The 144,179-nt window shown below is 32.4% G+C and overlaps 10 protein-coding genes, 2 long non-coding RNA genes and 2 pseudogenes across 19 annotated transcripts in view; 6 read left to right on the forward strand and 8 right to left on the reverse strand.

Moving 5' to 3' along the window:
* The window catches only part of LOC11418838 (dynamin-related protein 3B), an 11,858-nt gene extending 2,763 nt beyond the window's left edge, over positions 1-9,095 (forward strand). Inside the window, exons 2-20 of the mRNA XM_024776051.2 lie at positions 459-741; positions 827-855; positions 960-1,061; positions 1,266-1,334; positions 1,421-1,480; positions 1,928-2,041; positions 2,213-2,261; positions 2,418-2,527; positions 4,544-4,636; positions 4,758-4,850; positions 4,935-5,072; positions 6,116-6,229; positions 6,335-6,430; positions 6,546-6,588; positions 6,768-6,916; positions 7,001-7,147; positions 7,584-7,636; positions 7,743-7,842; positions 8,406-9,095. Of these exons, the coding sequence (XP_024631819.1) occupies positions 459-741; positions 827-855; positions 960-1,061; positions 1,266-1,334; positions 1,421-1,480; positions 1,928-2,041; positions 2,213-2,261; positions 2,418-2,527; positions 4,544-4,636; positions 4,758-4,850; positions 4,935-5,072; positions 6,116-6,229; positions 6,335-6,430; positions 6,546-6,588; positions 6,768-6,916; positions 7,001-7,147; positions 7,584-7,636; positions 7,743-7,842; positions 8,406-8,678 (2,115 nt within the window). The 3' untranslated portion in view covers positions 8,679-9,095. The remainder of the gene's footprint in view (positions 1-458; positions 742-826; positions 856-959; positions 1,062-1,265; positions 1,335-1,420; positions 1,481-1,927; positions 2,042-2,212; positions 2,262-2,417; positions 2,528-4,543; positions 4,637-4,757; positions 4,851-4,934; positions 5,073-6,115; positions 6,230-6,334; positions 6,431-6,545; positions 6,589-6,767; positions 6,917-7,000; positions 7,148-7,583; positions 7,637-7,742; positions 7,843-8,405) is intronic.
* A 2,511-nt stretch (positions 9,096-11,606) lies between these two features.
* LOC112419215 (uncharacterized) lies at positions 11,607-13,947 on the forward strand. The gene is made up of 3 exons (XR_003009372.2): positions 11,607-12,357; positions 12,838-12,897; positions 13,666-13,947. It is a non-coding gene; the product is annotated as an uncharacterized lncRNA (long non-coding RNA).
* Positions 13,948-24,899: 10,952 nt separating this feature from the next.
* LOC11433871 (gamma-glutamyl peptidase 5) lies at positions 24,900-29,636 on the reverse strand. The gene is made up of 4 exons (XM_003593232.4): positions 29,232-29,636; positions 26,133-26,279; positions 25,865-26,032; positions 24,900-25,134 (listed from the first exon to the last, which is right to left on the reverse strand). Exons 1-4 carry the CDS (start codon positions 29,550-29,552, stop codon positions 25,033-25,035), a joined length of 738 nt encoding a protein of 245 aa, XP_003593280.1. The 5' UTR covers positions 29,553-29,636; the 3' UTR covers positions 24,900-25,032.
* An 8,891-nt stretch (positions 29,637-38,527) lies between these two features.
* LOC11429241 (kaempferol 3-O-beta-D-galactosyltransferase-like) lies at positions 38,528-41,288 on the forward strand (annotated as a pseudogene).
* Positions 41,289-42,195: 907 nt separating this feature from the next.
* On the reverse strand, positions 42,196-48,482 carry LOC11430354 (methylmalonate-semialdehyde dehydrogenase [acylating], mitochondrial). 3 transcript variants are annotated; one of them, XM_013606968.3, is made up of 18 exons: positions 48,252-48,482; positions 47,620-47,691; positions 47,358-47,519; positions 47,128-47,206; positions 46,864-47,018; positions 46,512-46,575; positions 45,661-45,740; positions 45,363-45,428; positions 45,063-45,113; positions 44,807-44,958; positions 44,461-44,551; positions 44,186-44,263; positions 43,769-43,846; positions 43,626-43,661; positions 43,468-43,511; positions 43,311-43,389; positions 42,830-42,920; positions 42,196-42,732 (listed from the first exon to the last, which is right to left on the reverse strand). In XM_013606968.3, exons 1-18 carry the CDS (start codon positions 48,288-48,290, stop codon positions 42,620-42,622), a joined length of 1,530 nt encoding a protein of 509 aa, XP_013462422.1. In that variant the 5' UTR covers positions 48,291-48,482; the 3' UTR covers positions 42,196-42,619. The 3 variants fall into 3 exon arrangements, with proteins under 3 accessions (XP_013462422.1, XP_024633259.1, XP_003593285.1); XM_024777491.2 differs by having other exon boundaries at positions 42,219-42,732; positions 44,183-44,263; positions 47,620-47,688; positions 48,252-48,481; XM_003593237.4 differs by having other exon boundaries at positions 42,219-42,732; positions 44,183-44,263; positions 48,252-48,481.
* A 3,374-nt stretch (positions 48,483-51,856) lies between these two features.
* LOC11428540 (pentatricopeptide repeat-containing protein At4g31070, mitochondrial) lies at positions 51,857-54,525 on the forward strand. The gene has a single exon (XM_003593238.4). It carries the CDS (start codon positions 52,242-52,244, stop codon positions 54,108-54,110), a length of 1,869 nt encoding a protein of 622 aa, XP_003593286.1. The 5' UTR covers positions 51,857-52,241; the 3' UTR covers positions 54,111-54,525.
* A 2,973-nt stretch (positions 54,526-57,498) lies between these two features.
* LOC11430355 (myosin-binding protein 1) lies at positions 57,499-58,913 on the reverse strand. The gene has a single exon (XM_003593239.4). It carries the CDS (start codon positions 58,556-58,558, stop codon positions 57,740-57,742), a length of 819 nt encoding a protein of 272 aa, XP_003593287.1. The 5' UTR covers positions 58,559-58,913; the 3' UTR covers positions 57,499-57,739.
* Positions 58,914-64,567: 5,654 nt separating this feature from the next.
* LOC11425141 (U3 small nucleolar RNA-associated protein 18 homolog) lies at positions 64,568-75,197 on the forward strand. 3 transcript variants are annotated; one of them, XM_039830218.1, is made up of 3 exons: positions 64,568-64,716; positions 65,582-67,274; positions 75,087-75,197. In XM_039830218.1, the coding sequence occupies exon 2, from the start codon at positions 65,597-65,599 to the stop codon at positions 67,262-67,264; it is 1,668 nt and encodes a 555-aa protein (XP_039686152.1). In that variant the 5' UTR covers positions 64,568-64,716; positions 65,582-65,596; the 3' UTR covers positions 67,265-67,274; positions 75,087-75,197. The 3 variants fall into 3 exon arrangements, with proteins under 3 accessions (XP_039686152.1, XP_039686151.1, XP_003593289.1); XM_039830217.1 differs by having other exon boundaries at positions 75,100-75,197; XM_003593241.4 differs by lacking the exon at positions 75,087-75,197 and having other exon boundaries at positions 65,582-67,372.
* On the reverse strand, positions 69,106-72,229 carry LOC11421609 (probable cinnamyl alcohol dehydrogenase 1). 3 transcript variants are annotated; one of them, XM_024776701.2, is made up of 7 exons: positions 72,141-72,229; positions 71,576-71,671; positions 71,028-71,141; positions 70,708-70,938; positions 70,256-70,541; positions 69,769-69,919; positions 69,106-69,669 (listed from the first exon to the last, which is right to left on the reverse strand). In XM_024776701.2, exons 2-7 carry the CDS (start codon positions 71,662-71,664, stop codon positions 69,473-69,475), a joined length of 1,068 nt encoding a protein of 355 aa, XP_024632469.1. In that variant the 5' UTR covers positions 71,665-71,671; positions 72,141-72,229; the 3' UTR covers positions 69,106-69,472. The 3 variants fall into 3 exon arrangements, with proteins under 3 accessions (XP_024632469.1, XP_003593290.2, XP_039686154.1); XM_003593242.4 differs by having other exon boundaries at positions 71,576-71,666; positions 72,141-72,215; XM_039830220.1 differs by lacking the exon at positions 72,141-72,229 and having other exon boundaries at positions 71,576-71,873.
* Positions 75,198-75,426: 229 nt separating the features above from the next.
* Positions 75,427-77,026, reverse strand: LOC11425142 (probable cinnamyl alcohol dehydrogenase 1; annotated as a pseudogene).
* An 11,758-nt stretch (positions 77,027-88,784) lies between these two features.
* Positions 88,785-108,830, forward strand: LOC11418839 (MADS-box transcription factor 23). Of its 2 annotated transcripts, XM_024776627.2 has the most exons (9): positions 88,785-88,936; positions 89,150-89,354; positions 99,653-99,731; positions 107,440-107,501; positions 107,709-107,808; positions 107,901-107,942; positions 108,024-108,107; positions 108,312-108,466; positions 108,563-108,830. In XM_024776627.2, the coding sequence occupies exons 2-9, from the start codon at positions 89,173-89,175 to the stop codon at positions 108,576-108,578; spliced, it is 720 nt and encodes a 239-aa protein (XP_024632395.1). In that variant the 5' UTR covers positions 88,785-88,936; positions 89,150-89,172; the 3' UTR covers positions 108,579-108,830. The 2 variants fall into 2 exon arrangements, with proteins under 2 accessions (XP_024632395.1, XP_024632394.1); XM_024776626.2 differs by having other exon boundaries at positions 108,312-108,830.
* LOC11425143 (uncharacterized) lies at positions 108,130-118,021 on the reverse strand. The gene is made up of 3 exons (XR_003009444.2): positions 117,443-118,021; positions 115,592-115,697; positions 108,130-114,908 (listed from the first exon to the last, which is right to left on the reverse strand). It is a non-coding gene; the product is annotated as an uncharacterized lncRNA (long non-coding RNA).
* Positions 118,022-136,997: 18,976 nt separating this feature from the next.
* On the reverse strand, positions 136,998-137,575 carry LOC11419792 (uncharacterized). Its single transcript, XM_024776534.2, has one exon. The coding sequence runs from the start codon at positions 137,573-137,575 to the stop codon at positions 137,021-137,023; it is 555 nt and encodes a 184-aa protein (XP_024632302.1). The 3' UTR covers positions 136,998-137,020.
* Positions 137,576-143,870: 6,295 nt separating this feature from the next.
* LOC11430356 (oligopeptide transporter 4) overlaps positions 143,871-144,179 on the reverse strand; it is a 6,632-nt gene continuing 6,323 nt past the window's right edge. Inside the window, exon 6 of the mRNA XM_003593255.3 lies at positions 143,871-144,179. This exon is cut by the window's right edge and continues 743 nt beyond it. The gene's annotated coding sequence lies outside the window, so the exon portion shown is untranslated.

Consider the following 144,179-nt stretch of genomic DNA (forward strand, 5'->3'; position numbering starts at 1 on the left):
TTGAAGTTCATTATATGCATACATGACATATATTTGAAGTTCATTATATGCATACATGACATTCAATGGTCCAACATAGAGTGGAACAAATTGATATTGTAGAGACTCCATCCTATGACCTAAGTGGATGGGAGTACAATTGAATACAGATAGTTGAATGAGTTTTGTGGTATACTCTTTTCTCATTTGTCACTGCCGCTTTCAATGTTGCATGAGCATTACTACAATAGTCACATGTATTACGGCCTTGGTTGAAGATTCATAATCTGTTTGAAATCATTTTCATTTTTTTTAATCTCGGGAAGTAGTTGAACTTCAGATTTCCATATTTGCATTTGTATATCATGTGATGATTATATTATACTCTTGATAATGATGTTCTGACAAGTTATGGCACGTACTAGCTTAAACCTCTATATCTCAATGTTGACCTGTATATCATTATTATCTTTCTATAGGCTGAAACTGATAGGGAAGCAGGTGACAACAAGGGTGTCTCAGACAGGCAGATTCGTTTGAAGATTGTTTCACCAAATGTTCTGGACATGACACTTGTAGACCTCCCAGGCATTACGAAGGTTCCTGTTGGTGACCAGCCTTCTGATATTGAAGCCCGGATCAGAACAATGATCATGTCATATATTAAAGAGCCCTCCTGTCTTATTCTAGCTGTCACACCAGCAAATTCAGATTTGGCTAATTCAGATGCTCTTCAAATGGCAGGAGTGGCTGATCCTGAGGGTATGCTTTTGCTTCCATACATACCAAAAGCTTTGAATATTTTTTTGCATCTCTTTAATTGGTTATAATTGGTCATATGATGCAGGTAATAGAACGATCGGTGTAATCACAAAGGTTCAGTATACTCTTCTACCATTATAATTTATGTTTATCTTTGTGGATTTTGTTATATGCTGTTGGTCGTTCTGACAGTGTTAGGCACATTTTTTGCTATGTAGTTGGATATCATGGACAGAGGTACAGATGCCCGTAATCTGTTACAGGGAAAAGTTATTCCCCTCCGACTTGGCTATGTTGGTGTTGTAAACCGTAGTCAGGAGGTAATGATATTATCCTACTGTGATGAAGGTGTTGTTTGACTAATTTACCTATTGCATATATTCTATTAGATTTAGTTAGATTTTGTCTCTACAAGCAATATGGAAGGACACTTTGCAAATAAAGACGCATATGCTAATTGCTTGAATAGTGTTCATGCCAATGTGTTATACTGAAATATGGGTTCTCTTGTTTTATAAAACTAGGATATTCAAATGAACCGGAGTATAAAGGACGCTCTTGTCGCCGAAGAGAAATTTTTTCGCAGTCGTCCTGTAAGGAAATTCCTATGCATAGTTGTATTCAAGCCTTTTGGCTTGTATATTCTCTATACAGATGTTTATCTGTTTGTTATTCACAGGTATACAGCGGTCTAGCAGATAGTTGTGGTATACCTCAGCTAGCAAAAAAGTTAAACCAGGTACCATTTGTCATTTAAAACACATTTTTTTAAACATATTTTACTGTTCAAAATGCTGGAATTAATTAGGATTTTCAGCATTCCCTTAACCATACAGAGCAAAACATCCCCCTCTCTTCCCATTTTTAAATATATTTTACTGTTTAAAATGCCGGAATTAATATCTAGGTTTTTTTAACTTCATACAAAGGTATTCAAAAGCTTCTTCCTTAGTATGATTTAGTTATCGCCCTTAGTATATGGCTAAGTTATAACTGTCTCAGCAAAATGCCATATCAACATCGGAGAGGGAAAATTGTTAAAATGATTCTTGGAAAAACACAGTAAACAGAATTAAATTCATGCAAATTTTGTAAAAGAGTAAACCAATTTGAATTTGATTAAGATTGTGGTTTCGTTTCTGGACTGATGCATGCCATGTATAACTGCCTGTCTATCACTTTGCAGATTCTAGCACAACATATCAAAGCTTTGCTACCTGGGCTGAGAGCACATATAAGCACTAACCTAGTTACTGTCGCAAAGGAGCATGCAAGCTATGGAGAAATCACCGAGTCCAAGGCATGTATTTATACTGGGATCTGTTATGCATATGTCCCTATGACTTGCTAACTAATTATTAATTAAATTTACTTTATAATCATTCTCCTTATTTATCAAGTGTCATATTTTTTACTTTGGCGGACTTTTGCCTCATTTTATCTATAACTTTTAATGGTTAATCCTCAACAGGCTGGTCAGGGTGCTCTTCTCTTGAATATTCTTTCAAAATATTGCGAAGGTACCTATCCTTACAATCTGGTTTCTTTTCTCTTACTCGGCTTTTCCATTTGGAAACTCATATTTTCTTTTCTCTTTCAAAGTATTAATTGGTTTTCACATATTGTTACCTTTCCTAATTTAGTAAATTCCATCTCCATTTTCTTTCTGAAAACAGCATTCTCCTCCATGGTTGACGGAAAGAATGAAGAGATGTCTACATCTGAGTTATCTGGTGGGGCGCGAATTCATTATATTTTCCAATCCATCTTTGTCAGGAGTTTAGAGGTATATAATGCTGTATTTACTTGTGATATATCAGCATTGTTAGACTTTACCCACTCTTATGTCATGCTTAATGTAGAGATGGAAAATGGCTACAATAACTAACCCATTAGACCATTTGTAACTGATTCTAAAACGTCAACCAGCCTATTTTCTTTATTATACCAAGTGGATGTCTAACCTACCAACTTTTATTTGCTTGATGAAAAATACAAACATCCCTTTATTTATATTTCAGGGATGGAAATGAGTGATTTCTTTTCAAATAACTTTTTTATAGAAGTTATTGAAAGAGAAAATTAAATTGATTCTCCATATTGCATTGATTGATTTCTGATGCAAATGATTAGATATTTATACACATCAGAGAGGGAATTTTCTAGAAGTGTCATAATATGTACTGCACTCACAGTAAAATGACGAACCATAACAGCATGCTAAAATAGGAAGATCTAGAATAGTTGGAGGTAGGATCAGATGATTTTCATATCTGTATATCATTATTCTACCTTCGAGCATGGGTTAGTGCTAACTTTAGTGAGAGCATCTGTGAGCTGATCATGAGCAGGCAAGTACATGACTTATCTAAGACTTGGCTAACCTGTTCCGTGATAAAATAAAGATCACGTTCCATGTGCTTTGTTCCGGAATGAAGCACTCTATTGTGACTCAGAAACTGCACTCTGATTATATCACACTAAAGAATAGGAATATGGCACCCAATTTCTAACTCAGAAAGCAGAGACGGGATCCATGAATTCAACAGGTGATGGCCATGGTGTAAAAAAAGTATCAGCACTAGGAGGGGCAACATCGTTCTGTTTTCGGAACCAAGAAACCAAGTTATGCCCAAAGAAAATGCAAAAACCAGAAGTGGGCCGTATGTTAATGGTTATCAACATCAGAGCCCGATCTGCTTCACAAAAAAACTTGCAAACTCAAAAGAGCATTAAGCTGCGGCAATGACCCATGATCAGAAACTTGCAAACTCAAAAGAGCATTAAGCTGCAGCACTGACCCATGATCAGTGCTACCTTTGAGGTACCTCGAATCCTTTCACCAGCTTGTCAGTGTTCAAAAGTAGGTTCAGCCATAAATTAAAAGACCTTGTTGACATGAAAGAACATGCAAATTCTCTCTAAGGTCAGGAATGCTCGGTGTAGTTCTTTGTTAAGAGTCCCACATCGGATAGGACATGACCTGACAATGTGTTTATAAGTGGAGGCAATCCTCACCTCACAAGCCGGTTTTGTGGGGTTGTTTTAGGCCCAACCACGATTTCTAAGATGGTATCAGAGCCTCTCCAAGATCCATTGGGCCACCTGCTATTAGGTTTCCGCTATCGGACCACCCACCATTTATGTCCACGAACCAAGCCCAATAGTGCTGGTCGTGAGGGGGTGTGTTAAGAGTCCCACATCGGACATGACATGACCTGACAATGTGTTTATAAGTGGAGGCAATCCTCACCTCACAAGCCGGTTTTGTGGGGTTGTTTTAGGCCCAACCACGATTTCTAAGATGAGCACTCTTTTGGCTTGGTGCGTGAATAGGTTTAGGCGGCCCTTGAATTCGACAAGCTTTGATACCATGTTGAAATTATCTCAGCCTTATCATATGTTCTTGCTCCTCTTTGCACAGGCGAAAATATCTCAGCTAAATCCAACCTTTGACCACCATCTTGCTTTATATCAATTAATGAAATAATTAGTTAATAGAGCAATCTGGGTTGTCCTTGACCTTGAAGACCCACCTGCGATCTGTAGCAGTCGGGATAGGATGAAATCAACCAAGGACCAACATTTCATTTTTAATGTTATTTTATGAAGGAAAAACAACAACTTAGATTAATATCAAAGGTATTTTAATGGAAAAGGAAAACAATACTGTTATAAGTTTATAATGTACTGGAATTTTTGGCCATAGGCAAAATGAGTATTTAATGTTATACAGAGTAGGAGTTGTGTTGCTTCTGATTTAGCTACTTTGAGACTTATGTAACTTGGCACTATCTTGAAGGAGGTAGATCCATGTGAAGGCTTGACTGATGATGATATTCGTACTGCCATACAAAATGCAACTGGGCCAAGATCAGCATTGTTTGTACCTGAAGTGAGTCTCATCACTTGTTTTTAAACAGAAATTAACATTTTGAAAATTTCTCATTTAATTCCCACTCTTGAACATGTAGAAATAATTCCTACTCTTGAACATATCTCTCTATTTGCAACAGGTACCATTTGAAGTCCTCGTGCGAAGGCAAATATCTCGTTTATTGGATCCAAGTCTTCAGTGTGCCAGGTTTATATATGATGAATTAATAAAGGTAGGGGGGCAGGGCTTTATGGTTTGTCATTTATACCGTCTCATCTCACCAAGTATGCTCCTGAATAAATTTCCTTATCTACAGATGAGCCATCGCTGTATGGTGACTGAACTGCAGCGATTCCCTTTCTTACGGAAACGTATGGATGAAGTTATAGGGAACTTTTTACGGGAAGGCCTTGAACCATCAGAGAACATGATTGCACATATCATGGAAATGGAGGTATGCTCATAAATTGTTTGAACCTTTGAGGTGTATGCTTATAATTGGTCCTATTAGGTTTTTCATTAGACCTAACTTATCCTCACCAAATCGACGGTAAGGCGAGACGTTACACTTCTTATAAACTCATGTCAGGCCTTATCTCTATTTATTGTTATGTGAGACTTGAGTTTTTCCCCCTCACCCCCCACACTACTGGAAATTCATACATATAGCATTAATTATTTTATATATAACAATAATTATAATTCAAATAGAGGCCACTGTGGCTTGTGATTTTTCCAAATAGGTCCTTCTTCTAGCTACCTAATACTACAATCATCACGTTAATAATAGTTTATCATAACTCAATTAGGTTATGGGGCCAAAACATGCTAGCACTTGACAAATCCTACAGAAATTGTGGTGTAAGTTATAACTGAAATGATTGTTTGGAACTAAAAGTCTTTTATCGATATTACTTTCAACTATAATCAATTATGCAGTCTCAACCTTTCTTATTTTAACAGATCCTAGTTCCTCCATTTCCTTAAACATGATCTCGCATAACAAAATGAAATAATTATTGGCAAAGGAGGTAGTTGTGAACTGATATCTGTTGGTGGGTATGCCAATTTTTCATTTCTTTGAAGTTATCTCCTTTTTTTTTTTGGTGGTGAGAATTTATCTCCCTTTTAACTGATGCATATTGGTTTTCAGAATTTTTAACAAACCTGAAATATTTTTTACTTCATTATATGACTGTTTGTTTTGGCATTCTACCACTCTCCAACTGGCCATTTGGTCAAAGGTTTTATTTATTTTGTAAAGCGTATTTGTAAGTGCATTGTTGTAATTTTTTTTAAAACAGACAGGTTGTATTTAGTTGGTTGAACATTGCTTCGGTTGCTATTCTGAAACTTAGAACATGAGTGTTTAGTATTCTCTCGACATAAAATGGAAAAACCGTCAAATGTCAGTTGTGATGGTCAGTTTATTAGATTGAATCTTCATTTCCATCTCCATAATTTCTTATTTAAAGTTTGAACAACTCAATTTTGCAGATGGACTACATAAATACTTCCCACCCAAATTTTATTGGTGGAAGTAAGGCATTAGAAATTGCAGTGCAACAGACCAAATCTTCTAGGGCTGCCTTATCACTTTCTAGGCCAAAGGTATAGCTGGGCTCTAATTCTAAATATGCCCTATGTTTTGAGATATTAAAACTAATCCGTGTTTTCTTTTCTTACGTTTTTGACTTTTAAATTGATCTCAAATAGGATGCTCTGGAATCTGAAAAGGGATCTGCCTCTGAAAGAACTGTGAAGTCTCGGGCTATTCTTGCAAGACAGGCTAATGGAGTAGTTGTTGATCCGGTTTGTAATCATTTCTATTAAGATGTATTCATTTATCTTTATTTGTGGGAGTCAAAGTGGCACCAAATTTTTATGTTATTCTTATCTCTTCTATTATGGTATTAATAAAAAACAGGCTGTGCGTGCTGTATCAGACGCTGAAAAAATTGCATCCTCTGGTAATTTGTTTCTTCTATTTAATGTTTCACTTCATTGCATTTGTTTTTAGCATTTGCTCGCTATTGCTCTTATTTTTTTGGTTGTCTAACCTTCAATCAAAGTGATTTTTACGTATCAGCAAATATCATTATCGTTTTATTAAGATATCGACAATTTTGAATGATTGATGTTGTTTTAGGAAACATTGGTGGATCAAGTTGGGGCATCTCATCCATTTTTGGTGGAGGTGATAAGTCTGCGAGGGAGAATGTAGCTAGTAAGCAACATGCTGAACCATTTCATAGTGTGGAAGTGGAACAATCATTCTCTATGATCCATTTGACAGAGGTTTATATCTTGCTACACATTTATCATCATATTTATTGTTATGTTTCACAGGTATACGTTTTCATATACACATTATTTTTGTAGCCACCTACTATCTTGAGGCCATCTGATAGTAATTCAGAGACGGAAGCTGTCGAAATTACGGTAACAAAGCTGCTTTTGAAATCATATTACGACATTGTCAGGAAAAACGTTGAAGATTTTGTCCCCAAAGCAATTATGCACTTCTTGGTACTAATATTCTTCTTTTAAGTCTTCCAAAATTACAAATTATTACAATTATAGATCTAAAGTAATTCGTATCATGCTGTAATTTCCATTGTTCTATTTTGATACAGCATTCAGGAAAATATATTCTTATTTTTTGTATTTCTTGAGAAATGCTTGTGTCTTCACAAGTTGTGAAGACCAGACCAATCAATAACTAACAAGTTGTCAAGTAAATATGAAATAGTTATGCTCATTCCCTAAATCCCCCGTGCCCTGTCATTGACGGTTTAGAATTGCTTTTTGCGGCAGACGGGTGACAGGGTGTTAGTGCTTTTATTAAATTTGAAGATATATTTTACTATATGCTTTGTGCTATTTATTTTGAAATGGTTGACAATTCTTGAATTTTCACGCATTCCATAAATCCTTACCATTGTCTTTTACTGATTCGTATCAGGTAAACAACACCAAGAGAGAGCTACACAATGTCTTCATTAAAAAGTTATATAGGTAAAATATAGTAGTTATGGCTTGTTAATTCTATGTGATATATATATATCAAGTTTCTCCAATGTTTCTTGCTGATTGTACTTTTTATGATATATACTCAAACCAGAGATAACCTGTTTGAAGAGATGTTGCAAGAACCTGATGAGATAGCCTCGAAAAGAAAGCGTTGTAGAGAACTTCTTCGAGCTTATCAGCAAGCATTTAAGGTGAATAGTCATAATACTTCACTGAAAACGTCTTATCTAAAGTTCTGTTATTTTACGTGGTGTCTGGTTATTCCGTGTTTAAGTTGTTTGGTCTGACATTGTGGAAATGTGTGGTCTTTGGTGCTCATGATCTCCGTGTTCTGTTACCTGTGTATTTAATATGTATGCATTCAACCTATATTAATGGTAATTGATTAGTTTAGTATTCACGGTCTATTTGTTCTGATGTATGTATATGTATGTATGTAAATGTAGGCTTTCGTTATATTTGGTTCTCATGTGGTGCACTTACCTATGTTTCTGGTAATTAGTCTGTTTGTCTGTGTATGGGTTTCTGTTCAAAACATTGGCTTTCTACAAGTCATACGTCAATGTGATGGATTGGGACATAGTGTGTCACTTATTTGGTATATGCATGCTTGTGACTTGTCAACAACTCGGTGTTATTGAGTCAAATTCTTCTCGCTACTACTTCCAAATGTATATAATTGAAGATTTATTTATTTTTGTTAGCTTTTTTACTTAAAAGTTGGTGGTAGGATGACTGTATTTTATCGTTGTAGGACTTGGAGGAGCTGCCTATGGAAGCGGAAACACTTGAAAGAGGATACAGTTTACCTGAAACAACTGGTCTGCCTAAAATTCACGGACTACCAACGTCATCAATGTATTCAACAAATAGTTCTGGAGATTATTATGGAGCTTCTCCTAAGCACCCCAAGTCAAAAAGGTCTTCTCATTCTGGGGAACTTCAATCTCCATTTTATGCTAATGCAGATTCCAATGGAAATGGAAAACAATCTGCATCAGGCTTTTATCCCACGCTTGATACATAAGCTATAGCTAAACAAGTTTGTTGGTCCAAGTAGTTTAATTCAAGGCATGTTATTCATTTGATTAAGTTCTGCCTTCCGGAGCTGGAATGCATGAACCTAATGTTTTCTAACTAAGACGGTCTTGTATGTCGGTCAAGGCTTTCTTAACCTAAGTTCACCTTTTGCTCTCATATAGCATCGACATTACTTACAAAGCTCCTGAAAGAATAATAGGAACAGGTGACCTTTCACATTTTTGAGAATCGGCTTTCTGTATATGACCTTTTTTTTCTTTGTTATTATTAGTTAGGAATTGTCTTGGCAATTATGCACCTCCAAAGTTTGTTTGCAGTAGATGTAGGACGTTATTTGCTATGTGAAATGGCTTGACATTGATTTTTAATATAAAGATGAGTCGTTGATTGTTTGTTATTGCAATGTAATGAAGTAATTCGTTAACATTGTTGTTTTGATCTTTGCAATGATTGAGGTTGGTTTTTTTTCTTTTCATTCTTACAAACGAGTTCTATAGAAACAAATCATTTTTTTAAAATAACAGAGATTCATTAGCCAAAACAAATTTATAGATACACTAAAAGCAAATGTTTTCTAAAATTTGCCGAGGCTTGTGAAAAAAAAATCAACCCGAATAAAATATTTTTCATATTTTATAAAAATTCACTGAATATTGTAAAAAGAAAATCACTGGAAAAATGAAATATAAGTTTAATTATTTCCCCATTTTAAAAATTAATTTTTGGTCCCCATTTTCTTCACTACTTTTGGAATTTTCAACTAAACTGGAAAAAATATGAATTTTTGGTCCACGAATTGAAAATGAATTTCCCCTCCTTAAAAAAAAAAATGAATTTCCCTGATTTCATATTTTAAAGGAAATAAAAAATAGGGTTAAATATGTTTTTGGTCCCTATATTTTACCCTCTTTTAAAGAATAATCCCTACATTTTAATAAATGTTTTTAAAATCCCTACATTTTATCTCCGTTACCATGTTTAGTCCCTACGGTCAAGTTTTTCACAGTGAGCTAACGGAATGGTGATGTTTCAATATTTTTTATTTTTTATTTTACTTTTTTTTTTTTTGACAAGTTTTCTTTTTACTTCTTAAATGGGTTAGATTGAAAAATATAGGTGAAATACAAACCTTATCCATATATCAAATCCTAAATCCCCAAATTCTGAAATCAATTTCCTTCTTTCTCGCGAATCCCTTCATCCCATGACTTCTTTATTGGATTTTTAAATTGTTGTTAACGAGGAAGATGAGGAAGCCGGTGATTTTTGAATGAACCCTTACAAACTCAATTGAGTGAAATTGGAGATGGAGTATTAACTATTATGTGGGTTTTTTGTTCTTTCATGTTGGCTATAGTTTCTAGTGCCTTGATCAAAGAAGCCGAATGCAGAAGATAAAAGAAGAGAAATCAATGATGATGGAGAAGAATCAGAGAGGAGGAAAAAGTAATTTGGGGATTTAAATCCCTAAATTGAAGAAACAGTGTTTGGAACGGAACTAGAGAAAGAGAATTGAAGAAGTTTTGAAGACCTCCATTACCAGATTCAATCCTCTTTTGATTTCAACCATAAACTCCACTACCAATTTCACTCAATTCATCATAAATAAAGAAAGAAATATTACAGAAAATTGAAACAAAAATTAACAACAAATACAAAATATGGTAAGGAAAATCATGTGGGTTTGGTTATGACATTAAAGCTTATGTTTTTTAATGGGTTTGTATTGGGTGGCTCTGGAAAGGGGATGAAGTTGGTTGGAATTGGAGTAATGATAAGAACTCATCCTGCAGAGGGAGAAGAAGATGTGGTTGTGATGCATTCTGTTAGTTAAATTGACGGTAGGGACTAAACATGGTAACAGAGATAAAATATAGGGATTTTAAAAACATTAATTGAAATGTAGGGACTATTCTTTAAAAAGGTGTAAAATGTAGGGATTAATAACATATTTAACCCTAAAAAATATGATCGGTCCTCTCCACTGAGCTCAATTTTAGATCGTTTCAAACCCCGACCACCAAAAAAAAGTGTATTGGTTCACATAATTCTTAATTGATCTTTTCCTTTAAAAAAGAAAATACTTCATTGATCTTTTATTTTATTTTCTAAAAAAAGTGATTCTCTGAAGGAAAAAAAAACGATAAAATATGTAATATTTGGAGGAATGGGAATCTTGAGGAGTCGATTTTTCAACCGGTTTTTCTTCTCAAACAAGAAACTTATGATAGACACAGCACACGTGAGTGACCAGTTCTCAGCTCTAGTTTATAGGACAAGAAAATGAAAATTTGTTGAAGTATTATTTTGTTGAAGGTGTTTTCAATTCTATTGTTTTTTTAATAAAAAAATCACAACACAGAATATTAACAACATGCCTCGGCAAAGTCGTAGTTCCGGTGGTAGTGAGTCCCTCACTCTCTTTTCTCTTTTCTCCTTTCTCCTTTTTCATGATTAATTATTTTCGTTATGAGTAATTGAATATGATTATGAATTTCAATCAATGAAGTATACCGATTATTATATTATAACTTATGATTCAAATTAAGGAATGCATATTTTTTTTACTGTGCTGTTAATTTTTTTTTCTTTCTATGAATGATATAGCCATTTACCACATAAGATCATGAATCATGATTGAAGAATGAATTGATATAGAAAAATCAAAAGTTAGCTAGGTCATTGATTTCGCTCAATGGATTAACAGTGTGTTCTTATCTGATTTTGTTCTGCAATGCCTTTTCTAGTTATAATGTTAATCAATTGTATCACTTATGTATGTCTGTAGGAAAACCTGCCCGCGCTGCTCCACGTGCACGTTATGCTTTGTAAGATCTCAATATTTTATCTTATTTTTATTTTTATGTTAAAGTATTTTATCATAATTTGATGTAAAAATAGTTTATCAGTATGATTTATTGAGTGATGATATTATTTCTCTCTTAAGAAAAAATAGTTTCAAATTTATTTATTTATCATTATATGATCAAATCATGGTTCCTAATTATTTAGTTGATGTCTTATTTAATTTTATCTTCTTTTAGCAAACTTTATGAATATGTAGTTTATTATATTAGAGTAGGAAAAATTGGTGTCATTTATTAAGTTACTAACTTAATTTTATTATAATTGTTTCTAGTTTTATGCTAGTTACTAGTTAGGAAGCACACGATCATGTTTATTTATTACTAGAAAGTATAAGATACAACTTCTTCCATGTTCATATGATCATGACACACCACTTTCCACCCCATGATTTAGTTCCACATTTTTAGCAAGGAAGTTAGTGAGTGAGAGAGTTATTCGGTTCCTATTCTTTTCACACATACCCATTCTATACTTTGAAGAACAAAACAAAAACAAAATACATAGGAAGAAAGAGAAAGAGAAGGAGAGAAAACAAACATTCACTCTAGGGAGACAAGTAAGAATCCTATCATCACTATCACTATTCATGTCAATTATTAATGATAACCAAAATCATTCCCTATTTTATCGTATATCATACAGGGAACACAAGTACTTTTGCTTTGTTTCAACTGCCTAGATATAGAAATAAATAGAGAAAGATAGAGAGAAGAGAGTGAAAAAGGAAAAACAATTTGGAAGATGGAAGAAGGGTCGAGAGAGATTAGAGTCCACTATAAGAAATTCATCGTCACCAAGTAAGAGATATTCCACTCTTTTCTCAATCTTTACAATTCCATTTCAAGTTTAGATTCTTTTTCCTTATTGATCTTATAAAGTGTTAAGTTCTAGAAGTTATTTTATTTAGGATCTTGCAACATAGAGAAGATATTCTTGTGGTAGAAATGATAGGATTTTGATCAATATATAGTATATAGGGTGATACGTATACTAGTGCCGTGAACCAATTTAATGTAGCCTGAAAACATAAAATCAAGTATTCAAATGAGTTGAATTTATTTTTCTTAACTATTAGAAATTACTAGAAACATAGAAGAGGTTCAGATTCGACTAAAGGAAAATGAATTATACATGTTAAAATAAGTTGAAACTGTGTCGTGTCAAAAAGGAAATAAGTAAGTTGTAGTGAGTTATTCTTTAGTAGAATCTAAGCCTTGAGTGATAATTAGGGCGTAACTGAGATTTAAAACTAAGCTAGTAAATATTTAATTGTGAAGGTATGGATGTAGTGGAACAAAGACTGCTCCTTGAGGAGTTTAAGGATTGTTTTTGTAAAGGTAAGGACATCACTCCACGTGCTTCCGTACATGTATATGTATATATAACTGTGTTGTGATAATTATTTTGGTGGTGCCGTTTTGAAATGAAGGATTATGTGTTTTATATTTGTGTTATGATAATTATTTTGGTGGTGTTGTTTTGACATGAATATCATGTGTTATTATTGTGTGGTGCTCTTTTAACATGAATACTATTTTTTTTATGGGTGAATAACAAGTAACTATAATGGTGATTCAAAACTATATCCAAAGGTGGGATACTAGATTTAATTTTAGGAGATTACCCAACGGTGGGGTATTTAAGGAGACATTCATGCATTAGTTGACTCAGACAAATGCCCAATGGTGGGACACTGACTATTGAGTTTTAGGAGTTACTACCCAACGGTGGGGTAGTGGCGATTCATATGCATTAGGTGATTCAGAATAATGCCAAATGGTGGGGTACTGAACATCGAATTTTTAGGAGTTATTACCCAATGGTGGGGTATTGCCCAATGGTGGGGTATATTGTCCAATGGTGGGACATTTGACTCCGTTTAGAGGTGAAATCCGGATCATGAGCATTTGCATATAGACTGAACAATAGGAATTAACGCATTTTAATCAGGTTGTAACTTAAGGCGAGGTGTGGTGATTATGGAACTGAGTAATGTGTCTTGTACGGTCTATTTATTTATTTGGTTATCTTTTTTTGTAAATTTATATATGCATGCATATTTGCACTATGTTTGTTAGTTGGAGATGACCCTTACTTTTGGACAGATGACCGTCAATCCGTCTTTCGTCCTTGGCGGTGACGCTGGGGAGGCAAAGTGATTTAGTAGATGAAGACGCAAGTAAAACGGTGGCACACATTCGGAGGCTTGATATATTCCGACACTGGTATTAACCTTGTTGAGAAAACTTTTCACAAGCATCCAGAACTTTGACCAGCTAGGTGTAGTCTTAGGTAGGAAAAAAAGCCAAGAGCCTTGCTATTAGGAATAATATATTTTTGATGTAAAATTTACTATTTTGGAAATTCAAAGAGAAGGTTATTTATTGTTTATTTTAGAGTTGATGAGTTTGACGTTACTAATATATTTTTTTTTTTAAAAGAAATTATTCGTCTTATCACTAAGAATTTGGTAATTAACATCCAAAAAATCGGGTCGTTACATGCTTCACGCCCATCTCCGGTATGAATTAATTTTGTTATGATACATATCATTATACAACTAGAACTTTTACCCGTGCTACCGCCCGGGTCATAAATAATGGAGAAATTAATATATTGCAATATTATCCTTTACATAGATAAGAAAATAATTCAGCATAAACAATATTTTAGGTCATACATTGCTCACACATTTTGAAATATCTCTTTATACACTACATTTGAAGTGGTTTTGATACAATCATCATTGGCATCCGGTCAATCGTATGGGTCTAATAGCGTTGAAGCGCTATTGTTTTTTAACAATGTTCTCGTTCTACTTTTTGGGTTCTATTTATAAGCGGTAAACAATTTCTTTTTTGTCAATTTATGAATCTTGTTATTAATGCATTTAATTTAATACAAAATAAATCTTTTCCTAAATTTCACAAAGGGCCATGCCAACTACGGGTCATATACGTAAAGAACACATGAAAATAAAGAGTTGTAAAGTTTTGTCCATAAAATAATGCATTTGTATACCAGACAAAAAGATTGCATTTGCAGAATGCATTTGTAAAGAAAATGAATAACTATAATCTAAATAATAAATAGGTTGCAAAAAGGATATGGCAGGGCAACTTAAAGCTATATGTATCTTCAGCTTCCTCATGCTTGCCATGGACTAAGACAACTTCAGATCAACCATGTAAGTGGAAATAAATGAGACCTTGTTTACGGTATTACTCTGCTACTCACTTGTGCAAAGTGCAGATGCTCCGTTTGAAAACTAAGCTTTGAATGAGGAATTGTCACAAATGTAGCTAAGCAAATATTCTTGTTATAAAAATGAGGAAAGAGGGAGCGAAAATAGGAATGATAACAAAAGTAATTTGGAATAAATTAGAAGGTACATTGCAAGGTAATCATCAAATACAAAATAGTAATGAAAAGATTTCAAATTAAGTTTCAAGAAAATAGATTGGATACAATGTATGTTTGTTGTATACCTATCTAGTTATTCAGTTCGTCTTTAGACAAATATTGAATAAGAAATTTAGCATTTAAATTATAATTCTGCCAACTTACCTCATATTGATGTTTTTGTGCAGTTAATCGTGCTCCTCCTCCAGCTCCTCGTTGGGACTCCAGTGGTGGTTGAACTTTTTTTGGAGCGATTGCTGAAGGTATCGTAATAGCTAGGAAACTAAAATATTGAGAGAATTCATAAGAGAGAGTTAGGGAAAGTAATATTCTCTATATTCCTTGTATTTGATCAAATGAGAGGTTGGTATAAGATTCTTAATCAGTTAAAGTTATGCTGATTCAGCACACTTAGTTACAAGAATTATAACTTGTTTGGTTAGTATTGTATTACTCAATTTTCATACACTTATGATTTTGTAATGAATTGAGTTTGTTTACTTTCAATTTGTAGGAGTGGCTTTTTGGACTGAAGTTTCTGTTGCACGCAGGGCTGTGGATGCTGTATTTGGCCCTCCAACTATTCGAAGTGAAACAGTATTTACCGAAACTCCTGCTGCTTCCCCTGCACTGGCACCGGTACCGGCACCTGCACCCAATACTCAAAGTCTTGGTAGCGATGCATGCAATATTCACTCAAAGGCTTTCCTTGATGTAAGTTGTTTTTTTCATATGATTCTATTCTCCTATAAGCGAGTGGAACGTGAAATGATTTTGTTTGGATACATTCAAAATAAGAATGATATATTTGAAAAATGTTTGGATATTTTGTGTAAGAATTGATGTTGGACTGCAAACGCCAAACCAAACATTGACAAAATAGCATATAGCAAAACGATAGCAACCTGTTCAAATTTCGTTACGCTGTAGTGCTGTTTAACAAAATTAGGCTCTAGATAGTTTTATAAAATTGCTTTAGGCTCTAGATAGTTTTATAAAATTCCTTTTGTACTTGCATTCTATGGTTGAAATTTGTTATTTTACATGTTTATTTTTAAGAAATATTTCTCAAGGTGATCCTGTTCATTTGGTTTCAGTGCATTAACAGCAATGAAAATGAGATCAGCAAGTGCCATCTGAATATTAATAGTTTGAAATTGTAATCTCATGCACCGAGCAGTGCCATACATGATGCACCGAGCATCTGATTTTGTACTGATGATATCTAAAGAAACATCCAAATATTGCATGCCAATTGATCCATCCTAAATTGCCTTTTTCTTTTTTCTTGACAATAATCGAAAATTGACTTAAATGATACCGTTTGACCTCCTTTTTTTTTTTTTTTTCTTTCTTCATATAGACTTAAATCCATAAAACTTATTGAGAGGTTGAATTTTTTTCATGATTTTTTGCATGCATGTTTATACAGTAAATATGACTTTGCATATACAATTAGTATTTTTTTGACAAGGGAGGAATTAATAATTTTGAAAGTGCCAATAAGCAAAAAAATAAAACGGAAACCTCAATCTAGAAATTGAAACGTTAGTTTTTTTAGAATCCTCTACAAAATTACATAGAAAGAATATGCAAAGTTTTATAGCATTCGAACTAGGCCTCATTTTATTTTAATTTTTCAATCAAAACGTGCATAATTATAGTTTTGTTTCGATTTAGCATATAGTCATGAGTTAAATTTCGTTATGGCAGGTATGATTAGAACATCATAAGAATGTTTTAAACGAGGGACGAATTAATTATGAATTGTTTAAAAAATTTACAATTATGGGAAATGAAAATTCATAATTAATTTGTCCCTTATTTAAAAACTCCAAAATTTAACGTTAGAGATTTTTTTTTTTTTTTGACAAAACGTTAAGAGGTTTTTATGATGTTATAAACTTGCTAGAAAAATTAGGGACCAAAACTTGAGTATGCTTACTTGGATCAAAATTACAATTTTACACGTTTTAGATGATAAAACAAAATAAATCGAGGCATAATCATAATACTCTTAAACTTTTTATGTTCCCTCTATGCACTTCTATTGAGGTGTCTAAAAAACCCGGCTCAAAATATGATTTCTAGATAGATATTTATGTTGTTTGTTGATAAAAATTTATAATTAATTTGTCTCTTGTCCGAATAACATAATTTTTTTTTGTTGCAAAGACTAGTATTTTGGCGTTCTAAACATACTTGCAAAAAATCATAAAAGAGGTAAAAAAGAATCTCAAATTCTTCTACCAAAAAAAAAAAGAAAAAAGAATCTCAAATTCCAGAGTGTGAATTTTTTTTCATCACACAGTCATTTTTTTTTTCAGACTTCACATATATTACATGGTCAATTTGAACAATTAACCCTATATATACCCATTTAGCATATGAATATTTTTAAAATACTATATTCTATAGGAATGTATATGTTCAACTTTCACTTCTCATTTTTTATATTGGTCAAATAGTTTAGTGGCAAAATTTCTGCAACTATCAAATGAGTTATACATATAAGACCTATTAGAATAATAAACATATTTAATTAATATTAGTTAAGCATATATTTAAAAAAAAAAAATTAGTAAAAAAGCAATGATAAATGTCTCTAATAATTTAAATTTATCTTATATTTTTTTGATAAAAAAAATGTTTATATTAGGGACTATAAGATAAAATACCTTTGTGTAAAAAAAAACGATGATATAGCTTTATGCGAAAGAAAAGAAGAAAGATAAAATACATTTCTGGTGTGATTTTCTTCTCCAACAAGAAACATATGATAGACAGACACAGCACACGTGGACTGTGAGGAATGACCAGTTCTCATAGCTCTAATTTATAGGACAAGTTAAATGACCAGTTCTCAATGTATCATTACTCTTTAACTATTTTATCAAAATATAAATTTAATAGTTTGTTCAAGGTATTTTCAGTTCTATTGTTTTCTTGATATAAAAAGTCACAACATAAAAGAATAACAACATGCCTGGTGGTGGACGTGCTGGTGGTGGTGGTGGACGTAGTGGTGAGTTCCTCCATAGCTTCGTTGTGTATGAATAATTGAATGTGATTATGAATGTGAATGAATATAATTATGAACGTGAATGATGTATACACATTATTATATATAACTTGTGATTCAAATCAAGGCATGCATTCTTTGTATGTTTTTGATTTGTCTGAACAATAAAATAGTATAGTGATTTCACTCAATAAATTAAGAATGTGTTCATCTCTGATTTTATTTTCTAGTTATATAATGTTGATCAATTGTATTACTTGTGTGTTTGTAGGAAAATCGGGTCGCGCAGCTCGACGTTCACGTCCTACTCCGGGTCCATATGGAGGTATGAATTAATGTGATTATGATACATATCATTGTACAATAGATTAAACTTAATTAGTTTCAAAATAAGCTTTAAGAAATTAGGGATTTAAATTATAATTCTGCCTCCTAAGCTTGTATTAATGTATTGTCTTGGTGCAGCTCATAGTATTCCCCCTCATCGCGGGGATTCCAATGATAGAAACGGTGCTCCCCCTCCAGCTCCTCCTCAGAATTCCAACGGTGGAACTTTTTTTGGAACAATGGCTGAAGGTATGCGCGTGTCACGGTAGTAGGAAACTCGAATCCGAGAGGATTCATATTTCATAAGAGAAAGTTAGGGAAAGTAATATTCTTTCAATTAGGTACTCTATTACAAAGGACATGGCATGACAATACCATTTCCAATATACTTGTGATTTTGTACCGAATTGAGTATGTTTTCTTTCAATTTGTAGGAGTGGCTTTTGGGGCTGGACTTCTATGGTAGACAGGGCTGTGGATGCTGTGTTTTGTCCTCGAACTATTCGAAATGAAAAAGTTGTTACTGGATCTCCTGCACCTGCACCCGCACCCGCACCCAATGCTAAAAGTCTTAGTAGCGATGCATGCGATATTCACTCAAAGGCTTTCCTAGATGTATGTTTTTTTTTTATTCATATGATTTTACTCTCTTATGTTGTTGAAAATAATAGTTTGTTCAAATTTGACTACGCAATAGTATTTTAGAGCCACTATAGCTGCTATTTGATAATATTTTACTAAATAGTGTATAACAAAACAATAACGATGTGTTCAAATTCTACAAAATTGCTTTTGTACTTGCATTCTATTTAAGAATATTTCTTATAGTGAATCTGTTCTTTTGGTTGCAGTGCATTAATAGCAATGAAAATGAGATTAGCAAGTGCCAGTTTTACAAGGACATGCTCGTAGAGTGCAGAAGGAAATTGAGTGCATGAAACGTGTTTCATTTCCTTTGCCATCCAATGCTATTGCTCTTGAGTTTGCATTTTGTCCCCAAATTTGTCTCATGATTATAACTTCATTTATGGTTAAGTGTTTCATTTTTCTTATAAGTATTTCATTTAAATAATCTTTCTTGGTTCAGGAGCTGTCGTCTCAATATTAATAGTTTGTCCATCAAGAACAATTGTAAGATGATCATTAGTATCATCATTATTGATATTAGTTTTTCCTTTCTCAATTAATTAATATTAGTCAATAAGTGTTTGACACTTTTGTCCATGTTATGTCACAAACGATTTTTCTATATGTTGGATCATCCATGATGAGAGGGTCTTACTCTTTATTTGGTATCTAACAAGTACTCTCGTTGTGGAGACAAACAAAATAGTTCTAATTGAAGAGAGATGTTTTATGAAGCAACTTTTACTTTCAACAGAACCGTGTTTTTTACTATATCCTTTATAACTTTTAAACATCTTGTTAGTGAAATAACTCATCAAAAATATTAAAGAGTATCCTTAGGATATTGTTTAAGAAAACAAATATAGAAATGTTACGTTGAAAATTGGCAAAATAAAATTGTTAAAAATTTAAAAACTATGTTCTTTAAAACAATATTCATGAAACTATTTGCAATTTCATATGGAGAGGTCTGAATAACAAAGATATTCACTTGGTTGGGACATGATTCAATCCTCAAATAAGCTTCGAGTTGATCTTCTCTCTATCGTTCATAATTTTAAAACGTTAGCGCAATAAAGGAGCAGAAATACGATCACTCATACGTACGCATCTTTTCGCTGTTATACTTCATATTAACACAAGTTTGTTAGACTACATTTACTTGAACTAGAAATTAATTGGATAAGATTGAGTTAGTTAGAGACTGATCACATAGTTACCACAGTTAGTAGCATAACCATCTCTACATACATGGTTATTGCATTTGTAGAATACACACTTGTATATATACCACACCCGTTTATTCATTCTTATATCTCATTCTTCTTCTATAATCATCATCTCACAAAGTAATGTAACATACAATTGATTTTAGTTTTTGTATTTCCAAATTTGATATTTCCGTGGAATATTTGATGATTTTAGTTTTTGTATTTCCAAATTTGATATTTCCGTGGAATATTTGATTTTATGGTTCAAATGAAGGCTCTGTTTGGTAAAAATAGCGGATGATTGATAAGCTAGCTTATAGTTTATAGCTGATGACTAGTAGCTGATAAACTACTTGAAATGTTTGGTAAAATTAGCAGTTCAATTAGCTGATAGATGTAAAATTACATAAAAGGACATTTTTAATTCATAATAATGTTTATATCAATTAATGTTTAAAGTATTTAAAAATTAAAAATTGTTAATTTAATATTATTATTAAATTAATTTTTAATTCCTAAATATTAATTTATATTTATTTACATTTGCTTAAAAAAATTAGATATAAAGTGTAAAAAAATTTAAATGTAACAATAATAAAATATAGTTTGTAAATATATATATATAGGAGAAAAGAGGGAGAGAATTGGTCACATGTTTGGCACATGAGTCACTTAAGTGTTGTTTTAATCTCACCCATTGCTTTTAATCTGACGGGTGTAATTTATTCTCATCATTTTCACATAAGATACCCATTCTTATGTGATATGCCCCCTATATATAGTGAAGGTAAACGTAACATTCTCATTTTTTTTTGGACAAAATTATTGTCCTTGTTCTTATTCTCTACAATTCTGATATATCACACAAAAATAACGTGTCATTTCGCAAAAAAAAAAGTGACATTAAATATTGAAATAGTCCAAAAAAAAAACGTAACAATTGTAACGGTAAAAAAAATAATCTTTTTCTATTGAGAAAAAAAAGGATCTTCATTCATAAAAAAAAATAGCATTCATATATAAAATATATGTATTTTAATTTATAATATAATAAATAATTAAGAGTAAAAAATGGAATTTAGTTAGAATAATAAGGGTAAAACTGGAATTAAAAGTGAGAAGCTATAAGCTATAAGCTCAAACGCTACTTAGAATAACTTCTGAAAAATAGCTTATAAACTCATGAAATAAGCTATAAACTCATGTGAAAAAGTGTTATTAAATAGAATTTTTTTTATCAAACAAACTTATAAGTTATAAGTTAAGAACTATAAGCTCTTTTTTTAGATGTTACGAAACATACCCGAAATGTATAAAAAGGTGACGCGACCTAAAACAATTTAACATATCTCTTTGTCCATCAAACTAATAATTATAACTTTAAAATTCCTTTTGAAGTGTACACTCCACTTTGTATGGGAGGATATGGGAGGATAGCTACATACCAAGGTGGAGCAGCTAAACAGCTGGAATGATGATGTCCAAATTTTGTCAGACCGGTTCCACCACCATAATAATTAAGTTTCAATTATGAAACATAAAAGATAATAAAATCAGTGTTTTGCTAACAAATGTCTTTGGACACTTTTTAAATATTTCAAATCAAGAAATTATTTTTTGAAAAAATTAAATATTTTAATTTTTAATGTATTGATTGCACAAATTATCATAAAAACTTACTCCCTCCGTTCTATAATAATTGACCCATTTGCAAAAAAAAATCTTATAATAACTAACCCATTTGCAAAAAAATATTGTTTCAGAAAAATTGATCTATTTCACTTTTCAATACAATATTAACTACTCCATCCATCCCAAATTGCACGATGTTTTGACCATTTCACACGTATTAAGAAATGTAATTAATATTGTATGGGGAAGAGAAATTATGAGTTGTTTTACAAAATTATCCTTAATAAATGGTATGGAAAAGATAAATGAAATAATTGAAAGAAGAGAGAGTAATTAATAGTTAATGATATAATAGGAAAAGTAACATTAATATTTCATTGGTATTGTAAAGCGACATATAATTTGGGACAATTTTTTTTTTCTAAAGCGACATACAATTTGGGACGGAGGGAGTACTTTTTTCAATTATAACTCTAATTAATATTATTTTCACTACTCTCAATTCAATATATTCTACTTTGCATTTATGATAAACAAGAATGCACCAATAGTTGATAAGAGCACTCATAACCATTTTTCTCTCTCTTTCACTTATACATTTTTTTTAATAAGTGTGAAATGAGTCAATAACTCAGTTAAAAGAGGACGGAGAGAGTACTATTTAAATTCTTAAATAGTATCTAAAGACGCTCGTCAGCGTTTCTCAAAAAGTTTTAATAAAAAAGAATAAAAAACTAGTAATATTTTGTGATCGAGATAATTAATCTTACTCTATTTTTTTTTTTGAAAAGAATATTTTATCTCACTCTGATCGAGAATGTAGATGTTATTTTGTCTATTTTGCATCACACAATTGTTTGCACACTCCTTCCGTTTCTATATTTAAGCATCCATTTGATTTTATTTTTGTTTCTAAATGTAAATCTTTTTTCAAATTATTAGATGCATTTATTATTTTTTTCTTAAACATACCCCTAATAAATACTACTAACTTGTCTTGAAATATAAAAAGTCAAATTTAATACACATACAAACAAAGATAATTTGGTATGTTAACACATAAAATAGAGACATTATTTACACCAACAACTTTTCTTAAGAAATGTGAAAATAGGGTGTATATTATATGGTCACGTGTTATGCGCATTTCCCCCTCATTTTGGACATTCAAATTAAAATATCAAGATATTAACTAGAAAATAAAGGCTAGGAACACACCTTTTTTAAGCAACACCTGTATTATCTATCAATGAAGGTACTTTATGAAGCCAAAATGATTGAATATACAAGTCACTTAGCAAGACCCGTATTAATAATTAAGGTTTAATATGGTTTTGATTTTTATAAATATTTTAACCTTTTGTTTTAATTTTTATATAAAAAAAAATTCTTCGGTTTTTTATCCTTCGGAAGTCTTGCATCACTATTTTTAATTGTTGTTTTTAAATCAACTCATGTGTATTATTAAAAATTTTAAATAGTTTTTTAGGAGTCTTTAGAATATTATAAGAATGTCTATAAAATAATCAGAATTTTTTAATGAATTAAATATGTATTTTTAAATGTCAAAAACATTAAAATTCATAATCATTCCTTGTTTAAGTGTCGAAAACAAAAACAAAAACCATAATCATCCCTTGTTAAAAGTTTAAAATCTTATAAGAGAGAATTATATAATGTACAAAACATGAATGTAGGAAAAAAAATAAATTTTTTAATAATACACATGAATGGAAATAAAGACAAAAAATGATGATACAAAACTTTTAAGAATCAAAAGTCGATTAAATTTTTTAAAAAGACTAAAATAAAAATTGAAATAATTCTAAACACAAAAACATATTCAACCTTATTAATTATTGTGTAAATATTTATTGGGGAAGATATATGAATTCTTTTTCTCTCAATAAAATATACGTGGGTCCTTTTGTCTCCAAATTATATTGATTGGAGACTAAGAGAAGCACTAGCCAATTAAATAATCTTATCCTTAGAAAAAAAGGTATACTATACATTATGATTTTTTTCCAATGATAAGAACATTTCATATTTTTTTCCAATGTAAGTAATTGTGCCTCAGCTAATGCATCAATTTCGTTAATCAGTTCTCTTATTGTTTAAACAATGTACTCAGTTTCATCAAATGTCAACCCGTCATAGAATGAATACATGTGTGCATTTGAAAAGATTTGACTTTTCACAAGCCTCTTTCTTGTGTGTATCTTTCCTAATTTGGTCATAACTACCTTCTTAATTATTTACATCATCCGATCACTATTATAAGCAAAACTTTTTATTTTAGATTTATTTATTTAATGATGTATATGATCTTTATTATAAACCACATACATCATTTAATAAATGAATCTAAAATAAAAAGTTTTGCTTATAATAATGATTGGAAAGTGTATATGGAATGAAGTTATTAGTGTATCTTTCCTAATTTGGTCATAATTAGTTTCTTAATTACTTATATGGAATGAAGTTATTAGTACGAGATCGGCTAACAACATATTATCTAACACACATTTTAATACACTATTTTCTATTGGATAAAATTCATATGAATTCCATCAAAATTAGATGAGATCAACATATATAATAGTGTAGTGTGTTGGGATATGTAAATTAAAAAAGCGTGTTCCTGACATTATTCATTTATATAATTTCTCTCCTTACTTAATTCTTTTTAGTTTCTTTACTTAATTATTACTCATTAAATGTCATTTTGTTTAATTTACAAATATTAAGAAATGACTATAAGGGTGTGTTTGTTTCAAGTTTATCAAATTTATTTTTAGGAATAACATTCCTTGGAATATAAAGATGGGAATTTTATTCCAAGGAATTTAGGAAAAATATGTTTGGTTAGCTTTATAATATTCCTAGGAATCATAAAAATAGGAATTATAATAGGAAAATTATTTATGAATTTATTCCCATCTCCATGGGAACTTTATTCCCACCCTTTTCCTTGGGAAATTTTTTCTATTCCCAGGAACATTTTATACCCGGGAATAAAATTTAGTAAACTTGTAACAAACATAGGTATATACATTCCTATCATTTTATTCTCGGGAATCAACAATTATAACTTGAAACAAACACACACTTATAATTGAATATTGGGTTACTCGATCATAATAGTATTATATTTAAGAAATGTCACTTTTTATTATTGTCAAATAATAACAATTACAGCTGAAATTTTTAGTAAAAAAAAAATTACAGCAGAATATTTTGTTACTAGGTCATAATTGACCTTTAAGAAATGTGAGACAAAGTGTTTTCCATGCATCTGTGTCTGGATCTCGTAATGTTGCCTTCATCTTTACATCCGAAGCAAAAGCTTCCTGCAATTCCAAACATCCACATATTAATACTACTTTTGTCACTATTTATAAGCTCATTACAATCTACTAATATATTATTGCTCTTATTTGAATTGGAACTTTATATTTTTATCACAAATAAAACTTATAAATAAGGACAAGATAAGACATACATCACAAAGCAAGGGGATAAGGAATACATTAAGCGAACGAAAATATATATGTATATTTTATTTATTTTATATCAATAATTGTGACTTCCTTAAAAAAAAAAAAAATCAATAATTGTGACTCATTGCACTGCACGTGGTGCTATATAAATGTGAATTCTACCAGATTCTGATCCCATACCATGGATCAAATCTTCTGATTTTAAAATATTGCAAAAGATTTTCCACTTATAGACATATAGATTTCAAAATATGAGTTTGTCTTTTTTTTTTAAAAGAAAAAAATATGAGTTTTTGGTGTATAATATTGTATATGTTAAAACAACTAAAATTAGCAAGTTTTTATTGAAAAACAACAATTATTTATTAAAAATTTAAATATTTAATATAAAATATATAAGTATCAATGCATAGTTACTATTTTAAAACTTCTTAATATTTGCACATGATAGAAAAACTTCTTAATTATTTAACTTCCAACATTGTAAAAAGAGTTGAAAGAACAATGTTATATCTCTTTGATTAAGATTAGAGCATATATATATGAATGATGATGAGGTGTGTGTGTAAATATTACGTACCTGGATTAAATTACGGTTAGTGATACGGTCTATAAAGTGAAGAAAGATGTCAATGTTGAATTCAGGGTGGCCTTGGATGCCCAACATGTGATTTCCATACCTAAACATCTCAATTCCAGTCTTTTCTGACCAACCAATTACCTCTGCTTCAGCAGGCAAATCTAGAACCTAATCAATTTTATTTTACACATAAATTCAATCACTTAATTTTACCATTATGAGAAAAAAAAATATAATTATGTTTTCATAATTTAGAAATAAATAGTACCTCATCTCGGTGGCATTTGAATAGTGAAAGTTTTGATGGCAAATTGAGAGATGATGATGATGATTGTAACAAGTTGATGGTTGAGACACCTATGTCCCAACCTGCAGCAGAACGTACCACTTTCCCTCCCAATGCACGCCCAATTATCTACGAACACAATCAAATATTTCAATGAAGCATGTGCAAAATTCAACACATTATTACCCAATAAGTGTGTGTGACACTTAAGAAACATTTTGGTCCATTATATGTTCACAAACAATTTCTCTTTATGTTGGATCCTCCATGATGAGAGGATCTTATTCTTTATTCTATATCTAACAAATACTCTCGTTGTGGAGGTAAACTAAATAGTATCAATTAGAGAGAGATGCTTTGTAATATAACTTTTAAACATCTTGTTAGTTAAATAATTTATGAAAAATATTAAAAAGTGCCTTATGATATCGTTTAAGAAAAGAAATATAAAAAACAAATTGAAAGAAAAACAAATGTTATGTTGAAAACCGACAAAATAAATTTTTAAACTTTTTTAAACCATGTTCTTTAAAACAAAATTTCTATTGTTTTACTTCTTTAATCAATGATTTTAAGTTAGATATATAGTTGAGAAATGACTCCTCATAAATTGAGTATGTTATCTTTCTTTTCGAGATTCATATTGATTAATCATGTCATTTTGTGACATATGTCCCCATAACCAAATTAGACCACATGTGGAAAAGGAACATATTTTGTTACATCCATAAAGGAACTTTTAACACAACATACAAATAACTCCAACAAAACATATGGTACTGATTATTGACAGGACCACAAATATAATTTTAAACATTTGTGGTTCAGATAGACGGTACAAGCTAATTCATTATCCTTGTTGAAAAAGAAGCCATATTAGTCAAAACGATAAATATATTTTTCCCCATTTGGCTACTTGTAAGGAAAAAAGAAAAAAATCCTTCTAAACATACTTACGGCTAGAGGAGTATTAAATATTCCCTGCGTCTCATGTGTCACTTTTGCATTTTTTTTTCTTACTTTAATATATCAAGATAATATATTTTTTAAATAATATATCCTTATTTATTAAAATTTAACTTCATTTTACTACTCCACTGACTATAATTAATATGCGTATTTTAGTGAATGATACTAATTTTATTTAACTACGCCAGTTAATATGAGACGAGGCGAGATTATCTTTTAACTTATTCATAGTTCTTTATAAGAAAATCATTGTATTTTATTCACACATTAGAAAATATTGTATATTAATTTTGATGATAAAACAAAATTCATTTGGTTAAAATATATTCTTTTTATAAAGGTCAATGTCAATATTCTTGATTTTTATAAAGGTCGATGTCAATATTATTTGTCGTAGTTTGTGGATTGTCTTATTATTATTTTTGGATACTTTAACTTCCTTTAATACACTTTATGCTAAAGAAGCTTGTGTTGATTTTTTGATATAATTTGTTTAACTTCTTAAAAAAATGATTCGGGTGAGATTTAAAATCATTAACTACTCTTTTATATCATTCTACTCTTTTATATATATACCCTCACCTCAGGCATCAAATCATCTTTATATATTTATAATAAAGTACTAATTTAGGTGATTGAGATACAACAAGTAACGATATTAGTGGAAAAAGCTAATATTTTCTTCGTATTTTAAAATGACAGATGAATGATATAATAATTAAACATGAAACTTAATGAGACGGAGGGATTAAAAGAGAGAAAATGAAAAATAAATCTTTGAATAATAATAAGTAAAAAGAATAAATTTGTTACAAAAAAAAGGCTAAAAAGAATAATGTGCAATTGAACTAATTAAGGCGTGAAGGAATTTTACAAAAACATCCAATCATATATTATATATTATGTAGATATTTGTTCATATAAGCTTTAAAAAAATTGATATGTGACAAGAAGGATTATTATATACCTAAAATTCAATCACAACATTAATTAGTTCATAGTAATTAAAAAATGTGTATGATTTCAGTGGATTACCACTTCATCTAAAACAAAACAAAAATGTATTATTTGAACATCAAAGTACAAACATTATAATATCGTGTACGTTCATCTTCGTGTGTCTTTTTTTTTTTTTTTCCAACAATACTTCTCTTTATTATTCTTTTATCTACTAAAACTTATATATATATGGGATAGGATCAAATGACACCATGGTGTCAAAATTAGTTTGACACTAAATCTTATCCATTCATTTCATTTAATCCAAAGGTTTAAAACTATCACCAAATTAAGTAACATGCATCAAATACTCTCTATCACCTAATTAAGAAACATATCTATCATCATTAATTCATAATCAAACAATACCTTCTTGTTTTTGGTAGATTCGAACCCTTTTTATTTTCCCCTAACTTTTTTCTTTTGGCCATAAGCACAAACTCAAACTTTATAATTTTTATAAAATCATGATAAATCTTAATTCAGTTAAACATGAGACACAACGAGTCCTCTAAAAAAACATTAGACCTCTGAGTGACAAAATAATCTAATTAGCATGAACAATTCAAGAATCATTTGTCGAGCTTGTTGGTTTTTTTTAATACAATTTAATTAATTATTAAAAAAATATGAGTATATGAGATAAAGACAAATAAATATCATTGATGGTGATGATGACTCAAACAACCATAGATATATGAGTTCAACCATTCATTTTATAAAAAAGTTTGAGTATGATTATAGAAATCTGGGAAAATAAAAAAGAGGAACAAATAAATTTGGGGAAATAAAAATGGAATGTTTGATTATAAATTAATAATGATAGATATGTTTCTTAATTAGGTGATAGAGAGTATTTGGTGTATATTAATTAATTTGGTGATAGTTTTAAACCTTTGGATTAAATGAAATGAATGGATGAGATTTTGTGTCAAACTAATTTTGACACCATGGTGTCATTTGATCCTATCCCTATATATATATATATTAAAAATATCCATCAAAATCAAATGACATCAAAAAATTCCTGTCAACCTATCATTTTTCTTGCCAAAATCAAAAGGTTAACATTTTTATGTGATTAATTGTGAATATTTATTACTTAATTATTACCTGGTGGCCAAAGCAAATGCCAAGGATTTTTTTGTTGAGTGAATTCAATGTGTGAACAAGAGTGAGTAGTTGATGGATCCAAGGGTCATTGGAATGTGCATCTTTGCAGCTTCCAGTGATGACAAAACCATCATAGAAATCAACATCATCGTCCTCAGGAAACTCTTGATTAACAACTTTGTAAAGATCCCATGTTTCTCCTTCCTCAGCCAACATTTTTGTAAAGAAACCATAACAACCTCCATGTCTTTTCAACAAATACTCTGAATCCTCTCCACACATTAAAATTGCATACCTCTTCTTCCTCAATCTATCTAACATCTCTTAATTTTTGCACACACAAAGAGAAAGATATTAATTATGAGAGGAAGAAGAAATAGAAAACACAAATGGTGTGACCATGGAATGGAACTAGTGTGTATTTTTATATATCAAAATATTGTACCTATCAAAATGGCCCACATTATATCAGCTATATTACCATACTATCCTCATTTGTCTGCTATAAAAAAAATTGAACTATTAGATTTTTTTTGTTGAGAAATATATAGATCGTTATAGATTGCATTGAATTCATGATTATAAAAAACACTATAAGAAGAAAGATCGAGTTGTATGGTAACGATGAGAGTGAGAAAAGATTTTAATTAATGGTCTAGAATAAATAGTTGGTAAATAAAATAAACTAATTATTAATATTACAATTATAACTTTTTTTTTTGTAGTGGTCGATGTTTGAACTAGTTGGTAAAAAAATAAATAAATAATTAATATTGCAATTAATATTTTTTTTTTTTGTAGTGGCTGGAGTTTGAACCCTAATCATTGCATATTTTATACATATATTTACTCTTCCTATTAAAAGAATTAGGCGAATTAAAGTTTGGATTCCAATCGAGAAAAATACATATATTTACTTGACAAAAATAATAATACATATATTTACTTTTCCTGTCAAAAATAAAAACTATTTACTCTATTAAGTTTAAGATAGGTCACAAGTTCAAGTTACACATATTAGTATTACATCAACACACTCACATGATACTCCTTTTGTTCCTTTTTTTTTTTTTTTTTTTTTTTTCATACTTAGACGTCAAAAAGTTAGAGCTCAATTAGATTTACCGCAAAATCTTTAGATTTGTTTAAAACGTGGATTTAGGTGTCTTCAAACCAAACTATACATATAAAATATGTTGATATATAGTCATAGATACTTATAATATATCTTTTGACTTTTGATCGTGAGAAAACGATTATACACTTGAGAAAGAAAACTAATATGCTATTATACCACCTGATTCATGCCGCACAACGAAGAAATAACAATCAATATTATATTTTCAAGTAGAATATTTTTTATATTCGTGAGAAAAATGTGAATTTTGACATCCATAAGGTAGAATTAATTCTTGTAAAAAAATAGTAAGATTAATTCGAAATATAAACTTACTTAAAATATAATTAAGGTTAAATACTTCTAAAGGTCCTTTAAGTTTTTCGTTTTTCCCAAAGTGGTCCTTTAAGTTTCAAATGTCCCAAACAAATCTTTAAGTTTCAAAAGTCTCAAACAAGTCATTTTAGTTTTTGAATCGTTTCAAACAAGTCCTTTTAAAGGATGATGGTGATGATTCAGATGATAGCAACAAAGTGCATTATCCACCATTTACCATGCCTAAAAAGATGACTAATTTTAAGTGGGTGTTAGGAGCTGGATTTGGTACCAAAGATGAGTTCAAGGAAGCAATTACCAACTATGTTATCTACAATAAGACTTGTTTGAAACGATTCAAAAACTAAAAGGACTTGTCTGGGACTTTTGAAACTTAAAAGACCACTTTGGGAAAATGAAAAACTTAAAGGACCTTTAGATGCATTTGACCTATAATTAAATATGAAAAAACATTATGTTTCCTCTATTCCCACTTCCTCAAAAGTTTTCACTTTCCCTCCCCTCCGAACTCACAAACAGAGTTTTAGGCTATGTTTGTTTGAGAGTTTGAGGGAAGAGTTTGTAAAAAAAAAAATTGGAAAGAATGGAGAGCTATGAGAGTAAGGGTTTTGAGGATTTAATTTTCTTCTTAAAATAAAATCTCTCTAATGTTAGGGAACTAAAATATTGTATTGGATGAGAAGTTTTTAGGGGTTTGGGTAAGTTTTTCAAATCCATTCTATGTTGCTATAATACTTTCAAAGTTGTCACCGTGAGCATAGCTCAGTTGGCAGGGATATACATTGTTATATGCAGGGTCGAGTTCGAATCCCGGACACCCCACTTATTCACCTTAAAAAAGGTGAATTCTAAAGATTTATCTATTTTTTTCTCTATTCTCATCCCTCCAAAACCCTCATCTCCCTTTCCCTCTAAACTCTCAAACAGAGTTTTAGTTGTTCTGTTGCAAAATCTCCCTCAAACAAGCTTCGACGTTTTCTTTTCGATGATATTTTTGAGTGTTTGCATCTCTAGATTTGTTAAGCTAGTTTTTAGTTTCATTTTCTTTTGGACTTCGGCCCCCTATTGAATTAAAAAAAGTATCAAGTTCCTCAAGGGAAAAAAATATTAAGTTGTAAATAAAGTAGTTTATATGTCCCGTCGAAAGTCAAGAACTTAGTATGGTGTATATGTGTCGTGGTTGTTTACCAAAGCGAGTTCATCTGTTAGATAAAAGAGTTGTCTGTCCAACAAATTGTGCTAGTTGTGATTCGAATAATGAAGATCTTATGCATGTTTTTTTTTATTGTCCTTTTGCTATTCAGGTTTGGAACTAGACCGGATTGTGGGGCTCTATTCAGCATGCTATATCTACTACTGTTTCGGTTACGGGTGCTATTTTCTCACTTCTAGAGCATTTGTATGTTGATTTAGTTCAGCGACTGACAACTGTTTTTGGGAGTATTTGGAAATACCGCAATCTCAGAGTTTGGGACAATGCTACAGAAATCAGTGTTACAGTTTTGGAGTGTGCTAGGAATATGATCGTTGATTGGCAATTAGTGAATGCTCCTGCTACCCTTACATCAGATGCGCATCAATAGCCTTCACCGACACCGGATGTTGGGGTTTCTACTACGGCACAACATGTTGCTACTTCGTGGAAGCACCCTATTCGGGGAGATATAAATGCAACATCGATGCGACTTTTTCTTCTCGCTTCAAACGTACAGGTATTGATATTTGTGTTCGAGATTCAGACAGTACCTTTGTTCTGGCTAAGACTGTTACATATCCTTGTATTGTTTCGGTTGATGTTGGTGAAGCCTTAGGTTTACATTCGGCTTTGCAATGGCTAAGTGATATGCAGTTCGATAGCGTGGATTTTGAAACGGACTCTAAAGTCACATCTGATGCTTTTCTGTCTACTAGAAATGACACATCTGAATTTGGTTCCATTATTTCATCTTGTCGTTTACTATTTAGCTCTTTCTTTTCGAACTCTAAGGTGGAGTTTGTTAGGCGACAAACCAACACGGTTACTCATGCTCTTGCAAGAGAAACTACGTTATTAGCTAATCCCGCTGTTTATTATGATATACCCAATTGTATTGAAACTCTTATTATCAATTAAATGTTATAAGCAAGTTTCCCTGAAAAAGAAAAAGAAAATGTAAAATTGCAAAAGAAAAGACCACACAAAAAATGTGTACGCACTTTAATATAGTATAGAATAGATCTAACTATCCAAGACAAAACATGTGTCAAAGAAGAGAATTATAAAAACAATACACAAAACAAATATTCAAGACAACGTATACTCATACAAACAAATACCAAACCAATACAACAACACCTATAAAAAAAAAAAAAAAAAAACTCAAACCAAGGAAGACGAACACGTAATAGGATGTATCTACCATTGATGTAACTCAAACTTGAACCCTTTAACATTTTATTTGAATCACCACCATAACATTAATTTGATATATTCTAAAATTTTACTTATGACAAGCTCTTTATGGATTTTGGCAATAGACCACACACAAGCCATCTAAAGTGGTTGTAGTAAATCACAATGCCATATACGATTCATGCAGAGACCACGAAAGGAGTGAACATGTTACATACACCATGCTATTTGACATAATACACAACCATGTCAATACAAAAGTCCAAATACTTCCAAGCAATGAACACTCAACAAATAAATGTTGAAATGATTGAAAGAAACCGCAACCACTAATGCAATGTAAATCTATTATTTTGTATTAACCTCTGGAGAAATTCTTGGGTAGGAACGAACCTAACCTATCATCCTTACAAACAACAAACTAAAATATGACACTTCATTGTTTTTCCAGGTGTTGGTGGTGAATGATGATAGAAGATCACGAATTAGTGGTGGTGGAGAGAGAGAGAAATGACTAGTTGATTTATTTTTTTATAATTATTTTAAAAGAAAACAACGACGTGTCATATTTTAATTTGTTGTTTGTAAGGATGATAGGTTAGGTTCGTTCCAACACAATAATTTCTCTAACCTCCGTACAAAGATATACCTTTAACGGAATAATTTTACTTCTTTCAATATTAGAAACCGACATTAACATCTCATAAATCTCTTTGATTGAGAAATTGTCAAATTATACGGTCCACTAAATTGATCTCTTAATACCAACATGGTCATAATGAAACCCGTCCTTGGAGATGGAAAAAAAGAAACGAGATTCACGTGCTTACAAGCTGGAATCTTGTTGGAGATATAGTTAGATTGGAGCATTGGCTATAAATCGTCTATAAATTAGATGTGGGGTACATTAATTATGGGTGAATTTTCTATGATGTGCAAATTTACACATGTTAAGAAATTTAAAGTAGTAACTTTAACTTGGAATTTGTGTCTTTTATATTAAATATGTAGCTCTTTAATAAATAATTGTTGATTTTTAATGAAAAGTTATTACTTTTAGTTGCCTGCAATATTGCATACACCCTCCGGTCACTAATATAAGCAAAAAAACTACATTTTAGGTTCATTCATTTAATGATGTATGTGGTCTATAATAAAGACCATGTGCTTCATTAAATAAATGAACCTAAAATGTACTACCTCCGTCCCTAATTATAAGACCCTTTTGAGAAAAAAAATTTGTCCCTTTTTATAATACTCATTTGTTATTTCCAACTACATTAATTATTTCTTTACATACATTCCCATATTTATTATAATCTTTTTCTTCAATCAGCAATAAATAACATGTTGAAAACATAAATCAACTCTCTCTCTTAAAGGATAAAATTGTAAAAACAATAGTAATTACAAATATATTTAATACAAATATTCACTATCTTAATTCCCGTTATTTTTTCAAAAGGGTCCTATAATTAGGGACGGAGGTAGTAGTTTTTTGCTTATATTAGTGACCGGAGGGTGTATGTTAGAAAAACTCTTTTAAAATATACTAATTATTAGTAATTTAATAATAGTAGTGCGTTCTCTGTTACAAAATGCAGAGGAGTGAGTGTTATTTAATTGTATAAGATGAGTATTTATAGATAAAATTATCCCTACTGACCAAACGACATGATCAAAATTGTTTAACCTTACTCAGTTTATTGTGCCGATAGTGTTTGAGTTTTCCCTCGTTTAGGGGGAACATGAACACCACGTTCAGCCAGTAGCTCACCATTTCGCGGCATGACCCGTTGACAGAGTCTAATATACGAAGCCTCCCTTGAAAAGTGTGTTTGTGTCTGTCACATCTTTCGGTTAGTGGTGCAAAAAAGAGGGAGTACGAGTTGGATGTCTTATTGGCCACTCCCACTAAGCTTTGACTAAGTATGCTATTCTCAAGACTCGCGTACTCCTAAGTAGATTCGAGAAAGAATCGGTTGACCATTGTTTAATAGTAGTAGTGATCTCCTAACTATGTATCAGCTAAGGAAACTTGTCTATCCTTAAATCACATATATATTTTTCGATTGACATGATGTGTTATCAATTAACTTTAAAAGTTGAGATGATCTGACATAAACTTTATGCTCATGGACAGTGTCATTATTACATCGTAGAACTAAAAACGAGTTAAGATCCTCTCCATTTATTAGTATCTCAATTTCTTCCATTTGGAGAGATAAAGACGCATAAAATCTTGAAAAAAGTAAAATATATAATTTAAACACTAAGCTTCTCTCTCTAGACTTTTTCTCTGTCATCTCTCTAAACCCAAACATGCGGCTTCTTCTCCCTATCTCCAAATTTTCCGCCGCGATGTAGATCTAGAGAGGGTGTTGTGTCGAGTGTTGCTCTTTACACCACCGTCGTAACCTCCTTCCTCCGGCGTCTGTCTTGTCTTCCCGTCGTTCCTCCGACATAAATTTTCGTGGTCTTCTTTGTTCAGATCCCGTCACCTCTCGTCGTTTGTCGACAAACAGCTCCACCGTCGCCGTTTGGATGGCTGTTAACGAGCTTGGGTGTCACTTTCTCCACTGTTTCGTGGTTCGTCAGTTATCTGGTGCTCGCCGGAGTTGTGCGATTGTTCACGCCACCCCTGGTTTGGTGACCGAACTCTTTCTGTTTGTTTTTTTCGTATTGCCTTTTGTTGTTGTTTTCCATTTTGCGACGGTAGTGTCGTGGGTGCTTGTACCATGCCGGAGGTTTGGTTGGTTTTCGTGTTGTTCGTGTTTTGTTGTCCGTGTTGTTGTGTCATTCGTGTTGCTCTGTCGTTTCGTGTTGTGTTGTTGCTTTCGTTGCTTATTTTCCTTTTTTTTTTTTTATGTTTTCAATAAACTGGTTTTTGTGTGTTATGTGGTTCCTTGAAAGTTCTGTTTCATCTGTGTGATCTTGAGTTGTCAGATGTTGCTCGAAAGAGTTGGGTGCTTAGACGCTCCGTGTTGGCGGTAGTAGTCATTTATGTACCTTCAGAATTTTTTGGGTCCTTTTTGGGTCATGTTGGTGGGCTCTTGTCGCTTTTTGGCTTGGTTGTTGTTTATTCCGGTGTCGGACGCCTTCTCCTTGTCTCCGGTGGATACCTGTTTACGATCTGGGTTGTGTTTCCGCTTCAGACCGGCGTCGCTGCCCGTGTTTTGTTGTTGGGTTGCATCTTTCTCTTGATCTGTGTTTGTGTAGCTTCCAGTTTCTTGGTGAGGTGGTTTGGCAACGTAGTCTTTGGCTTCAACCTAGCTGTCTTGCTCTTGTGCTTGCTGAACTGTGGTGTTGCAGTGGTGGGGGTGGGGGTGGTGATGAACGGGTGGTGGTGGTGATGTGAGGTGATGAGGTAGTGGTGTTGGTGGTGGTTCAATTGTGGTTGCGGTGGTGGTGGGGATTCGAAAAAGGGGGGTTGGTGTTGCTTAGGTGAGGAGGTGGGTGCTTTTGTGGTGGTTGTTGTGGGTGATTCCTTTTGGAGGTTGCCTCTGTGATTCGGGTCCATATTCATTGTTGCTACCTCTCGTTTGAGTTTTGGGTTGCTTAGGTGTTTATGGTGGTTTAGAGGGTGCGTGTCCTTCGAGTTGAGCATTTGTTCCTTTTTGATTGATGTTTGCATTACCGCAAATCATGTCGTATACATAGTGTGTGCTGGATGCTGGTGGGCCAATTACTTTTGCTTCGAGATCGGGAGTTGGTGTCTAGCTGCATTCTTGTTTGGCTGGCTACGATCATTCTCTGGTGGACCGGGGTAAGGGGTGCCCGTCTGGTGGGCCGATTGCTTTTGATTCGAGATCGGGAGTCAGCTCTTTGGCTCAAGTTTGGTTTTGGGCTTTTTTGGTGTTCTTTCGGTGTACCAGAGGTTGTGAGGTTGTGGAAACTGATTGATCTTTAATAGTGGCTCAGCTTAGGCGATGCGGACAGAGTGATTTATTTTGGGTTGAGTAGTGGCAATGTATGGTTATGGATATCGTTTTTTCAGTGGTCGTTTCTTGAAGGAGTTTTTAGGTGGTGATGTTTATTTTGGCGGGTGTTGTCAGGTAGGGTTTGACTAGGTGTTGTGTGTAGGGATGTCTTTTATGGTGTTTATTTTTCGGGTGTTTCGCCTATATACGGCACCTTTCGTTTGTATTCGCTGAATTACCGGTCGATGTTTGTCTTGAGCAGAGATCGAGTTTTTAAATAAAATTTTTTGATTCAAAAAAAAAAAAAGTATAATATTATTAATGATGGTGGAACCCACTTGGTGGTAGGACCAAACCATCTATTTTTTGTGTCTATCTCTCTCCAAATTGCAAACTCTATTTATTTTGTCAAATGAAGAGGATCTTAACCCACTAAAAACTAGTCTTTAGAAACCCTTCCTCAACGTGGAAATGGTCATTATCTTCTTTATTTCTTGTCAAATTAATTACCTAATGGTAATCTCAATATTCCCGACTGATCTAGTGATGTGTATCCAAGCCCGGCCCTGGGGGAGTGCAAGGTGTTCAACCAGACCGGGCCTCCAAATACTACGGGCCTCAAACAAAAAATTAAGTCTAATACCCACCCCACTTAAATAAATAAAAAAATATTATATCCTTTTCTTTCTTCGGTATACGTTTGAGTTTTTTTTAGACTCTAGTTTTCCTTTTTGTACATAAATATAATCCTATCAAACCACCCCTAATTTGTATAATCACTTAATCAGTCAATTTGGAAAGCTATTTCATTGAAAGAATCACAACAATCATTTTTTTTCCCGCAAAAACCATTCGTTTTACCTTTTTCCACAACAGAGGAGTGACAAATTCAAACGACACCGTTAGATAAATTTCACCTCTTTCACTTAATTTTTTTTTAATTCCTTCCATATTTAGAAGGTCTTCTGATTCTGATTTTTTTAATGAAGTTTAGCTACACAAAGATATTACGTTTTATTTTACTACGGACCTATTTTAAAAAGAGAGTTGAGCCTCCTATTTCACAGGAACGGCCCTGTGTATCCTTGACCAACACGTCAGTCTATTCGCTTTTCTACTACGCTTAATCGTATTATTCCTATTTTAATGAGATTTAATTATTATTCCTATATAAAAATAAAAAGTACATAGATGAAATTATATGCATTTAATCACATCTTACATTCAAAATATACAAAATAAAAGACAATGATCCAACTAGCTGCTCGCCACCTACACCACAACATTTTACTTGAGGTTTCTTGCATGTAAACATGAAATATTATCTTAGTGAGTTTCCAAGCGAGGAGTTTCTCACTTGATTGTTACATTGGCACTACATGAAATTTATTAGTCCTACTTCTATAGTTTTGTTCTAATTATCTAAATCCAGCTTGAAAATGATAAAAATCTAAGGATCTATACCAACCGGCGGCAATGTGACATATACATCCATCACCGTGACTTGTCAGTTCAACCTCATTTTGGTAACAAAGAAGAATCTTAGTGCTCTAACTTGATCCTATTCATTCATCTACACACACTCAACATTTCTTAATCATCTAAAAGACCGATGTATGAGTGGGACAATATACAAGGATGTTATTCTATGCAAATGATGCCAAAATGCAAGGTATGGATTGATGCATGGATATGATTCTTTTTTGTAGTTCAAACTCAGGAAGATTCGCTTAGCAAGCATTTTAGTGGCTTAGAGAATTCAGTTAGTGTTTGTACGAACCTGAAAACCAAAACTATATAGTAACCATCATACCAACTCCAAATAATATCCAAAATTATTACATCTAACATCAATCTAAGACATAATCAAACTTAATACATCAACAATAACTTCATGCATGATAATTTCCTTTTCTCTTTGCACATTGCATCCATAAATCTTGAGAATTATTATTTGATATCCGAGTTTTCTAAGTTAAGCTTATAATTCACTCATGCATATGGAGGGTTAGCGATGGAAAACTCACCCTAACTATAGCTTTGCAATTTAAATGGTAGAGGTGGTGATGTTGATGATGATGGTGGCGGATTCTTCAATTCTTCCCTTCTTCTCTCCCTTCTAAACTCTTGTTTCTTCCTTCATCTTGTTTCTCTCTTCTCTACTAATGTTTGACAAAGTGTGTTTTGTGTTTTCTTTCTCTCTTTTAGAGTTTTAGTCAAGTAGTGTAGTGGTTAGTGGGTATGTGCTCAAGCTCGCGCGTGTAGGTGTGTCGGAAAAATTAACTAGTTCATTCAATTGTAGTTGGTCCCTAAATAACTAGGTTATTTAATTAATTGATTGATAGGAAAAGAGAGGACCACTTGAGCAAAGGATGCCCTTGGGTTTGAGCTTGACAGAGGAGAGGACTCCACACGTTTCTTTCTTCGTTTTGGAGTAATAAATCAGAAATGCTAAGCTAACAGAATGGATAGCATTGGCTATTTTAGACTCTTTGTAAATTGTAATTACGTCTCATCTGCACTCCAAATAAGTTATAGGTATAATAAGTAGTAGTATGATTAGAAAAACAAGTAAGAAATTAAAGAGAACTGAGAAATTTAGATACCCCTAGCTATCTAAATTTATAATAAGCTACTTATATACTTACCAATACGCATCAAGTATTACTTCTCCAGGCACTACCTACCTACCTACCGCTCCACTCCCACTTCATTTTTATGATTATACTCTTACATTGAAATATTAAAAATATGTATATAGTTTGTTGGAGTGATCAATAAGGAACTCAGAGAAAAATTTATTTGAAAAGGAGAACTCACATATATAGTACAACAACTAGTCAATATATAATCTTCAAAAAAAAAAAAAAAAACTAGTCAATATATAATGCATGGTGCCCTAGTTATTTTTGCTTGCAGCTACCATTTCCATTCTCCACACTCAGCTTCCCAGCCAACTTCATGACAATTTCATCTGAGAAAAAACATGTGGCAGTTTATGTTTTTCCCTTTGGAAGTCATCCTGTTCCCCCCTCTTAAACCTCATCCTCAAACTAGCACATGCATCACCAAACACACTATTCTCATTCATTGGCACCGAGCAATCTAATAAACCTCTTTTCTCAAAACCAAACATCCCAAGTAACATGAAACCTTTTAGTATTGGTGTTGGAGTCCCAGAGGGTCATGTACTTGGTTCCTACCCAGTTGAAAGAGTTAACCTTTTTCTTCAAGCTGGTCATCAAAAAACTTCAAAAGGGAATAGATTTAGCTGTTGCAGATACAAAAGAGAGAGTTACATGCATCATTTCTGATGCTTTTCTTGCTCCTTCTTTTCTTGTAGCTCAGCAACTCAATGTTCCGTGGATTCCAGTTTGGGTTTCTTTGTCATGTTCTATCTCTGCACATTTCTACACTGACTTTATACGTGAAAATATTGCTGAAAACAATGCAAAAGATTGATCTTTGGATTTTCTTCCAGGTTTGTCTAAGATGAGAGTTGAAGATTTGTCCTACGATATAATCAAGAGTGGAGAAGAGGAGACACTATTCTCAAAGACACTTGCCTCAAGTGTTACCTCAACCTAAAGCAGTGGTGTTGAGGATATGAGATCAATGTTGCAGTCTGTTCTTTATGTTGGTTTTCTCACTCTTTCGATTCCTCTACCACCTTTGCCACCGTCTGATAGGGATGAAACTGGTTGTTTGTCATGGTTGGACAAACAGAAAAGTAAATCAGTAATTTATGTCAGCTTTGGGACTGTTGCAACACCACCTCCAAATGAGCTTGTGGCATTGACAGAAGCATTGGAAGAAAGTGGATTCCCATTTCTTTGGTCTCTTAAGGACAAATTGAAGGGAATTTTGCCAGATGGGTTTCTTGAGAGGACTAGTTATTGTGGGAAAATTGTTCATTGGGTACCTCAAGCTCAAGTTTGGGACATGATTCTATTGGAGTGTTTGTTACTCACGGTGGATGTAACTCAGTGTTTGAGAGTATTTTCAACGGGGTGCCTATGATCATGCAATGACTGGAAGAATGGTGGTAGATATTTGGGAGATTGGTGTGAAGATTGAGGGTGGAATCTGATTCTTGTGAAAGAAGAGGGGAAGAAGATGAGAGAAAAGGCTCAAAAGGTGAAAAGGACCATGCTAGATGCAGCTGGACCACATGGTAAAGCAGCACATGATTTCAAGACTTTGGTGGAAATAGTTTCTAGCTCTTAATTAGTTTTTATTTAATTGGAAAAACCTAACTCTCTATTAATTAGTTAGTGACCAGTTGCTTGTTATTTGGGTGTTTTATTTTGTTTTAACTTATTTGTGTACTTTTCCCTTTGTGATTCTTGTGTTTATGCAAATGACCAGAGATGCATGAAGTTGCTACTATATATACATATATATGATGGATTCGCCTTCTACTTCTAACTTCTATCCTGCGTGGCCTATAAAAAAATTGTAATTTAAATTTAATTTGGTTTTTATGTAATGAGGAAAAACGTGATTTCGTGAAAGGAGAATAGTTTCATGCAATTCATCATACAAAGACGACTTAAACTCACTGTAGTGTATTCTGTCAATAGATTTAAAGGAACTGACCCCTCTCTAAATATTATGCCTTCTGCATTTTACTTTCATCACCATCAATAGACCTTTAGCTTGCTTGGTCACATAAGTGAATAAAAGTAAAAGAAAAAGGAATTAAACAAAGTATACTTTTAAATAAATAAACAATACGTAATTTGATGTGTGCCTAAATTCTTTTTATTTAGGCGTTTGCACAAGTAAATGTTGCTCCCATCAATAATATTCTGCTTTTATAATAAAAGTAATGATACGTAGACAACTTTTAAAACAATATTCTTCTCTTTTCTTATTGATAAAAAACGATAGAGAAAAAAATATGAAAGAGAGTAAAAATACAATAAAAGTATGAGAGAACTGGTTAACGGTTGTATGAATATCATTTCTCTTTTAAGAATCACTGTGCATAAGAGAATTTCAGTTACTAATTAGTTGAAAAAGAGTTATGTAAGATAAGAGAAATATTAAAAATAACAATGTTAATGATCGTGAACAAATAAAATTAAGGGATGTTTTACATATAAATATCTACTAAATTAATCATTACAATTTTTATGCAAATAAATTACTATTTAAAACTTTAACAAATGAGCTCTAAATGTGTGTATTCATACGTCATTCTAAGAAGTTTATTGAAATAGTTTATGAACAAGCCATAAATTATATTATGATCGTACCCAAATAAAACACTAATGCAAATACATATATAAGCTATGAATAAACTCTTCCGAACGCTACACAATTCAAGTTTCCTTTGTTTTAGAGTGTGTCTACTTTGAAGCTGAAAGTTCAATAGGTACTGCTTCAAAGAAATTCATGTATTCATGACACAAGACACACATCCAATTGCAACATAGTACAATTATAAGTTTATAACACTTCATGACAAATTTTATTACTGACACAAGAATGTGATTTATTTTTTTGACTGGACACAAGAATTTGATAGAAACGGGAAGTTGAAAATATATAAGATAATTATTCAACAGATTTTATTAGAGTGCAAAGGTTTCAGAAGCAACATACACATAGACAACTCTTAAGATTTTTGAGAAGTTGGCATGGCCATGTTAATCTTGTCGTCACTATCTGAATCCTTCCAGTTCTGGGTTATAGTTTTGATTTGTGTATAAAAGTTAACCCCTGCTTTGCCTGTGATCACACAAAGAAACAGCATCAAATCTAAAACTAAGTCCATGATAAATGGCCTAATAATGTAAGTGAAAAGGAAGAGGTAATTTTGTGATACCGTAGAAATTGAGATCGCCTGCAAATGATGCCTTGTTGCCAGTAAAGGAGAAAAAGGGTAATGGAACAGGAATAGGAACATTGATGCCCACCTAGTTCAAATGGCAAATGAAGTGACAAGTTATTATCCATTGGCGTATCAATCAAACAAATTTTTATTTTAATTTCTATAACAAATTTATTTGTTTTTAGTATCTACATCTAACAAAATAGTGTTTTTAGTCCCTCATCGGGCTATTATCAGGGACTAAAAGCATAAAGTTTTGTATTTATAAAGGATAAAGTTAACATTGTTTTAATGTTATATAGGGATAAAAAAAAAATTTAACTCTATTATTTTGTGGTAGAGAGAATATAGCCAATGGAAACATGCAGCATTTGGTTTGGTTGACAAATAACAGACACAGTGCATATACTGATTCAAATCCATAAGAACTATTATCTGTTAATGTGTTTCCAAGAGCAAATGCAAAACACCACACCTGCCCTGCCTCGATTTCGGTCTGAAATTTCCTTGCAGCTACGCCAGATCTAGTAAATATAGTAGCACCATTTCCATACCTGTTGGAAAAGTCGGAGTAAGATATAAATGGAAGTTTAACAAAAGCAAATGACACGAAGTAGTTGCTAACAAAATACTTGTTTTCATTGACAAAGCTTATGGCTTCTTCCAAGCTATCAGCCTGAAATGAAAAAAGAAACACACTATCAGCATAACATTGTTTTGTGCCAAAATGAAAAATAAAACCATTCCAAAAAAAAAAAAGGATTTTAAGGATGAAACAAATAAAACACACCTCCGTGAGGAGAAGAACTGGGCCAAAAATTTCCTCCTACACAGGCGTAACAGATAGTCAAATATAAGTCTAAATTTCAAGTCTCCTTATTCATTAAAACTCTTGGGTGAACACTTACGGATGGGAGATTAATGAGAAAATACCTTGTAGCACTCCATGTCGGAACGAACATCTGCTAAGATGGTTGGGCCAATAAAGTTGCCAGATTCATATCCGGGGACCTATGCATGTAAGAGAATTAACTAACAGGTAAATATCAGTTCCTGTGCTATATGTCTAACAGGTAAATTGATCATATACAAGGATTGGGTTTCATGGCAGTCACACAGTCGATAAGCTTGAAGTCATCCGATGATTTTAATCTCAACTTTATATTAATCAAAAATTAAAAACTGATTTAAGATCTTAAACATCTGATCTTGATCGGACAGTTTGAGGTGCTGACTGAATCCACCTCCGACTGCGCCTAATCCAAATTCTCGTTTATACAAGCAACAGTAAGGAAATGTATGAACCATAAAATATGAAATGATAAAAATGGTAGAGAACAATTCTACCACTATACTTCTTCCATCGAGCAATAGTCTGGCCCCACTTTCAAATCCAGATTGAATTAATCTGTGTATTCGCTCCTTTGCCTGTGCAGTAAGTGAGAATGTTTAAGAAACATATACACAAGATTCATGTAGAAATTTGATGCACTGAATGCCTATGAGCCTATGAGGCTATGTGAGTAATTCTTAAACAATACTCAGAAGATTGGATATTAAATTTGAGCTCAATCAAGTTCAAAACACAGTAAAAGTAAAATAAGAACTATATGGCACATACAAACCTGTATGCTAATGACTGGACCAAGGTCTGCATCAGCTTCGGTTCCAGCATTTACTTTAAGAGCTTTGGCACGTTCCACAAGTATACTTTCCCTGGACAAACGGTGTGAAGACTAAAGAATGAATTTATACTTAAATACTTATCAGTGCATGGTTAAGAGTAAGTTTTATAAGGATGAAAAAGAACTAAGTCAATTTCCCCAAGTAAAATTTATTGCAAGTCCAAATAGTACAACAGTTTTTTCTCTTGCTGCTCCGGGGGAGAGCATGAAATTGCTTCGAGTGAAAGATGCTACTTTAAAAATCAAAATAACACGGATTTCATAAGACACTAATTGAGTACCATACCATGGTTTTGAGCCTCCAACAAAAACAACTGTACTTAGAGCCATACACCTTTGTCCAGCAGCACCAAAACCTGCAGCAATTAAAGCATTTATAGTAGCATCAACACTTGCATCCGGCATGACAACCGCATGATTTTTGGCCCCCATGTTAGACTGCAAAACAAAATTCCATTAGGTGCAAAACTTTGATCATGGGCATGGGTAGAAAGAAACAATTTCACCGTGGAAAGGAGAAAACTAAGACTTGGTGCATCCACCTGAACACGCTTGCCTTTAGCGGCTGCTCTTGCATATATGTGCATTCCAGCCTCAAATACAAAATAAGATAATCAAATAAGGATACGTAATGAATGACTATCATTTGCAAGAAAGAAAAATTAAATCACTTTCATTTTTTCTTTCTTTCTATGTAGGTGCAACAAACTGTAAAACGACTCAATTCTGCTGTCATACATTTTGATTGACTTTGATTAAATAATTCACTTTATCATAAGTGTAAAAGAAGAGGCATCACATAGAAGCAGTGAAGTTTGAGAGAAAAAAATTCGATGACTTACAACATTTGAACCAACGAAAGATATAGCTTTGATATCATCATGATCACAAATGGCATTCACAGTATCCTGTCACCAATTGAATCATCACAAACAACAATAAACAAGAAAAACAAAAAAAACAGCTAGGGGAATTGATGCATCACAATGTGAAAAGTTATGTGCAAATATCTGATTTAAAATTTGAGTACACGATAAAATTACCAAATGCCAAATTATGAACACTTGAGTTCCTTTACATGGAAAGTATCGCAAGAAAATGGAGAACAGAAGTTTAATTAAAAAAAAGGTTATGGCATACATGGGCACCATGAACTATGTTTAAGACACCCTCTGGCAAACCAGCTTCCATTGCCAATTGTGAAAGAAGCATAGAAGCACCTGAAAAAAATGCAGAAATTAAAATATGACCACCAATTTTCTCTGTCATAAGCTGTAGGAAACAAAAAATACGAGTCATGAAAGCTGACAGAAGACTGTATACTTGTGAGTACCATAGTAAGTTAGTAACATGCTACATGTACCATCACAAGTGTAGGGAAGAAAAACTAGTGGATGGCTGATACAATTCAATTCTACACTACTAAATGGATCAATAAGACCACTTTATCATTCATCGTCAAGGAAAATTAATATAGTCTTGTCAAACCAACTGTAAGATATGACATTGCTCCTAAACATTATTTGAAATTTCCTTGGAGAGGATCACATTCACAGCCAATAAAATTGAAAAATATTTAAATGTAATGAGAAAGGAAGGATTAACAGAATTTAAACTTCTAGAGCATCAATTTTTGGAGTATTGTTCTTGCTTGACAGTTCAAAATCTCCAATTTATTAATATCCAGATTAGCAATATAGACGAGATATGCAAGCGTGGTGACTGAGAAACCCTAATGATTTAATTAAGAAGAGGTAATAAGAAATCTGTTCAGTTTATTCAAAAATAAATAAAAATATTCCTGGTGTCCGCTACAGTTCAAGTTCAGGTTGATATTTTATAAATTCCACAATGCTAATAATATAACAAAGGAGCATAAGTTTGCTTTGAGTTACACAGACCATTGTATCCTTTATCCATTTTATTCAACATTAAGCTCCATGACACAGAGTTAAGTCCAGGTAAACAACCGCAATAAGTAAAAAAATTACCTGGATCTTTCTCTGATGGTTTTAGGATGAAGGTATTGCCACATGTAACTGCCACTGGGAACATCTGCATAATGATCATACACATTTGGAATTTGTAACGATATCTTTATCAATAACAGGATTTTCATTCTTGTATCCAATACAATAGTCTATACATGTTATTCCCGTAAGAAGTAACAATAACATGGGAAGAGACAACTACAGAGCTATTTCTAGCCTAATCTTTCTCTACCATTATGCATAATTTGACCATTGCTATCTCATTCATATTGACATGGATTACATAAACAAAATGCACAGATCAATTCCATAGTAAAAAACTCAACACAAAAAAAAGTAGAAGTCAGCTTACCCACAGGGGAATCATTGCAGGAAAGTTAAAAGGACAGATGCCGGCACAAACACCAAGTGGTTCTCTAATGCTGAAAGTATCAATTCCATGTGATACATTGGAAACATACTCTCCCATCTGTAGTGTTGCCATCCCACAAGCATGTTCAACCACCTCTACATGACGCAAATCAAAAAGCACAGAGAACACCGGCACAAATAATTATGAACTCAACCATGATCTCATCACAATAACTTCTCAAGCAACATATTATAAAAGACCAACCTAAACCACGGAATACATCTCCTTGTGCATCCTTTAACGTCTTTCCTTGTTCGGTGGTCACATTAAGGGCTAGTTTATCCTGAAACAATTATAAATTAGTGATAGTATTTCAAAAAAATTAAAATTTCTGTGATACAACAACAACCAAGCCTTATCCCACTAAGTGGGGTCGGCTAATTAAAATTTCTGTGATATAGCGCCAAAATCATAGAACACTGTAAAGTGCTAACCATATCTCTGCGTATAAGCTCTTGGAACTTCAACATAACACGTTGGCGTTTCGTGATTGGAGTGTTACGCCATGATGGAAATGCCTTCTTTGCTGCAGCCACTGCAGCTTTAAACTCTTCATTTGTAGTCAAAGGAACTTGTGAAAGAACTTCTTGTGTGGCCTAATATAACAAACCATATCAATATCAGAAGCACACCTATCTCAAAACCGCAAATAATAAATTCAACTATAAGCTCAATATAAAAAAGAAAAACACTTACAGGGTTTATAACATCAATGAAAGTCAGTGATTTTGACTCAATGAATTTGCCTCCGATGAGATTTGGAACCTTCTGATACAATTAAACAAAAAATGAGAGATAATGGAAAAAACACGTTAAAAAAATAGTGCTAATGAAATTTTGCACAATAAAATTCTGACTAATTCTCAACTATGTAACACCGACACTTTAGATTGAAGACGTGATCAGTGTCCGACATATGTGAGTGTCTTACACCGACACAACATCGACATGTGCCAGTGTCTTACACCGACACAACATCGATAATAATTTGAGAAAATAACATAATTCAATTTGATGTGGTGTGTTGGTGTCTAACAAGTGCCGGGCATGTGACACGCCTTCTATCAATCGTATCCGTGCTACAGAAATAAACAAAAGCTATGGTTATCCAAATTCAAAACCAAAAATCCCCTTTTTCTTCTTGTTCATTTCAATTTGGTGAATTCATCCTAACTAGTATAGTGAAGAACATTAAAACAAATTGAAGCCAACACAAAATGCAGAAATTTTCAAATTCTATTGCAATACTTATGAAAAAAGAATGGATTTTTCAGTAATGAGTGATTTCAGAGAAACCCATTAATGGAGGAGAAAAAGGTTGAGCTTACCAGGGGATTAGATTGTGTTGAAAAATGAGAAGTTGCCATGATCAACGTGTTGAGTGAAGTGAAACAGTATTAAAATTTGATTAGATTTTCAAATTTCAATTATTGTTGTTAATCATTCAGCTATGTTAATTAAGTAAATATAAAGCGGGAACATAAGCAATGTGCTTTATTATTTGGGGAAATTGTCTTATTTGTGGTGAATGTGCAATTGTACATTATTGGATTCGATTATGTTTGGATAATTGGATTTGATTGATTAGTCCCACATGTTCTTGTTTAACTTTTCATTTTTAACAATTTTTTAAAATGTCTTTTTTTTTTAATTATTTCTTTTATGATTCATGTGTAGTGTAATATCATTTTTATTATATGCTCCCTCAAAAATCATTTTTATTATGTATAATAAATCTTTTTTTTAGGGGAATGTACAGTAAATCTTTATTATTTTCATGTTTGATAGGATAATTCACGTGTAATATCTTAATATGCAAAATATAAAATAAAAGGCAGATTAAAAAGCAATATAATTTGTTATGGCATTTGGTTCGTGCTTCTGGAGTTGATCCGTTTGATGTGTCTCTTCATTTTTTCAGTTCACTAATTTGTTAGGAGGTGCATCAACAAGACGTTCTTTTTTGCAGTTTCTTTTGCTTGTATGTGTGTAGGTGTTATGGACTAAACATAACAATAGACAGTTTAATAACACCGAAATTTCTATTCATCAGAGTTTCAAAAAGGTTCAAATACATTCTTACTTGTGGATGAAGGCAACTAATGCACTTTTTGTTTAGGGGTTCATTATTGGCTAGCTTGTCTTATTCTTTGTTTAGGTATAGGTTAGCTGCCCCTATGTTGTTTTTCCACTTATTGATCGAACTTCTGTTGTAATTATGGTCGTTATCTTTTAGCATATCTTGTACGGAAGAAGCGACGTTTCATTGTTAATATAAGTCTCATTTTTGCCTGTTGAAAAAAAAAAAAAACAATATGATTTTAAAACTTAAGTAATTTTTAGTTTATGTACTAAAAGTTTTTCTTTTATCGACGACAAGTTTTCTAAATTCATTGATTTGATATTTGTAACTACAATTTTCATAAAAAGAAAAATTTAGGCAAAAAGAAAATAAATTAAAAAGAACCAGGAAGTACAATTTTCATAAATGAAGATCAAACTACTTCAATCCACTAAAAGTAAGGACAACATGCAAAAAAAAAATTGGTACACACTTGGCAAGATCTGCAGCTTAAATGTTGTTGATATCCCTTAGAAAAATTTTGTAGCAATGAAGGTGGTGGAGTTTATTCTTGTCGTAATCAAGATTTATTGTGATTGGTGTCTCTAAGTTTATAAAGACTTGTAATTATATTAGAAAATAGGCTTAAATATGATAATCGTCCCTGTAATTTAGGTCAGTTTTGATTTTCGTCCCTATAAAAAAAAAAAATTGAAATACATCCCTGCAAAAAAAATTTGTTTGAAAAAGGTCTCTGACCCCACTTCATGCTTGACTTGGCATGTTATTCGCCACGAGGCAGTCCACATAATTAAAAAATTAAAAATCATAAAATATTTCCAAAAAAAAAATCGAAAGCTTAATTTTTTTGACATAAAAACTGTTAAAATTAAAAATTTTGAAAAAAAATGTGAAAATTAAATTTTCGAAAAATAGATTTTTAAAAATTTAAAAATTATATATTAAATTTTTTTCGAAAATAATGACAATTATATTTTCAAAAGTTATACATTTAAAATTTTCAAAAAAAAATTCTAATTTTTTGTTCTTTTACGAAAATTTTAATTTAGAAAAAAAAAATTCAGAAATTTCAGAATATATAATATTAAAAAAATTAATTTTATTTTGAAAATTATACAAAAAATAAATCAGAAAATTATTTTAAAATTTATTTTCATATTTTTTTAATTTTAAAAACAATTTTCAGAATTTTAATTTTTTTTTAAAATTTAATATTATGTGCCACGCTACGTGGCAAAAGTTGCACAGTCAGCAACTGCCACGTGGCCAAAACCATGCCAAATCAGCTGAATGGTGGGGCCAGGGACATTTTTCAAACAATTTTTTTTATAGGGATGTATTTCAAAGTTTTTTTTTTTTACAAGGACGAAAATCAAAACTGGACCAAATTATAGGGACAATTATCATATTAAAGCCTAGAAAATATTATTTTTAAAAATTATTATTAGGATTGATGTGTTAATGTCAATATCATGTTTGATGTTTATGTTGTGCCGGTGTTTCATAGTTTAAAATATGAGAAACGATATTTGAACAACCATTTTTTACAACTTTTGTGATAACTTTCTTTCTCCTACTCACACTATCTTTTTACTTTCTCTTTCTATTGCTTTGATTTTTGTGTCAATACCTCATTTTCTTTGTAAAATTTTGGTTGTCACAAAAGTTGTCACATCTATTGATGTTCAAATAACACAACTCTTAAAATATAGCTCAAATATTAAGTTTGGTAAATAAATGGTAAAATGTCCCCTGCAAAATGCAAATTATGGAAAAAGCATAATGTTGTACCTCAAACAAAAGCGCCGTCAACATTGCATTTGAGAAAAATCGCTCCACTTAGGAAGCCGATTATGTCATGCACACCAAACAAATATTGTAATGGCGGAGCCCTTCATTGGCTAGGGTGGGCCACGGCCCTTCATAGTATTGATGTGTTAATGTCAATATCATGTTTGATGTTTATGTTGTGTCGGTGCTTCATAGTTTATAGGGTTAATAGTGTTTTTCACCCCTGTAATATATGTCATTTTTTATTTTCGCCCCTATAAAATTTTCGGTTTGATTTGCTCCCTCGTAAAATTATATTTTCCGGAAAACGCTCCTAATAGGCCATTTTCAAAAAAAAAATTCGAGAAATTTTGGTTTTTGAATGGCCTATTAAGGGTGTTTTCCGGAAAATAAAAATTTTACAAGGGTGCAAATCAAAACAAAAATTTTATAGGGGCGAAAACTTGAAATGACATATATTACAGGGGTGAAAAACACTATTAACCCTAGTTTAAAATATAGCTCAAATATTAAGTTTGGAAATAAATGGTAAAAAGTCCCTTGCAAAATGCAAATCATGGAAAAAGCATAATGCGTGTACCTCAAACAAAAGCGTCGTCAACATTGCATTTGAGAAAAATCGCTCCACTTAAGAAGCCGATTATGTCATGCACACCAAACAAATATTGTAATTGGCTAGGGTGGGCCACGGCCCATCCGAAAAAATTTAAAAATTAAGAATCTATTTTGCGAGATTCTATACAATTTTGTGTCGGTTTTAGCTTTCGGCTGATCTAAATTCCCACAAAGTGGGGTAGTGGTTCATCCAAAAAATTTAAATAATTCAATTATAGGTCTATTTTACGAGACTTTAAACAATTTTTCAACGGTTAATTTTAACGACTTACCCGAACTTTTTTTTCTGGCTCCGCCGCTGCAATGAGGGACGTTGAGAGAAAAATCATAGACGAGTTATATTTTGACTATAGATTATTATTATTAACAAGTTAGTTCGTGGTCGTAAGGTAAACCATTGTTCAATTATTACTAGTCATAACGATTAAAAGCTCAACTTCGAGGCAATGTCAAAGACTTGTGATTATCAAACGAGAAGTGCTGTATTATAATGAATGAAGGTTTAATTTGACCCCTCTTCACACTGCATCATACCATTATCATTTTGAATACACATCTTTTATCACTCAGTAAACTGTGATAAATTGATAATGGAAGTTGAGCTTTTAATCCTGGTATTAATTGATGGTCTGGTAAACTTGATTGATGAAACATGTGAACCATCACTTCAAATAGAAGAAGCATCAATTGTACATGTTGGAGTCATATTTTTTGAATTATTTGTATAGTTTTTTTTTATTCTAATTTTAACCATTATTTAAGTATCTTATTTATAAGTATTAAATTTCTTCTCAAAAAACCACACACATACACACACAACAAGAACACAATGATTCTGAGTCTGAATTTGAATCCTCTCCAATGCAATTGCATCTCATTCATCACCAGAAGATTCCTATCCAGTGTGGTCCCCACACATTCCCCTTCAGACCATATAAAAACCTTAGTTTCAATGGGTCTTTATCACCAAACACTTCAATTTTTCACACAACTTCATTTCTCTGCTCACCATTTCAATTCCATCCCTTTTGTTCTTCCATCAGTGATCAAAGCATGTTCCTTTACCCACTTTCATGCATTTGGCACACAGCTTCATTGCTTAGCTTTTATCACAGGCTCATACACCGACCCAATTGTCTCGAATTCAATTATTTCTATGTATGCGAAATTTTTTGATATCGAATCAGCACGCCAAGTGTTTGATACAATGCCTCACAGAGATACCATCACTTGGAACTCTATGATCAATGCTTATTTGCAAAATGGGTTGCTTGTAGAAGCTCTGCAAATGTTGAAAGATTTTTACTTTCTTGGTTTTCTTCCCAAGCCGGAGTTGTTGGCTAGTATGGTATCCATGTGTGGGAGGGAAATGGATTTGGGTTGGAGGATAGGAAGACAGATTCATGGACTTGTTGTTGTTGATGGGAGGATACGAATTCAACATTCGGTTTTTCTGTCGACGGCTTTTGTGGATTTCTATTTTAGGTGCGGTGATTCTTTGATGGCTCGAAGTGTGTTTGATGAGATGGAGGTGAAAAATGAGGTTTCGTGGACTGCGGTGATATCTGGTTGTGCCAATAATCAAGATTACGATGTAGCTTTAGCGTGCTATAGAGAAATGCAGGTCGAGGGTGTTAGCCCAAATAGAGTAACACTGATTGCACTTTTAGCAGCTTGTGCAAGGCCAGGCTTTGTTAAGTATGGAAAGGAGATTCATGGTTATGCCTTTCGTCGTGGGTTTGATTCATGTCATAGTTTTTCACCGGCTCTCATATATTTGTATTGTGAATGTGGACAATCACTGCACCTTGCTGAACGAATTTTTGAAGGGTCTAGTTTAAGAGATGTGGTGCTGTGGAGTTCAATCATAGGGAGCTATGCTCGAAGAGGAGAGAGCGACAAAGCTTTGAAGCTTTTTAATAAGATGAGGACTGAAGAAACTGAACCAAACTATGTAACTTTATTGGCAGTGATATCTGCATGTACAAACTTATCTTCATTTAAGCATGGTGGTGTAATCCATGGCTACATCTTGAAATTTGGAATTGGTTTTAGCATCTTTGTGTGCAATGCACTTATAAATATGTATGCCAAGTGTGGTAGTCTAGATGATTCTCGCAAGATATTCCTAGAAATGCCAAGTAGAGATTCGGTTACATGGAATAGTATGATCAGTGCCTATGGCCTTCATGGATATGGAGAACAAGCTTTACAACATTTTTATGAAATGAAAGAGAGAGGAGTCAAGCTTGATGCAGTCACATTTCTTGCAGTTTTATCTGCTTGTAACCATGCTGGCCTTGTCACCGAGGGACAACAGTTATTTGAGCAAGTAAATGCAGATTGTGAAATTCCAATCACCATAGAGCATTATGCATGCCTAATTGATCTTCATGGAAGGTCAGGGAAACTTGAAGATGCTTTGGAAATTCTGAGAACAATGCCTATGAAACCGAGTGCAAGAATATGGAGCTCTCTTGTATCATCCTGTAAGCTTCATGGAAGACTAGATATTGCAGAATCACTATCATCTCAGCTTATAAGATCAGAACCAAATAATGCTGCTAGTTACACATTGTTGAGTATGATTCATGCCGAGAAGGGTCGTTGGCTTGATATAGAACAAGTGAGGGAAACCATGAAACTACAAAGATTAAGAAAATGTTATGGATTCAGCCGCATTGAGGCAGGCCATTAGATTAAGTTTCTAGCAAAACAATGCAGAATGTTTGAACTTTGAAGGCTAGCTTTAGACAGGATCAAAAAGCTTTGACAAGAGTGCTTTCTTGGAACTTTTTTGCCTCTCAACCAAAAGCATGCAATTTGTCCAATGGTATGCTAATTGGGGAGAGGAAGTTGGTTGTTGAAAATCAAGGAATTGGACAATGATCAATGGAAGTTGGGCTGATTCACGTGGAATTTGCTTCTTCCAAAGCAATGTGTTATAGTCGAATAAAGCAAAAAGAGAAGGAACCATTGTAATGTTTGTTAGCAAGGTTGCATTGGCACCTAAGCCTATGCCTCCATCGATCTTCATGAAAATAACAAGGTTGTGCTGACTTGTGCGCTAAGGGCACATGTTAAGAAACCCAAAAGCAAAAATATTCTCTTAAATTTTGTGCATTCAATTAAACAAAAGTAAAATATTAAATTCAAATGCATTGATTACAAAACAATATTTATACTTTTGACTCGCTAACTTGTATCTTAAGAGCACAAGTTAGCATTTTTCAAATAATTATGTGCAAAAAAAGGACAATGATCAAAATTGAAGCAACAGCTTGCATAATTACTTTATGTTTCCTTTGCAAAGAAAAATACTTTATGTTTAAAATTTACTGTAAATTTAAAAAATAATAAAGAAGGAAAATTTACATATTTATTTGATAAGTAATTTTAAGGAAAATTATTTCCATTATCCAAATTCCATTTAAACAATTGAATTTCTTAGAATTTTCCATATCCTTGCATTTTAAAATTTTCTCATTACACCTTAAAATAACAAAATACCCTTAGTCCCTTTTTAAATTGCCAATATTTAATTGAAAAGAAAATAAGGAAACAATAAAAAAAATCCTCTAAAAAATAAATAAATAAAATGGTTGTAATCCTCAATGGTAAATAATTGAAGTTTTAGATTCTATTTATGACGGTTTATTTTGGAATGTGACAATTTCTTTTCTATATATGTTTTAATTTTCATGAATTAAAAAAGTAATTAGATGGTGCTTATATTACGGGTGCTCATATCCAAATCGGTCTAAATTAAAATCATAGATTGATCCAAAATACTAAAAACACAAATTTATTCAATGTTTTTTTACAAAATTCGTTCGAATTATATTTCAAATTTTTTTTAAATCAAATCAAACTGCTTTCATATGTTTTAATACTTTTATAGTAATAATCAGAGGCGTACCTATATTGGTATGTGGAGCTAAAGCTCCACATGCTTTTCCCTATTTTTTATTTTATAATAGATAAAACACAGTAGCAGCAGCACACTCACTTTCACTTTTTCTTCTCATCCTCTCTCAAATTTCAATCTCTCTCAATTATCAGCAACAACTCTCCATTCTCTTCACTCTCAACTCTCTTGCTTCTGCGCGATCTGTCACTTTAGCAGTAAGCATTTTTGGCTTGCATAGTGTTTATTTTTATGGAATTGCCGAGTATTGGGTTGGCAGGTGCTTGCTCTTTTGCTTTTGGCACCTCTGTAAGAGCACACTACCGTATTTTAGACTATTTGATCCGCGAGTTTTTGTGTTTCTTAGACAATCTCGACGAGAATAATATTTGTCGATTAAATAAAGTAGTTTGCATTATCATTTATTTGAAATTTTAGCTCCACATGTACCTAAAGTTTAGATCCGCCTCTAGTAATAACGAGTTTTTTTGAGTGTGGTTCATGTCTCATTAACACTTTACCGTGATTTTAAGATGCTACATTGAGCCAAAAATGACTGTTGGTTCCACGTTTGGTTGGCGTGAGTTTTAAACGTGGCTTTCAATTTCTCCAAAAACACAACCTATACATGACTGTACGGTGTCATCATGTTTTACTACTTTTGTTCCACACACAATTACAGACAACATTAAAGTCTTTGCTTCTTTTCCAAACACTGCATACATCAACTAACATTTGTGTGTCAAGTACAAAAGAAAGCTAGCCAATGAATGTATGCATACATATCTTGAAGACTAATCTCTTCATTTGAGGGTAACTTCGTTTATGATTAAAATGAAACTTATAGTTTATGCATGCTTCAAACTTCAAAGTGATATCACTTCATTTCAAACATGTAGGTTTTACAAGCTAACCATAAAAAACGGGGCAGTGATTACATAAATAAATGCCTTAAGGAAGGTCAATTTCCAATGAGTGTAGCCTAACATGTCTGTCCTACGACACAAGCTACACTTAATGCTAACAGTAGTGGTCCATTTGATTCAACCTCCACGTTATGTTTATGATACAATATATAAATACATTCAAAAACTTAGGCAAATAACATTTGATGTAAAATCATTGTTCAAAGCGAGTGATAACAGTAAGATTGTTGGTGGTGCACTTCATTGTCTTTAACGCGACTGTTACCAATCACCTAACTGATTTTAGTTTTATGTCGCTTTAACATAAATCTATGATTATCATCTTACAAAGTGAAGAAGAGAAATAAAAATATAAAGAAAATATGATGGTGTATAATTTTCTTTTTCAGCCTGAAAATCCATTTCTTACATAGTTAATTAGAAACTTTACAAAAATTAAAATTAGATCCTCTACGGCTGCAGTATGCATCTGCAAGAACCAGGTACGCAAAAGTCTTAACAGTTTCTACAATTGCGCATCATATGGATACGTATCTGCAAATATTAGACAGTGTATCAGAATTAAAGACAGCAGTGTCACAAACATTATTATAGTACTACAGGATACAAAAGATGAACACTTTGTGAGCTTTTTGACCTTTTGGCAACACGAAAAGGAAGCCTTGCCTACCAGCTGAATGAAATCTGTGAACTTCACTATTACATGTCATTGTTTCATGCTTGCAGGAAGATTCAACACCCTTTCTACCTCCCCCCCTTCTAGTCAATATATTATTACACACGACAGAAAGAAAAAAAGTGATCGCGGCATAAACCATACATATTAAAAAAATGTATAAGTTCTTAAAATCCTTAGTTAGGTGTATCCAATAACAGACAATATCCCAAAGAATCATAGAAAATGTATACTAGTACACTACACAGTGCAGAATCACAGGTTGAGTCGAAAGCTTGATTTGGAGGACAAAAAAAAATCCCATTAATCAAAAGCACAATGAAATTCCTCCAAACAATACATAACAGATCAGTAAGCCATAAAATTGAGGCAAATTTACAATAAAGTTATCAAAAACAACAATATGAAAAAGGGCACATTGTTACCAGTTTACACACACCCCATCTTTGCAATGTTTTGTTCCAAATGCAATTATTCAAAAATCAACTTTACACTAGTCTAGCTGAAACTGAAACTTGAGAGACTAATCCACTACAGCACATGCACACAGTATTGCATGCCTAAAACCATAATCAGATGCTTGCAATGTCAAGTGCTTCATGAAATTCATTCACAAAACTAAAGTAACATAAACATGAAAGTTGGATCACTTGAAATCCATTCCACTACGACAAAAGATACAAACTTATCATATCACAATAATTATTGGATAATTTAGATTCATTGATGGGATAAATACAATTTACAATGGTAAGAAGAAAAATGATGCAAAAGGAGTTTCCACTTAGCAACTATGAGACAGATGAGAACATTTCCATTTAGTGTGATGCAGTATCATCTAAAGAATCATCTAGATCATATTCAACAGAGAAATTACAAAACTCCCTAGCAAAATCAGCACCTTCAATTAACTCAATTTCATCATCCCTCATAAACTCCCTCAGTTTCTCCTTAAAAATCCCCAACTCTTCCTCCAAAAAGGTCTTCTGAGACTCGAGCTGCACAACATCCCACCTCAACGATTCAATCACTTCGTGATCATACTCTTGTCTCTCCTCCACCATCCTCCGAAACTGATTCGCTTCAATCTCAACCGAACTCTTCTCATTCTGCAGCCTCAAAATCATTGCCATTGCCTCCTCTGCAGCACTAGAAGCCGCTACACGTTCTTTCTCGATCTCAGCACACGCAGCAACATACCTCTCCCTCTCCATTTTCACCAATTTCCTAAGCGACATTACATCAAACACCTCATCTTCCAAACCACCATCCATATCTTTCATATCCAATCCCACCAACCCATCATCATATTTCACATTAGATTTCAATTGGGTATCCAAATTAACAACCTTTTGTGGTTTTCTCAATCTGGGTGTATCAGAAAATCGAAGAATCTTAAAACAGATACCGAAAATCAAAACAAGACCAATGAGATTAAAAATACGAGAGAAGTAACCAAGGAGAACAATACCACAACCAAGTTCACTAGCTTGTGTGAGGAAATTGAAAGTAGAAGGAAAATCCATGAAGAGAAAAAAACGAAGAGAAAAACGAAGAAATTTGTGGTAAATGCCAAGAACAGAGTGATGTAGAAAAATCAACAAACAAAAACGACCCAGAGTCTGCATCTGCATCATCTGGGTTCGATTTTGACACAACACCCAATCTTAACGTTAAAGGGTGTTGCTGTTAGTGTTACCTTAAATAAATCAAATAAAACTAATAAAAACACACCCCAATAACCCAACAAACACAATACAAAAAACACTATTTAGGACAAAACAAAAACAAAAACAAAAATTTGTTGTGTTAGTTATTAGGTTATTGGGGGTATGATTAAGATATACGTAGTGTCATAAGTGTTACTGGTATATGAAGCGTTGAACATGGAACGTGAAAGAGAATTGAAATGTGAAGAAGAAGATATGAAGGAAGAGATCGGTTATTCTATGGTCCCCTTGTTTATGTCTCAGACCAATTTAGAGAGATGAGATTTTGATACCGTTGGGACATTATTATATTATAATAATCATAATAAATTATTAATTTTTGTCTTAATTTTTTTTAGAGGTAATCTTTATCTTTATTGTTATTTAAGGTATAAAATTATTGTGTTTATTAGTAAGATCCACAGGTTATAAAAACAATCATACTAGTATCCATTGTATTATCAGAACCAAGAAAGCAAAAAAAAAATCATATCCATGGTATTTTTTTGAGGAAAAAAATATACATGGTATTATCCACTTTGATATTTATATTTTTTGGTCAAAAGTTTGATATATTTTCATTATTTATATTTTATTATATTTTTATAATTAACTTTTTTTATGATCAAACAGTAACAATTGATTGATTAATAGTGTTAAAAAAAAATTAACCTGATGGTGCATAAAAAAATAAATTCTATTTTTTTTTTTAAATTGAGGCTTAACAATTTTAGGTGTTAATTGAGGCTTAAGACTGATCATTTAAACCAAAAGACTTTAGAGTTTTAGTTCATGTATTGTTTGAAGTTAGATTTTTTTGTTTTTTTTAGTAAATTTCTTAATTGGTTGAAGTTAGATTGAAACTAAGGGATGTATTGAATTGAGATTTCATGAGATTTTAAAAGACTTTTTAAAAATAAAAAAGTCATCAGGTATTCAATCAAAAATTTTATATAATATGAATAAATCTTGTGATATTCAATTAAGACAATCAAAATTGTTTTTTCAGAACAACGAGATTAGGTGGTATTCAAATGAGATTTTCCCTAACTTATAAAATGTCTCTTGATATTCAAAAGTATGTAGATTTTAATAGATTATTTTACGGAATGGATTTTGTGAGACTTTTTATTTGAAAATACACATGATATGTTCAATCAACAATCTCATAGAAAACCTTGTGACTTTTTAAGACTTTCATTCTTTTAAGTTGCTGCTTCTTGATGTTGTTTTTCACGGATCCAATAAAAAAAAAATATTGTTCTTGTATGTGTTTGGTTTGCAAAACAGCAAGTACTGGACAGAACAGTACAAGATAGAACAGTACAACACAAGGCAGAACAACACATGACAAATTTTTTATGCCATTGAGTAATTTTTTGTTTTATACGATTTTTGAGGGACAAAATGTTATTTTGGTATTTCAGACAACTTGTACGTGAAACAAAAAGTTGTACTGTGGTTTGGGTAGGGACAAAAATATGAGTTTTTGTTGCCTCCAGTTTGTCTTGTACCTGAAACAGTTTTACAAATCAAACACTGGACAACTAGAGTTGTCTGTCTTGTCCTTCATTTTTTAGCAAATCAAACGCACGAGTAAAAAAAAAGTTTGTTGTTGCATATATATATATACCTTACGATTATTTTGGTTTTTTTTTTTTTTTTTTTGGGTTAAGTGACTATTATTATTATTTTTCTAGTAAGTGACCATTATTCTTTTAAGGCATTATTATTATTGTTATTATTTTGAGTATATTATTATAATTATTATTAATCGATAATCAATTTCATATCATAAGTTTATAATCTTTTTCATCCATCGGTCAATTTGAATTTTTCTAAAAAATTCATATAATCCTTTCAAATCTTAAAATCTCGTAAAGTCCGTTGAAATCTGTATTATAAATCCATTAAAATCATGTGTTTAAAATCTTGATTGTAAAAAGTCATTAAAAAATATTTTTTAAAATCCACCAAAATTAATATATTCTCACAAAATCTTCAGAATTTTATTTACTAAAATAGTCTTTTAAAATCTCAATCAATACATAAAGTTTGCTAATTAAGACGAAAGCGATATCATCTATTGCATGCATTGTCTTATGGATGATTTTCCCCTTTAAATTACGGTTAAATTTGTAAATATCATGTGAATTTTGCTTCCTACAGGTAATTGCTTCTTTTGACATAATTCCTAAAAATAATGATAAAAATAAGATATACCAGCATTTGGGAATTTACAATCGAAAGAATAAAAGAATATTTGGGAATTCTATGCTATATATAATTTTACTATGACACTTAGAATGCATGAAACCTTTCTAATTTTTCTATACTTTCTATACAGAGCATTTGGCATGTATTTAAAAACCTTTTTTATTTTTATGCAAAAAGCTATACACCATTACCTAAAGATTATAAGAGTTGCAATTTCTTTGTCAAAAAAAATAAAAATTGCAATTTCTCTTATTGACAAGGGTTGTCCGACTTCTTTTTTCTATTATTCTAGTTTTACCTTCATTAATGATATTTTTTTTTTAAATACCCGCATTAATTGTTATAAAATGAGAAAATTACATGTTACTTATATTCATTTTTGTAGACAAACAAATCACGTGGTTAGTGACTAGCAAATTATGCTTTACCACATTCATTACATCACCATTTTTGTTGTCAAAATCTACTACGATTGTGTGCAATTCAGTTTAATGGTCTCCCATTGATTGAAAAAATTAATTAAAAAAATGTATTGTTGTATTCAATTTTGATTGATTTCTTTTTTCTCCTCGAATCTTCACGACCATCCTCCCTCCCCATTTAAAAAGATTAATTAAACTTTGTGATTATACTCTTGCTTTTCCTCTACCATCCTTCAAAATTGATTCCCCTCAATCTCCACTGAACTCTTCTCATTATGGAGCCTCAAAACCATCACCTCCTTCGTAGCGATAGAAGCCGCTACACATTCTTTCTCGATCTCAGCACACACAACAACATATCTCTCCCTCTCCATTTTCACATATTTCCTCAACGACATTATATCAAAGAATATTTGAAAGTTTTGAGAAAAAAATATTTGTTATGGACCTAAATATCTCTAATTTTCGTATAAGATACATGTGAATTTGTAGGCTTTGAGAAGAAAATATGAACTCCTTCATATAACTGACAAAGAAAATGTGAGTAAGTACTTCAATCGTTTGACCACCTTAACAAACTAGATGAGTAGTGATGGTTGATTCGATAAAGATCGAGAAAGTGTTGGGACATTGATCTCAAAGTATAATCACGTTGAAATGGCCTGAAATGAATCTAAGAATCTCATTGAGATGAAAATTGAATATTTGCAAGCTTCACTTGAAACATATTAACTAACTACGTTGGCGGAAAGAGATAAAGATCTAACGAGAGTCAAGAATAGGGGTGCTTATAGGATTTGGTGAACTTGTCGTTATTCAAGCCCTACAAGTTCAAAATACGAAGAAAGACAAGTTTGAGAAAAATAAAGGTACTTAGAAGGATCAGAACTCCAATAATACAAATGAATGATCTAGTAAGAGTCAATAATAGGGATGTTCATAGGTCTAGGTGACCTGCTCAACACAATGACCTAAAAAAAATTCACATTTCACCCAATGTGATTTGGTCTGGGTAACATGTTTATATTTTCAAATATGTGAACCGCAAACCCAACTCATTCAAAAAAATGTTAAATTATTTATTTTTTATAAGACAGGTTATGATTTTGATGTGTCAATTAAAGTTTTTTAGGTAAATATACGTGTTGAAATTTTAAATAAAAATTTAGTCTAGTGTTTGAATTTTCATGAATATAAGGTAATTGAACTATATATTTTTATTGTTAATGTTTTAAAAAATTATGTCAAATGATTCATCGACCGAACTTAAACCAACCCATTCATTGGGTTGAGTTGGTTCGGACTGGACATAAAAAATACAAACTTGTTCCCTAACACAAACCGATTAAATAGGATTAGATCGGGTGATAGATTTGCCCAAAATTAGTCTAAGCTAATCAAGAGAAGACATAGAAATAGAGATGTTAGATATTGGTTATGGTTAAGCATCGGACTATTTCATAGATATGATTTGTTCGGTACATTTTTGACACTCATGTAATCAATCACTAATCTTTATTGACACTTGTACTACAATGTTTTAATTATAAGATTCATGCTATGTTAAAATAACAATTAATATCCATGATATTACCGGGACCAAAGAGTAAAAAAATAATATCTATGATATTATCACGTTTGAAATATTCGAGTTTAATTTTTTTTTAACAAATCAAAATGAGATATCAATAAAACCACATTGACTCATCCTGCATAAGGTGTGCAAAAGGAGAACCACCTGCAAGTATTTACAGAGTCAAGTTGCCACTAAAGAAACAGCGGCAGCAAAAACAGAAAATAAATTACACTTGAACACCCGTACAAAGAGTCAGATGTTTCCACCAATCAGTAAAACTATAACAAAAGGAAGCTTGCTTGGATTTCAACCATAAAAACCTATTTAGCTTCACTTTTTCAATAAGAGCAACAGAAGTAGAGGCCGTATTTTGGAATATACGATAATTCCTTTTCTTCCATAGAACCCGTACTGTAGCAAACCAAATTGCCGTAAAGAATAAATGAGAAGATCTTGCCATCCCGCCATCTTAGTAAATTACATAAATTGATGTCGCAAATGAAATGGCATTACCAAAGAAATACCTAACCAATTGAAAACATTATACCAAAGCTCTCTAGATGTGTCACATTGAAGAAATAAATGTGGAGCTGATTCCATATTATGACACCCAGCTGCCGCACGCAACATATCATATGAATTAAGAATACCCCTCCTCGCCAAATTGTCTTTCGTCGGAAGTCTATTGCGAAAGAGACGCCAAGCCATCAGAGACACTTTTAAAGGAATCTGCCTATGCCAGACATCGTCCACGAGAGACCTATCAATATTATCGCCTGAATGAGTAATAAATATGTAGGATTCCCGCACTGAATAGCCATGAAAATGATCCAACAACCATCTCCAAGTGTCATTAACATTATCCTGCAAAACAACATTAGGTAATAACATAGAACACTCATGAAAACTTTTCTCCTCCCAAGCTAACAGTCGGCGGCTCCACACCCACACCCTTCTTCCTTCCGTTCACCCCAACCTCCACATCTCCTTCACCGAACATTTCTTACTGACCGCCAGGTCAAAAAGGCGGGGAAATTTTAATCTCAAAGGCATTTCCCCCACCCAACAGTCATACCAAAATAATGTATTGCGACTGTTACCAACTACCCTACGGAGATTATCCTCAAACTAACTCCCTATAAATGAATTCATTATAATATGTCGATAAATCACAATCAACCATATTTGTGATTTTAGAAGTAGTTTATGATTAAAATTAAATATTTTTAATAGTCAAAAGTAATTATTGATTGATTATGTAAAAAAAAGTATACGTATACTGCATATGAATTAAATTCTATTTCAAATGTTTTTATTTTATTTTAAATTTAGGTTTGAGAGTTTTAGTTCATGTACTTTTTAGAGTTAGTTTCAAACTGAAGCCGTGCAGTTAAGTTGGAGGAGATTTGAATCATGTCACCAACTCATACAAATATTTTTGGTCTTCTTTTATTATTATTTAATTTGTACACACCAACAATCTAATTTTTATTACGTCCAACAATACATAGTTTTAATTTAGTGCAGTTCAAAAATATCTCAATCAATTTAGTCATTATGTCCATGAACTTAATACAAAAATCATTTTTTTTTTCCAACTAATTACGAATAATGCAAGTAATTGTGTGTAAAATAAAACATTGAGGAGGTGTAAAAAGAAATCGTGAAAAGAGAGTAGTTGTTTTTAGAGCCGAGTTGTAGAAAAAGGTTGGAAAGTCCAGTAAAAAAGCAAACCCAATCCAATTGCTAAATCCTTTTCCTTCGGTTATTCACTCTCTCCTTCTCTTTCTCTCACCTAAAACCTTCACGTAGAGACAGAGAGAGACTCGGCCACCCACCATCGTTTCTACCTTCGCTTCGCAATAATTAAGGTATTCACTACTCAAATCCTTCTTCATTACAATTAATTCAATTTTAATTTCAAGCTTTTCACATGATTCTATTTATTAGTTATTGTTACTCGTGATTTATTTTATGAATCATTATGCTACCCATTTCTCATTCAAAGTTTTTTCATTTTAGTGTTCTGTTAGTTGGATTTGTTGCTGTCTTAGGGTCTGTTTGGATTTACTTATTTCAGTTTATCTAGCTGTATAAGCTCTTTTTGTGACCGTTTGGGGTGAACTTATGAATACAGCTTATGATATGGTCATAAGCTGTTTTCAGCTTATTTTATGAAAACACCTTATAACTTGCATGAAAACAATTTTATTAATTTAATTTTATCTTTATTGTAGAGATAGCTTATACTTAAGTGTTCATTATGATAAGAGCTTATGATATAATGCCCGTTTGTTTTGGATTTTTTTGAAAAATAATCTATTTTTTTAACCAAAAAATCACCTTTGTTATTTTGATAGTGTTTGTTTCAGATTTAAAAAAAAAAAATACATTTTGTTTAAAAATCATTATTAACCTCAAAATGAAAAGCTATTCCTAGTAGGCTGGTAGCTTTTCCAAAATCTATTTTTTCTATAAAACAGGGAACTCAACTGCAAGAGCTTAAAAAAAGATTTTTATGATAATAAACAAACGGGGAATTAACTTTAACTTTTCTCAAAAATCGACAAAATCATTTATTTTTACGCCAGAACAAGCGCACCCATAAGCTGCAAACTATACTATCATAGTGAGTCTATTGCTTGTTATTCTTGTATTTTTATTTCAGTTTCCAACTGTCATATTGGATAAGATGGTAGGTTTCATCTGAGTTATATACTTATATTTATTTTTCAGGTTTGTTCGTGAAATATGAGTTTAATATCTCAAAATGCTCGCTCTAAAAATGAGACGAAAAGGGAGGAAGTTGTGAAAGGAAATGAGGTTGAAGACGGGAAGGAGTTTGATGTTGATACTGTGGAAGCTAAAAAGAGGAAGCTAGATGGAAAGGAAGAACAGCTGGCAAAGGAACAAGTTAAAGAAATGAAAAAACTTGAGAGCTTTTTGTTTGGGTCTCTCTATTCACCTCCTGAATTTGGGAAGGGGGATGATGATGAGGTGGATGCTGCGGCTTCTGCAACGGCTTCTAATTTGTTCTTCACTGACCGTTCTGCAGATAGTGTCCTCACTGTTTACCAAGAAGATGCTGACTTCTCAGACGAAAGTGACAATGATGATGCTTTGAAACGAAAGCCGGTGTGGGTGGATGAGGAAGAAGAAAAGGTTACTGTAAACATAGCCAAAGTCAACAGATTAAGGAAGTTAAGGAAGGAGGAGGATGAGGATTTGATATCTGGTTCAGAGTATGTGTCAAGATTGAGGGCACAACATGCAAAGCTCAACCGAGGTACTGACTGGGCGCAGCTTGATTCAGGGTCAAAAATGGATGGATCTTCTGATGATGAATTGACAGATGATGAAAATAAAGCTGCTGTGAGCCGAGGTTACGAGGATCTGGATGATATTCTCAGAACAAATGAAGACCTGGTTGTGAAAAGTAGCTCAAAATTGTTGCCAGGACATCTTGAATACTCGAAACTTGTCGATGCAAATGTACAGGATCCTGCTAATGGTCCCATTAATTCAGTTCAGTTCCATCGAAATGGTCAGCTGCTTCTTGCTGCTGGATTAGACCGGAAGCTTAAATTTTTTCAAATTGATGGCAAACGGAACACCAAGATTGAAAGCATCTTCCTTGAAGATTGCCCCATTCGAAAAGCATCTTTCTTGCCCGATGGGTCCCAGGTGATAATATCAGGAAGAAGAAAGTTCTTTTATAGTCTTGATTTAGTTAAGGCTAGAGTTGATAAAATCGGTCCGCTGTTGGGTAGGGAAGAGAAGAGTATTGAAGTGTTTGAGGTCTCTCCTGATTCTCAACTGATAGCCTTTGTGGGCAATGAAGGTTATATTTTACTGGTTTCAACAAAGTCGAAGCAATTAGTTGGTACTCTGAAGATGAACGGAACAGTCCGTTCGTTAGCTTTTACTGAAGATGGACAAAAATTGTTGAGCGCTGGTGGTGATGGCCATATTTACCATTGGGATCTGAGAACAAGGACTTGTATACACAAAGGTGTAGATGAAGGCTGTTTAAACGGCACAGCCCTTTGTACTTCTCCAGTAGGGACGCATTTTGCAGCTGGTTCGGCTAGTGGAGTTGTGAATATTTACAATAGTGAGGAATTTCTCGGGGGAAAGAGAAAGCCTATCAAGACCATTGATAATCTGAATACTGAAGTGGATTTCATGAAATTCAATCACGACTCTCAAATACTAGCAATCTGTTCAAGGGCGAAGAACAGCAGTTTGAAATTAGTACATATACCATCCTACACTGTTTTCTCTAACTGGCCGCGTTCAAATGCGAGCCTGCATTATCCCCGTTGTATTGATTTTAGCCCAGGTGGTGGTTTTATGGCTGTAGGAAATGCTTCAGGCAAAGTTTTACTGTATAAGTTGCACCATTATCACCATGCCTGAAGTAGATCAGGTTTTTGTTGTCTTTTATATTTGAGGTGTTGTGAAATTTTTGAGACTTGAGTTGTATTTTATCATTAATTAATGAAACTTTATTTTTGTGTCAAATAACCAAAACTTCATCTGTTGTCTTGTATTTTCTTACGCTTACTCTATCTGTATATGAAATGCACATGCATTTGTTTACAGTTTAATCCCCGTTCCCAACTTTGATTCAGCGATGATGGGGGTGAGGCGATAGCAGATAGCAGGCTGCTAGTACCCACTACTGATTGACCAAGCGCAGCAGCATTTGTGTATGAAATGTGCTGTCCCCTTGGATTTGCTCAACCATGGTTTAATGTCATACTGTGGACACTTGTGGTTAATAATGTGTCAACCATAATTATATACCAGTAATTCAATAAAGGTTATGATCTGGGACTAAACAATCATAACCTTTGTCAATTTGATGAGTAACTTTTTTTGTTTTAGGGGGAGGGGCAATTTTATAGTGCACAAGTGGTATAGGCAGTGAATCATATAGTTTTTTACCATTGAATCATTAAGCCACATCACAATTTATCATTTAATTTCCATAAGCTACACATGCAAATTAGTGTCCAAACCATACCCATAGAAACCTGATCTGAATTCGTTATATAGATTGTTGATGGGACAAACATTCCATTCCAGCAAATGCAAGCATCGTGCATGCTTTTGCTATAATTTATCTAGCTATGACAGTTTTTTTGTTTTTTTTTTTGTTCTGAAATGCATAATAAAAATGCCTATATTCCTTCAGAAAGAAAAAAAGATATAGATTCACGGATGGATTTTGAAAAGCAAGATAGACTGCAATAGTAACACGACGCTTGAAAAGAAAAGTTTGTGACTGTGTCTCTAAGGATGAATAACATAAGTTGTAGAGGGGAGGAAGAAGGTGAGAGTAAGGAAAGAAGAGGAAGTAGATTTGGTGACGAGGGTGTACCAAAACATTTGGTGGAATTATAAGATCTAATATTAAAAAGGTCAAATGCATCTAAAGGTCCTTTAAGTTTTTCATTTTTTCCAAATCGTCCTTTAAGTTTCAAAAGTCTCAAACAAGTCCTTTTAGTTTTTGAATCGTTTCAAACAAGTCCTATTGTAGATAGCATAGTTGGTAATTGCTTCCTTGAACTAATCTTTGATACTAAATTTGGCTCCAAACACCCACTTAAAATTAGTCATCTTTTTAAGCATGGCAAATGGTGGATAATGCTCTTTGTTGCTATCATCTAAATCATCACCATCATCCTCTAAAAGAACTTGTTTGAAAGGATTCAAAAATTAAAAGGACTTGTTTGAGACTTTTCAAACTTAAAAGACGACTTTGAGAAAAACGAAAAACTTAAAGGACCTTTAAATGCATTTGACCTATTAAAAATAAACAATGTTATTTGAACAACTATTTATAATTATTGATGTGATTATAAGATAGAGGAACAACTAATTAAAAAATTAAATAGTACCTATACGATGTTGGACAACCAAAAAGTTGTAACATAGTAACATTTTATTTTTCGTTAAAAAATGGTACAACACCTAAGTGACTTTTTTTTTTTTGGGTGAAAGAACCACCTAAGTGACTTGTGCACATTAATTTGTATATATACATGTATGACTCTGCACGAGTTTGTTGATTGAACAATCATAACCTTCATCGATTTGATGGACAGTTCTATTTTCATACATTGACCATGATCAAGACTTCACTTATTTAATCTTTAACTTTTTAAAAAATGAAGTTATGTTATGGTTTGGTCTTCCATCATTATTGCCTTTTGCCCCAAAGAATAGCGATTGCATCACCAGTATACTAGAAATAAGAGAAACACCAGCATAGAAGATAAAAAAAGCCTGTTGTTTTGAGCTGTTCATTAGACTACTACAAACCTAAATATATCTATAAATGCTCTTTGAGCTGTTGGCTGTGAGGCCTGCCTTAGTTTGTTCTCGAAACCGAACTCTTCTAAATTAAAAGACCAATACAAACTGATACTTAATGTCCTATCTATGACCCTCTCAAGAGCTTTATTTGCATCACTAGATATATGATATTTGAATCATCTCTATATCCGGCAATCATTATGGGAACACTGAACATTTCTCTTTGCTGCTGGTGTGTAATATCTAAAAAGGTAGTCCTTCCATGTCTAACTTCAGAATCATCAACTTCATGTTTCTCTAATTCTACTTGAGGGAGTTTTCAATGTCTATTACAAAACGATATTTCACGTCCTTATTTACGACCCTCTCAAGAGCTTCATTTGAGTACCCAATTGGAATCAGTTCTATATCTGGGTGAATCCCATTTGCAGCACAGAAGTCAACCATCTCCTGTATTTCTTTTGTACCACCTGTAACACTTCCGGCAACAGTTCTTGATCCTGCAAACAGATGAATGGAGGATATTATTTCTGGTTCCAGCGGTACAAAGAACGAGTTGTTATTACAACAAAACTTCTATACTTCAAATGCAACATTACCTAAATTAAGGCTTGCAGGGCTGAATTTGACTTCACTTGGGAACCCAACTAAGACCAGAACACCAGATATCTTCAGAAGTGACATGTAAGGATCAAACAGGTGATCACCCGATGCCGTGTCAATTATAAAATCCAATGATTTAGCCAACGCCTGCATAGAAGTCACCATCAGTTTAGATAATAAAAACAGAAACACATGTCATCGGTATCAGTATTCTCAGGGGCGAATGCTTGTACAAGAGAGGGGTAGCTATGGCTACCCCAAAAAAATAAATTTTATTGAATTTGTAGGTATATTTTTATGTTTAGCTACCCCTAATAATATATATTTGGCTACCCCAAGTTCGATTTTAGGTGTCATAATTTTTTATGACTTTGGTTACTTTCGGGTGGCCACCTCATAAAATTATTGCTAGCTTCGCCGCTGAGTATTCTCTTCATGGTTTGAAGAAAATGCTATGGTATAGATGGTTCATATAATACATACCCTCATATCTTCTTGATTAGATGAAACAACAAATTGGTCTGCACCAAGAAGGCTCAGCGCCTCCTCTTTCTTTGACATGCTAGTGCTGAAAACCGTTACACGCAAACCAAATGCCTTCCCAAATTTTACCGCCATATGACCGAGGCCACCAAGACCAACCACTCCAAGAGACTTGCCGGGTTGATTCATATTATGTCGAATCATGGGAGAATAAACAGTGATTCCAGCACAGAGCAAAGGACCTGCTGAAGCTAGAGGATAGCTTTTAGGTATCAAGAAGCAATACCTGCACATGCAAGACCATATATAAAAGAAGTTATGAACTGAAATTACAACCTCCATTATTACGAAATCAAATAAGTGTTTTTAGTGCTTATAATAAATTTAAGCAAGAGAAGGTCTTGTAAAAACGCATAAAACATAATCAGAACGAAGCCATCTATTAAGTTTACCTTTCATGTACTACAATGGAAGTGGAGTATCCTCCTTTTGTAATTGTGCCATCATAATCAACACCATTAAAGGTGTAAACTGATCCCTTGACACAATGAACTTCGAATCGATCGTTACAATACTCACATTCCCTGCATGAGTTGATGTAAGTCCCCACTCCGACATGGTCACCAACCTTGAAACGCTGGACATTGGGACCAACCTTTGCCACAACCCCAGCAATCTCGTGTCTGATAAGAAAAAAGGAAAACACAGATAAATAAACTTATGTACATAACATTCTCGACCATACACACATCAAGAAAAGCTCACCACTTACCCGGGTACAACAGGATACTTTGAATCCCCATGTTTATTCTTTGCCCAAATTACATCAGCATAACAAACACCGCAGTGTGTAATTTTAACATAAACATCTTCACTCCCGAGCTCCCTTAGCAATCACCATTATCATATCGCAAGGATTTAATTTTTTTTGGAAAAATGTAACATGGCCAGCAAGTCATACATAAATGCATACATTCTTATATGTGGACATTTGAATTGATATGAAGGTGTAACATCATACTAGGATAACAAGTAAGGTTGCCTTGAAATAAAATGAAAATTAGATTTTATATCAATGAGTTTAAATTTCATAGACTGTCAGTGTAAAATGTTTTATACTATGAACACATCACAAGCAATCATGTGTGTGACTTCAGAAGCGGTTATGAAAAAAGTAAAATGTTTATAATGACCTAACGATTATGATTGAGTGACAAGTCTAAAAACCCTTTACACCGAAAGTATATATAAATTAAATCCTAAAAGAATTACTCCATTCTACAAAGTGGAATGAGAGGTAAATGTAACATATATACATACCTTCGATTGAATTTGTAAGGCGACAGAACACCAGATGCATCTCTTGCTGCCCATGCAAGGCAATCTTCACCAACACCTTCAGAACTCATAGCTATTCTACTCAAACATAATAACATAATTAATTAGTCCTCAATTCATTTCATATAATTAATTTCTAATAAATCAAACAAATTATGGATTCATGCAAGGATAATGTAGCCCCCAAAAATCATCAATATCATAGCTATAGATGAAATGATTATTTCATTTTTTGTACACAATTGTGTGAGACTTTGATATGAAACAATCAGAGAATGATACAATAGATCCAACAAAACAAAAAATCAAACACATAATACAACGAACATGTGAAATCATAATATAAATAAAAGAGAATTTACAAAAACAAAATAAATGAATTCTGAAATTCGATTAAACTAAAATATGTGATAATTTTCCTCTTCGAAGTTTAATAGCAATGGAGAATGAGTGAATTGTAATTGTAATTGAGAAATGATTTGTTGATTTAATCTAAAAAGTTCATTCATTGTTTGGCTTTGGCAAGGAGAATAGAGAGTCAACGTACCTTCGGAGAAGAAGACAGACAAAACAAAAACAGCTCTTTGGTCTTTGCTGTGTGAAGTCTGACTTTTATTTTGTGTCCACGAGTGCAAATGTTGATTTAAATTAGGTTTAAATATGTCATTAGTCCTTACATTTTCATCAGATTTTGACATTGGTCCCTACACTTTCTTTTGTTTGGTATTGGTCCATGCACTTTGTAAAAATATTGGTATTGATCTCTCTATTAACTTTCTCTTAAAAAAAAAACACAAAACTATTGGTATTGGTCCCTGCACTTTGTAAAAATATTGGTATTGGTCCCTGCACTTTGTAAAAATATTGATATTGGTGCCACGTGGCGTGAAATGATTGGGCCACGTGGCACTCCGTTGGTTTTGTGTTTTTTTTTTTAACAGAAAGTTAACAGAGGGACCAATACCAATATTTTTACAAAGTGCAGGGACCAATGCCAAAATCTGATGAAAGTGCAGGGACCAATGACACATTTAAACCTTTAAATTATAACTGCAATGTAAATTTGAGTTCGAATCTCGAATTCTTTATTTATTTTTATTTAGAGGAGAGTTTATAGTTATCAGGTTATTTAATTAAAAAAAATCAATTAAATTGTAAAAATATGTGGTTTTTTTTAGGTGCATAAAATTTTAGGGTGAGGGGATGGTGCCCCAGTCCAAGGCAGGGAAGACCTTTGACACTAGCGGGGATCGAACCTGGGTTCTCTCGAATTCAAGTCCAAGGCAGGGAAAACTTTTGGCACTAGCGGAGTTCGAACCTGGGTTCTCTCGAATTCAAGACCTATCATTTTACCAATAGACCAAGCCTTTGGAGTTTAAAAATAAAAAAATAAAAAAAAATAAATATTAAACCAAATCAAAGCAATATAATTTGGATTGGTTCAATTATTTTGTAAGACGACAGAATTTAAAAAATTAACAAATTATTTAGTTGTATTTTTTTTTGAATAAAAATTATTTAGTTGTATTAGCTACAACAATTAACTAGTTTGCAATGACTAACAATTAACTCTGAATACCATTGAGGTACATAAACAGAAGGGAGAACAATTAATAATTAACTTGAATTATAAAATATGCAACAATTCAACATTAACAGGTTCTCTAAACTGAGTCTAATTTCAAAACAAATAAGCATAAAAATTCAACTCCAAAAGCAATTACATTGTATAACGTTAATTGGAAAAATAAGAAGGAAAAAAAAGAGGTTCTACTGGAGAGTGTTTGGATTGAGTTGAGTCTTTGAGTTGAGTTACTAGTTTAATAAATAAATTCTTAATTAATTAAGTGACTATGCAGTTTGGTTTGGTTCAAGTGTCAAAACAAAAATGGTAAATTAAACAGCGTGATTGAAAGAAAAATTAGCTTGAACACATCCAAACTAAACACAATTTTTTGCACTTTTCAATATAAGTTGGTTTGACCTGCGATTTTCTATTGAATTAGTTTGGTTTTAAACTTACATTGTATTTTGATTTAAGCTTAAAGTCGAAGGATTGGAATTGTCTATAGGCACAACCTCAAGAGACATGACTTCATGTTATCAATTACATCACTACTATCCGATGCTCAAGATTTCAAGTTTGATATTTTGGATAAAAATCAAAATCTATATTAAAATTGAAATTGTCTTAGCAATCTTGTTGAAAGGTGATCGATTCAAATGTGACTTAACTTAACACAATCCAAATCCAAATTTAGTTTCTTACCTTTAGCAAGTAACAAGTTAAAATAAAGTATCACATTCTATCATTCTCACTTTTTTTCCTACCATTCTCACATCTTTAACTCTACTATCCAGTCTTTGGTAAAACATACCCCCTCCGGTCCTATTTACAAGAGACATGTTATTTTTTAGATACATTAAATAATTTATGTATTTGGTTTAGGTTCTTGACTAGATACATACATTATTCAATGTATCTAAAAAGTCAACTTTCTTTTATAAATAGGATCAGAGAGTATTAAATAAAATTCTAGAGTCAAAAGAAACTACAATTCCATTACATCACTTCACTACCCCTTTAAAGAAAATAAAAACCATTACCTCACTCGTTTTTTTTTCTTTTTCTTAACATTCATTATTACTACATTAAGGTTAAACATTTTTGTGGTAATTTGGTATGCAATTTGTAAGATTTTTTATATCTTCAATTATTAACTACTTAATGTTAATAAAAAGATTACACTTTAATAACATCTACTATAAATATGTATTTCAGATATTTAAAAAAAAAAATGACAAATGTTAAATGAAATACATAATTTTTTTTTTCAAACCTTAGACTTTAATTTAACACCTTAAATCATTTAATCCTTTAGTTCAACCAAATAAGCTACGAGATTATTTTCCACCCTGAAGATATAACAAACTTTAGATTTATTATCTTTTTAATGCTTTCTTTCATTTTAGTTCTTTATTACATAAACATATATATTATTTAATTTGGGCAAAGAATTCAATTAAACAATTATCCAATATGTGCTTATTTGCACAATGTATACTGTTTGTGAGCTCAAGGGGCACAATCATTTGGAAGCAAAGACAGAAAACAACTTAGAAACCTCTAAGGAGCAGATCCAAGTAGAGTTTGCAAAACAAGTTACAGAGACAGGGAGGACATCCTCCTATAGGTAAATAAAATCTTGCAAAACCATCTACTAGTACTAGGTTGATTGACCTAATGCAAAATGTGCAATATACTACAAACCCATATCTACATCAAATAACGAATATTGTAAATCACGTTATAATTTGGATGATTAGAAACACCTATGTTAATGGACTCGTCTTAATCATGCAATATGCATGGTTCAATCAGAAAATTGCCAAAACCACGTCTTCTATATATTAGAAACACCTATGTTAATGGATTCGTCATAATTAATAGCAATGTTACACCATTATCACCATGCCTGAAGAAGTAGATCAGAAATTCTGTCAAGGTTTTTGTTGTCTTTTATATTTGAGGTGTTGTGAAATTTTTGAGACTTGAGTTGTATTTTATCATTAATTAATGAAACATTATTTTTGTGTCAAATAACGAAAACTTCATATGTTGTATTGTATTTTCTTATGCCAACTCTACCTGTATATGAAACACACCTAAGTGAAATAGTTATACAGCGTATATATTCGGCGTTGGAAAACCAACAAGTCTTAACATAACATTTCTCGTTAAAAAATGGTACACCACCTAAGTGACTTTTATTTTTTCTTTCAAAGAACCACCAAATAAGTGACTTGTGCACATTAGAAATTACATTACAAATGTGTGTTGATTGAACGATCATAACCTCATCGATTTGACGGACAGTTCTATTTTCATACATTGACCATGATCAAAACTTCACTTATTTGATCTTTAACTTTTTACTTTTTGAAAAATGAAGTTAAGTTGATGGTTTGATCAAAACTTACTCAAGTTTTATTTTATTCAGTTCTCAATATCCATTAGACTACTACAAACCTAAATATATCTATAAATTCTCTTTGAGCTGTTGGCTGTGAAGCCTGCCTTAGTTTGTTCTCGAAACGGAACTAGTCTAAATTAAAAGATTAATACAAACTGATACTTAATGTCCATATCTATGAATGACCCTCTCAAGAGCTTTATTTGCATTGCTAGATATATGAAACTTGAGATCTCTCTCTATATCTGGCAATCATTATGGAACACTGAACATTTCTCTTTGCTGCTTGTGTGTAATATCTAAAAAGGTAGTCCTCCCATGTCTAATTCTACTTGAGGGAGTTTTCAATGTCTATCACAAATCGATATTTCACGTCCTTACTGACGACCCTCTCAAGAGCTTCATTTGAGTACCCAATTGGAATCAGTTCTATATCTGGGTGAATCCCGTTTGCAGCACAGAAGTCAACCATCTCCTGTATTAATTTCTTTTGTACCACCTGCAGCACTTCCGGCAACAGTTCTTGATCCTGCAAACAGATGATGAATGAAGGATATTATTTCTGGTTCCAGCAGTACAAAGAATGAGTTGTTATTCCAACAAAACTTCTATACTTCAAATGCAACATTACCTAAATTAAGGCTTGCAGGGCTGAATTTGACTTCACTTGGGAACCCAACTAAGGCCAGAACACCAGATATCTTCAGAAGTGACATGTAAGGATCAAATGGGTGATCACCCGAAGCCGTGTCAATTATAAAATCCAATGTTTTAGCTAACGCCTTCATAGAAGTCACCATTAATTTAGATAAAAAAACAGAAGCACATGTCATTGGTATTAGTATTCACCTCATGGTTTGAAGAAAATGCTATGATATAGATGGTTCATGTAATACTTGCCCTCATCTCTTCTTGATTAGATGAAACAACAAATTGGTCTGCACCAAGAAAGCTCAGCGCCTCCTCTTTCTTTGACATACTAGTGCTGAAAACCGTTACACGCAAACCAAATGCCTTCCCAAATTTTACTGCCATATGACCGAGGCCACCAAGACCAACCACTCCAAGAGACTTACCAGGTTGATTCATATTATGTCGCATCATGGGAGAATAAACAGTGATTCCAGCACAAAGCAAAGGACCTGCCGAAGCTAAAGGATAGCTTTTAGGTATCAAGAAGCAATACCTGCATATGCAAGACCAAATATAAAAGAAGTTATGAACTGAAATTACAACTTCCATCGTTATGAAATCAAAGATGTTTTTTTAGTGCTCATAATAAATTTCAGCAAGATAATCAGAACCAAGCCCTCTATTAAGTTTACCTTTCATTTACTACAATTGAAGTCGAGTATCCTCCTTTTGTAATTGTACCATCATAATCAACACAATTAAAGGTGTAAACTGATCCCTTGGCACAATGAATGAATTTCTAGTCTATCATTACAATACTCATAATAAACAGCTCTTTGCTCACTTTTTGTTTGTTTGAGAGGAATGTTTCTTTTTGAATAAATAGAAAAAGATTGACAAAACAAAACAGCTCTTTGCTCACTTTTTGTGTGTTTGAGTTAAGTGTTTAAGTTGAGTTACTAGTTTAATAAATAAGCTCCTAATTAATTAAGTGAGTATGCATTTTGGTTTGGTTCTAAGTATCAAAATAAAAAGTGTAAATGGAACAACGCGATTGAGTGTAAATCAAACTAAACACTATATTTTGCAGCTTTCAGTTTAAGTTGGTTCAACCAGTGATTTTTATGGAGTTAGTTCGGTTTTGAACTTACAATTATTTTCATTTATCTAATAATAAGGATAATTTCTGGTGTTCCACAAATCGAGTGTTAACTCATAAAGTCGGGCAAGTTTATGTTTTTATCTCAAAATCGTGTTAACTTAGATGTAAAACCGTTTTGGTTGAAATCAGAATGTTTGATGAGTTTGAGCGAGTTAACACTTGATAAACTCGATAAACCTAGGTAAAATCATCTGAGTTCACAAGTTAACACTTAAAAAACATTTTTTTTTTGTTTTGGAACATATTTTTCCGGGCCCATTTTCTGAATTCAATTCCTTTTTTCAAGCTCAATAACCTAAAGTACTTGTCTTGCCTTTACAATTATCACTTTCTTGTCTTACCTCGTCTTTCTTTCTTCTGAAACGAACAACACAACACACAAAATTTATGATTTTGCGAGTTAATTTTGTATTTTGATGCTAAGTTGAACATAATGTTTTATTATGGTGGTTTGATATACTTTGTCTTTATAATTAAGTCATAGTTTGCACCAGGGCCGTTCTTAGGGAGTGCAAAGAGCTCAACCGAGCTGGACCTCCCAAAGTGATGGGCCTCAAGAAAAAAATTATTGCTCAATATCCCCACCCCCACTCAAAAAAGAAAATTAAACATGTTTCATGTTTCAATTTCTAAGTAAAAATCATGTTTCATGTTTATATTTCTAAGTTAAAAAATACGTCTTTCGTAAAAATAATTGCTAATTTTGATTTTGGTGGCTAATAATCATTAGACTAGTGTTATTTTCAATTTAAATAGAAGATTAATCTTTTAAAAAAATTATGGTTTTTTTATTAAGGGCTTATTTTTACCATGAGAGCCGAGCCTCTAGTTTCATAGGGACGGCCCTGGTTTGCACTATTAACCTATCTTCAATATTTATATTAGCTTACATATATCACATATATAATAAATATTATATAATTTTAATTTTAGATAAACTCGTACGAATTTACGAGTCAAATTTATCTAGGTAAAACAAGTTGAGACAAACTCTCAAACTAATTTCATTACTTAAAAAAATAACAATAATTTCTTTCACATCATCTAAAGTCCAAGGATTTGAATTGTGTACCGTCGCAACCTCATGAGACACAGCTTCATGCTAACAATTACATGTCTACTATTCCATGCTCAAAATTTCAAGTTTGATATTTTGGATAAAAATCAAAATCTATATTAAAATTGAAATTATTTTAGCAATCTTGATTGAAAGGTGATCGATTCAAATGTGACTAACTTAACATAATCCAAATCCAAATTTGATCTCTTACCTTTAACGAGTAACAAAAGTTCAAATAAATATCACGTTCTATTATTCTCACATCTTTAACTCTACTATCGAGCCAATGTTAAAACATATAAAAAAAAATTATAGAGTCAAAAGAAACATACAATCACTACCCCTTAAAAGGAATAAACAAAACCATTACCTCACTAGTTTTTTTTTTCTTCTTCTTTTTCTTAACATTCATTATTAGTACATTAAGGTTAAACATTTTTGTGGATTTAATTAGTATGCACTGGTAAGATTTTTTATATCTTCAATAATTAATTAGTTAATGTAACATCCCGTTTCCCAAAATCAATTAAATAATAATAATAATAATTCAATATCAGAATAAAACCCCAACTAGCATGTCACATCAACTTATAATAATCATCTTAAATAGAATATTAAAATCCATTTAATAAAACATCCTTCAAATTCTTCATTAAATCTGCAGCGGAAAATCATCACCAAACAACTATTCATAACTGTTTTAAACTCCATAATAAATTCTTGGCATGAAAGCCTTAACATCATAAAATCCAACATCAGTAGGGCTACAACAACAATATTCAAAATTTGATACATAGGAAAGAAATTAAACAATAAAATTCCATCCCACGTATCAGAGCCCTAGACACTTTGAGCCACCACCAACTACTCAGGATCACCTGCAAGTTACCCATAGGAAGGGCAACATTTTCAAGCAGAAGGGGTGAGATTCACAACAATAATATAGATAAAGAATGCATCAATTGAATCTAACACCCTATCATAATAATTCATCAACAATATATAAATATCATCATTTTCAAATATCATCAACAATGGTAATTAATAACCCACTCAACGACTCATGCAACTCATCACCACTCCACTAAGACTCCTCTAACAACACCCATGCATGTGGTACCATAATTCAGGACCGTAGCCCTCACCGCTGTAGAATGGTTAAAGCATTCATTTTCAGGACATAAGTCCTCACCACTAACACCACTTTGAGCAACTAGTGCTCCACCACTTTGAACGACAAGGCGTTCCAGAGCCGAAGCTCTCCCACTGTTATGCTTATGCAACTGACCCACTTGTGTATATCTACATACAACCCAACCTATGCATATATGTGTATATGACTCACCACTCCAATTTACAACATTCATGTATAACTTAATTAAATAAAGCATACATCCAGCCAACATCCATTCATTACAACCAATTTAGAACATCCAGAAAAATACACCAACATAAAAGCCATGCTTAATCATCAAGATAAATCAACCATAAACAACAGAAAACCAATCCAACAAATACTGGGCAACTCGCCTCGTGAGCACATCTGCTCGCTATGGCGAGCTCAGGAAACAGAACACTCGCCATGGCGAGTTCGAGGCGAACAAAAATATGGTGCTCTCGGGAGTTTTGACATTTTTCTCACTAAATCATCAATTCTAAGCTCCCTAATCATCTGTTTAATCTAAAACTTGCTCCAGTCCTCTCTAAAATCATCTAGGTACATAAAACTACCCAAAATACGGCTTATAACAATACTTCAAAAATCCAGTTTTCCTCACAGGTACTCGCGATGGCGAGTTGTCTCACTCGCGAGGCGAGCCATGAAGTTGCTCACTCGCCTTGGCGAGCAAAGGCTACTCGCGAGGCGAGCGATGAACTCCTGTACGGGCAGAATGCAGGTTTTTTTCAAAAATCTCATTTTCCCCCAATTCACTCCCCAAATCAGTTTACAGATATGGAATAAAAGGTTATATGCACTTAGAACCCATTTCTAACATCAAAAACACAATTCCTACTCTCAAAATCCAATAATTTAACAAAACCTAACTTCTCCCAATTCTCACATAAACCTGTTAAAAACAAAATTAGAATTCAGAACCTATACAATTGCGGTAAACCTCACCCTTACCTTAATTTTGCAGAAGGAAATACACAGCAAAAATGATCCTTGGCTCTACTTGCTCTTCTCTCCCTTTTCTCCCAAAAGTCTTGTTTCTACGTAAAACAGTTTTATCTGGTTTTTCTTTTCTTTAACTCCCAAAGTGTAACTCCCTTAATTATCAATTAACTCCCCTTAATTCCATTAATCATAACATAACCCCCAAAACTCTAATTAATTAACTTTCCCACTTATTCTAATTATTAATAAAATAAACCATATAATAAAATAAACACACCACATAAATCACCAAAAATCATATATAAAACTCCACATAATCAAAAATAATAAAATAACGATTAGAGCGTTACAGTTAATGTTAATAAAAAGATTACACTTTAATAACATATACTATAATTATGTATTTCAGATGTTTTTTTAAATGATAAATATTAATAATTGAAATACATAATTAATATGTACTAGTTATTTTCTTCAAATCTTAGACGTTAACATCTTAACTCATTTATTCCTTTAACCAAATGAACTACGAGTGTATTTTCCACCGCCTGAAGATATAACAAACTTTAGATTTATTCTCTTTGATTTATTCTTTCATTTTAGTTCTTTATTACATAAACATATATATTATTTAATTTGGGCAAAGAATTCAATTAAACTATTATCCAATATGTGCTTATTGTATATGAACTTATACATAAGTTGGCGGCAAACTTTGCATAACGTAACTGTTTTTTTTTTTTTGTCATCTTAAGGGTACGTTTGGAACCATAAATTGTGGAAGGAAAGGGGCCTAATAGGAAAGAAAGTTTTTGGAATTCCATGTTTCCATAGTTGTTTGGTTTGATTATAAACAAGGAAGGAAAGAAGCTTTCTCATGAGTCCCACAACAAAAAACAATCCTCTCCAAATTGAAGAGAAAGGTTGCAGAATGTGTGTTTTTATTGAAAAGACATAAAACCCATCACCTTTTTTATAATATATATTGAATTTATGATATATAATTGTTTTTCTTTATCAATAATGTATAATAGCTATATATCTGTCAGTACAGAAATGTATTAGTTGGCAAATAATTCATATTTATATGTATAATTATTGGAACATATGCAATATTAAAATAATTTATTATATTAAATTAAAATCGTATAATACATGTGTGTATATCATTTTTATGAAAGGGTATAAATGTCATTTAAAAAATATAGCTTATTCTTTCCTTCCATTTTCTATCCACTTTTACTATAACCAAACAACCATCAAACCATCTCACTTTCTACTCATTTTTCTCTTATTTTCTTTTCTTTAGCAATCTTTCCTCAAACTTTCTTTCCTTAAACTTTTTTCATCATCCAAACATAGCGTAAGGGACACAATCATTTGGAAGCAAAAACAGAAAACAACCTGAAACCTCTAAGGAAGCAGACCCAAGTAGAGTTTGCAAAACAAGTTACGCAGACAGGCAGAAAGATATAACAAAGAACATCATACTACAGCAAAATGTGAAATATGCTACAAGCTCATATCTACTACATCAAACAAAGAATGTTGTAAATGGATTCGTCATAATCAATTCATGCAATATGATTCAATCAGAAAATTAATAGCACATAAACTAAATTATCCCACCTCACCACCTGGACAACGACACCAAAAATCAAATAATAAAAAGAGTAGCATAAAAAATATGTATTTTTTACAGCTTAGGCTATCTCTTCTATTGGTCTTTACTCTTTACCCTTTTTGACACCCCGTTAATTAATAGTCAATGTTTACTTTCTCTTGATGAGTAAACTAAAAATTTAGTCGCCAAATTATTATTTTCTTTACGATTTAGTCCCAAAATTATATAAATATAATAAGTAATTCTTAAATTATATAAAGTCAATTATAAAATCCTAAATTGAAGATATGTTGATATTTCATGGATTAAATTGATGGTATTTCAAAAGAATGAGTTTTTTGTTTCAAGATAGTTAAAACATATGAGTTGTTTATTGAAATCTCTCAGGAAGAATTGAAATAGTAGTCTTAAAATCACTTATATGAAAATACACTGTTTAAGATAAAAACGAATCTCACTTATTGCTTTCTAGGTATCTCCTTTTATAGTCCTCACTTCCTTGACATAATGGGTCTTTCTTTGGATATATTCATATAAGATCCACATAACTCGCCTATACATATACTGTAGTGCGTGGAGCTAGTTACTCTTTCTTTGCACATCCCGTCCATACTCGCATGATCTGAACGATCAAGGTGAAAGTGAAGTTCATGTAACATGAACTATCGAGCTAAGCTAAGCATACCGAAGTTATTATCTTAACTAGACATGTTGAATAGTCAATATACAAAAAAGTTCACGAGGTGGTCCTCTAAACCAGTTCATTTTTTATAGAAAGGAAGGATAACATATAAAACGGTTAGTACCAGCGTTATATTGTAATAATTGATAGGTGAAGAGTAAAGAAAAGTTTAGCTCAACGTATCCTTTTAGGATCTCAAAGAAGGGGGAAGCAAATCCAAAAAACTTTACAAATTGTTCCAGCAAACGCGCTCTGATTAATAGTAAATCACAATTTGCAAAGATCCTCGTACTATATAATAACCCATAAATTAAAAGCAATTGATTCTTTAACCATAAAGGACAATCCTTTGACAATTGTTTACCATTATCACATCGCATCTTGAAATGTGAAGTCTTATCTAACGGTTTATATTGGGGACCATTAAGGTATTAAGCTACGTTTTATGTTTTTGTTTTCCACTCATTTCTTTCTGTACCAAAAACATATTGGAATATAAACTTATAGATCAGAATATTCTATGACTTGGACATTCTTTTAAGATGATACTCATGTGAGTCAAGTGACAAAAGGGTCTTTGTTTAGAAAAGTGATTTTTAATATAATATATACGTATTTTTTTGTAACATAATAGAAAAAAGCAAACAGAAAAGAACTACTCCTTATGGAAATAGATTTTCAAATTAAATCATCTGCAAGTAAAGTAGTAGCAAGCTTCATTGGCGGAGAATAAACAATCTTAATGTTGCAACTCCACACTCAAGTTCTTACGTAGTTTCTGCTAAATATCATAGTACAAAACAGCGGCAAAAACATGAAAATGTTGAATCCTTTCATTAATTAACTAACTTAAGAGCGATGAGAGCGTATGAATAACTCAACTCTAATTCAATCTATAATAGCATAAAATAGTTGCAAGGAAAATAAGTTGCTTCATTGATTTAGTGTGTCAATTTTTATACTTATACTCTTAACATATATCCTTAGGTTACAAGTTAACAAGAAATTTATAAGATTATATGTTAGAGAGGTATGTCATGACACACACACTCTTTCTTAACACTTATTTGATAAAACTCATGTCGATCTTGTTGTGTGGCGTCCCTCTCGCTTGTATGATTGCTCTAGTCTCGATGTGGACGGTCCCCCTGACTCCCCTCAGTAACCCAACATATCTCACCACTTTATGTGGAATCAATTTTCAATGTATGATACACATATGAATTTCATTTGATAAAAAAAAAATGTTAGATGTTAGAAAGAAAGTATTCATAGTAATTGTGTTTTTCTAATTAGACAAAAAAAAATTGTGTTTTTCTAAATGTTACTCCCTCCGTCCCTGAATAAGTGACCTATTTGTAAAAAATATTTGTCCCACAATACTTGACCTTATCAGATTTCTAAGCAAAATTTGACAGATTTACCCCTTATAAATACTTTTTGTGGTCCCCATGTTAAAGTTTGTAGTGGAACAAAAAAAGTAATCATTACTTAAAAGTGAAAAAGTTTCAAAATAATGACAAGGGCAACTCAGTAAAAGTATCACTCTCTTTCTTTCATCTTTACACTTTTCTTAATCTGTGTGAAATGATCAAATATGTCACTTATTCAGGGACGGAAGGAGTAAATTAATATGTAAAATGTCATTGAGGTGTTTGACTAATTATGGTATACTTCCCATCAATGGGTGCTGATGATTGACATCTGGTTTTCCTTAGTTGGAAACGTAGTGCCTACGTCTTTCTTTATTCTCGCGTTGCTTAAATAAGTAATAGGGGTTTAGTACGGTTTGAACATGTAATTAACAAGTCCATTGATTGTTTAAGGAAACAAGATATCCTCATTGGACACACGAAATCTTTATCACGTGGGCTACAACCAATCAAGACTCAAGAGCATAAGTTCCCAAAGACTTGCTCAAGCAAATGGTCGAAAAAAAAGTAAACCTCGTTCTCTATATTGTAACCTTTGGAGGGCTCCAATAATTGTTACACCTTTAATCTTGTGGTAAATGTTGTGTGAATACTGAGTTTTTATTTTATGCTTCAGACTTACACATTTGATGGTTTTTTTAAAGAGAAATGATATATATATATATATATATATATATAATTTTTAGGACAACTCTCTCACACACTCTATTTCTATTTATTTTTTTGTCCCAAAAGAAGAGGAAATAAATAATTGTGTGTAAAGTTGTTCAAAAAATAATTGTATAAATATATACTATTTATTACGAAACACGAGATAGACGAAAACAAACAATTTTTGTCCATTATTATTAATCAAAATAAATTTTGATAGTCATTTTAAGAACACACTCTCTAACATTTTTTTTTTAATTGAGTAAAAATAACGTGAGTCTCACACTTTACACGTAATTTTCACATAAAGTGATAGAACTCACGTTGATTTAAGCAATAAAAGTCATACATAAAAAAATAAAAAATAAAAAAAGCAATAAAAGTGATAAGAATGGATTTTGTGATATAAATAGAAATATGAGTATGGAGAAGATATTTCCAATTTTAGAAATGTTACCGAATATGAAAGAACATAATTATATCTGTGGTTAGTCTGAGAGGCAGTCTTTCCACAAATTGCCTGTTCATCACGTGTACGATGTTTGATTCTTTCTTTCTTGTGTTTTTCGATTTCTTGCATTTGCCAGATCCTGTTTGGCAACTTGCAAAACCAACGATATAGATATACATACTCCTATAAGATAGAGGTGATAGACTTATAATGGGTGTCTAATATGAATATTATTCAAATGTGTACCTTATTTTGTCAACAAAAAAAAAAATGTATCCCTTATTATTTTTAGAAATTTTAATAAGCATTATAAGGTACACTTTTTAATAGTGGGGGTGAAGTGCAAGCTTTACTCTACCTACCAATACAATAGAACAAAAGCCATAAATTACAACTATACCAAATAACAATACTTGCTACCTAATGATGCAATGTATTGGGGTTGAACTTTGATTATATCGGAGGATTATTGTAGTATTTATTATATATTGCAGAAAAAGATTTAACATATTATTTTTGGGTATTCCTTTGGGAAAAAAATTAGAGGTATTGTGGTGAAGAAATAATTAATGCATTTGAAAATTCGAATGAGTATTATAAAAGATATTTAAGATGGTCTTATATTTAGGGAAGAATATAGTAATATTTAAAAAAAAATAGTATAAAATATTTTTCAAAATATTTTTATTTCTTGATAATCAAAGCATAAGTTTATCAAATTTAATGGTATTTCTGGACTTGTGGCTAATACTCATGAATGAAAAATTGCGATTCATGTAATTTGAAGCTCTTAAAACGTTAAAGCCGTGGCTTAGATTAACCATTCGGTTAGTAATTAATTGAATAACATATACTTTCTTTTTTTGAGCAGGGAGTTGAATAATAATATATACTTGTAAACCAAAATAAAGGGTTAATTAAGTTTTCAATATAGACAGGATATAAAACTAAGTTGGAATTAAAATAAAGGGTTAATTAAGTTTTTAGTCCCTATAAATATTTACAGTTTTGTTTTTAGTCCCTATAAAATAAAATCACACTTTTTAGTCTCTGTGACATTTTCCTTAAGCATTTTAGGGACCAAAAATGTTGACGGAAATTTTTTACAAGGACTAAAAATTTTGATGGAAATTTTTTATAAGGACTACAAATGGTGATGAAAAATTTTATAGGGACTAAAAAGTATGATTTTATTTTGTTTGGACTAAAAACAAAACTGTGAATATTTATAAGGACTAAAAACTTAATTAACCCTAAAATAAATAACAGCTTTATATGCTCTATTTTAAAGTAAATGGACAGCAAAATACTCCTATTAGCAGTGTTTTAGTAAATTGAGCTTTGTTCATGCTCAGCCATCATTTTGTTGCGACATGACGGAAAGCATTTTTGTGAGAAGCTTTGTTTTATTTGGTTGACTTGCATTTAGTCGGTCTATTTGACAAATGAAAATATGTATTTTCTTTTTTGTTGACAAAATATCATTTTTTTAAAATCTTGATTGCAATGCCACTCATTAAAATCATGACTACATATTTAATTATTGATTAAGCATATGATCATGATTTTAACATATTCTTTTCCATACGTCTCCATTGAGCGAAGATTAAACTCATGACCACATACTTAATTATTGATTCAACATCCCCCTAATTATGTCACATGATGTTTGTCAAGGTTAATATACTTTTACTTAATAATCACTTTATGTTTTTAGGTTATTTTAAGAATTTTTTCTTTTCTTTACGAGCAATTAAAGAAATTTTTTTCATTCCGTAAAAGAAAAGTTCCTTCATTTCAGTAATTACTACTATTAGTGGCATAAAGCTTGATATTGAATATAGGTTAAAGCTTTTACTATATAAAGTAGTATGAAATCCACACAATGATTCTAACAAATGTAGTGAGATTATCACACCAGTAATACCTACCTTCAAATAGACACTGCAACATGCACTTTAATACTTAAAAATAAATCATGATTTCCATTCTGGAAAAGCAGACGAAATAGTAATACCCTACTTAATAATTCATTATATTCTCCACTAATCTTCTTACATGAAAAGGACAAAATTGTCAACAGTGAAACTGAAAATGAAGAACCGTTTTTGACGCTTTTGGCTCAAACCTTAAAGCACGAAAAAATAAGCGCCCTCGGTTTTAGAAAACACACGTGTCAATTCCCCATACGTCACACAAATGCACATTATTCACTACTTTCAGGGTCCCCCACGATTCCTGGACTCCAATGTTGTCCTAGGATTAATATTTACCCACGCGCATACTTGTTAAGTTTTGGCTACTCTCTCTCTCAATTCGAAACGTGCCCATTATGAGTCAACACAATGAGCGATTTTAAAGCACGCGCTTCCCTTATGTACTTAGCTAAGGTAAACCAGACAAGCCGAAACCTTAAAACCACTAATATTAGAAAACCACTTTTAGGTTTGCATCTGAAATTAGTCACACACAACAACAAAAAAATGTTTACATCAGAAATTATAACCTTTTTTTATTTGAAAGGACATCAGAAATTATAACTTAACAAGTTCACACCATCCCCGTTTAATACAATGACAAATTAAAAAAAAAATGAGAATCATTTCTGTGATCATAATTCAATTGATAAAATTATTGTTGTAAGAGTTAAAGTTTGAACCTTACTTTAAAAAAAAGTTTGAATTTTTGTATTTTCAACTTACGAATGAATATTTAATCATGAGAATATTTAACAAAAAAGTTATCAAATGAAAGATATAGAAAACAAAAAGATTTTGTTTAAAAGAAAAAAGAAAATAAAAAGAAAAAAAATAAGATGGTGATTTTTCTTTCAAAATTCTCTTAATTGGAGATGATATCATCATATTTCATATGTGACCTACATTAGTTATAAATTTATATTTGAATTTTGATTCATCATATTGCCGAGTCTAACCCTCATTCTCTAGACTCATCTTCCCTTGGTTAATGTGATTTTTTTTTTATCAGGTAGTCCAGTGGCTAGAATTCACCTTATAAGGTGAATAAATGAGGTGTCCGGGGTTCGAACCCCGACCCCTACATATAATAATGCATTGTTCTACCAACTGAGCTATGCTCACGGGACAGTTAATGTGATTTTTTTATTGACAATTAATCAATTATTGAGAATTATTTTTTTAAGTTTTGTTTTGAATAAGGTTGTTAATTTTTTTATTATAACTTAATAGCTTTTGTTTTTTGGTCAAGAATAATCAATAGTTATCTTTTGTCAAAAACTTAATAGTTATTCTTAGTCAAAAAAAACATTTTAATAGTTTTTGGTGACAAAAACACTTATTACCTCTCACTTTTTATTGGATACCCATAAATAGAAAATAAAATAAAATATATATAATTGTGGTAGTGACCTTTGTCCTAAAGCTCTTCGGTCTTTCCATATAAAGAATAAAATTGCATCACATACCTCTTCTACGAATCTATATACGAACATCTAAAAAAGTTTTTGTCAAGCTTCTCCATCTTCTACTTCTGTGCTTCCTTTTCTCCTTACTACTCACACCTATAATTTTCAAGTAAGTCACTATTAATTGGATTTTTATTTTCCACAATTTTTTCCTCTTTTTTGTTTGTTTATTTTTGAAAAGATTTAATTTTATCAACCCACCATATTAGTCAATTTTTGTTCCCTTTGTTCTCAACGATCTTAATTATAAGATTATATGCTGGCTGATCTAGTAGGTGTGAAAGAAACCCTAATATTTATTTTGAGATTTTTTTTTTGAAAGGCATATTTGGAGAAAATAATAAGATGGGAAGAGGAAAGATTGCAATTAGAAGGATTGACAATTCAACAAGCAGGCAAGTGACTTTCTCAAAAAGAAGAAATGGATTGTTGAAGAAAGCAAAAGAATTATCCATTCTTTGTGATGCTGAAGTTGGATTGATTGTCTTTTCCAGCACTGGAAAGCTTTATGATTATTCAAGCACTAGGTACCATACCAATTCTAATTCTAATTATTATTCTAAATCTCTCCTTCTCTTTTTGTTTTAATTAATTTATGTCCATTTTTTTATTTGTAAACTTAGTGATCTGAATGAAATCTCAACTTTTATTTGTCTTTGAAATTACCGCTTTTTTATTTACCAGAAGAAAAAGATAAATCTCTTAAATAAAAAGCTGAAAATAAAATTAAATAAATATACTATATATGTTGCAAGATATGAGTATGTTTGTGGCATTATTAAGAGTTTTTGTATGACATTAATTTCTTATGATTTCCCCCCTTATTTGATGGATTGAATCATTGATGATCATATAACAAAATATATGGTATTTGTTTATCTTCATGATTACATTTCATAAGGAAATATGTGATCTAGAACTATAGTATAATATATGATTAATAACTTCTAAAATGTGGATGAGAAAAACTTCTCTTGTTCTTCTTCGGTCTATATGCATATCCACATACCTATAAGCTTATAATTTCACATTTTCACTCTACCATTTTTGAACATAGGACAATATATTATGTAGTAGTTTAAAGTGGCACAAAATCTCATATTGTACGATGTCTAGATTAAGATATTGAAGTACAGTATAGTTTTGGAATCATTTTTTTGCATTGAACACGGTCACGAGAATGTAGTTACTTACCTTTTGTTTTGAAGTTTTCGAAACATTAGTTAATAATATTATTAACTAAACCTGTAAAATGTTGTAGTAAAATCAAACTATAATATAAAAGAGTGTAAGAAATGTTTTCTTTTGGATAATTGAGCTGCATTATATTGCAGTCCACGCATGCATTGTCTCCAATATGCAAAGTACAAAAGCTACAAATTAAAGATGCACAAACAGAATATTGTAAAAAATTTGTAGTAATCAATTAATAGTTTCATTTGCCCACTATATATAAGAGCATAGTTTTTGTTATATTTTCTCATTTCAACCACTGTTGTTTATTGAGTATAGGATAGGGATTGTTCAAAATTTTAATGGACGTAAATCATGAAACAATTTGATATTTTACATGGGAGATATAAGACTGTCTATTTAGGTTGTAATAGATTAGTTTATTACATTAGAAGTGAAGTGATGAGAAATTTCAAAATACTCACACCCAAAACTATAGAAGGAAACAATTTGATATTTGTCAACACAATCTCTTTCAATAGGAATGATTAGAAAGGGGTGACATTGATTTGAGACTAGGTTTGGAAGATGAGGAACGATAACATTTTTCTTTCTTCTAATAGGAGTCTAGATTGATCTGCATAGTATAAGAAACAAATTGATAATAATTTAAATTTTGAATATTGTCATCAATCCTGTAAATCCAAATTGATCTTATATTCTTATATCATCAATTAAGTTTCCTATGAACAATGCTCTTTTTCTGATCTAAACCCTAATAGTACTTATGTGTGTATATTATTATCCAGCTAGATAGATATTGGTCTATCTTTGGTCTAGTCACTTAAAGAAACTAATCTAAGATGTAAACAGTATCTTACTTGTATGGAGATAATTTTTTAAAAGAAAACATTATGGCATATTTATATTTTATATAGAGAGGGTTAACGAACAATTTTTTTGTTAACAACTCTCAAACTAACTGAGTTTTATAAGCATATAGTACATGAATAATCTCATGTGATATATGCATTAAACCAGTAAACTAACTCCTCTTCTTATGAGATGACTTGTCCCTTAACTTGAATAGAAATTTTTCTTAGATTTTTATCCCCACTTCTATGTCTATTAGAAATGAAATATCCTGTCATGATCAATGATCTTGGTGATAAGAAACAATTGGCAGAAGATACTAATTAGTGGGATGGAATGAAAGTAAGAAGGTTTATCAGAGCTTGTTAGAAAGCAATGGACGTTTATAAAGGTCCAGGCGTGAGGTACTTTTGTATTGAAGGACAAATTGAGAAAGATTCTAAAACAAAAACAAAGAGAGTGCATGGAATTCGAACCACTTTTGTATTGAATGTCCAGGCATGAGTTACACGAAATTAACCTTCAACAATAAACCCTAATTTATGTCATTTTCCTGTATCTCTTCTCGTGGACACAAGAGATTAAATGATTTCTTCCCAAGGTGTTTAAAAGTGTTTCTAAACCCTAGAATTTTCCCCCAAACTCTCAATTTTAACCCTAAAAGTTCCCACTTATGTTGCCATAGAACTCACACTTTTCCACATTAAACAATTGATGCATAAACTGCCTATTTATAGGCCTGGTTGCACGCAAATGAGAGGTGTGCCTTGCTCATAGGACAACCGCTATCACTACTAAAAGTTGCCTTCCATGCTCCTAGAGCCTCAAATCATGTGCCCAACGCAAACCTCATCGACATAAGGGCACCTAGCGCATCGACATAAGGGCACCTAGCGCAAAGTCTCATGCGCCCCGCATAAGCCACAACCCCGAGATTCGTGAAATCACCCATAATGTGTTGCTCGGTCCCCTTTCACATGCATAATGCCTTGGACAATAGCGCGTGCATATCCAAAATTTGTCCTAGAAGACTAAAAGTTTGTTATAACAATATTTTTTGTGAACGGCTAAAAGAAGAGATCTATAAAAAAAAACATGAGTATAAGGGTACTCAAACCCATTATGAAAAGTACAAAACAAATGAGGAGGAGACTAGAAAACCGCATCGAGGGGAAAATCTTCAAAGAGGGCCACACATGTAAAGAAAAACCTAAGATACTACAAAATCGTTAACTAAGCAAACAAGAAGAAGGGTTCAATACTCGCTCATGCAAGATGTAGCTAGGAAGACCCCAACGACTTTGTCAAATGTCATTTTCAAGAGGAGAATTGAATCTTATCTACCAATAATCCCAACACAAGAAACATTCTCTAAAAAATAGCATCATTTCACGTCTTCTTAATTGCCCAGCCAACCAAAGGAGTAAAACCCTCAAATAGCCCAAACAGATACGAGGGGACAATCATACTCCACCTAAACTAAACCATATGAAGATATTTTGCCAAACACGGGGGAGAAATCAATGGTGAAAAATAAATTTCATGCCAAATCCTAGATGGATCCTTACAACCAATAGGTAACTGTCTCCACATCACGAATAACCCGACAAAGGGAATAGCTTAAGTCGAATATGTGCCTTCTCTAACAGAATTTTCCACGAAAAAGAAACAACCTTAGTCGGAGCTGAACTCATCCACACCTTTGAAAGATTTTGGAGTTGTTGCCTCGACAAACCTCTCATCTTAGGCTCCTCTGCAAAAAGTTTGAGATAAGCCAAACTGGCTAAGTAAATGTCACTAGTGTCATTGATCCATACCCTTAAGTCATCCACTAGAGATAACACTACTTCTTGTAAACAACTAAGTAGATGAGTTATCCTCGAGATTAATTCCCACTCCTAAGAATCACTAGCTTGTTGATGGACAGGACTACCAACTATCGATGGCTATTGACTTCTTTTTTATATAAATAAGCGAATAAATTAGATGAACAATATTTTTGTTTGTTTGTTTGGAAAATTTAGGAGACATATGTTGGTGTCTTGGACAACATACTTATTACTTAGTTTTATAAAACAACAAAATATTATAAAAAAGGAACACAGCGCAATTTTTTTCCAACAAACATAAAACAAAACAAGTTAAAACACCACCCTCTAAATCATCTTCCCCACACATAACCATAAACCATCCCTAACCATCTTCAATTGTCTCATGTTTGCATAAATGATGATTAGCCGCAAGAAAGGACCTTGCTTTAATTGTGATGTGAAGTATTCTTCAGGGCTTAAATGTGCTTCAAAATTTTGCATATTGATTGTGAACAAAGAGGAGGTAACTCTGGGTTTCCACATTATGAAGCCGAAAAGTGTGACAATAAACCAAAATTGGTATATAATCAAACCAACCACAAAGCCAAAATCAGTTTCCATGCCTTATTGGGTAACTTGACCCTATAAACACAGTGCTAGGCCACACACAATATCGTTATCCTCATTAACAGGGTCAAAGCACATAAATTTATGAAAATTGATTTTCTGACAATGAAAACTTCATATTGACACAAGTAAAATATTGAAATGCTCCCAGCGGCAGTTAACAACCGTTGGGTAAAGCGCTGGCAGCAGTTAACAACCGCTGGCACCAACGGCAGTTAACTGCCGTTCATACCAGTAAACTAGACCAGTGCAGACATCACTGGTTATCTAGGAGAATTTTTTCTGTTTTTGCATCCAATTGCAAATTAAAGTAAACAGCCAGGATATGTCAGGAAATTAAAACGTACGTACAAAATAATATTTAACAGATAAAATTAAAACACAAGAAATAATATAAAGGTATGTTGAAAAATGTCATAGAAATATCAAAATGTACGGAACATGTCACAATAATACATCATCATCATCATAGTCAAAAAATACATAAAAAAAACCTAATAATAATCAGTCATGCTGCCTACTCTGCCTCTGCCCCCTGCGCCGCCTGAAAATCTGATAAGTAAGGGCAACGCGACTAGTACTAGCTATCCGCATCACCTCCTGGACAATCTCCTCTTTAGTCATCTCGGCTTGTCTGGCCACAATACCATCAACTATATGCACCCCATCTCGGATGATCGTCAGTGTGTCAGGCATCTCCCTGGCATGCTCCTCATCGATGATCTGCTCCACGTTTGCCAGCCTGGGAGGAGATCCTTTATCAGGAGGGAGAATACGAGGGTGAGAGACTTTGGCATACCAAGCCATGTAGCCAGAAGCATGATGTCATGGTCTCTCACACGCATCTCCCCAAGCAGTGAAGAACCACACCTTAGCGTTTTACAGCACGGTGGTGAGATCATGCGTAGGCACCTGAGCGACAGATGACAGATGTCTGGGAACATCCTGTATATAGAAAAGCTGTCTCTTTACCCGCTCAGGTAAATGACGGTACACCCTCTCCTTCCCGCACATCAGCCATCCCGAGTAAGTGACAATAAACTGGAATGGGTGCACGTCTCTGTGATCACCATAAGTAGAAAACCTGATGTCATCCACCTCCAAGGAATCCAGGCGTAAGCGGTAATGGTGCACATCTTTATGTCCTTTGCTTGTAAGCCATCTCCTAGCACATGGTCTCTCCAGCGTCCACTCCCTGTTTTTCTTCCTTGGGTACGGACCTGGCAAATGCTCCAAAATCCATCCCTGCAACAAATAAATAAAATACATTATAAAAGCTCCACAAAAAAATTTAAATTAAATCCTAAATAAATGCAGTCTAACTTAGGAAAAAATAATCTAACATGATAATAAAATTTATAAAATAAATTCATAAAGAAATGAAGATAAATATTAACTTATTACCATAAAAATAGTCATACTCCCAGCCATCGTTCTGTTATTCAAAATAGCAGAGTCATCCAGATAGTCGTACAGGTACGCTAAGGCCATCCCTCCCCATCAAACACCTTAAGTGCATTTCAAAATACTAGCACAATTAGTGTTAATTCAACATCAAATTCAAATACATTGTACCTAAACCTACTTTAAACAACAATGTCAGCAAAAACCAAACATTATAACATAACATAATTTGCAATTTTTAAATCTAACCTAAACACTAACATTTTGCTAAAATTATGAAAATAACACCCTGAACAACCTACATTGCATGTAAATAGGAAGAAATATACTTACTTGTGATTTCCTTGAAGCAAATTGGATGATTTTCGTGCAAATGAAGGTTTGGATGATTTTAGATTAAATGGATGTTTTTGCATGTGTTTCTGTAAACCAGAAACTGCAGTTTCTGCGTTCTTAAGATACACATATCAACGACAGTTAACAACCGTTGGGTCCAGCGGCAGTTAACTGCCGGCGCATCTTTCAACGGTAGTTAACTACCGTTGGAGACTTTTTAGTAAATTACTTGTGTCAATAGGAAGTATTCCATGTCAAAAAAACAATTTTCTAAATTTATATGTGAGAAATTGGTAAAGTCCTTGGGGCTAAAGGCCCAACCCACCTAATCATTGCAGGTCATGGTGGGCAATGACAATAAGATTGAATGTCATCAAATTTGTACAAACATATTGGTCAATGTACAATCTCATATGTTTGCAATGGACTTGCACGTTCTTACGCGTAGTGAAGCTCATATCATACTTGAAGTACAATGGTTGAAGGCACTTGGTCCCATTTTGATGGACAACAAAGATCTCACAATAAAATCATTTATAGATGGAGAGATGATTGAATTGGATGGTGACCATGACAATGAGATCCATTTAATTATGACTCAATAAGTGCAACACCTCATTCACACCGATGTCATAAGTATATTATTTAATATTCACGTCATTTCATTAGAGTTTCTTTTAACCCAGACAATGGATTCAAACCTAGAACACCTTTTACACAAATTCTCCGGCCTCTTCCAAAACAACTGACAACAATACCATCTGTCGAAGATATAAAACACTCCATTCGATTTTACATCACGCCTAACCCATAAGTGTTCGTCCTTATTATTATCCGTATTTCTAGAAACAAGAAATTGAGAGACAAATGAATGCAATGTCAGACATAGGATAATTTGGCCTAACACCAGGTTGTTTACATCACGGTTGATTCTTATAAAAAAAGAAGGATGGGTCATGGAGGTTCTATTTAGATTACATACCACTAAATCCATCCCCTTTAAGAATATATTTCGTATCCCAACGGTGGAAGAGTTGTTTGATGTCTTTGGTGGCGCTACATTGTTCTAGAAACTCGATTTGATTCAACGGTATCATCAGATCATGATGTATGAACGGTATTAACAAGTCTTTTTCTCGCACCCACCAAGGTCACTATGAATGTTAGGTTAGTATCTTTTGGCTTTGCAACACACCTTCTTCATTTCAAGTAACTATGAACACCATGTTCAAACCTTTTCTAAGGAATTTCATTATTTTATTCTTTGATGATATCTTGTTATATAGTACCTTAATAATCAGTTCTTCATAGTTGAAGTAGAATATGTCTCAGCATCCCATCATCGAATAACTGTTTTTTTTAAGGAAATCAACATAAATAACATAGACACTCCGTCAAAATAAGAATAATATTGACACCAAAGTTCTACAAGGAAAGTGTCTTCAACCCTATATCTCCAATACATGCACATTTGACTTTGATGTACCCAAGTGGGATTGTGACATCTTTTGACAAGTTGTGACCTATATACCTAGCTCTAGTTCAATTTTAATTAGTTACTAACGATCTTTGTAGAATATCACCTGAGAAACGTTAAGTTTATCAATATTTAGAGATAATACATATCAATTATTACTTTGTAATTTATAATTTCACATTTACATTGTTAATTAACTAGTATAAATACATACACGAGGTATGCTAGCAACACTCACTTTTCAATACTTTCTCTATCAATCACTCTTTCATAGGATGAAATCAATGTATGTATCACCACTTTGTATGCATTCTATTTCTAGAGTGTAAGTTCACTATGATTTAAATCAATAAGAGAGTGAGTACCAGAGAAAATGTTCAAAAAAGAGTGTTGCTAGTACTTCTCATTCATACACAAATATGTCAATTTATCTGGGGTTTTGGGTTTTTTTTTTGTCAAGTATCCGAATGTTTTATTTGTATTATATTAATTTTAATTTTTTTATTTCAACTTTATAATATCTATATTGTCTAAATTTATCTAAGTTCAGTTCAAACATTCATGTTTTATTTTATATATTCAAATTTGAATTTAGGAAACATCACGCTGCTTCGAAAATTTTGTTTAAAAAAATTATAACAAAAATTATAGTTAGTTTTTTATTGAAAAAAGATCATACTGCCTTGGAAAATTTGTTTAAAAAAATTGACAAAATTTGCGGTTACTTTTGTTTAAACTATAGTGTAGATTTAAATATAAAAAATAATTGAGTTGTTAAGGGTAAATTCGTTTAAAAAGCAGGTTTAAGTGCATTTTTCGCCTCCTAAATTTCAAAATGTTGCGATTTTGATCCCTATTAAAAAAATGAAAATTTTGACCCTCTAAGTTTATAGAAATATGCTCTTTTGATCCTCTATCTTTAGGGAAATAAGTTCTTTTGACCCTTTATCTTTACAAAAAGTTGCAATTTTGACACCCTGTTTTGGGACATGTGGCGTCTTCTCAGCATCTTTGCAACGTTTCGTAAAATTAAGGGTAAAATTTTCATTATTTTTAATAGAATCGCAACATTTTAAAACTTAAGGAACGAAAAGTGCACTTTAACCTAAAAAGAAAGTCCGACCAAATTTTTTTTTTTGTCAAGAAGTCCAACCAAATTTAATTATTAATGGTAGTTAACTTTGGAGTTGCAATTATAATATGATGATATAAATAATGAAAAATATTAAATAACTAGTGTTCAGACATTTATACATGCATGCCCGTGCCTGTATGTTCGCTTTTTTTATTACATTAACGCATGCAAATTATAAAAAACGTCTTTTTTATGAAATATAGATTTGATTAAAATTGTAGATATAGATATATGTGACTTTCAAATTGTAATAAATCATGCTTGTCTTTTTCAATGACATCAACGACATATTAAATGTAACATAAATTCTTTTTTTCTTTTCAATGTTGACAACAATATAGCATTATGATAGGTAAATTTGTTTTAGATGTATATTTGGAAGAATAAAAAAGTAAGCTAAAATTCACATATCTCCTTTATATATTGTTATAGATAACAAAGAGGAGAAGAATTTATTGAAAATTTTAAAAAATTTATATGAACCAAAATAAATTCTTACAAATGTATCTAATCAAATCATAACAAATAAATATTTGCAGAGATATTTTAACAACTAACCTAAAAAAATGATATCATGAATTTATTTGATTGGTTGTATGCGTAAATTAAATCAGCGTATACAAATTAAATTCATAAGAAAAATCTTTATAAAAAAAGGTACATGTTGTGCCTGACTCGTCTTGGATTACCTTGTGAGTAAGAAGATTATCCCTAGTAAGAAGATTGATGACGTGGCAAGCTGCAAACCGTAACTACTCAAAAAAATCGTATATCACTCCTAAAGAGCCAACCCACAAGAAACGAACAAATGATGAGAAAACTCCTTTGAGAAACCACCTAAGGTACATGTTGTACCTGACTCGTCTTGAATTACCTTGTGAGTAAGAAGATTATCTCTAGTCGAAATCCTATACGTAACCAAGAGAAGGCAAAAACCTTAAGTAGGACATGACTTTTCCAAATCTGAGCTAGAGTATGGATATCCTCACCTAAGAGAAGTTGGACTCGATGAGTGTTTTCCGCAATAGAAACATAGGTTAACCCTATAGAGTACAAACCACTTAGATCATCCTCAATTAATTGAAGCTTCCAAACAAGGAGCTACTTCCTCAAAGTTAGATCCCAACCCCATATATGATATATCCTCAGGCCAATGGCCCACACTGGCAACCAACACAGTTTGTTGATCATAGACCAAAAATAACCTATCACAACGAATATCTCATCACCTACCCAACTGTCAAAATTGACCTTAAAAATAAGGCATAGTCAGTCTCTAAGACTTGTTTAGCGAAATCATTAATATGAGTAACACCTTCGACAAAAACACATTGATTCGGTGAGATAAGATTGCACGTAAACTTAGCAAACCAAGCCACTATAACACCTTCACCGCCAACATTATATATATAGATAGCCTAATATGTATGTAGTAAGACCTAAAGTCACCTGGGTAAAATGGTGAATCAATTTTAGAGATAAAATCATTGAAGTAGGAAGAAAAGCTACGAAGCATTCTAGCATTATAATAAATATATCTGAACAAATATAACTAAAACCTTACCATTAAAAGCGATCAAAATTTGTTAATGAAATAACATTACAAAAAGCAACCACCTCGTTCACGGAGGAACTCTTTGAAGTAGAGAGAAAAAGAAAGGTAATATCATCTAATCTAAACTAAACCAGTCAAAAATAGTATGTGTTCTATAATTTCACGGAGGATTACTTAAGGACCAAAGAACAATGTTCAAACACATCCCTCGTAACAACTCATTGGACTGCAACCCCATACATACTGATTGTGCCAACCTTCGGACAACAACAAAATATTGTCTAAACTAATGTAAATTTTCAATGAATGGAACTGAAATAAATTAACTTGGAGGAAATATGCAAACAGAAAAAGGAACATCGATAGTTTTTTTTTTGAGGGGTAATCATCAAATAGTTGCTAATCATTTTTTACTGATATCTACATTATGGCAGTATGAAATCTGTTATTGAGCGCTACAACAAACAGAAAGAGGAACAACATCAGCTAATGAATCCAGATTCAGAAGTGAAGGTAACTATTTCTATACTATTCACCTAGTTAGTTGTGAAACATCAAGTTAATTACTAAAAACATTCATAATACCATTAGTTAATTTGCATCTATATTCTTGCTCAATTTCTTTAAAAAGATATCCAAACCATCACCATGTTATAATTATTGGAGTGTAGAAACTAGGTCATTATAACATTAACACATTTATGGGGTGGTTGGAAAAAAAAAACATAAACACATGTAAAACATTGCTTGTAGTATCTTATTTCAATCCATCAATTTATCTATATCCTTTTGTTGTTGTGTTTTACTTACAAGAACTTTTATTTTGGTGTTATGTTAGTCTGCATGTTGTCCATCTTAAGAATTCACATTATTCTCTGCTGCATAGGGTAATGTTAACTTGTGCTCTGGAGGTAATCTAAAAATGGAATTAAATCATAAATCATGTCTTGAAAATATAAGTTTTTAAATTTTTAAAATATTGAATGCACAATTTCCAACAAAATATTTCTATCTTTAGTTTCATGGTACTTATACAAGGAATTAGCACTTCTAACATTAACTTGTTACTTGCTTCACAAGCAAACAAAGTAGTTAAATAACTTTCCAATTAACAAGCTAACTAACTTAACTAACTTATGAAATATAACTACTCACCCTAGTGTGTCCAAGATAAATCTCGTAAACCACATCCCATTCTACTAACATACCTATTTCTTCAACTCGTACTTCCACTGGAAATAGACACCCTTCCTAATTACTTAAAGACTATTATTGCAACATATGTCAAATTCTTGATTTTGCTGTCCATCCAATTTGAGTTATACATATTCTCTTCAACACTTTATGTCATATGTATATATTTCAATTGGTTCGTAAGGTCACATCTTATCCCTTTCCTCTTCTATTGAAGGCACATGAAAGAGAGGATTTCTCTAAGAACTCTAAAAGTAAGGAAACCCCTTCTCATGATTAAAATCATTACACCATCAAATTAGAGGGAAGAGAATAAAATTGAAAAGACGTGATATTCTTTTAATTACTATCTTTTATACTAATAATTGCGAGGTTCTATATTTGAGATAGTACATGTTTGGATTCACTTTTGGGAGCGTCAAAAATGATTATGAAGACTTAAAATTAATTTTAGTATGTTTTAGAGTTCTCGATTAAAATTTTGATCATTTTGATTGTTGAATTTGATTCTAATTAAAAGCTATAATTTGCAATAGCTATAGTAATGATAACAAAACCTTCATGTGTCAAAAAAGTAACATTACTAGCATTACATCCCTTTCAAAAACATGGCTGCTCCACAGGAAGATCCAATTGTCTGTTTGATTGATAATTTCTCTTATCACTTCATGTACATTAAAGCATTATGTATAAAAGATTCCCTTATCATGGATACTCTCAAATATTTCCTTCTTTTTATTTTATCAGGAATGACTATTAAAAAATTATCAAAGATGCCAAAAATATCATATCCATGACATAATTCACATTCCTCCACATGTTAGGAAAAAATTGTTTGTTAGCTTGGAATAGTAATTTACTAGCAGGGATTATTTAGATAAGATAAAATTAATAAGGGAATTCCAGAGTAAGCAGGTAATTTTGAATGGTTAGCATTGAGAAATGATCATTTTCTCAATTGTAGATAGGGAAACACTTATGACATATTTGGATCAACTTATTTGAGTTTTTTTACAAGTATAAACAATTGTGAGAGATTGTTTGGAAAAGCTTATAGAAACAGCTTTTGAAATGTCTATAAGCTATTTATAACTTATTCATAAGTTCTTCGGAATAATTTACGAAAACAACTTAAAGCTTGCATGAAAACGGTTTGATTTTAATATTATTGTCATAAAACTAGTTTGTATACAAACACTTATATCATAAGCAATTGTGCTACAAACGTTTAATTAAGTTGTTTATCCAAACATTCCTTTATTCATTCACATAGCAAAACTGTTTTTCCTTTGTCTGTTTTATGGTTGAAACATGATATTCTATTTCTGGGTAAATTGGAATTTCTGATTTTGGAAGTATTAGGCGAAGCCCAAGACTATGGAACACAGTCAAGGAGCACACACAACTGCTTATATATATTTTTCCAACAACGACACAAATTAGAATGGGAAACAAAATGGACAATTAGTCAGTTATAGTTTTTCCTTGTTGCTCAGATTCTGTATACAGACTATTGAGTATGAAAAGTCTTAATTGCTGCTCATTCTTTTGATGCAACCATAATGCCTAAAGAAGTGTTGCTTATCTTAAGGTCTTTTGGGGGGTGGTATTATTAAGAAAGAAGGGACTAGTTAGTTTTGGCAGAGGTTGTTAGTTAGTTAAAGGGGACTAATTAGATAAGGGTCTTATTAACCAGTGCCCCCGAGACATTTGTTAAGAAAGTAAAAGTAGAAATAGAACACATGATTTACATTGAAACCAGCAATATTTCAACTTTTAAAAAAGAGAATACAATTTATGAAAAAACATTTCCTTTTCTAATTCTTTAACTAGTGTCCTCGAGGCACCAGTTAACATTTCTCATTAGATAAGGGTAATAATGATTGATGATTCATTTTATTATTTGAGAAAAAAATCAACTCAATTTAGTCTAAAGAAAAAAGAAAACAACTTTTAGGTTCAGAGAAAGAAAAAAAAAACTCAAAACAACTTAGTCAAAATATCTCAAGAACTAAGTTGTCCCAAAAAAAATCTTATGACTAAAAGTTTGGTTTTAGTTTATTCAGGGATCAAAGTGAATCTCGCATTTTTATCATGAACTTAAATGAGTTTCACTTGTGTGTGTATAGGAGTGGAATAGTGATAAGATCATTTTGAATTGATAGAGAGCATAAGATGTTGTGGAATGAGTCCCCATTTTATTAGAGTCAGTTTTCCAATCTTCTTTTTTTTTTTTTTTTTTTTTGAGGTGAACCAAACTTTCATTAGCAACTGGCTGGTAAAAAACAGCTAAAACGGTTACAATTTGCATAGTTTTGCATGACAGAACCAGGAAAAAAACTATTAGGGACTGCACCTAGCCAAGTTCTATTACCCACAACTTTTGCCAAAGAGGCCAAATTGTGTGCATCAGAGTTTTGGTCTCTACTAATAAACAAAATACAAGCATTTGACAAACTAGACAACAAAACACTACAATCCTGAGCTACCATATTGATAGTTGCAAAGCTTGCCTTCCCATTGATACAATTAACAACGTTGGCAGCATCTGAATGAATGGCAACAGAGTTGATTCCTTGTTCAATAGCCACTTGGACAGCCCACCGAACCCCCAAAGCCTCAGCCAACAGCGGACCAACATCGATGTCCTCTTTCTTGCACTTGCTAAGAATCACCTCGCCATTTTGATTACGAATGGTCAACCCCCAAACAGTTGGGCCACCAGCGCAACAACCGGCATCAACAAAAACAGAAAACAGCATGGGCAAAGGCTGGATAACAGGAATGATTCTCACAGTCCTAGTGTTCCTTCTCGGATTAGCTTCGTTGAATTCATTGACGAAAGACAAAGTCTCATTTGCCAAAACAGTTGGGTTGAGGGGAACACCCTTGAAAACAGCAGCATTTCTTCCAGCCCAAAATTTCCAAAGCAAAGTACAAAACAGTTGGACACCGAAGGGGTCTTGGCAAGTTAACCAATTTAAGATCCAATCATGTAAATCAATATCATTTGGAATGTGGGAACCCAAGTGGGAAGAAAAAAGAGAAAGCTTAAGCAGGTTACACTTCAAAAAGAGATGGTGTGAGGATTCATTCTCATCATGACAGAGAGGACATTGAAGATCAAGGAGGATACCTTTTTTGTGAAGATTTGATCTAGTTGGCAGAATATTCTTGGCAAGCCTCCACATAAAGTTTTTTATTTTGTTTGGGATGGGTGCACGCCAAATTTCCTTCCACAATTTATCCCTTTGCGGGGTTGAAGGTCCCGGTTGGAGTCTTGCTTTTGCATCACATAGGAGGTGGTAAGCTGAACGGACGGAGTACTCACCATCTTTTTCCCAATTCCAGACTAGTTTATCTGCTGGCAGCCTCATGGAAAGGGGAATGTTTATGATTTTTTGAGCTACATCTTTGTCAAAACTGGAAAAAATCAAACCCTTGTCCCACTGTTTGGTGTCTTCATCAATAAGCTCTGAAACACTCGCATCATCATGAAAAGGTAGAGTTGCAGCCCCTGTTTCAATATGTTTCAAATCTGTCATCCAGACATCCTTCCAAATCCTCACCTTGCGCCCATTTCCAATCTTCCAAATTCCACCTTTATCAATCAGCCCACGAGCACTAAGGATGCTTTTCCACGCGAAACTTGGCTGGTAACCTTCAATAGCGTTAAGGAACTCTCCCTTTGGGTAGTATCTGCTCTTGAAAACCCTTTCCAATAGGGAAGACTCCCCTGACACAAGCCTCCAACAGTGTAGATTAATGCATTTTCCTCTATCTTTTCCCTCGATCATTATTAATGTTTTGTTTTTTGTTACTTTGTTTAAGCTTTTTAAAATTCTGAGTGCTCTGTTTGTTCTCGCATTGTTTAGTTTGGGTTGGAAATTAATTAAGTCCCACATATGAGAGAACAAAGAAAACTAATGTGTTTATAAATGATAAAGAGTTTACGTTCATTGACATCATTTGAAAAGGTATTCGTTAATGTAAAATGGACAAATACTTATTATGATCACGTTTTTTACTCTCATGCTCGCATCTGTTTTACTTTATCTCTCTATTATTTTAGTTTTTATGTCAATACCTACTTTTTTTTTATAAACCTAAGTTATCCCATAAGTTATCAACAAAATTGTAGTTCAAATAACACAACTCTTCTTCAAAATCATGAGCAATAGATGGATGTAACCCAGTTAAACAAATGGTCATAGGTTTGATCTCTAACTTTTATGTTCCAATAAAACTCAATTAGAAAGGACGATCACACCTTGTGTACCTCAAAGGTTTCCCAAAAAAAATTAAACACATAAACGGTAGTGAAAATTTCATACCAATATGTAATCCAAAAAGTTGGGTGTAAATCCCTTTCTGAACAACACTTAGACACACATTCAATAAAGTTGGGTGTAATTGCTTCAAAAATAACATTATTTATTTCATTATTCTTTTATCTTTTTCACTTATTTTTGTTTGCAGAAATAATTTTTTATTTAAGATTGGAACCAAGTATAGCTCTTATTTCCACTCCAAATCACCTCCTCAATTTTCTTCATCATCTTTCTTCTTTCACCCCATTCTTTTTTTGGAGAAAAATGTTTGTGGAAAAGTAACCAAGTATAGCTCTTATAGTGGTTTTAACTTTTAACTATAAGTATTAAAAGCTAACCGGTATAACACCCCTCATTCTCTCAATTGTTCTATATAATAACTTGTTTCATAGGGAAAATAAAAATATGTTATTAGAAAATGAAACCTACATTAATTAAAGAGTATTTTAGCAAAGATATCATCAAATAGAGTAAAACTATTTAGGACTTGTTCATATTTTGGGCCATTAAACTTGATTTATTTATGTTTATGTTCAAATCGATTAATAAGGGTAAGGAATAATATGGATTTAATTAAACTTCGTATAAATAAATCCGGTGTATTCCAAAAGAAAAATCAGGTCCATATGTGACATATTACTTGTTGAGATCATATTTGTATAACCAAATTTTGTTTTATAATTTTATATCTCATATTCACATTATGTTTTTACTTTATCTCTCTATTATTTTGGTTTCCATGTCAATACCTATTATTTTTTTGTAAATTCATGGTTGTCTAATAATTTATCAATCAAATGGTCGTTGAAATAACAAACATTTGCTTGATATATGGTTTGGCTTTGTTTTATCTAATCTTTTGAATGATCTTCAAACACAAAATCTAATATCTAATGTATCTAACAGAGTCCGTTTAAAAATATATATACTCCCTTCGTCCATGTATCTAAATACCTTTTACATTTTTTACATTTCTTAAGAAAAGTTGTTAGTGCAATTAACATGTCTATTTTGTGTGTTAATATTACCAAATTATCTTTTGTTTGTATCTGTATTAAATTTGACTTTTCATATTTAAAGACAAGTTAGTTGTATTAATTAGGGGTATGTTTAAGAAGGAAAAAAAAATACATCTAGTAATTTGAATAGGGGTTTACATTTAGACACAAAAATAAAGTTAAACTAGATTTTTGACCCGTGCTCCGCTCGGGTTTATTGTAAAGGGATTGACATACGAATAATAAAATGCAATATATAATTGGTAACCGTGAAAAAAATAAGTTGTAAGATCACGTCTTTCCATTTGCAAAGCTCTAAATATCAAAATATATTATTTTTGTGTTGTGTGTGAAATTTTTTACACGGTTTAGGTTTTTTTTTAGTCAAACACGTTTAGGGCTTAGTTTATATAACCAAGTTTACATAGAAATTAGGATATTCTATTTGTAAACCTAAAAAAGCAAATGAGCAGAGAAAAATTAGGTTAAATTGTTGCAGACCTAACAAACTTAATAAATAAGAATGAGTGCTTAGATATAGAATCGGAGCGAGTTCAATCTAACCTGAACCGAACGTTATACTACATGACTCTATCCGGTATCGCCACCCTTACCAGAGAGAATATATGGATTGGTTGGCAAATTGTTGATATATCATCGAAGATGAAAATTAGGCCAGTGACAATATAAACTAATTTCAACTTCATACTTAAGGATCCAACTTAAATCTCAAATTTATTTTTAAAATTGTAATAATCATCTGGATTACCAAAACAATAAATTTATAGTTTTTATTGTGTTCTAAATCTAATTCTAAAATTATGTTAACGCATTTTTGTAGTAGAGTCGAGTCAGACATTTTTTATAATGTGAGGTAATCTAGTGTCAAATATATGGAATGGAATTCAAGATCCAAATTCTTTCGTCCCCAAGAGTTTAGCTCAACTGGTAGGGACATTGCATAATTTATGCAGGAGCCGAAGTTCGAATTCCGAACACCCCGCTTCTCCACATTTATATGTGTGAGATCCAGCCAACAAAAAAAAAGATACAAAACATTCTTAGAATTCAACCAATTAGCTAAAGCTTTTGAGAGAGTTATCAGATCCATAGAATCAAATTGAATTTAGATTTTCTTTGGTGATAGGACTGGTCCATTCAGTTGAAGAGATAAATATAAGGGTTTGGGAACCGGGAATTCTCTTCACACATGATCGGTTATTATGTACAGTATTTTCATTTAAATTAAATACATTGCTTACCTAGCTCTATCAAATCTCAAATTAAACCACATGGATCATCTATGTTTCAAACTTAAAGAACTCTTGCATGCTAAAGATGTGCTAGATATATAAAACCATTCATGGACCCCCATTTGTTGGCTTGTATTTTCAGAAGTTAAGTTCTTAACAAGTGTCTCAATAGAAAGATACAAGATACAAAATGCTTATAGAATACACCAGAATAATCTGGGAAAATCACCATAATGCAATAATCTTGCAAGTAACAAAATTAAAAAAAAAAAAAAATTCTGGGAAAGATACACCATTATTTTGTTACTTGTAGTTTTTTTTTTTTGAACAAGATTAATCCTGTCCTTAATGCTGTTAGTTTCTCTACATTACAATTATTGCATTTTAGATAATTTTCCTTAGTAAACTGCTAAACATTTTTCATATGTGTATTTCTACTTGCTAGTTTTGGCAGACAGAAGCAGCAACCCTGAGACAACAACTGCAGTACTTGCAAGAAAGCCATAGGTAAAATAAATTAATGTGCATCTAGCAGTTGCATAATTGTAATTGGAGTATAGAACTTAACAGATTAAACATCACCTCTTTTGGTAAAAGAATATATTGTTATTTTTTTTTTTTTGGGTGGGGAGCATAAAAAAAGGAAATTTCTTACATCCATCTTTATCATTTCATATGGAAATGTATTTCGTATTTTTTTTTTGGTAAAAGCAGGCAATTGATGGGTGAAGGACTTTCTGGGTTGGGTATTAAAGAACTACAAAATCTGGAAAACCAACTGGAGATTAGTCTGAAGGGTGTTCGAATGAAAAAGGTATGCCAGGTCAATTCAAATCTCATACATTCAATACCACGTTTGTTTTACGGCACATTAATGACTGTTACATTTCCCCTATTTCCCTGCAGGATCATATCTTGACTAATGAGATTAAAGAGCTGCACCAAAAGGTAATGGGAGTCTCATTCTTGCGGTTTTTGACTAAGCTTTCCCCACAAATTACTGACCAATTTCCACAAATGCCACTGTAGGGAAACCTTGTCCATCAAGAAAATGTAGAACTCCATAAAAAGATGGATCTAGTCCAAAAAGAAAATGCAGAGCTACTGAAGAAGGTAAATGATTTTTTTTAACGAATATGTTAAAAATCTTCTCATAAATACATACACATCTGCTAACAAAGTAAGGCATGCATGATGAACAAGAGTGAACATACAGAATCTACAGATACAGCCATATCAAGTAGAACTTACTTTTCATTAGGCTAAATACTACTATTTATCTAGAAGCTAAAAGGCTTCAAGTTTTATGAATATCAGGTTTATGAAGCAAGGAGTACAAATGAAGAAAATGCAGCAACCAATCTTTCACGCACTATCAGAAATGGATTTGATTTACATGCACCTATCAGTCTCCAGCTAAGCCAGCCACAGCCTCAATACAGTGAACCAGCAGCCAAAGTCATGAAATTAGGGTATTCCCTTGAACTGATAATGTACAGCATATAGCATCAGTCTACACCTGTTCTTTCTAATTTATTCAGAAACTAAAAAACTAAATTATGAACCAGATTACAGCTGCATTAACAAGAACTGCTCAATATGCACCTATGCTTTCATTTCTGAAAAGCTGTCATGAACCAGTTAAAACATATGATCGTGCTGCTATGTGTGGGATCCTGTAGTTCAACAACCATATTGTTCAATTCAACAGAATAGGGTATGAAATTGTCTATCAACAAGCTTACAATTGCTGTTAAGATTAAGACATAATGACTACCTCTGTAAATTTTATGCAATAAAGACATCAATGATTGTGCCTGGTGTTGTTTTATATAATACATCTCTCATGATTGATTAAATGGAATTTGGAACACAGCTACCTGTGCTTGCCTATACCTTTAATATTTAATTGGTGACAGAACGGGAAACTATGTAGCTCGTACTGTCATGGTAATTATTCTATTCCTCTCAAGTGATAAGCATAACTTCTACAGAAGAATTGCCAACAATAACGAGGGGACAGATATCCCTGAATGTGACTCAATAATCTTGTATCTATCAGCCAGATGTATAATGCTACAACACCATAAACAAAGTAGTAAATGACTCGACATAGAGGCCCTCCACCGCACATATCTAACAAACTTGCAGCAGAAACAGAAAGGTATCTACTGGGAGTAGGAAAATCTTCATCATCAAAAGCACACCCAAAAAAGTATTTACATAATTAAAGCATTCTCACCACAACTTCAATCAGTTATGAGTATGCATACAGCTGACATCACAAACAAACAAAAAATCATGCATATGGGCACTGCCTCCCTAAGTTCGAGAACGCACAAATGGTTGTGTAGACACCATCATTCCCGACTAATCGAGGAAACCCTTATTCCATTTGGAAAAGAGTTCAGGTGTATGGTGAGTGGTGACATTTCTGATCATATGAATATAAGCATTGAATGAATTGCATCTGTTCAGAAAATTCAGATACAAACAAAAAAAAGTTGGGGGAAATAACTATAGCTGATAGCAAAAAATTATGCCTAAACAAAGTTTCAGCATTTCACAAGCATTTACCATCAAAGATTCTATTTTCATATCTGCCCTAAACCCTGCATATTGAACATCAAAGTTAAAATGTTAATCTTAGCCACGTCCACGTGTCAAGTGGGACAAACCCCATGGTCTCCCCATCACGCTAGTAAAATGCCACAAGGGCAACAGTATAGGCCATGAGAAATTTACCTAATAAAGGGTTTCCATCAACAGTATCACATCGCATGGTTCAAATAATCATAGTATAAACAATACAACTGGAAAGACAGTGAAAAGGTATGTTATAGCACTTATTCTTTTACAAAAATTTTATACATAAAAGTAGTATTAGATTGCTAATAACAACGATAAAGTTATATTTCTTGTAGATGGAGGCATCAAGTGTGCAATAGAAAAATCTTGAGGGTTATCAAATCTAGGCCTATACTATCATGGGTCAACCCTGGATTACTATAAAGATCAAATTCAACAGAAAAGCAATGTTCATGTGGATGAAGGCCAGTGTTAAAAAGATTTTACAAAAGCAAGCTTATAATAGCAAACCAATCTGTGTTGCCAATAAATTGTTAAACCACAACCCCGAAGTTCAAAAATTTCTGTCTGTACAAGTACTTGACAACTCATGTATAGATAGTGGAAATAAAATATTGATTTTGTAGTTCCAATATTTTCATAGGTGACGTGAATATTCAAATAACTCTGTCTGTCCTTAAAAAATTGGTAACTGTAGGGCTGTGTGTGATTTAAATCAAATGCACAAGTAATTCCTAATTAAACTAGGGTTATGCTAACAAGTGCCCTTGCCCTTAGGGCACTTGTTAAGGAAACCAAAATTAGTAGGTTTGTATTGTATTCAACAATATTTTCACTTTTCAAAAGTCAAATTCTCCACTTTTCATCATTTTCCAATGCAATATTTCTATTTTTATCCTCTTGGCACTCTTTAGCATTTCCCATTAAACTAAGGTATTAACATTACATGGATCAAAAAGGACATTGGTGTTTATAGAAAGGTTAAATATATTTTCATTCCTATAAAATTATGAATTTTTAAATTTAGTCCCTGCAAAATATTTGCTCAAATTTTAGTCCTTATTTGTAATTTTAACAAAAATTGACTACTTTCAGTACCTACAAAAAAAAATTAAGGATTAAAATTCAACAAAAAATTTGTAGGAATTAAACTTGAATGACCGTGAATTTTGTAGGGACTAAAAACATATTTAACCCTTTATAGAATGATTTTAAAGTTCGTATTCAAGCATACTGCAAGTTTCAAGAGCAACACCAATAATCATTCAAAAACTTCTAATTGCATGATTCATTGGCACAAGGGGAGGGACCTAACAAGAATACATTTAGTAGAACTAACTACCAGCAAGCAGCCATGGAAAAGCAGTAAAGCCTGCCATGGGTCAAACTGAACTGGGTCATCCAGATTGATTTTGTACCATGTGAAATTTTATACTAGTGAGAGATGGCCAGTGTTTCGAGACCTGACAATTTCCATCATCAGCCTTCTGCTTCATCTTGAAAGCAAATTTTTTACCAAACCATTTCACTAGCCCTCCTCTCCTGCCTACCATCTCAAATGTTACATTCGCTAAAAGCCGTGTTGCAAGAAAATGAAATGTTAGAAAGCGGAACTTAGGGAGTGATGGTAGATTTGGGTAAATATAAAACATTGCTGCAAGTTGCAAGGGTCTATTTGGTTTCAAAAAATGATTTCATTTTGTGTTGGCTTTTATTTGCAAAACAGTCACCTTTTTGGCTTTGTTTCCTTTTATCAAATATTTTGTACAGGAAAAAGTGAAAGCAAAATTATATAAAAAAAAAGTGAAATTGTTTTCACTGGTTCCTTTGCAAATACTTGAAAACAATAAACAAAGAGAAAACAGAGTCATAGTTTTGTGAATGCAAAAAAAAGGAAATGGAAAAGAAAAAAAATCTTGAATCAATCAAGGCCAGGCCCTAAAATTTTACAAATCACTTTTTCATAAAGAATATATTATCAAGAAGGGAAAGAATGCAACAATATAAGCAAGCCTATTTGAAACTCAACACAATAAGAGTAATAATTTTCAAAATAGGTTAAACAACAGGATACCCAATAGCTTCTACCAGCCCATATCAGCTAGTTGACAATTCCCTTATATCTTCAGGCATCAACATTCATATATACCTTTGTAACTTATATTCTCTTCTTAATCAGGATGCCTCAGGTGTAGGTTTAATTGTTATTCACTTCATACTAAGATATATCTATATATGGTAATTTACTAATTTGAAGGGCCAACAAATCAGATTGTAATTGAGTCAAAAAAATCTTGTAATCAAACACTATTTATATTAGAAATATGTGGATGGAGAAGACAAGTTTTGACCAAAATGTTCTCTGGTTATTAAATCAGTTGTGTAATTGTACATTTATACCTTTGTAACTATTTTTCTTTCCTTAATTAAGATACCTCTGGTGTGGGAATGGATTCTCATGTATAATTTATTACACAAGAGAGAGGGTAAAGTGTGATATATCACTATTCAATCTCAATTCATCTAAATTCCTCATGTGTTTCTCTCTCTTGATGAATAGTGAGAAATCACACTTTATCCTCTCATGTGTGATTTACACATGAGAAATCACACATGAGAGAATTTATTTCCCTCGGGTGTAAACCATATTTTTAAATGGAAAATGCTAGTAATTAGTTGTTAGATATTTCAGTTATAAACCATTTCCTTTCCTTAATTAAAGATACCTCAGGTGTAAACCACAACCTCATACTCAAGTGTAATTGTTATTTTCTTATCTTCTTCATTAGGATAAAAGTTTATATTGTAGTTAGCAAATTTACTGCGCTGAGATCCAACTTGTAATTAAATACGAGTTCTCCAGCTGGAGAACACAATTTATGGCTTACGCTAGACTTTCTAAATTTAACATAAAGCATCTAGCCTAGGTTTGCAGACCTCTTTTTGTCCAACAATTTATGGTTTACACTAGACAGCACGCAGGTTTAATTAGTTTCATTTTGAGTCGACAAAAAACTAAATCCCAAGACAGGCCCAACATTTTCATTACAATGATTTTGTTATACACTGGTTGTTGCATAAGAAGCCCACCGTGTCATACCCATATCTGATATCATACAAGGACAATACTCGTAGATACGTATTCAAGAAACAAAATCAGGATAAAAACAAAGAGCTATGAAAACTACTCTCAAGAGATATTCATAGGTCCTCTACTGTAAGAAACTTATCCTACAAGATCACCTAAGATGATATTATCAACAAATTATAAGCTCATTGATGCTAGTTGCAGCTATAGGGTTTTAGATGTGAAGAGAATAGATAAATTAAAGATTTTGTGCTATAAATATGGTTTAAATGATTATTAGGATTTGATACAAAAAGACTAAACATTAACTCTATTTATATAAATACAACACTCCAAATCCTAATTAAATAGGGAAACAAAGCATCGTGAAAGCAAAGAAATATGAAACTAATCTTAAGAGATATTCAAAGATAAGACGCTAATTCTAAAAGGTAGTGTAAGATGCTCTAAGGTAATATCAAGATATTATAAAATAATTTTCTATCTTCCAGCACTTAAAACAATAAAATTATATTGGTATTAATGTCAATGATATATTGGATGTTATTTCAAATGTCAAGATAGTAATCCTTATTAATACTTACACTATTCCTAATTTTACATTTCATAAGTATACAAATAATAAAATATGGAAAACAATGCTATCTAAGGTGTCTAAATTACTGTAAGATATAATTTAGATATTATGAGATATTGTTCATGTATTCTAATAAAGAATCATATACGAGATTCAATGTTGGACAATAAAAAATCAACGAAAAAGTTAATTCACATACAGTGGCGTTGACAGAACCCTGGATCTGGGGGGTTCAAACTTTTTAACTTTAATTAATAACTATAATAATATTCCTTCAACAAAAACTATAATAATATATAAAATAATATTCCTTCAAAAAAAACTATAATAATATATAAAAATAATACATATACAAAAAATTACTTTGTACTCAAATCATTTAAAGTAATAATAATGATGATGCTGATGATGATGATGATAATAATAATAATAATAATTATTATTATTATTATTATTATTATTATTATTATTATTACAATAATATTAGCGCCGGCAAATTAAAGTGAAATGTGTCTATTAATCTGACAATTAAAGTGTAAAATATCTTCACACTGTCTTTGCATATGAATTAAATCAAAAAATTATATAATACTACCTTACAAACTATATGCTACTACCTTAATATTAATATACTACTACCTTAAAAATTATACACTACTACCTTAATAATAAGGATTGTTATTATTAAATACCTGAACATGCATGTATTTCTCAATAGAATTGTATTCTATGTGAACTGTTCCATAATTTTTTTAGGATTTCATCTTCATCTTTTGGTAAAGAAAAGTTTAGGTGAGTTGGGTCTTCAAGAGCTCATATTGGTCAGGACAGATCTTAAGGTTCAGAGATCCCTAACATATGTACTTACAGATTATCCACAAACAAGGTCCTTACACTGGCAACGAAAGCTAAACCAAGCCCTTATAAGGTGTGAGTCAACTTTTTACCAACTGAACAAACATGGGTCGACTATTGTTTCATCATTTTAAATCATATCAATTTAACTGATAAAAACTCATAACTTAAATATAAGCAATGACTGAGTATTGCTTAAATTTTAAAACAAACATAACAAATAAATTATAAAATCTATAGTGTGATAGCCTAGTGGGTATTTTATTTTAACCTTCTAATGACAAGGCGCTTTGATTGAGACTTTCAATTTTTTTTATTTTTTTATTTTTTTTGAAAACTCGGTATCCGATCCAATAATCGACTAATCCGAGGGGACCAATCCCACCGCCCACTTGCGGGGGGGCCCATTTAAAGCCAGAGCAAGCTCTGTATGGACTCCACCGAAATTGACACCAGAGGGAATCGAACCTGAGACCTCTGGATTGAGACTTTCAATTTTAGTTCTAAATTCTAATATAAATAATGATAACAATAGTAATATTATGATAGCACAGAAAACAAAATTGTACCACCACATGTTTAGAATGAGAGTGAAAAATTAGCAGTTCAATATGAAAAACTGAGCGTGTTCAAAATGAGAAAAAAGTGAATTATATGTGCAAAGTTTTAAAACTCTGGGGGGTTCACTTGAATCCACTCACTTAAGAGTGGCTCCGCCACCGCCAGCACAGAGGTGAGAACGTTAAAATGGATGAGTAGTCGCAAAGACGGGAAAACCAAGAATACAATAATTCTTCTGGGTGTCCTATAAAAAAAAAGAAAAAGATGATCGTATAATTTTCCTCCAAATATAATTGCTATATGATGTATCTAAAACTTGAGGATACTTAATAACAATCTAAAAGACAAATCCCAGATTATATACAAAGATTTTACAGGGAAAGCAACTACTAAAGAAAAGCATGCATGAACTCATAATGTTAAAAAGATACTATATGACAGAAAACCATATAGGTGTGATCAAGGTTGTCAAACTCAAGAATCAGTATAAACTCATAGTGTCCGCAGAATGAACTAGTAAACTCATAAGAGTTTGGGTTCACCTCATAAGTACTTTTAAAAAATAATGGTAGAAACTCATTTTAGGATAGTTCTACCTGATTACCTGATTCTACCATGAAACGGGTTTGAAAGTGAGATACCTCGATTCTCTTACATAGAATTGTAGAATTGGGTTTACTTGAGAGTTTGACAACCTTGGTTATGTCAACACAGAGCTTATCAGGTCGTCAAAGGCATCTATATTGTTCTAGCTCTACAAGATCTTTGATATTTGTGTTAAAATTAAATGGCATCTTTATATGTTGTTCTTTTCTTTCAGAAAACTTAATTCTCCGACTACATAGTGAGATTATGCATGGTTACATTTGAAAACAGGTCATCAACCTCTCGTTCTCTTTTATAAGACCGTTTTAGAAAACGCCGTACCTTTAATAAATGATAAAACGCGAGACAAGTGTATGTAAGACTCTTGCTATTGTTGCAGCTGCATAGCCAAGCTGAAGAAAAAACTCCACTTCATCATGCATCTTTTCTGGATACAAATAAAGGGGGAGATGTCATAATTCTTTATTAATGAATAGAAAATGACTAAATTATTAAAAATAAAGGAATGCAAAAGATTATAATAACTTGGTAAATCACGGAACCAAAATTAGTTGCAAAATTGTCTTACAAACAAATATGCTTGGTAGGAAAATGACAAAGTAGACATTGTTTTTATTTTTGAAATCCTCATGTTCCTGTTAGAGTGTCTCTTAATATTAACTTTTCAGCAAAATACTTTATATCCAATCATTAATCATAGCAAGCATTTGCCCAAGAGTACTCATATTTGCATTGGTAAATTGTAATAGTGATATCTTTGTCATAATGATGGTAGCCAATTATGTTTTTCATAGCAAAGTATGAACAATTTGAAAAACGTACTACTAGTAGAAAATAGTTTTCGATACATTACTGGTCCAGTTCACAGAATGTTATACAATTATATCAAAAAAAACCAAAAGTATATTAGAAAAATTAACAATTACCAACAGAAGAAAAACATTCAATTTTTCTAGGTAAGAACAAATTCTCATTGGTAAAAATAAAATAAAATCTTACAACAAAATAATTTTCCAGGGTTTCAACTTTTCTTTTACATGAAAGTAAATTAGGAAGAACCATAGGTGACATCAAAATCCTAAGAATGAACAGAAAAGTTCTACAATACTTTGAAACATGATTCCATTGAAACATTTGTTTGTTACAGACAATGATCGGAATTTTAATGATATATTAGGATATCAAGATATCATACAAATTTTCTACCGATACATATTCATATTCCCGTCTTTATAGACTAATTATAGCACAAGAACTTATCATGATAAGCGCTTGTGTATAAGCTATTACTATAGCAATAGGTAAAATAAAGCTAGATTATTTTTGTATAAGCTATAAGTTGTTTTCATAATTTATCTTGGGAGAATTTATGAAAATAAGCTAAAAACAGCTAATGAACATTGTCACAACTTGTTTTCATAAGTTCTCCCAAACAGTCTCATAAAACTTATGCATGTAGATAAACTCAAATAAGTCAAACCAAACAGACCATGAGTCCTATTTTCAAACATGGACTGTAATTCGACTAAAAATTTAGTTGAAGATTCCCAAACCTTCTGGCATTTAACTTTTTTTTTTTACAAATTCTTGCATTTATCTTGAAAGCACAAATTATATATTTGAAAAAAGGGGTGTTTGGGTAAATAACCCAATTAAGCACGTATTCAATAAACATTTATCATACAAGATCTTATATAAAAGTTGTTTTCACAATCAAAGGGACAACAAGGGTAAACTCCACATACAAAATCTTATAGTAAAAAATGGTTAATAAATAGAAAGTTGAGAAAACATAAATGCCTAACAAATATAATATTAGCAAAGTTAAACAATATAAATAATGCATGGCCCCAATTAAAAATATAATAAAATGGAAATAAGAGAAAAGGATCATAAAAAAGCTAATGCCCTAATTGAAATTGTGGAGATATGCATGTGATGAAAAGACTTTAAACAAGTAAACATAATTCATGTTAATGGTAATAGGCAATCTCACAGCACAGGTAAGGGTTATTTGTGTAAATCAGTTATTATTTGTACAAAAAAAAAAAATGCAAACGCTACTAGTGGAGCATATCAATTCCGAGAAGGATTTGAGTATTTGACATGCAAATTTGGAGATATGAAAAATAATATTAAAATAATGAGTTATTAGAAATAGAAAATGAAAACCTAGAGAGATTTTTGTAGATCGTTAACCGGAATTTTGATCAGAAGCAGGAGAATCGGTGGCGAAACGGTGAAGATATGGCATGAGGACGACGGCGAAAAGGAGGAAGAGACGAAAACGGATCGGTGGGTAGAATTGTCGAGTGAATAATGAATCGCGTTGGAATGCGAGAAGGTGATTGGCTTTATGCAAGCATAGACGAGTTTGTACTGTACTTCTCGCAACAGAGAATAAGAGGGAACGAAATGGTTCGTTTCTAACCAATCACAGCACCAAGATCCTCCACCGTGTCCAAATAGAAACAGATTTTTATTTTCTTAATGTAAAATAAAATAAAAATAGAGTTAGGGATTATGTCTGGTCCAAAACAAGCACGAACAAGGCTGAAACGGATGGCACTTGTCCGACGTAGAGTTAGGTGACATCGGTGATATTGGTCAATCATAATGAAATAGAAACACAAGCATTATGACATTGTGATTGGCCAACGTCACTCAACTCTATGTCACACAAACACATTACTTACTTCGATCACTGTTCTAAGTAAAAAACTACTTTATAGGTTCATTTATTCAATGAACATAAAAATTAATTTTTTTGCTTATAATAGTGACCGGAGGAAGTTGAATTTAAGACATGGATCATTTCTTTACTCTTATAAACAAAAATTCACATTTTAAGTTCATTTAATAAATAATGTATATGGTCTTTTATATAGACTTTATACATAAATGAACAGAAAATATTAAATTTTACTTATAATAGTGACTTGATGATGTATATTTTCACTATTAGATCAAACTTTTCCCTTCAAACATGGGACCTCTCGAATTTAATATATTAATTGTTATCGGGATGTCCTTGCTTAATTACCAAGTTGAGCATATATTAATTGTTATGATAGCTCTTTTCTTTGTTAAGACTTAAAATCGATCTTCAATTTTTCAACTATTAAAATTCATTTGGGTTGATCTGGTGGTATTGGCTTGGGATATGGGAGTGTGTTCTTCCGCAATGTTTCAGGTTCGATTCTGCTCAATGTAAATTTGAGTGGGTTAATTTAACTTCTTCAAAAAAAAAAATTCAACTATTAATTCAAACCAGTTGAGTTATCCAACTTCATTATTTTCTATAGACTCGATTTCTCATATTATAAGTTTGAAGTGTCATTTTATATTGTTTTTGAAAAATGAAAAAAAAAATGTGTCAATTTATGTTCATTTTGAAATGAGAATTGATATTTGAACAACCATTTTTTGACAACGTTTGTGATAACTTTCTCTCCCATACTCACATTTTGTTTTTAATTTATCTCTCTATTGCTTTGGTTTTTGTGCCAATACTCATATTTCTTTGTATATTTAGATTGTTCCACAAGTTGTCAACAAAAATTAGTTGTTCAAATAACACTCCTCTTTTGAAATGTATAATACTTCGTTGTATTGAGGTCGCATTTGATTTTACAGTTTCTACAAATTTAAAAAAATGATAAATAAAATAGTAATTTATCATACTTATGTCCAAAATATTTAACCACGGTAAAATAATGTGTCCAACTATATTTCTGTCGCCTCAATCTAACAAATCCTAATCAAATTTAAACATTTAAAAAATAAATTTTAGGTGTTTTTCATGTTTAAATTATTATCATTACGTGACTTATAACATCTAAAAAAATAAAAAGAAACATATGGTAAAAAAAAAATTAAAGATTTTCAATTTTGATCATTTTTCCTATTAGAGATGCTAGGGTTGGACAAAAAATAGTAATCGTTCGGACCGTATGGCCCGAAACACGTCAGAATGGGTTTCGCATGTGAACCAGGTTTGCGAGGAAATTATACCCTATACCCCTACACTTCAACCTTCACCCCAAGAAATTATAAAAATTGTCAATTTTACCCTCTTTTTAATTTTGACTTCACCCCAACAAAATGATTTAGCGTGCATAATTTTTTAAAAAAATTGAAGAATTCATTCAACATGTAAGCATCACAAAACTTCGTTGCTTTGCTTTTGGAAGGATTCAATTCCCATCTTAGATTGTTTCTTTCAATGATTTTGATTCCATTCCACCATTTACGTTTATGATAAGATTGGGAAAATTGAAATGAATTAGGTTAATAAAGCAATGCAATGATCTATTGTTTTGTAGTACCAGATACGAGTTCTATCCTGCCTTTTTTTTTTTTGTCAGGTAGCCTAGTGGCTGGAGCTCACACGTTATAAATGTGGAGAAGTGGGGTGTCAGGGATTCAAACCTCTGCCCCTGCATAAATTATGCAATGTCCCTACCAACTGAACTAAGTTCACGGGGACGTTCTATCCTGCCTTTTAGTAAGCAATGATTCGTTGAAATCAAAGCCTTTGAATTGTCATCAATTTTCCCAATGATATAGTCAAGCACTTCCATGTGAATTTTTCAACGTGAAAGATTATGTTATGGGTGTTGGTTTTGGATGATAAATTGGATTTTGGTTTTAGGAAAATGGAATTAGAGAGATAAGGATAATCGAAATTGGGTTGTTGTTTGGGTGGAAGACTGATGTGGAGGAATTTACATGGTGGCACTGGCGGGGTGTAAGGAACCTACGTAATTTCAGAAAATTATGATGTGCAGAAACTTTTGTTGGGGTGAGTGAAAATGAAAAAGGGGTAAAATTGACATTTTCAATAGTTTGTTGGGGTGAATGATTAAATGTAGGGGTATTGGGTATAATTTCCAGGTTGGGAAGGTGCAGAGAAATAGTTTTGTTGGATTGTTGTGGTTGTTTGGGATGGTCTAGACTTACCCAATGAAATATGAATCCGACCGAACTATCGTATAATTATACATCCCAAAATGAATGGACACCGTTTGATGTCACCGAGTTTATATCATGTGGCTCAACAGTCAAGGCTTTTCTACTTTTCCTACTCTCTGCTTACCCAATAAATTAATTCTGCACCTCCATACACCAATAGTCATTACTTCTTTATTCACAATTTTTTTCTTCAAAAAAACTTCTTTATTCACAATTTTAATTTCTCAAAATCCATTCTCATGCTTTTATAGTTCACACTTCCACTTCTCGAGACTCTTCCCTTTCTTTTTTCCCTCTCCCACAATCCTCCTCTTTCTTCTCTACATACATTTCTACTTCTCCTCCACGCATACAATGCAACACAACATTTCTTCTTCTCCTCCACACACAATACAATCCTTCCCTTTCTTCTCCACGAGCTCGTGACCTACTCAAGGTTCTTAGATCTATACAAACTTTCACATTTAATTTAAATAACACAAACTCTCATCTCAAGAAGATCTTCCATGAGTTTGACGATCTTTTGCACTTTTGTTTGTTGTATAGGTTTTTTGTGGTGGTGAATTTATGATTTTTTTTTGTACAAAACTTTGAAATTCAGGTGACTTAAAATTGAGTTAGTGTTACCCGTTTCAAACCACCCGCCCAACCTGTATTTCGCCCTAACCGAGCGCTCTTATGGACGGGAGTGGATACATATTTATCATTCGCGGTTGTATATCAGTTTGGAGTTTTCATACTGATTTTCAACCGAACCCAACTGTTGTCTAACCCTAAGAGGTACTATATACAGAGGCTAAAAGCGTTTTAGAAATTAGTAAAATTAAGGTAGACATGTCACGTAATGTAGGTATCCATTGGGTTTAGTTTATGTTTATCTTAAATTTCACTCATTGGGCGTGTTTTTATTTGAGACATGTGAGGTAATGTGGGTATGTCTATTAATCGAGACTTGAACATAGGTTTGGCAAGTTATGGAAGTCTAACTCCTTGCCTAGACCCAACCTATATGATTGAAAAATCGTAATTTTATAAAACTAAAATCATGTTCAACCCTTCAAAACTTACTATGATATATTTATTACATTTTACTTAAAAATTATTTCAATTTTCAACTTCAACTTCAACGTAAAGTGGTTTTGGGATGTGACGGTGGCGAACCTTGGAGGCTCTTTGAGAATTGTCTTACTTAGATTAGACAATTGATCATTTTGATATTTTCGAAGTCTGCTCCGCGGTTAATTCCATTGCAGTTTTATCTTCATATTTTTTTAACTTAGGCTCTTATTCAACAAAAGTGATTTAGAAGTTTGTGTAAAATTAGTAGTTTGGGGCTTATATTGGGAAAAAAAAATTATTTACACTAATTATTTATTATTACTTTTTACGGAATACAAATTATTTTAGGGTTTATACCTTAAAAAGTTCATAAAATTTGGGAAAAGCCTAAAAATAGCTCATATAAATAAAAATCGCATATTTCACCTTTCTTATTTTGGCTTCTTAAACGTTAACACTTTACCGGAGCTATTTTCATACATTTTAACTCTTTATAAGGACTATTTGCAAACTTCATCCAAATATATTTTAGATTTAATTACCTTTTTGGTCCTCTAACTATTTAATTAGTATCAGATTGGTCCTCTAACTAAAAAAATGATTTATTTCGGTCCTCTAAGTTTCTCACCGTTACTACATTTAGTCCTTTCTGTTAGTTTTATTCAAATAAACGTTAGAGTTTGTGTTATGTGGGTACCTGACCTCCTATTTCACACATACATATGAACCATAACAGTTACCAATAATATCAGTCACTATTTAATCATAATACCTTAACAAGACATATGACCAAAATGATACTAATAAATAAAGTTAGAGGACCCACATAACAGAAACTCTAACGTTTATTTGAATAAAACTAACAGAAATGACTAAATGTAGTAACGATGAGAAACTTAAAGGACCAAAATAAATCAATTTTTAGTTAGAGGATCAATCCGATACCAATTAAATAGTTAAATGACAAAAAATGTATTTAACCTATATTTTATTAAAAAGGCGAGGGTAGTAAATGAAGAATCCAAAATCCACAAGGTGGAGCCAGTATTCTTTTTCTTTCAAAAACTATTTTCATATTTCGCCAAAATTACAAAGACCTATTTGAAGCATTAACCAATTACTTTATTTCAAATATATCTAGTCATTTAATAATATGTGTAATACACTCAAACAAATCGAAGCAAATAATTTTAGTCACATTTGAAAAAATAATCTTGCATTTATATATTTTCAAATATAACTCATAATTAATATTATGTGAATAAATCTTCAGTTAATATTATTCACTCTACGTTGATAAATATATCCATATTTAATAAAGTTAATTTCGTAAAATTGTCGTCATTCCTTTCCTTTCATTTATAAATACTTCTTAATTCATGTAAAAGTAGAACTTCGATAGGACATTTGTAAAGAGTTTAAGTTGTGAGAATATATTTAATACGTTTAGTTTAGTGCATGGTTCCAATTATTGAACAGTCAAAATTTATTCTAGAATTGTAGAATTGATTCTGACATATTTGAATGTAGTTCGATATAATTGATTTTTTTTCTAGAATTTATTATAACTTATGTTGCAATTTAGAATTTTTGTCCATAGAATTAATTTTAGACTTGAAATTATTTTTCAACTCACATTTATACGAATATATGCAAACATAATTCACTATGCATTATACTGTGACACAAATTGATTTTTTTAACATTAGTTATGGTTAAAATAAGTGTGAATGATTCATGTTTAGACACATTCACGTAAAAGCGAGTTGAAAAATAAATTCAAGACAAAAAATCAATCGTAGAAGGCAAAAACTACAAATTCTAACTAAAAATTAGAATCAATTATACTGGCCAAAAACTACAAATTCTAACTAAATATATCAAAATCGTGCGTAGAGGCATGCGCACTGGCCAAACGTTATTCCCCCAGTGAATCGAACTCCGGTATTCCCCAGATACATCCTTGAAAGAAGTTCCTTGCCACTGGAGCCCAAACAACTTGGTTATATCAAAATCAATTCTACACCTTTGAAAAATCACTCAAACATGACAAATTCAATTCCTTTAATTTATGAATACTTTTTAATTCGTGTAAAACTTAGACATGATGTGATATTTATAAAGAGTCTAAAGTTGTGAAAATACATTAAAACGTTTAATTGTTATTATCTTCCCTTTATTTATTTGTTTTGAAGGGATCTTCTTCCCTTTATTTATAAATACTCTTTAATTCAAGTGAAATTTAAATGTGACATTTTAAAAGTGTTATTCTCTTATAATTGACTTTGGCTTCAACATTGATTTTACTTTAGGCTATAAATTGAAGTTTTGAGTTTAGATTGATCTTAACACTTAAATTTATTGTTCAACTTATTTTTACAAAAAGATATTTATCTAAACATAAATTATTTTACTTTCAACTCATTTTTAACCATAATCTCTTATAGAATTAATTTACTCAAAATCAATTTTTATCAACGCAAAATCAATCATATACCAAGTTGTAAAAATATATTAAAATATCTAGTTAAAGTTGAAAACCCTAAGATATCATAGTTATTGAGTTCAAGTTCCACTAATACACTTGAAGAAAAGTGATTTTTTTTTTTTTACGATCCCTGTAAGTTGTCTTTGACCCTTAAGAGTTTTCTTTGCATTGGACTGAGGCATATGTACTCACTATGTGCGGCTAAATAAGAAAATACTCGCTTTGCAACTTGCAAGTTTTTTTTTTTTTTTTTGGTTTTGAAAGAACACAACTTGCAAGTTATTTCCATTTTTATTGGAATATCTAAAATGAGCCACTTAAACTATGGTCGAAGACGATGCCTGGTTTCCTCCAAACCAAAGCCTATATTTATCATGAAAAGTTAAGCACATACAAAGGGATAAGTCAAAGGGATAAGTCAAAGTTTAGACTCCAATTACAACATCGGCCCTAACAATTTTAATATTTTTAACAACATCAATCCTAATAATTTTAACATTTTTTACAAATTGAGTTAAGAATTCTGAGCTCTTTTGACATAATTTATTCCTGACTCTAATCTAGAATAATTAATTAATAAATATCATAAAATATTTTCTTTTAGTCGTGTACAAGATTGTAAGTTTTACTTCCGCTGTCAATATGAGGACTGATGACATTTGTAAGTATTGTTTGAGTCTTGATGTTATTATAATGTCATTGTTTTAAAGGTTAATTAAGCAAAAATTTCAAAAGTAAAGGTTAATTAAGCAAATGATCTCTATAAATATCTATAATTTAATGTTTTGTCCCTAAAATAAATGTCCTTCTTAGTTATGTTATGTAAAGTTTTTCGTCAGCATTTTAAGTCATTTTAAAATTTACCTTCGACATTTTTTGTCCATAAAAATGTTAAAGGGAGATATTTCATAAATTAAAAAGTCCGATTTTTTTTTCTATGTAAGTAGTAAAAACAAAAACTTTGACATTTATAGGAACCATTTACTTTAATCAACCATTGTTTTAATAGTATTATTAGTGTAAGAAAACTTATATTTTATATTTATAAAATAAGTTTTGAAATTTTTAAAAATGTCAATTTAACTAAACCAAATCATATCAACTGTTCTTGATCTTCAGAAATTAATGAGATATATTACAAAAATCAAACCACACAAAACCAACTATTTTCAATTAGTTTAGTTTCTTTATTCCAAAAAAGAAAAACTTGTCACATCTAATTATTATTAACCTAACTAAACTAAATGTACCAATTTAGTCTACACACAATTAAGTAAATTTAAAAATCATCAATAACTGTCGAAGAAAAGAAACATGAAGATAAAGCAACTAATAACAAGAAAACAATCTTGTTGCATTGCACCATATGCTATACTTAATATCACAGTTATCATAAATTGGAGAAAAAGAAAAAAATCAATCAACAAATATTTTATTTATGGAGTACAAAGAAACCCATGCTGATTTCTCATAAGAAGCAGTTTGAAAGGCAAAAACACATGTGTAATGTACCCCAAACTTTAAAAGAAAAAGGTGAATGAAAATAAAAAATAAAAGGATATTTAGAGAATAAATCATAAAACTACATAAAAACTATAGAGAAATATATATCTACCGATATAAAGATATATCATGAATCGTACCTAGTAAAAATAAAAGAGCAGATCCATCTTATGTTGTTTTGCTTCCTCAAATAGTAAGAACCAACCTGTTGAACAATAATCAAAATATTAAGTTTTCAGTTCAAATCAGCGGTGGAGAAAAGTGAATTAAGAAGTGTACAAAATATACTCACGACGGCGATCTGGAAGAGAAGTGAAGGAGGAATTAATTAAGAATAATAATCAGCATTCTAATTTGAACAGGTGTTGGGTTTGCACAAGATGTAGTACTATAAAAACAGCGACGTGTTAGAGAGAGAAGAAAATATCTTAGGTTTAACGAATATTTTATTGTAATCAGGGACTAATTTATTCTCTAACACACACCACCACTGCCTTTTGAGTAAAAAATAAACACACCACTTGTTAAAAATAAACATCAATTTGAGATAATTATTGTGACAATTTCTTTTCTCACTTTTTTTATTGGTAAAAAATAATGGAGAGAAAAAGAAATAGAGAGAATAAGAATTTAATATAAGTATGAGAGAGAAAATTGTAAAAAAATTGTCAGGTTGCATAAATATCATTTCTAAAAAAAAACCACTTGTGCCAACAGAAAGAAAAAACACTACTGCGTCCATTCCTTGTTATGTTTTATTACGTATATGTTGACATATACATAGTACGTATATTTTTACTGTTTTTTTAGTTTTAAATTATTTTTCTCTTCGATGTTTATTTACTCTCCTTCATATGGGTATTCATTCTCCATGGTGCACGATATCTAGACATGAAGTTGGAAATTAATCATGTGTTGAAGTAACACAATTGATATGGACATAATATTATTTTTCAATCGTATTCTCTAACAATATTCTGTATATCACTCATTAAGTTATTATTTTTCACTAATCGGCCATAGAGATGTCATACAGTGAGACTCTGGTTAAGAGATAAATGCTTATATGTATTGTCATGGGAGAACGCGTGTCTTCTTATAACTTAGAAACTTTAGTGAATTAGGGTTCCACTACTAGAGTTTTGTGAATAAACTTTAAATAATGTTCTAACATATCTGTAAAATGATGATTCAAAAATTTAAAAGTTTAATTATAATTAAATAAATTTAATTTGTGAATAGATTAAAATCACACCGAAAAATTTATAAGGATATAAACATGTCACTTTTTTATGAGGAGGAAAAATCAAAGTTGCTGCTACAAGTATGTCACGGTGCGAGACGTCTCATTCTATCTTGGTTCTAAATAAATGAATGATTCAACCATTTTTAAGACAAAATAAGAAGTTAGGAGTGAGTAGTAACGCAAATTATGTGTGGATTTGTGCAACAATGTAGAAGGTGTCGGAAAGAGGAAATTATGGATACAAAGGTAATGATGGAAGAGTATCCTTTGGCTTCATTCAGTGATGATTATGGACGAGAGTATCATAGCATAAGCAAGTTAGGGGTGGGTAAAAAGAACCATGAACCGAACCGAACGAACCGAATCGAACCAAAAATAACCGAACCATTATAATGGTTCACGAACCGAACCGTTAATTTATTAACCGTTCTTGAACCATAATCGAACCATCTTGAACCGAACCGAACCAAACCAAACCACTTGAACTATTTTTTTTTTAAGGAAACCACTTGAACTCTTTGTTGGATCTTTCCAAAAAAACAACTTATTTAAAATAGCTTATTTTAAAAAGCTTTTTTATGCAAAACACCTTATTTTATGAAAACAGCTTATTTTATGCAAAATAGCTTATTATTTAAAAAAAAAACTTATTCAAAACAACTTATTTTATGCAAAACACCTTATTTTAAAAAATAACTTATTCAAAACAGCTTATTTTATGAAAACAACTTATTTTAACAAAACAACTAATTTTATGCAAAATAGCTTATTTTAAAAACAACTTATTTTAAAAACAACTTATTCTCAAAAAACAACTTATGTTTTGAATAAAATAAGTTGTTTTAAATAAAATAAGCTGTTTTGCATAAAATAAGCTGTTTTGAATAAGTTGTTTTTCAGAAAATAAGTTGTTTATCAAATAAGTTGTTTTGAATAAGTTGTTTTTTTTTTTAAAATAAGGTATTTTCATAAAATAAGCTTTTGAATAAGCTATTTTTTAAAATAAGGTGTTTTGCATAAAATAAGCGGTTTTGAGTAAGCTATTTTTAAAAAGAGATCGTAGTAAATTGTTTCAAATCCGAAGCAAACTAACCGCAAAAGTAAATATTAATACATATTTTTTTACAGTGTTTAGTCTTATATATTACATTAATTTAATCTATATTATTATTACTTCATATCGTTCAAAAAATAATCGATAATAATTTTCATACTATAATTTTTATTTCTTAATATATTTTGCATTAAACTTATTATTTTACTGTGTTTGTGTAATAATAATATTAATAAAAAAAATCATATTCTTAAAAAAAAGTAAATAAGAAAATATTTTGCCTTTTGGATAAAAAAACACAATTAAATTCACAAAAGGAAAAAAAAAAAAACATTTATGTTCAAAATATTTGTTTTGGTTCGGTTCGATTCATAGGTAAGAAAACGGTTAACCGAACCATAACTTTGGTTCAGTTCGGTTAGCTCCATACCTAACACGGTTCGGTTCGGTTTTCCCAAACTTTTTCAAAATTTCAGCTCGGTTCGGTTCGGTTTTTTGGGTTAACCGAATCATGCCCACCCCTATAAGCAAGTGTGCTGCAATTTGAAACGCTTTTCGAGACAGTGGTAACGAAATACGTACACAAGGTCTTTCTTTGCCTTTGTTCATTGAATTTGGAATTCTGCTCATTACCCAAACAATATCGCTCATTCCCAAAGTAAAAGATCAAAATGTCCCTACGCAACTTAACATGCATTAGTGTATTTTTTTACCTATGTTAAGTCACGCTACGTGACTTAACATGCACTAGTGCATTCTTAGCGTGACTTAAGTCACGCACAACATGAGTTAACTCACGCCAATGCACTAAATAATTTTCAATTAGGTCTTTATTCTTTTTTATGGTTACATTTAGCCCTTTATTCTAAATTATTTTATTAACTTTATTATAATTTATTTATGCACTTAAAATAAATATTGATTCGATATTATTCATTAAAAAAATACAAATATAAATAAAATGAAATGAACTAAATTAATATTTATTCATTAAATACAAAATTAGAAAATAAAAGAAAATATAAAATAAAAAGTAATGAACAAAATTGATGCATATAACAATATCATCTCATTTTATTAATAGAATTCAAACAATACAATAATTGATACAACAATTTATTCGAATTCACTAATTTATTCTACTTATTATCTTCCTTTTGGGGTAAAAAGTGATCAATCTTCGTGGGTAAAATAGTGAGCAGCCTTCATGGGAAAAATACATCATCAACCCTTGGGCTAAATTTAAATCTGGTTTTTTATACCCCAAGACAAATCTTTTTACCCACGGTAAAAAGTTTATGGAGTAAAAAAAAATAGATTTAAACTTATCTCAAGGATTGATCACTTCCCCATGTCGGCTACTCACTATTTTACCCCGACGAAGTTTGATAACTTTTGCCCCCAAAGAGAATCTTTAAGGAAAAAAAAAAGAGAAGAGAAATGGAGGGATAGAGTGAGGAGGGGGAGAAAGTGAGATGGTGTGAGGAATTAGGGAAGTATGAAGGGGTATTTATAGGTGAGAATGGTAGTATAGGTTGTAAATGTAACAACCCGTTTTTCGTTAGATTTATTTTTAATTATTTTATTCTGTGTTTAATTGTGCTTGTGTGTGAATATTCATCATTGAGTGCATTTTCATGGGTTTTCGTGCTAGGGGGTAAAATTAGTAATTTTGGTGAGAATTATTTTTAGTGTTTAGTGAGAACCATTATTTTACTAAGTTACTAGTGTAGTAATTAGTATTTTACCGATAAGTGACCGTTGCTAGTATTTTACCGTTAAGTGATCATTAATAGTATTTTACCGTTGTGAGTGTAGAAACATTTTAGAATTGAGTTGGAGTGGATAAAAGACATAGAGATATCATAGTGAGACTCTGATTAAGAGACGTGTCTTTTTATAACTTAGAAGCTTTAGTGAATTAGGGTTACACTGTTAGGGTTTTGTGAATGAACTTTAAATAATGTTCTAAACATATCCGTAAAATAATTATTTAAAAATTTAAAAGTTTAAGTATAATTAAATAAATTTAATTTTTGTATAAACTAAAATCACATGGAAAAATTTATAAGTGATGTAGGAGGGTTTCCTTAGTAATTTTATAGTATTTTATTTTAGTCAAATCTTAGTGATTTTCTAGAACTTTCTATTATTATTTTGTTTTGTTTTATTTTGGCCCACGTGTTTGTTATTTCTTTCACTATATAAGCAGAACTTATGCAGCCTAAGAGACACACTTTTATTCAATAATAATATTCAAGACTTTTCTCTCAATTCTGATGGATTCCGAAAACCCTTATTTTGATAGGTTTGTCGCTTGCAATCCTATTTTCACAAGTTTGTCGCTCGCAAACTTGTTCTTTTCTATCTAGGTTTAGCGCTTGCTAACCCTACGCTTCCGTACTGCGTCAGTTGGCATCAGAGCAGGTTTCCCCTGTTCTTTCGTGAACGTGATCCAGCCATGGGAGATCAACGGTTACTAGGGCAGAATTTGAAGGTTTTGCTGCAACCCTCAAAGCTCTGTTAGATCAGATGACGACTTTGTCGACTAAAGTTGACGAAAGCACCACCAACAACAACAACAGAAACAACAACAACGGCGACCACGACAGAAACATCAACAACTGAAACAACAACAACCAAAACAACAACAACCCCAACAACAGGGGAGGAGGACCAACTCTAGATATTAGGGTTCGTTATGTCAACGACCCTTATGATGATAATTCGAGTTTTGATGAGGAGGAAGTCGTGATCGATGATGGGAGTGAATGTGGGAATCACCAAGATTACCGCGTTATGGCTGATATTCCCATATTTCACGGAACGATGGGAGTAGAAGAATTCTTGGACTAGCAGATCGATGTTGATAGATTTTTCGAGGTCATGGACGTCCCGACAGACAAGCAGGTTAAGATGGTTGCAATCAGATTGAAAAGTATCGCAACTGTTTGGTGGGATAGGCTCGTTGTTCAGAGGCGTAGACAAAATAAACGCCCTATTCGAACTTGGAGAAAGATGAAACAGTCGATGCTTGACAGATTTTTACCTGAAGATTATGAACAAATTCTATATAAGATGTATACTGAATGTGTTCAGGGCAAGCGATCAGTGACTGAGTACACGGCTGAATTTTTGCGTTTTTCTGAATGTAATGAATTAGGCAAGTCCGAGAATCAGAAGGTGGCTCATTATATTAGTGGTTTGAAAAGTTCATTGCAAGAGAAGATGGGATTACCGACTATTTGGACCGTTGCTGAAGCGTCACACCTAGCTTTCAAAGGCGGAATTAATCGAGAAATCCCTCAGAAATTTCTCAAATTTCAGAAGATATTCTCCACAGAACCAAGCTGATGACAAAGAGAAAAGTGCAGCAATCAAAGATTCAAACCATGTTAGCAAAGCAAGCAGCTATGGCAGGGCAGTGCACCTCCAGTCAAGGCCCCTGTCCAAAAGCAGAACAACCCATATGCGTATCCTGGTGGTGATAATTGTGACCGTTGCGGTGGGAAGGGTCACAAGTCCAATGTTTGTCCATTAAGGAGGGTTGCTAGAGTAGCAGAAGGTTTGGATGGTGATAATGAGCAACTTGATGAGGAAGATGAATACATAGGAGTTGAGTTTGTTGAGGAAGATTATGAAGAGAGAGTGAACTTTGTTCTTCAGCGAACGTTGCTAGCATCCAAAGAGGAAGGCCAATGCAAAAATTTATTTAAGATTCGTTGTTCCGTCAATAACAAAGTATGTGACCTGATAATTGATAATGGAAGCACGGAGAACTTGGTGTCAAAAAAATTGGTGGATTATTTCAAGCTGCCCACGGAGCCTCATGAGAAGCCATACTCACTTGGCTGGGTCAACAAGGGATCCCAAGTACGAGTGATGTTGTCCTGTGATGTAGTATTTTTGCATCAAACAATTGTAAGTATTTATATCGTCTCCTCAGGGACTAGTGCGATATCGCGGACCGTTCGACACCAAATATCATTTCAAGTTAAACGATAGTTGATTGTTTGTTTTAGTAACTGAATTGCAAATGATACAATTGAGATTAATAGGGCGTAAAACTTGTTAGGATTAGAGTTCCTTGATCGAGCGTCGCACGTAACCTAATGATCATACATGGATTCTATCTTTTCTTTGATATTATCACGTATCCCTCGACAACACCATTCGTGTCCAAACAATATTGTGAAATCAATTGTATCATTCAATGGTCGATGTCTCAAACTATTGAATGATTCAAGAGTCGATCTTATCGTTCAATCGATGATTTCTCAATCTATTAAATGATAAGAAAGCTTTAGGTTTGGATACTCAAGGTGATTATCAAAACATCGATTCCATGTCTAGAAACTATGTTTTGATAGATGGTTATTCTAAACCTAGATTCAAAAGTATTTCTCAATCACAATTAAATCAAAGATAAAGATTAAAGTGCAAGAATAACCTCAATATCAATTCAAATGCTAGAACCATATATTTATAGATCAAACGATTACATGTTAAACTATGATCAAGTACCTCTAATCCCAACAAAGGAGATTTAGCTACTCATTGTCATGGAAGCCTTGCAAGAATGAATTGAAGAAGCAAGATTCATTACAACTTGTGATGTCTCAACAAAGGATGAAGAATCCACTCTCTATCACTCTCACTCTATAAAGCACAAGCCCTATCTCTCTCTCTAGAAATATTACAAGTGAAAAACTAAGAGAAAAACTATCTAAAAACTATATAAAAAACTATGTCCCTCTGAAATGGTTGAGTGGGCTATTTATAGAATTCTGAGTCTGCCTTCACTCGCCTCGCGAGCTGCTTCATTCGCCATGGCGAGTTGAAGTTTCTTCCCCATTGGGTTTGTGCCACGTCAGCATTTAGAGGCTAAACCGCCCTTACTCGCCTCGCGAGTCCTTCCATTCGCCATGGCGAGTAAGCTCGCCTTCTACTCGCCATTGCGAGTTGGTGGCGTGTGATCTTTGTTGCATTCTGGAATTGCTCGCCTTTGCTGCTTGCCATGGCGAGTTGGAGGCGAGTGATCTCCTTTTTCTGCCTTTTTGTACTTTTCTCGATTTTCTTCTCTTTGCTTGATGTCTTGAGTTCGAATCCTGCACAAATGGGTGAAGTAAGATAGATAAAGCGTAAAAGGGCAATAATCACTTATTTCTCGGCTTTTCCCTTAATAACTTGCAAAACAAGTAACAAAAATGCCTAAAATATATCACTTAAATTACAACTTTCTAGCACTTATCAAACTCTCCCCAACTTAACTCTTTGTTTGTCCTCAAACAAAATCTTGAAAATCAAACAAGTTAATATGACAAGACACAAGTACAAAAGGCTTGAAAACATTTTTAGATGAATGATTCAAAGAGAATGCGCGGGCAAGTCTGAGTTTTCAACTAATCTGGAATTCTACCACAAATATGAGATGAGTCCTATGCACAAAGTTCATGTCAAATAGTTCAAGTCAATAAAATATTTATTCACGAACCACACCTAACACACTTCTTTGTAAGTAGATATTCAATTGAAATCAAATGAGTGAGGGTTATGAACACACATCCGACAATCAAGTTAACATCCAAATCAAGTTATATGTCCATCCAATTATCATTTCAAAAAGCATAAAAACATGGATCAAAAGGTCTTTTAGGGTTGTAATTTGGCTTGGCTACAAAAGAAAGGACATTTGTGGGTCAATTGAATTCAAATGGCCAAGCATAAGGGAACATTCTTTCTATTCACATTCAAAAGACAAATTTACTAGAATTCCCTAACAAACCCTTGGTGTTAAAACATGATACTCCTTGATCTTGACAACTTATTCTATTTTTGGATTTTTCTTTCTTTTTCTTTTTCTTCTTTTCTCATTTTTATCATGTACACATTTTTCTTTTTCTTTCTTTTTTTATATACAAACAATGTTGTCTTGATCAAAATTTCTGATTACACCAATTCACTTGACAAATGATGACATCTACCTTTTTCTCCCCAACTAGAATAAAAACATACCCTATTTGAATGTTCCCTTAATCTATGGCAAAAGGGGACAAATAACAATGAAGGTTTAGGGTTCAACAATTAAAACATATCAAGGTCCGATAGTGCAACAAAAATGAACTGGATTTTGAAAAATTTAGGGCGAATTCATCAAGCATTGTGCTTATGAATTGACAGTTCATGATTGAGGACCTTGATTCATTTGGCTCAAGTGGGTTAGCAAATACTCGCTCTTCTCACAAGGTAGGCTATTTGTGGTCAAGTATGTTTCTCTCATTAAACAAAGTATGCCTTGATCCTTTCCATGTCTTTACACAATTTAAAACAAATATTAGATTTAACATAAAATGATCGAATTAAAACAATGAATGCCGGTCTCCTTGCATATAGTACAAATATTTGAGGTTTCCTCACTTTTTGGCTAGTACTAAGTGGTTCACAAACAAACACATTATCGAGGAGAACTAAATGAATTGAAATTTGTGCAAAGTACTCATTTCCTATTCAAGTAAAAACTTAGAAAAACTGGAAACTTGTACCTTGGCTTTGCGCTTTATCACAAACTATTTGTTATTATCAATCATCTGAGAATTTTGCTCAAGTTTTGGCTATCTTTCAAGCGCTTTGAAATTTGAAGCTTTGAGCATTTTTCTTTTCAATAAGCAAGAGTGATAAACTAGAGAAACTTCCACAATTTTCAAAAGAAAGTACTTGATATAAACCAAAAGTGCTAAACTAAAACAACACAATACAACTTGAACAATGTGAACATCACAATACTAATTAAAGCAATTGTTTAAACATAATATCCCACAATAAGTGAACAAAATAATAATTAAACAAAATTATGAGTCATAAGTGCCAAGATAAAACAACAGAAGCAAATATTTGTCAAAATAGCTGGAATCGAAAGCAAATAAAGGAAATGAAAGAGAATGAAAGCTTATAAATTGTCACTCAATAAAGGTGAGCTTTCATGTCTATTCTCTTTCTCCTCAACCCTGCATGTCATCATCATCTGAACCACCAGTTGCACTTGGGACTCTATCTGGATCGTCTCTGTCAGAATCTCCCATCAATATATCGTCAGAAAGCGTCCCGAACGATGATCCACCCCCTTCGTAACGATCTGGCCTGCCCTCAGGCCAAGAAACATGAGCCTGAAAAGCCTCTGGTGTCATGAATTGTGACATCACCTCCGGAGGGTACCCTGCTTGCTGCTGCACTAAATACTGAGGCTGCTGAAGATAAGTATTAGCACGGTTTGTAGCTTCCAGCATATTCCAAGTATGGGTATGGCACTGGTATTGCCATTGAGTGTAGCTGGCAAAGTCAAAGGCAGTTGTGGTTGGCATCTGAAATGGTTCGGACCCTGATTGTGGATGATGTGCCTGAGAAGATGAGGCTTGTTTTCCTTTTTCCGGCTTTGGGTCACTCATGATGTAACGTCTGATGAAGTCATCATCAACGGGGTTCCGGAGTTCCTCATGTACAGCGGTGGGCAACTTCATTCGTGAATCTTTAATCAAGCCCATGATGAGTCCAGGAAAAGCTAGGCGGGTTTTTGGTTCACTTTTTCCTTGAAGGGTGACCAGCCTTAACTCCCATGCTAATGTGCGGGCTATGTCAACCTTGAAGCCCTTGAGAATGTAGTATATGAGTGGGCATACATCCACAGTGCAATCGGACAAGTGGCTGTTAGGTCTAACATTGTGAAGGATAAATTTCAGGATGAATTTGCAAGTTTTGTTCATGAGTTTATATTGTGCTCTGTGATGTCTTCCAGCATTACTCACGTCATAAGTTTCACCCTCTAGTAAGATAGCCCTTTTGATTGTTTCTCTCATTGGCTCAATGTCAAAGGTGCCTCGATTTTGGTTGTCATGGAATTCATCCATCTCATCCTCATCACTTAGTGGGAAGTTGTTACCGAGATAGATGTTAATAGCTTCGCGATCGAAGCGGATGGTGCGACCTCTCACAAAGGTTTCATAGACAAATGGATCGGTGAGGTTTTCAGGAAGAGCATTGGCGTAAAATTCACGCACGAGCTCAGCATTGATTGCGGTGATAGGTTGGAGCAGTCTTCCCCACCCTTGGTCAGTTAAAAGCTTCAAGAGGTCTTGGTAGGGTCCTTGAGGGTTTATGTTAAACACTTTCTCGGGCCACATGCTCTGTTTAAGCAACTCCCTGTATCTGTCTTGGTGGTAACGAGATTTAAATCTCTCTCGGTCAAATGGTTGGTTTCTAGGTGGGGGTTGAGATGTGGATGTTTCACCTTTCTTCCTTTTGCCGGTATTCACGGGTTTCTTAGGAGCCATACCTGCAAACACAACCAGGAAATACCATACACAACAGAATAGATAATTAAACATCAGTATGGAATCAAGAAAGAGCAATTGGAGTGTCAGAGGCTTATTTCACAAAAATAGGATCAGGTTCTGATGCAACTCACCTCGCGAGCTATTGTACTCGCCATGGCGAGTTGAGATAAATTTCTGGGTATCCAGATGAACACTCGCCACGGCGAGTGATGAATCTCGCCATGGCGAGTTGACCAGAAATTGTCAAAAATTGACCCTTTTTCAAAAGTTGTTCTAGTTTTATGATTCCTAACCCTAATTATGACCATTGCGACCCTGATGATGACAGTAAGATGAACTAAATCATGCAATTGGTGAAAAATCGAATTTGTTCCACAAAAACCCATTTTATTGGAACTTTTTACAAAAGGGTTATCAAAAGATGTGGATATGAATGAAGGACATTACGAATTTATGCATGATTTTGTTTCATCTCAGTCATGTGGGTGCCATTTTTACAGATTTAGTACACAGCAAAATCTTCTATCCTAGGGTTCATACAATAAAGCTTCAAAAACAGTGAATAATTGAATTACGAACCTGAGTCAAGTGAAATGCAAGTGCAGAGAAGATTATGCAATAAGCTTGACTTGGATTGACTTGATGAATTGAAAAAGGGTAGTGTTGATGCTTAGGGTTAATGTTTGTCTTTGAGAGAAATTTTTTGTGAATGGTTTGATGAGAGAGAAAGGAAAACGAAAATGATAAAGGAAAGTTGGTAATGGGTGGTTAAGAGAGATTAATGAGGGAGTTAGTGGCTTTGGAAACTGAAACTGTCAGAACTGCTGCCATTCGCCTCGCGAGCATATGTATTCGCCGTGGCGAGAAATTTGGCAGTCAACGCAGTCAATGACCAGTTGACTCGCCATGGCGAGTTGTTTTACTCGCCTCGCGAGTGATGACAGTTTAGACTGCTTTCTTTTGGCTTCTGATTTTTGAATGGTTTTAGTATGCACATGACTCCTACACCTAATATGCATTAAAACTGTAAATAACTTACAAAGTTGGGTTGCCTCCCAACAAGCGCTTGTTTAACGTCGTTAGCTCGACGCCTTTTTCGTTAGGGTGGCCAAAATGAAACGGACAACACATCATCTCTTGTAATCCTGCGTGTTGGGAGGAATTCCATGAATTTGAAGTATAATTGATGTGGAGTCCATATCCTCCCTAACCTGGGTTTGTTGAACAAGGCGCATATTTCGTCTATGACTCGATCAATCTTTGCCTCGCTCGTTGTCTTCCCCTTTTGTTCACTTGATTCTTTCTTGCTAAGTATCCATTCCTGTTTCTCCGTAACTATCAACACTGCTCCATTATCAACAGTTTTGGCCTCTTCAGCATATGACCTTTCTTGAGGAAGTTCTATTGGATGTAGTGGCTCTAATTCTTCCGTCATTTTTATTGTGCTACATTCTTCTAGTATTATGTCTTCCTCGGTATCCTCAACACCTTTTTCAACACTCGTTCCGACTTCCTCACATGTATTTGAATTATTTTCTTGTTTTCCGTGAGTGGATTGAATGTTGGCTTGAATATCCATGATTTGTTCTTGCATCATTTCCATCTGAAAGGATAGATTCTTCAATCTCTGATTGGTATCCTGCATGTTTATCATGGATTGCTGCATGAAGATATTCAAAGTATTTTCCATCTTTGATATTCGTTCATCTTCAGAGGGATATTGTTGATACTGTTGATATGATTCATATTCCAGTGGAGTGTAGAAGTTGTTATAACCATGATCAACCATAATTTCATTTATGTAGAGAATCTGAAACGGATATAACTAACAAGAAATTTTTCTTTGTATGCAAAGAGGGGTTAGTACCAATAACTATACAAAAGAAAATATATTTACAGAGTATATACTGATGCTTAAAATGATAAAATAGTCGCGATGTCTACGATATCTAAACGCCAGTCCCCGGCAGCGGCGCCATTTTGATGTAGTATTTTTGCATCAAACAATTGTAAGTATTTATATAGTCTCCTCAGGGACTAGTGCGATATCGCAGACCGTTCGACACCAAATATCATTTCAAGTTAAACGATAGTTGATTGTTTGTTTTAGTAACTGAATTGCAAATGATACAATTGAGATTAATAGGGCGTAAAACTTGTTAGGATTAGAGTTCCTTGATCGAGCGTCGCACGTAACCTAATGATTATACATGGATTCTAGCTTTTCTTTGATATTATCACGTATCCCTCGACAACACCATTCGTGTCCAAACAATATTGTGAAATCAATTGTATCATTCAATGGTCGATGTCTCAAACTATTGAATGATTCAAGAGTCGATCTTATCGTTCAATCGATGATTTCTCAATCTATTAAATGATAAGAAAGCTTTAGGTTTGGATACTCAAGGTGATTATCAAAACATCGATTCCATGTCTAGAAACTATGTTTTGATAGATGGTTATTCTAAACCTAGATTCAAAAGTATTTCTCAATCACAATTAAATCAAAGATAAAGATTAAAGTGCAAGAATAACCTCAATATCAATTCAAATGCTAGAACCATATATTTATAGATCAAACGATTACATGTTAAACTATGATCAAGTACCTCTAATCCCAACAAAGGAGATTTAGCTACTCATTGTCATGGAAGCCTTGCAAGAATGAATTGAAGAAGCAAGATTCATTACAACTTGTGATGTCTCAACAAAGGATGAAGAATCCACTCTCTATCACTCTCACTCTATAAAGCACAAGCCCTATCTCTCTCTCTAGAAATATTACAAGTGAAAAACTAAGAGAAAAACTATCTAAAAACTATATAAAAAACTATGTCCCTCTGAAATGGTTGAGTGGGCTATTTATAGAATTCTGAGTCTGCCTTCACTCGCCTCGCGAGCTGCTTCATTCGCCATGGCGAGTTGAAGTTTCTTCCCCATTGGGTTTGTGCCACGTCAGCATTTAGAGGCTAAACCGCCCTTACTCGCCTCGCGAGTCCTTCCATTCGCCATGGCGAGTAAGCTCGCCTTCTACTCGCCATTGCGAGTTGGTGGCGTGTGATCTTTGTTGCATTCTGGAATTGCTCGCCTTTGCTGCTTGCCATGGCGAGTTGGAGGCGAGTGATCTCCTTTTTCTGCCTTTTTGTACTTTTCTCGATTTTCTTCTCTTTGCTTGATGTCTTGAGTTCGAATCCTGCACAAATGGGTGAAGTAAGATAGATAAAGCGTAAAAGGGCAATAATCACTTATTTCTCGGCTTTTCCCTTAATAACTTGCAAAACAAGTAACAAAAATGCCTAAAATATATCACTTAAATTACAACTTTCTAGCACTTATCATCCTGCAAAGTTCCTATATCCATCGGCAAACATTATAGAGAAGAGGTACTTTGTGATGTTCTTGATATTGATGTTTGTCATATTTTACTTGGTAGACCTTGGGATGTGGTTGATTTGATTAAGTTGCCTAAAGCTCATGGAGTTAGCGTAGCTGCTGAAAAGATGGCTGAAGAGATTATGACTGTGAAAGATTCTGCCAAGGCCAAGTTAGAAGCTACCGGGTTGAAAAATAAAGTTGCTGCAGATAAACGGCGGAGAGTCAAGGTTTTCAATGTGGCAGACATTCATGAATACCATGCAGATGAAGTCCTTTATCAAGATGAGAACTCGGGGTCGAGTTCTTCAGAGGTGGAGGAGACTGATGTAGGAGAGTTTCCTTAGTAATTTTATAGTATTTTATTTTAGTCAAATCTTAGTGATTTTTTAGAACTTTGTATTATTATTTTGTTTTGTTTTATTTTGGCCCACGAGTTTGTTATTTCTTTCACTATATAAGGAGAACTTATGCAGCCTAAGAGACACATTTTTATTCATTAATAATATTCGAGACTTTTCTCTCAATTTTGGTGGATTCTGAAAACATTTATTTTGATAAGTTTGTTGCTTGCAAACTTGTTCTTTTCTATCTAGGTTTAACGCTTGTTAACCCTACGCTGTCGTACTGCGTCAATAAGGACATAAACATGTCACTTTTTTATGAGGAGGAAAAATCAAAGTTGCTTGTAGGGACGAGTATGACGTCTCATTCTATCTTAGTTCTAAATAAATGAATGATTCAACAAATTTTAAGACAAAACAAGAAGTTAGGAGTGAGTAGTAACGCAAGTTGTGTGTGGATTTGTGCAACAATGTAGAAGGTGTCGGGAAGAGGAAATAATGGAGACAAAGGTAACGACGGAAGAGTATTCATTGGCTTTGTTCAATGATGATTATGGACGAGAGCATAAGCAAGTGTGCTGCAATTTGAAACGCTTTTTGAGACAGTGGTGAAGAAATACACATGGCCTTTCTTTGCCTTTGTTCATTGAATTTGGATCAACAAGTGGCCAACTTGTACACGACCAACTAGGATCAGTACAGTATAATTTGTTGCTTTTAAAATATATATTTTTAGCTTTCATGTGTCCTTTTTTTTTTGTTAGGAAGGTGAAATAATCCATTGAAATTAAATTATGGTCATGAAGATGCTGAGAGTATGCACGCTCGCACTAACTTCATTTTTTAGGGTTGCAAATTTTTTGTTTTAAAAAGTTAAATTAACCTACCTAGATTAGTAGGAACACTTCAAAGTTTTAACCAAACCAATCTAAATGGATTTATAGTTACCAAAATTTTGTTTTAATCTTAGACAAAAATTATAGGTTTCTTAAACTCCAATGTAAAAGAGAATTGTTGAACCCCTTTTCTCTGATCCAAAAGTTAGTGATTGTTTAGCACACTTAATTTTTTGTTGGAAAATGTTAACGAATGATTTTTGAGGTACTTGATAATAAGTTTAAAGTGGAAGTTTTATCTTAAAAATTGTATATTCAACACATTAAAATGTAACTTTTTCAATATAAAATTTATCAATTATTTCTTTTTTTAAATCTTTAACCAATGCCCTAAGAGGGCTTCTTAACAAGACCTTTTTTGTTTAATATGTTTCTGTTCCACTTTTGTTGACCCTCTAACCAACCTAGTTTTCATAAAAACATTGAACCACCATCCATTGGTTTTTCAATTTGATAATGGCAAATGCCAACTGGATACGTCATATTTTTTAGTTTTTTTTAGCAAATGTCATATCCCTAACGATTAACGTGATACTATGTGACATTTGTCAATACTAAAGTTAAACATTTTTGTTTGGAATGCTAGAACATATTTACATTGTATTTTGTTTTTCTAGAAGGCTTTAGAATTATTTTCTTTAGAATGTGAAATGTTTAATTAAATCATTGTCATAAACATGTTGGAGAAGTTATGTGAGTATTCCCTAAAAAAAAAGTTATGTGGATAGTTTATATTTTTTTAAAGAAGTTAAAATGAATTATATTACCACCTCAAAAAGAACTTCCTAGCATAAGGTGTGCGAAGGAAGAAACAAGGAAGAACAGAGTTCAAGCCTGAATCCAGGCAATATTTACAAGCTATCAGCTAAACAAAAACAAAAGTTAAAAGCAAAAGAAATAACAATTAGTCCATGTCCAACATGGTAAACGGACTAAGCCACCAGATTATGAAATTTATTCTTCAACCACATGAAAGTGTGAGACTTAATCTTCTCGACAACCTGCATAATTGAGCAATCTTTGCCATTAAATAACCTGTTATTCCTTTCTTTCCATATTTCCCAAACAGCAGCAAACCAGATGACCTGTAACATTGACACCCACGTCCGAGCAACACCACATACAAAACTAAATTGGGTAAAGTGGTTAGCTGCATCAAAAGGCGAAACCGTAGCTATGCCAAGCCACCGAAAGATGTAGTGCCAAATTGAACCAAAAAAATTACAATGAAATAACAAGTGACAAGAGGTCTCCATCGCCCCGCACCCACCAACACACAATTGAGCATCAGTGTCAATAACATGACGACGCAAAAGGTTGTCCTTAATAGATAGCCTATCGCGAAACATGCACCACACAAACAACACTACCTTCAAGGGTACATCCTTGTGCCAAAGGGAAGAGATTGGCACCACTGAATCAAAATGAGGCTGCATAATCAAAGTTTTGTAAGTACTACGAACAGTAAAGACAGAAGATGATTCCAAGCTCCACAGTCACCTATCTGCCCTGTCAACCAGTAAAGAAACATTTTGAAGTAATATTCTAAGTTCCCCCACCAACTCCTCTTCCCACGCAAACAACATCCTCCTCCAAATTTATATATAAGTAGAATTTAAATTTATATATATCATCATAAGATATACAAATTAATTTTGTTTTGATTTCTATCGATTTTTCGCGAACACCCTTGATTATAAAGTAAATGAACTAGTAATGGTTTTACAACAAAATATTTAAGGAGAATATATGATTAAAAAGGCATATTTTTTCAGTTTACAAGAGTACTTAAAATCTTAAAAAAGACTCTGAGCTAAACTTTTCGTTCACATCAGTTGTAGTTTGAGTTTTAAATGGTACGACTTTACATAATGGTGAATCTTCCCTAATTTCAATTATATATCAACAAAGAATAAGTAGCCTTTTTAGTCTTGATAAAAAATATTATTGATATTTTATTATACCAAACATCAATATTTAACCTTTTCTCCTCAATATTTGACATTTTATGAATCACCTTATTCATGTTCTTTTGTCAAGTGAAGGATGACTATTGCATTCCAAATTAATTAAAAAAGTAACATAAAAAAATGTAGACACAACTAAGAGCAAGCATTATAAGAGTATGAGTTATACCATGTTGACTTGCCTCTTTAAAAATGTAACAACACAATTCTAAGAAAAATAGACTAAAATGTCCAACAATCTTTTAAAATAAAACCAAACCCATATCCATCCACCCCATCTTGTGGAAACCGTCCACAACTATTTTGAAGTCTCATTTGAATATCATCGGTTAAATGTGTAAATATTTCACACATTGAATAACATTCTTAAGACCAATAGTTTCATCTTCTCGAATACTAACTACTAACTGAAATCAAATTTATCTTCTCCAAAATAAAGGCTTCAGCTTCATCTTTTAGTTTATGTTGTTAATCGTTCGCATGGGTAGAGGTGTCAAAATTGGTTCAACCTAGAGATTCACCCCCACATTTATGCATGCAGAGGGAGCTTGCTCGATTTGCAAATTGATCGAACTCATAATTCTATTATGACTATGTGTTTGATGGTCTAATAGTTGTAATGTTAATTGCAGTTATTTTCATAATTAGTTTTATTCCATTTCATATATGTTTGAGGATCTTTTCAAAAAACAAAATATAGATCTGAAGATTCGCACAATATTGGCATATTTAGTCAGATATAAATCATGAATCGATAATGAAGACCGAATGAGTCTTGGCCTCAATGATACATACAAGGATTGGAAAATTGCTTTACATGTCTCTCACGTTGTTTAGAGCACTTTAGATTTATCGGATCGTAACTTCTGTAACCCCGATCGCATAAAATCTATCAAGAGTTACAATCCGATCGTTGTTTTTTAATCGAATTATACTCCCGATCTGTGTATTTTTAAGGTTGAGCAATAAGAGAGACCTATAAAGCAATCTGTCAAGTATTGTGAGGTCCAAAGACAAGGTCTAGATCTGAGAATGCTAAAAAAATTGTGACAATGTGTACCGAGCTTATCACTCTATTTAGATTGCGGCATTCTTATTTCATTCCTCTTTAATCAAGTTTTCTTTTCATTTCCTGTGTACTACTATGTTTCTAGAGACAAGTAGCTAGACAAAAAGGTTTCTTATCTAAAACGGAATATAAATGAAGTACTACCCTTTGCTGGTGCATGTTTGCAGGCAATTCTGGCTAATGCGAAACTTTCTTCCTTGGTCAGAATTAGGGTCTTCTACTCTTTTTGTGTGGTTATAGTCTATCATATGCTAGCCTAAATAGTCAAATGTTCATAACAACTTTTAATTAGATGGAATTGCGAAAAAGAGTACATCCCATTTATTATTACTTCTTACGTCTCATAAATAAAGCTACATACACACTTGACAACTTGTACATCTATTATTTCTCATTCAGTCATCCATCTAGAAGCCCAAATTTGCAGTGCAGATTCACAACTAATAATGGTAAATTTTGGCTACAACAGAATCTTTTCATTCTCCCTTGCCTTCTTACTTTAAATAAATAATAAGATGATTACTACTGCTTAATACCCCCAGTATAATAAAACCACATAACACTAACCTTTTTTTGAGTAGCAAGAATTGAACTTAGTACCCTAGGA

Source organism: Medicago truncatula, chromosome 2, assembly GCF_003473485.1.
Source record: "Medicago truncatula cultivar Jemalong A17 chromosome 2, MtrunA17r5.0-ANR, whole genome shotgun sequence".
Classification (NCBI taxonomy): domain Eukaryota; kingdom Viridiplantae; phylum Streptophyta; class Magnoliopsida; order Fabales; family Fabaceae; genus Medicago; species Medicago truncatula.

Coding starts and splice junctions, on each gene's coding strand:
- LOC11419792 (XM_024776534.2), bottom strand. CDS start 137,575: ATGATAAACATGCAGGATACCAATCAGAGATTGAAGAATCTATCCTTT.
- LOC11418839 (XM_024776626.2), top strand. CDS start 89,173: ATGGGAAGAGGAAAGATTGCAATTAGAAGGATTGACAATTCAACAAGC. Junction 89,355..99,652: donor TATGATTATTCAAGCACTAG/GTACCATACCAA, acceptor ACATTATGGCAG/TATGAAATCTGTTATTGAGC. Junction 107,809..107,900: donor AGGGTGTTCGAATGAAAAAG/GTATGCCAGGTC, acceptor ATTTCCCTGCAG/GATCATATCTTGACTAATGA.
- LOC11430355 (XM_003593239.4), bottom strand. CDS start 58,558: ATGATGCAGATGCAGACTCTGGGTCGTTTTTGTTTGTTGATTTTTCTA.
- LOC11421609 (XM_039830220.1), bottom strand. CDS start 71,691: ATGTTATTATGTTTGAGTAGAATAGCTATGAGTTCTGAAGGTGTTGGT. Junction 70,939..71,027: donor AAGTATCCTGTTGTACCCGG/GTAAGTGGTGAG, acceptor TTTTCTTATCAG/ACACGAGATTGCTGGGGTTG. Junction 69,920..70,255: donor CTAATCAAGAAGATATGAGG/GTATGTATTATA, acceptor ACTTCTATGCAG/GCGTTGGCTAAATCATTGGA.
- LOC11430354 (XM_003593237.4), bottom strand. CDS start 48,290: ATGGCAACTTCTCATTTTTCAACACAATCTAATCCCCTG. Junction 43,512..43,625: donor CAGTTCTTCTCCTCACGGAG/GTGTGTTTTATT, acceptor TTTTCATTTCAG/GCTGATAGCTTGGAAGAAGC. Junction 42,921..43,310: donor CCGAAATCGAGGCAGGGCAG/GTGTGGTGTTTT, acceptor CATTTGAACTAG/GTGGGCATCAATGTTCCTAT.
- LOC11428540 (XM_003593238.4), top strand. CDS start 52,242: ATGATTCTGAGTCTGAATTTGAATCCTCTCCAATGCAATTGCATCTCA.
- LOC11425141 (XM_039830218.1), top strand. CDS start 65,597: ATGAGTTTAATATCTCAAAATGCTCGCTCTAAAAATGAGACGAAAAGG.
- LOC11433871 (XM_003593232.4), bottom strand. CDS start 29,552: ATGTTAGATAGATTGAGGAAGAAGAGGTATGCAATTTTAATGTGTGGA. Junction 26,033..26,132: donor TCAAATGCCACCGAGATGAG/GTACTATTTATT, acceptor AAAATTGATTAG/GTTCTAGATTTGCCTGCTGA. Junction 25,135..25,864: donor CTAACCGTAATTTAATCCAG/GTACGTAATATT, acceptor TTGGAATTGCAG/GAAGCTTTTGCTTCGGATGT.